At 39.3% G+C, this 144,179-nt stretch overlaps 8 protein-coding genes across 13 annotated transcripts in view; 4 read left to right on the top strand and 4 right to left on the bottom strand.

The window, feature by feature from the left end:
- The window catches only part of LOC117810871 (RNA-binding protein 5-B-like), an 8,995-nt gene extending 3,094 nt beyond the window's left edge, over positions 1-5,901 (bottom strand). The window contains exons 1-16 of one of the 3 annotated variants that reach the window (XR_004630866.1): positions 5,743-5,901; positions 5,462-5,503; positions 4,463-4,640; positions 4,202-4,360; positions 4,009-4,078; positions 3,519-3,592; positions 2,753-2,836; positions 2,437-2,497; positions 2,052-2,117; positions 1,794-1,954; positions 1,536-1,633; positions 1,349-1,436; positions 1,184-1,252; positions 714-780; positions 511-611; positions 264-420 (exon numbers count right to left, since the gene is read on the bottom strand). Coding sequence is in view for 1 of the 3 variants with exons in the window: in XM_034680871.1 (XP_034536762.1) it covers positions 264-420; positions 511-611; positions 714-780; positions 1,184-1,252; positions 1,349-1,436; positions 1,536-1,633; positions 1,794-1,954; positions 2,052-2,117; positions 2,437-2,497; positions 2,753-2,836; positions 3,519-3,592; positions 4,009-4,078; positions 4,202-4,360; positions 4,463-4,640; positions 5,462-5,478 (1,450 nt within the window). In the remaining 2 variants the exon portion in view is untranslated. The remainder of the gene's footprint in view (positions 1-263; positions 421-510; positions 612-713; positions 781-1,183; positions 1,253-1,348; positions 1,437-1,535; positions 1,634-1,793; positions 1,955-2,051; positions 2,118-2,436; positions 2,498-2,752; positions 2,837-3,518; positions 3,593-4,008; positions 4,079-4,201; positions 4,361-4,462; positions 4,641-5,461; positions 5,504-5,742) is intronic. The other 2 variants (XR_004630865.1, XM_034680871.1) reach the window with 2 other exon arrangements.
- A 946-nt stretch (positions 5,902-6,847) lies between these two features.
- brk1 (BRICK1 subunit of SCAR/WAVE actin nucleating complex) lies at positions 6,848-8,675 on the bottom strand. Its single transcript, XM_034680881.1, has 3 exons — positions 8,469-8,675; positions 7,441-7,523; positions 6,848-7,349 (listed from the first exon to the last, which is right to left on the bottom strand). Exons 1-3 carry the CDS (start codon positions 8,584-8,586, stop codon positions 7,323-7,325), a joined length of 228 nt encoding a protein of 75 aa, XP_034536772.1. The 5' UTR covers positions 8,587-8,675; the 3' UTR covers positions 6,848-7,322.
- Positions 8,676-9,926: 1,251 nt separating this feature from the next.
- LOC117814143 (glutathione peroxidase 2-like) lies at positions 9,927-11,893 on the bottom strand. The gene is made up of 2 exons (XM_034685285.1): positions 11,282-11,893; positions 9,927-10,602 (listed from the first exon to the last, which is right to left on the bottom strand). Exons 1-2 carry the CDS (start codon positions 11,504-11,506, stop codon positions 10,252-10,254), a joined length of 576 nt encoding a protein of 191 aa, XP_034541176.1. The 5' UTR covers positions 11,507-11,893; the 3' UTR covers positions 9,927-10,251.
- A 293-nt stretch (positions 11,894-12,186) lies between these two features.
- Positions 12,187-69,173, top strand: LOC117814137 (testis-expressed protein 264). Its single transcript, XM_034685275.1, has 4 exons — positions 12,187-12,632; positions 18,182-18,403; positions 54,058-54,223; positions 67,870-69,173. The coding sequence occupies exons 1-4, from the start codon at positions 12,381-12,383 to the stop codon at positions 68,154-68,156; spliced, it is 927 nt and encodes a 308-aa protein (XP_034541166.1). The 5' UTR covers positions 12,187-12,380; the 3' UTR covers positions 68,157-69,173.
- Positions 69,174-77,174: 8,001 nt separating this feature from the next.
- Positions 77,175-116,851, top strand: grm2b (glutamate receptor, metabotropic 2b). The gene is made up of 6 exons (XM_034683000.1): positions 77,175-77,284; positions 85,398-86,020; positions 105,985-106,822; positions 107,302-108,365; positions 112,114-112,306; positions 115,233-116,851. Exons 2-6 carry the CDS (start codon positions 85,511-85,513, stop codon positions 115,304-115,306), a joined length of 2,679 nt encoding a protein of 892 aa, XP_034538891.1. The 5' UTR covers positions 77,175-77,284; positions 85,398-85,510; the 3' UTR covers positions 115,307-116,851.
- Positions 116,852-117,494: 643 nt separating this feature from the next.
- On the bottom strand, positions 117,495-125,126 carry rrp9 (ribosomal RNA processing 9, U3 small nucleolar RNA binding protein). 2 transcript variants are annotated; one of them, XM_034683010.1, is made up of 15 exons: positions 124,891-125,126; positions 124,664-124,755; positions 124,150-124,262; positions 124,001-124,068; positions 122,634-122,675; positions 122,402-122,528; positions 122,143-122,267; positions 121,947-122,039; positions 121,724-121,824; positions 121,494-121,628; positions 120,192-120,254; positions 119,926-120,083; positions 119,237-119,316; positions 119,016-119,089; positions 117,495-117,727 (listed from the first exon to the last, which is right to left on the bottom strand). In XM_034683010.1, exons 1-15 carry the CDS (start codon positions 124,972-124,974, stop codon positions 117,625-117,627), a joined length of 1,458 nt encoding a protein of 485 aa, XP_034538901.1. In that variant the 5' UTR covers positions 124,975-125,126; the 3' UTR covers positions 117,495-117,624. The 2 variants fall into 2 exon arrangements, with proteins under 2 accessions (XP_034538901.1, XP_034538909.1); XM_034683018.1 differs by having other exon boundaries at positions 119,938-120,083; positions 124,891-125,118.
- A 179-nt stretch (positions 125,127-125,305) lies between these two features.
- On the top strand, positions 125,306-130,178 carry LOC117812335. 3 transcript variants are annotated; one of them, XM_034683045.1, is made up of 6 exons: positions 125,306-125,562; positions 125,836-126,005; positions 126,103-126,259; positions 128,747-128,922; positions 129,230-129,305; positions 129,385-130,178. In XM_034683045.1, exons 2-6 carry the CDS (start codon positions 125,853-125,855, stop codon positions 129,585-129,587), a joined length of 765 nt encoding a protein of 254 aa, XP_034538936.1. In that variant the 5' UTR covers positions 125,306-125,562; positions 125,836-125,852; the 3' UTR covers positions 129,588-130,178. The 3 variants fall into 3 exon arrangements, with proteins under 3 accessions (XP_034538936.1, XP_034538920.1, XP_034538926.1); XM_034683029.1 differs by having other exon boundaries at positions 125,315-125,562; positions 129,074-129,305; XM_034683035.1 differs by lacking the exon at positions 125,306-125,562 and adding an exon at positions 125,687-125,756 and having other exon boundaries at positions 129,074-129,305.
- Positions 130,179-134,125: 3,947 nt separating this feature from the next.
- si:ch211-213o11.11 (probable G-protein coupled receptor) lies at positions 134,126-135,704 on the top strand. The gene has a single exon (XM_034691872.1). The coding sequence runs from the start codon at positions 134,206-134,208 to the stop codon at positions 135,484-135,486; it is 1,281 nt and encodes a 426-aa protein (XP_034547763.1). The 5' UTR covers positions 134,126-134,205; the 3' UTR covers positions 135,487-135,704.
- Positions 135,705-144,179: the final 8,475 nt, after the last annotated feature.

The following is a 144,179-nucleotide window of genomic DNA, read 5'->3' as shown; positions in this document are numbered from 1 at the left end:
CTATCTCAGCAGCTATAAGCCTTTCTAACTAAGCTTCTGCAATAACAACAACTATGAGGTCAATGTATGTGGACCTCTTGGAACTAGCTTTTGCCTAAGCTCATACTAAAAGAAGAAGGATGGGAAAATCCCTCTTTAAGGCTGGACCAGATCCTTCAGGAAACACTGTAATGTCACAAACATAGCAATGACCTCAAGGATTCCCTCTTTGTGTACATCTCACTTCAACAGCACTGGCTTTGAGGGATCTTATGTGCTCATACCAGTGCTGGTGTCAGCTGTCTGTTGTGAGTCTGCCAGTGTGCCAGCAGTGGTAACCGTGGCAGCAGCTACAGTAGCAACGGGCATTGACACAGCTTCGATGCCTGACAGATGTCCTGTGTGGGGTTTCGCCTCCAACTGCTGGGCAAGTGGCAAACCCTGTGATTATATGCAACGGTTATTTATAGATCGATGTAGAATGTATTTGATGAGAGGCAGTAGGAGTGAAGCAAAAAAGATGATAGGTACCTGAACTGCAGGCTGCACAATTATATGTGGTTGGTAGACTTGTGCACTCTGTGAGATGACAACTCCAGCTGCAGTTGGAAGAATCTTTACACCTGGGGCAGCTGGATTTAGAAAAGAAAGGTCAGAGGAGGGATCCTTCTGTTTGAGCTTCCTAGCTCTAAAAGCTGGATTTGTTTATATGTAGACGTAAAAGCATGTTATACCTCCTAGAATCCCATTTCCCTGAGAGGTGCTGGCTGTAGCTCCTTGCTGGTAGTAATTCTGAAAGTCCTACAAAATAAAAGCAGGTCATTTAAATAACGTCTTTCTGGAATTCAGTGGTGTGCAACATCCTTATGTGAGCCAGATTTGTTCCAACAGAGTTAAAAACGTGTATTATTGGCTGGATAATTATAGTATTGCTATGATATATGTTAAAGGTCCAGCCTTATACCATATCTCTGTTCTGTAATCAGTAATATAAGTGTATGCTTGACATGACAGAATAAAATCTATATTTCAAATTTGCTGTGGGGAAAAAAGTCCACAGAAATGTGTAGGTGTTTTCTGCTGCCACTAGATGCCACTACAGAGCCATGTTTCATCTGAATCGACTTTTTATCAAACTGATTATAAGACACGAGAAATGATCTTCTCTTCGGCTAATTCACACAGCTGTACTCGCTCTACCAACCTGAGACATTGGAGTGTAGCCCTCTTGCAAGTAACTGTACTCCGACATTCCCTCTGAGCTCTGCTGGGGCTGTAAAAAAAAAACAGAAAAAGACAAAGCATTGGTTATGAGTCTGTTCAATCCACATTGAGGGAGGATGAATAACAAGATGTTGTAAGTAAATACCTGACTGGAGGACCACTGGGCAGCAGCGATGGCTGTGCTGGCAACAGAGAAGGCACTGACACGATTGCCGTCAGGTAGGATAAGGTCCCTTAAACAGGCAAGTGCAATACGTTTATTTAGAGTCTTAACTTGAAAGAAACAGGCTTCAGTGTCATAAAATCAAAGCATGTTACCATCCCATACTCACTTCCTTGCACTCTTAGCATAATCCACCCCAATTGTTTTTCCATCCAGTTTAAGAGGTGGCTGAAGGCCCTGTAAGATGGTTAACAGCTGGGAGGCCTCCTATGAGCACAAAGCAGATTGAAAGTTAAGAGATGAGCAGACTAATTTGTCGAGCAAATTGTTTTAGACTGAACAATATGATAAGAGAATCCAAATCTACAGATATTTGATTGGTTGTTATAGCAGTACATGTTGCAGTAGATCATGTAATTAGGTGTACCAGAGGAGAGGAGAGCTGCACGAAGGCAAAGCCTCTGTTCTGGCCTGTCTGCTTGTCCTTGATGAGGCGGATGTTGTTTGATGATAGATTAGCGTATGGTGCCAGAGCCGTCATGATGGCTTCCACAGTGGTCAAAGGGGCAATATTTCTCAGGATGATTGCTGTACGTGACACAAACACATCAATAAGTAAGCAGAACATTTAATTTGATGGGAATAATTTATAAATGGGGCATTGCTTCTGGGAAATAAATCTTACTGTCGCCATAGAAATCTGCGGTGGGTTGAGTTTCAGAAGCTCCAGGATTATTGCTGTTTTCACTTTCTGTTAAGAGAATGACAGAAAAGTAAGAGGTGCATTAACATGACCTTCTTAAAACTGGAAGTAAGGTATAATGTACTGAGTTAAAAATGTGTTTGCAGTAATTGGTAGCTTGGATCACAGCTGATTACGTAAGTTCTATCATGTGTAGTGTTTTCTCCTCAATATGTATCATCAGGTGGTCAGGAAAAAATACTGCTTTTTTCCCATCTGTGCACTTTTCCTACTTAGTCTGAAACAACACAACAAATATATATTGTGTTGCATCCCAGCAGCCCGGATGTCTGCACTCAGTGGCCTCTTGTTGGATTTAACTACTTACCAGCTTTGGCTGCTCCACACCTGAAGCACTTCAGCCTCCTCCGGAAATTGTACAGGCCACACTGCAAGTAACCGTTCACATCATTTTTATTACACACCTACTTAACCCCTGAACAGAGCTGCCTCAGAAAACAGGCAATCTATATTGGTACAGCATACCATACTTACCCGAGACACAACCTAACCTTTACTGCTTATCAAATTGTAGTGCGCCACATAATATGATGACAGGGCTACAACATTGTAACTTATAGGGTCTACATGTTTGTGTGAGGTGTTCTGTGAAAGCATGAGACCAAGACAGGTGATGCACTTACAGTGTTGCAGAGCCAGTCTTCATACTTGTTTCTGGGGTGACTGTAGTGCATGTCCACTGTTTTGCCTTGGATGGTCAGGCGTTTCTGCAAAAGGACAACAAAAATTAGTCAAATATTTCTGGTGGGCGTTTATCTCATCAATAGAGCAAGCAGTGTTGGAAGGGAGAAATGGGGGGAAAGGGACCCCCAACAGATAGTCTTTGTGTTAAAGACAAGACAGGCACATGATGTATATGTGAGCATGATGTATGGAGGGTTCTTTAGGTGTTTGGGACCCGAGTGCCCAGGCTGAGCTGGAGCAAAGTGTAGTGTGACCCTAACACACATTTTCAAAGCTTTAAACAAAACAAAACAAAACAAAAAAACAATTAAAAGGAAACCATAAAAGGAAGATAAAAAAAAAATCTAATGAGGGGTAGGCTAAAAGGGAAAGTCTGGACTTTCATTCAGCTCTAACATATCATGGGTAATGCCTATATCAGCAAGGTAAAGATGTGTTCATTTTCTTTAATTCTGGTTTCTTGTGGAGATAACCTCACAATGTCAGCCAATCTGCAGCTTTGGAGTTGCTACAATAACAATTAACTATGCAGCATACTTGCTGAATAAATCAAGAACTTAACTCATACATCTCAATGTTTTTTTTTAAAGATCTGTGAGGTTTTCCACACTACCTATTCATTTCACTTTGGTTGCCTTTAGGTTATTCATATATTTTTTTTCAGATCCCCAAGATTAAAACTAGACTTGGCGATTGTGAAGCAACCTGATTGGTCTCCATCCATCGGGTAGCATCTTGCAAGTGATAAAAGTCCACGAAGGCGAAACCACGGCTTATACCTAGAGACAGCATTCAAATATAGACGGGAGGCGTGTTAGTTAAGAGTCCATGGGCATATTATTCAAACTCTTCCACAAACTGCTTCTCGACCCAGGCCCTGTTTGGTACACAGTGGGCCACTCCTTAGAAGTTTTACCATAGCATAATATCCTGCTGAATTATTTAACCACACTTAAAGACACAGTGTGTCTGCCAATTGATTTTCCTTAAACTGTTATTACTGCTCATACTTACCTTTAAAAGATCCAAAATTGACTGAAATCATCAGCTTGAAATATTATTTTAAATCCCTTTCTAAATAACTTGATACATTCTCTCCTAGCTTCTATGGGAAAATGGGTCTGAATGGAAGCAGATTGGCCCTATGGTCAAAGACTGGGGGGAGGTTGGGATCCATCATGTATCAGGCTCTCACCTGTTTTCTTTTTCATCAGCCTGACATCCACTGGCTGAGGCCCCTCCAGTTGATCAATGGCAAAACAAATCTAAATAACAAAAAGCAGGTGGGGTTAAAATTCAAAACTAAATACTTTTTGGAAACATTTCTTTCACACAATGAGTAAAATCAAAATAGTATACATATTTGCATAACTGCAAAGAAAACTTACATCATCCTCAGTGACATGAGGAGACAGACCCCAGAGCATTATGGTCTTGCTTTTCTTCTCTTCCCCAGGCTCCCTTCTGTAGTCCTGTTCTGGGTAGTCGCCGTCTGAGTGATAACCATCTTCAGATCTATCACTGTTACGACGTTTTCTTTCTCTTTGCTTTCAAGAAAATAGATCAGACCCATCAGTTACAGGCAGATGTCATCAAACAGAGTGTTTTTATTCTCACTCTTAAAAGTTACTAAATATGGAAATACCTACCTCTGGACTGTCTCTTGATCCTCGTCGGTCCCCTTCAAAGCGATCACTACGTCTCTCTTCGCCCCAGCGGCGCATATTATGATCTCGGTCTTGGTCCCTCTCTCGTCTCTCACGCCATTCTGATTCATCACGGGGCTGCTCAGAACCATACCTGCCGCTGCGCTCTGTTCGACTAATCCTATTCAGGAAGGTAATGAAAGGCAGAATAAGATGTCAGCACAAATGCTCTGCAATTGCGTGATGTTGATGTGATTCAAATACTGTCTTGTCAAAATTTTCACTTCCATGATATCTTAGATAACATCATATAAAAAACATAAAAACATCCGCCTGGTTTGTAAATCAAAGATATAAGCTGAGTTAAATTGTTTGTAACCATATTTATTGCTTATTGCTGTGAATAAAACAAACAAATAAGATATTCTTTGCCATTTTAATAAATCATATCTAACCTGATGATACCAGACATCTTTATCAAAGTTTAAGGATTGGATTGAAAACTTTTCTCTTTCCTATAGGATACATTGGATACTTCAACTTCATTGCATTTTTCTAACTTGCAATCTTACTTTTGAATATATATTATTATTACTGTTTTAAAACATCCACTTTAGGTAGACCTGTCTTTATAATGTAAGCATGGGGGTTCTTTATTAACATTGTTTAAGATAGTGAGTAGGTTGGATAACACTTATCTTAAAATTGTTCAGCAGTGTCACAAAACTCACGAATTTGAGCTTGAGCTGAAATTTGTATGTGATATTTGAATGACAGCTCGGATACACTAGTGTTAAATGAAATAACACTAACATCCGAAATACACAAATTGACAGGTCCAGTTTACAGAATGTTGATCTTGCACTAAAAAAAAGTATCAGATGACAGGACTCAACTTTAAACCTGCCCATCTAAAGACTGACTGAGCAATTGAACAGATAGTTAAATAACACTGCCAGTAAAGTGAGCAGCTCCTACCATGAATGGCGCAACGTTACTCACCTTTTATCGGCTCCCATATCTACTCAGTGCGCATACACGAATCTACAAAGCAAAAATATAATGAATATGGAGAAATTATACATCTTTTTTAAATGTCGTATTCAAACAAAGAGCAGCAGCGTTACCCTTATTCACGTCTGTTGTACTAATTAGAATGAGCTGAGGAACCATAACATGGACTCAGTACAACGTAGGCTAATAGACATGACTTATGACTTACAAACTATGACCTATCAATGAACACTCGTTCATCTACTAAGTTTAAATATTTAGTAACTCACCGCTCTCGTTTGTTTACTGTATTGCCAGTAGAAGGCTTGCAAAAAGCTAGTGGAGAAATTGTAAGCCAAAAATATTCATCTCACGTCCAAGGACTTCTCACAAGACTACAACGACACCTTCTTCGTCCCAGAATGCTTTGCTGTAAAACGTGGTGCATTGTGGGAGGCGGTGAGTGTTTGTGCCCAGGATTTGCCTGGCAGGAAAACTACGCTTAATCGCGCTTTGTGTCTTGATGGTCCAGACCGGGCTTTCACAATATGTTTAGGTCGGCATAAGAAATAGGGTCAGTTTGGGCTGGATCTTCCCATTTACCAGTGCAAGAGAAGCATGAATACCTACCCACAATTTGATACCCGGAACAATTTAAAGGGCTGCCTGAAAGACTAGACTAGGGGCAAAATGCCTGCCACAACATGTACGCTGTTTCTGTGATTTAGCCATAATTGTAGTACATGGATGTACTTCATCCATCACTTATGTTTGATACATTTGACAATGCCTAACATACGACTGCAATGCATTGCAAGTTCCAAAGAGCAACATAATCCACATGATTGCGAAATTATGGCTAGAGCTTGACTAAATTGTTCTTCATCAGTTATGTTCCTTGCTTTGACCTAGTTTTGAAGTTATTATAGGCAATAACACCAAAATATGAGGGTATAGCAGTCATTTGGTGTTAAAGATTCTTATTCTCACATCAGTTATGGAATGAGGAGCAATTTTAAGTGTCACAAAAATTAAATAGTATTTGAAGTTGCTCTTAATACAGCTCTAAATGCAGTTACAAGTTTATTTTTCATTCCAGTATTCGGGATAGCTTACTATTTCCACTGCATCATAACTCCATTTTATATATAATATTCTGCTAATTGCCCACCTTCACCTTTTGGCCTGAAGTAACAGCTCCTGCACCTGTGTGTGCTTTTGTGTCTCCTTGTCCATTCCACTAAAAATGAATAATACCATATTCCCAATTATTTTGATTATTTGATATTTGGGAATATTTTGAAGCACCGACTAGTTTGTTTCTCTTGTTTATGTAACATGACTGGTCAATTAAGTTCAATGTCTAAGCAAGACAAGCTAAAGCATGAAACAAAGTCAGTGTTATTCATTTATTACAGTATTTAAATCCTGAAACATCACCCAACAGTTCACTGTACAAGCAGGTGCTTAACAAAGATGACTACACAATAACTTGTTCAACTTGGCACACGAGAATGTTCTCCTTTCATAAATCTGATGTGGCAATGACACTGTATACAACACAGATAGTCAATGGGTTGTGCTGATATCAGTTTCATTATTGATCTCTAGCATATGTTTTAAAACAAATATTTAAGGATTATTTTTCTTTTGTAACATTAATTATTCTTGAGTCACGACACCCAGGACTGACCAACATACTCCTTACAAATGCATAATGAGAGAAAACAACATAAACTCCGCAATGTAATATAAAAATGGTCCACATGGTCCCAAAAAAGGAAGGTGGAGTCCATCACACAATTTTCAAAAATTCAGGACAGGGGATGGGAAGGTTGCTCTGGGACACTTCTGATTTCCATGATGACGTTTAAGTCAAGGTTTCTCCTTTTGTCACCTGTAAAATGACATAAAAGTTAAAACAATCTGAAATGTTTGAATACCGAAAGAGTATTTGAAATGTTGGTATTAAAGTGTGATCTACTTACTCTGGCCTCAATGTATTCAATCCTCCTTTCCAAAGCTGTCAGCTTCTCATTGAGGGTAGCCAAGCGGGATCGACATGACATATCTGAGGGTTGTGAATTGTAATAGATTAGATTAGAATTTTATTTGTCCACAATGTGGAAAATTGCCTTCGGCTTCACACAGGCAAACAGACAATACAACATTTGTAGGCAAACACAGAGAGAGCACTTGGGGTTATTACTATACGGGGATGGCCAGCAGAATTCCTTAAAGGAGCCGTTATAAATTATCAAACATATTTATATGTGTGTGTGTGTGTGTGTGTGTGTGTGTGTGTGTGTGTGTGTGTGTACATACATACATACATACATACATACATACATACACATCCTACAGTTAAGGTCATAAAAATTAGGAAAGCCCCTGTAAAGGGGGATGCTACAGTTTTTTCTTTATTTTAAGAGCTTACTAAAATTAAAAAGTTAGGTTTGATTTTGCAATCTACGAATTTAATAATAATAGATATTGTGTTTGATATCATAAAAAGTGATGCGATATTTCAATAAATTTAGCATGTTGATGCTGTCAGTTACAAAAACATTCGTTCCACCATAATAACCATCATCGTTGTTGATTATTAGGAGAGAATCATTCAATTTCAGGGGGTATGCTGCTGGAGTTATACTATTAATGACAGCTGAGCAAAGCAGGTTTAGCATTAGCTGTGGTCTGACAGCTGTATGCTGCTTTAATACATAAATCCAGCTGTCGTTTAAAGTAATGTCTTGACACTTGAAGGGTGGCTAACAAGAGAAACCGCATATAAGGTAACTCGAAACCAAAATGGCATCGTTTTTAGGAAGAAAACACAAGCAAGCCCAAAGCCAACGATCCGGCTAAAAGCTAACTAGGAGTGGCCATTTAAATATCAACATCAATGCTAGCAGTACGGAGGAAGCTAGCTCGACTAGCTAGCTTGGTGTAGCCATCTATAGCATATCTTCACAGCAAGGGATTTTATCCGTGAAACTATTCGCCAATAACTTACCAAATGAGTTTAGAAAGTCGGCGATTTTTTTGATGCTGCTCGTAATCACTTCTATATACTCTCGATTCGCCCAGTCTTGGTGAATCTCTCTCTGCACTGGATCTTCCTGGCCAGCCATTTTGGATGAGTCGCAGTTTGGCGTAGCGTTCAATCAAGGATAGCCCCCCTGCGTGCATCCAGGAAGCGCACAGTACAGCTGTTCCTGTATTAGGCCATATATCTATAAATCATGATTAGCAACGGTTTAAATCATTAAGTTGGGCAAATAAACGGATATAATGTTGGTTAGTATCACATTACAACATGAAGTTGCACGACATACATTGGTTAGCGCGCGTTAGATAGCACGGGGATGTCTTGTATATGAACGCCTCTGCTCAAGGCTTGCATACGCTTAATACCGTTTACCATGGAGCTTTGAGGTTTATCACCAATTTTAAAACTTGACTGACTCATCACTGCGTGCTGGACTCAAGAGTAGGATGGTCTTCCCTGTCATCACGCAGGCAAAAACATTGGCATCTTTTAATCTATAAGTGCATATTGGTCTACTTCCCTATTACCTACATTGCACAAAATAACTCAGGATCTCATAATCTTCGATCTCAGGATCTCTTACTATGCGCTCTGAGGGTCAGGACTGAACTTGGAAAATAGGCCTTCAGGGTTGCTGCTCTCTCGACCTGGAATGCCTTACAAAAGGATCCGAAACTGTGTGGTCGGATAAATTTGAATGCTTTTAAGCGCTCCTTAAATGACTTGGGGGCTGATGCATCTGTCTGCAGATGTTTTCTTTAAATGTAGCTCATGCTGTTTTTTTTATTGTTTATTTGTAACTCTGGAACTGTGCTGCTGCCTATCTTGGCCAGGACTCCCTTGAAAAAGAGATGTTTAATCTCAATGAGCATTTCTTGGTTAAATAAAGGTTATAATAATAATAATAATAATAATAATAATAATAATAATAATAATAATAATAATTTGGTAATTTAGCTAGCTTATTAGAAGCCCTGTTGGTTTACTAAAACGTACTTCAACAGTTGAAACAATTAGTAACAGTAGATTATGTGAGCTGGTAGTAGACCTACAGACCCACATTCAGGCATTCAGGCAATCTAGCATATTACGTATAACTTTGAATCTACTGGACTTCGAAATTCAACACTCACCTCTTACATGCATACATTTCTCATAAATGCTCAACATGCGTCAGAATCTAAAAAAAATCTTACATATTTGAGGGTTACCAGACAACGGTTCCAATTATGATGACAAGGTGACAAAGCTGCTCTTACCTGCACTGAACTTTTAACATGTTAATACAAGGTTTCCATGTCAATTTGTATTTTGGCCTCATTTTTAATATTAAAAAAGCCTACATGTCACAGATGACTATACTATTTTGAAGACATTTTAAGCATGAGGTCGTTGCATTGTGTACAGAAATAACAGTAGCGGTCAAATGAGTGATTTTTTTATTTCTCATCTCTAAGTCCATCCTTATATTTGTGATAGGATAAAAGTCATACACAGTTGAGTCAGGCATTTACATCAGCATCAGAAACCCCTCTCCCACAACATGGTTTCAAGGAGTGTCTTCATTAAGCAAATATGCTGAACAACCAAGTGTAGAGCACTGAAGTTATCACAAATACTGGAGTATTGCTATCATCTTACAAGGTGGAAGCAAATGATAATACAAAAACAGATGTGGGCTGATTATCTTTTTAGCCAGGCTGGTCATAACTGGCATTCTCTACAGTCACCCGCATTTTGTAACACCTTATTTGACCCTCTTGAGTAGCTCTTTAATATCGGCCTCAATGTCAGATGTTAGGAAGTTTCTGCTGTAGCGTTTGAATGGGTCTCCATCAGGACTAATAAGGAACTTCTCAAAGTTCCAGGAGACATCATTTCTACAGACAGGACTCCAGATGATGGACTTTGGATCATTCATAAGAGCCATTGCATTGTCAGAGGGGAATGGGAGCTTGTCCTTCAGATAGACAAACAAGGGGTGGGCATCCGAACCATTCACTTCAACTTTATCAAGGAGCTGGAACTTTGGTTCAAAGCCATTTCCTGGGCGGATATACTTCAGAGACTTGAGGATTTCATCACTCTTGCAGTTCTCCTGTCATAAAAAGACAAACAGTAATGCATATGCCGTTAAATGATGAATCATTGACGAAAAAAAATGATTTAAAAAAACACTTGAGGCTTTCATTGAAACTTGCCAAATGAGACCACAGTATTTCTTAAAGTTCTGTTGTTGTTTTTGTAGCCTACTAGGCCTACTGTTCCACTTCCATGTCTCCAGTGTTTACACCTTTTGATTTTATTTCTTCAGAGAGAAAAATGTTACTTTTTACTCTTATTTTAATCTCTCAGCTGCAGTTAAAGGTTATTTTGCAGATTCACATTTTAGCATATCATCAAATTCTAAAATCTAAAAGCTCTGTTATACAACAGAGTTGCTATTTCATAATTTATCTATTAGTAGTAAGGTAATGCCCAAATGAAAAGGGGCATTGTTCAGCTTAGGACTTTAAGTTTAATAGGCTGTTGCAGTGATGGCTATTTTTACTTGCACATAAGTGTGAGCCTATTACAATATTTCCTACATCATGATCTTAATATTTTTACTTAATATATTTTAATATAGGCACAGATTGGAAATTTCTAGATGACAATCCTATATAACTTATGACAATAACATTGAGTACACTGCAAATATATGAATAACAACCTCCAGCTGGGAAAAACTACAGGATACAGTGCCAGACACAATTGTACAGTCACACATGACCTACCTGATGTCCAAACTGATTGCAGGGCACACCCAGGATAACGAGCCCTGTGCCGGAGTAACGACTGTGAAGCTCGTTCATCTGAGTGTAGTCCCTGGTTGTTGTTCCTCAAAGCGACGCCACATTTTCAATGAGAACAACTTTCCCCTTGAGTGCAGAGAAACTGAGCGTTTCTCCGGACAGCAGCTTAGCTGTCAGGTCGTAAAACCTTTTAATATTTTTTGCCATTTTCTTGAACTCCAAATGAACCTCTCGAACAAGTTTTCGTCTATAAAGTATGCTGTTTATCTCTACCAAGGCGGTCCAATGTCAACAAGTCCAGCCCTCTATTTGTGGGGCGGGACATAAATGTAAGACTCAAGGCTGAATTATTCGAATTATTTAAGAGTTGTTTTTTTCAATCTAGCACACACACAAATTCATAAATTCTTATATGTTAGATAAGTTGTCTCGAAATAATATGTTGCCTTTGTAGCTCAGAAGCCCATTTTCAAGGAAGTAGATTGCACAGCAAAGTTAAATATTAAACATTAACCAAATATGGTCAATAGTATAATCACCAGTGAGTATTGGTGGTATAATACTGCTTTATCTGACCACCCCATTCAAGAGTGGTTGGATTAATGAGGTTTTTTATTCTCCCATTCGAAGCTATATTTAAAACAAAAGAAAACGATGTTTATTAAAAGTGAATTAACGGACATTCACACGATGTGGGTGACGGAAGCACAAATGGGCAGTTAGCAAATATTTAAGAAGTTAAATCTATATATAGTTTTAACTCTTCACAACTACACTTGCTGGAAATATGAATAATGTAATGAGTTTGGCATGATCTTTTGTCTTTCAAGTGTTTACAAGTTCATTCGTGACTGAATTCCCCCCTCTTGGTCGGCATAAATGGTACATTCCAGGAAGTACCGTGCATGTGCAATCCTTAGTTCAGCAATCTTATCTGGTTTTAGTTCAAGTTAGGACAATTGCTATCCGAAAACAATCAAACACCCTCCCCTAAAATGTAAGACTGGGGCAGGAATACACTTTTGCGCAGTGTTTAAGAGAAGAGATTTAAAACACGAGTCTTTTCGACGTGTTAGTCAGCATGCCAGACTGTGTCAGTCTGTGCGTCATTAGCCTGTTGTTAAGTATAATAACGTTAGCTTGTTACATTTTGTACTCGGGACTATTGTCGGAAATCATCGTGTTGACAGGCTCTCCACCGATAAAGAGAATCACATTCGCCTACAAATTCAAACAGGGATTGTATAAAAACTGTGGACAACTTTTTAAGGAGTCCCATAGTATTGGACCCAAGCTGCCATGTATTGGAGTATTTTATGACGACCCTAAAAAGGTAAACTCTAATACATCCACTATCCATGACACAATAATTCGGGTAGAACTTAACATTATTATTTTTTAAACTGTGTTTCATCATCCTTTCACAAACTAGTTTAGTTTCAGGATCAAGCAGGTAGTACAACGTGGAGGACGTTTTTTAGTTGACCAGTAGATGGCGGTAGTGCCATTCTCTTAAAGCTAGTGAAGCGGTCACGAAGGGATGCTCTGTAGGTTACTGACACCAGTCAAAATTTGAATTAATTAATTAATTGATATTTTATTTATTTATTTATTTATTGTGTTGTATAACAAGAGCCACAGTATAACAGGTAAACTCAACTATATAAGTAACCACTGACTTTAGTGATGATAAATATGCAGGAGGAGCCAAAGGAAGCTTGTTGAGTGTTTTACTTGCTGAGATATTTGACTAAGATCTCAGTATCTATAAGCTGAGATATTTGGCTCCTACCAAAATGTTTTGTTTTTTCCCCTAAGCAGCATCAGAACCCATCTGGCTGGTGTGGTGGGTTTTGTTGGTTCAGATGTTTTAACACATTATGTAAGTACATTTGAGGTTGTCTATTTAAGCTATGTTATAAACTATGGCCCCCATTTAACAATGCTAGTGACAAAAAATCTACAAACTGATGCAATCCTTTGGGTATTTATAAAGTATTTACGTCTGTGAATGTTAAGGATCAAACTTAAAACACTTATGAGACTATGATTGAAGTTTTTTTACCACAGACCAGCATGGCAGAAACACACAATTACTTAGTTGGATCTTGTTGTGAGATGTCTTCCTACATTTCCAATCGTTCCCTGTGTGAACTCATCCATCCCTCAAATCTCAGTATCTATAAGCAGCAGGATATAATATCTGCTGGATATGTTTTGAAGATACCAAATCCTGCACACTGTCTGTGGTCCCACTTATCCTGCGGTGCTGGTTCCCACTTTTCAAAACAAAGAGTCCAGCTTGAGTTGTTTTTTCAACAGCTCTGTCCAAACAGAAAGAGAGGGAATGAAGCAAAAAAGTAGCACTTTGAAGTGTTAAGAGAGTGGAGTTTGATGCAGTGTGTGAATGTTCAGGTTACAGGGATGAGAAACTGAGGGCTGAGAGATATGATCTGTGGTTGTGTGGATCTGCTAAAACATTGGCCTATATTTAATATAAATAACATTTAGCTGTCTTTCATTCCCAGAGCAAACTACTGACCTCTAGCTACATGGCATATGTGAGATAAGATTACATGTAGTTTTAAAATAATGGAGTGGAAACATTTTTTTTTAGTATCCAATAAGCTGATATACAATCAAGCTGCAACATGTTAGCTATAATAGTAAAACACAATCCACTTTAAATTATCATGACAGTTACATCTACACCTTTCTAAATAGTTTCAGCAAAAATTGAAAATTTTAACATTTATGTTGTACAAAATAATTATTCATTGTAACACTGTAATTATAGGGTTGCATTTTTGGATGTTATACTATAATATAAACAAACTAGAAATTAAGTTAATATACAGTGTGTTTAGAGCGAACTAAAAAACTGGCTTTTATTATCAGTGTCATGTTTGAACACTATTATTTCCGCTGACACAGACACTAACACATACTTAAAAACTTTATTCTTGTAATGTTATGACTTTTGTTACACCCCAACCAAATGTGGCCTTATTTGGCTAACAGCCACTAATTTACCCATATGAAATACACAGGAAACACCTTGAAACACTTACAAGGATTATTAACAGACAAATAATGAAACAAAGATCAAATGAAGAAAAGTACTGACAATAGATGCTCAAAAGTAGTTGCATGAGAGGCAGCGGGCAGCAGTCTCTACTCCCAATGCCCTCATTTCTGAAGGCAGCACTTGGGCCTTTCACACCCAAGACCAGGTGCATCTTGTTGCCAATCAGTAGTTTTCACCAGGACAAAGAGGAGGAGAAAGGGCTAGTAGGAAATGTTCAGCTTCTCTTTATTTTTCTAAATGTACCATTTTTTTTCTCTCAGGACTTAATTCTTGTTAAATTATGACTTTTTTCTTGAAGTCTAGTTTTTTTCTGCTTATGTGCGGCCTTAATCCTCTGTGGTATTAATCATTAAATAAGCTTTGCATCTCTAGTTTTTCAGCTCTTGCATGTGCAATAATTATCTATCTGTGGCATACATTATGTATCGTATTCCAGGCCAGTTTTCAGCAGTATTGACTTAAGTGGCTCTGCTTAAACCGGCCAAAGCCCGATGCACAGTGACCTGATGGAATGTTACCAGAGTTCAGTGGTAGACACTTCCCAGCTCTGCTTCAAAACCCTTTTTGTTGTGCTCATCCTCTTTTTTTGTCCGAAGCCGGCAATTAAGCTAGCAGTGGGTCCTAGTTCCTCTGCGCACTCACAGCCAAGTCCTGATCTAAGTTAAAATAATTGGCGTAATGATCTCAGCTCATTAGCCTCCAAGCCTCGGGATGCCATTCAGTCCCTGTGTCAGGAGCCCCGGAGAGTGCTCTCACACAGGAGGACCGGTGTTTGGTGTCTAAACGCTGAGAGACTGTCCATTGATATCAGCAGTGAGAACCATTTTCAAAAAGTGCAGCTGACAGAAGAGGAGGAGTGTCAGCATGGCTATTCTCATCCTCTGTTCTCACTTTTCTCACTTTTACCTCCTTTAATCACTTCCTCTGGAGAAACAAAAGACCTCAACAAGGACTTAAGTTAGTACTGAGATGGTTGCCATGGTTACAGGGCTGGAGCTGCTCTTTCTGTTTCTTCTTAAAAAAAAAAAAACACACAGCCCCCACTCTCCAAACTCTTCTCTTCAGCAGCCTCTTCACAGTCACAAAGGCAGGGGGGGAGTTTCTGACCCAGTGTGCTCACTTCACCTCTACCCTGCTGCTCTCTCCTCCTCCTCCTCCTCCTCCTCCTCTCCCCCTCTGCGTGCAACTTTTATTCCATAAACAGCAGAGGGAGGTTACACGGGCGGTTCATGCAGTTATTCCGTCAAACTATAATACAACTAAGAAGCGATCGGGGGTGAGGGTTTGTGATCTTTGAGACGTTGGATTGTCTGAATGAAAAAGCTACATGACAAGTGGAATAGTGGTTATATGACACACGAGTTGTCCATGTTCAGGTCATTGTATGATGAAAAGCTGCAGGCATGGTCACAAATTAGTATAAATTCTGTGTTCGGCATTTCTGGAAAGTGATGAAATAGAGTAAAATCTCTTCAACACTTGCCCTCTGAGAAGGTCAGAGTTAAACATTAAACTGCAAGCCTGAATTCATCCAAGACTGAATTTTGTATGCTGGGGAAGTTAGTCTTCCTCCTTTTAAGCTAATATGCAACAAAAACATAGAAACGTGGCTCCCTTGGCTGAGTTTTGGAGCTTTTATTTTTTCGCTTCAGATAAGCTGTCAGTGTATTGGAGACACTTCAAAAGACAGCAAACTTGTTTCTTGATGAGTCCAGAGAGGGAAAACAAAGACTGTGTACGGACAGAAGCTTCTGCTTTTGGTTGCAGTTCTTTGTTGTGGACTCCCCGCATGGAGCCCTGTGATGATTAATAATTCTGCGCGGCTCAGACTTCCCGCTGTGAGCCCCCAAAATGTCCAAAGTGTCAAATATATCCTCATGTGTAAACTCTCTTAAATGTACTCATAGTGCTCACAATAAGTTCATGAAAGCAATTACTAGAATAAAACAATGTGTTTCTTGTTCTTATTGGCTGAAAAGTGAACTGTTCTTTGACTGCAATGATGCTCACTACTTTGAAGAGGTGAATTGAGGTTTATTGATCAAATGGAGATGGTTAATTTTTCTGTGAGGTTTTTTTAGATACAACTTTTAATCTCTAGTGAGCATCCAAGCTTAATAGTTCCAGGTGCACTGGACAAACAAGGTGTGGGGGTTTGACAATTTATCGCAACGCAAACTCATGGGAGAAAAGGAAAGCACCTAAAAAGTAAAAACTTGCATTGAAAGTGTTTTGACAGACCGCCTTCTTCCCATAAAGAAAATCAAAATGTCAGGAGAAAACAGCACACCTATCTCAGGCTTGGCAACTGGTCTCAAGTCGTCTCAATGCGGTTCTCATTTCCCTGAAACTTAACTCAAAGTGAAGAAGCTCTACCCAGAGGAACAGAGCAGGAAACTGACAGCAGATCACAAAAGTAGCAGGAACACAATATCTGCCCTTTTAATGGTGATTTTCCCTTTGTAGAAATATGACTCATTGAAAACCTTTTTCCTTATCTGCAAACCTTTTCATTATCTGCCAGCCTTTCCTCACTTAACTGATACATCTTCCAGTCTGAAATGCTACCGGTGAAAAATAGCCATCATATTTTTACGCTTCTTGTAGATGTCATGTTGTGAATGGTATTGAATTTAAATTGAAACACAGCCAGTACTTATATTGGAGAGGCTGATGCTGTAGCTGTGTGAATTTTAGCATTTGTGGCATGCTATGCTTCTATCAAACTCATAATATGACTATTGCAACTATAGCAAATTACAAATAAGCAGGAGTTTAATTGGAAAAAAAAGTTTTTATAAAGGTATACACATAGGTATATCTGTATAGTGCGATATTAAGCCTGTTATTTGTTCTTTTTTAGACTTTGTGTTGGAAAATTAAAATAATTTACCGTATTCCTTTGTCACATCAACATTGTCTCCAGATCTCTCACAATTTGCAGCTTCTCTATCTTTGAAATTTTGTGTGTGTTGTTGTGAGCAAAATAAGCAAACTCCACAGCAAACACCAACCCTTCTCTCCATGACTGGCCGTGTGTTGAGAAGCGAAGGAGAAAATCAGCATTCTCAGACATGCTGTCTGTGCTCCAAGCGTGGCATTGATAGGTTTATGAACAAATTGGACCATTCCGCCTTATTTATTGCATGAGCCTTCAGTGGTGCTCAGCTCAGCACAGTGGGGAGAATGTCTCGGATATCCCAGGAGTATTCATTTGGGAGGAGTGTCTCCCTTTTCTTCTTTTTTTAATGGGCACCGGGGCGCTCAGAATGGAGGAAGGAGTAATAATTGCTGCGTTGCCAAATGCTCCAATTAAACTCCAATGGAGGAGCATATTTTCTCTTTAAACTTGGCACCTGGTTGACATTTAAGTAGATAACACTTTTGGCTCACACCTCATTATTTTGGGAATCATCTTTCCCTTACATTAGATACGATTGTTTGTGACTCACCAGTCCTCAGAGACAGGTACTCTGAAGTAGATGTTGGAAGTTGGCATTTCTGAGTTTTTCCCCCTTTTTTCCGGCGCAGATAGATGATGAACAGCCATGAAATTGTGTCCATCACTTCCTGCACATAAACCCCAGAGCCAGATAACAATTCAGAGCAATAATCTGTGAGTGCTGTTGTTATATTAGAGGCTCTGTACAAACATGTGCATTGGAATAACTGTGACGAGCAGAAAGGGATGCATCCATGTATTTGTTTTTCTCTCTTTCAAAACTGTTTGTCTATTTTGTTTGTTGTGCCTTCTTTTTTTATCAATCTGTATTTATTTGTCTCTTTGATCCTAGGTGCCTGGGCCACAGTGCCGCTATGCTGTGGGCAGTATTCTGACTGAGGGAGAGAACAAGGCAGATGAGGAGCTTTTAGAAAGCTACGAGACCTCTGGCTTTAAAGTCTTCTCCTTCCCTGAAGTCACACACGTTGTTACTACCTCATTTCCTCACAAGACGTTTCTCTCTGTTCTTCTTGGAATACGAAGAGTTTACCCAAAGCTGGAGCACTACATCAAGGTATTGCCCTTTTGGTCCTTTTTGCACTAATTACAATTACTTGAATTGTATATGTCAGTATTTAAACATGAAAGAAAAAGGATCTTCAAAATGATACATTTATTATCTTTTTAATTGAAAGCAGGCAGCTGCTTCAATCAGGGAAATATGTGTAATAAAACTACATGAGATAATCACAACTGTGCTAAGGTTCAGTACAACAGCTCAACCATTAATGTGTTGCTGCTTTTATGCAACAGATGTACCAGCATCAAATCATTACACTGTAAGAAATAATAATAAATAATATTTAATTGCATATTTTTTATCAAAGACTTCAGTTCCATTCAGAAAAAATGTGATGTGTAATGAGGCTAAAGGTAGCAATAAAGTAAAACAGTATCACACAGAAGTGAGTGTTGCTGTACAGAATACTAGCACAACTGGAAGGGAACGAGACATTAAAATTAATCTGAATGTTTCCATTTCTAAAGCAGCAGGTGGAATAAGAGCCTGCACAGTGGCATGCATGATTCTGAGGTACTAGCCTGATTAACATAGACAAAGACTTCCTGCTGAAATGTTAATGAACAGTATCAAGAACACCGAAGGCAAAGTGATACATGAAGTAAAACGTACCACTGCTGTTGTACTCAACATCTGCTCATTGAATGGATCTTTAACAATCACATTACCTGGTCAGAACAAAGAACTGTTCAAACCATGGACGTGGTGTCAGTGACTTTCATTTGTTTCTTTAAAGATGTAATAAAGCGCAACCACAGTGGTTTGCAATATTGATAAAGCCGTCTCCACCTAACTGTTGATCAGTCCAGCCACAGACAAAGAGGTGGAGCTGAGGCAGGCCTTAAGCCTCCTGGCAAACAGGTACAATGAGCCTACCTGTCTGTCAACTCACCAAGCCCCTAGTTATATGTAAATGTATGCATATCTCTTAGTCAAAAGGCAAGTTATACCGACAGTACAGTCCATGAGCTCTTAAGAACAACACTATTTTTTTAATAATAATACCAGGCTATTTATGCATTTATTCCACTTGCAAAACTGGGTATCTTAATATGAAGCTTCATGGGGGGTTTTGCAGCCAGTTTCGGGTGGACACCATAGACTGTATAAATAATGGACGTATTATCCGTGACATCACCCATCTGTTCCTGAGCACTATTTTGAAGCCAATCAACGGCAGCAGCCATATTGGAAATGCAGAATTCAACCAGGCATAGTGCGACGTAAAGAGGCAGAGTTTGAGCCTCCTAGCCAACAGCTATGTGTTCCCGTCCGGGAGTCAAGTCAGTCATGTCCTTATTTGTGCAAAAACTCATAATCTTAATATCTTCTCAACCGTCGTGTTAGAAAAAAGTTCACCCCCCGTACAGTGTGTGCTGATAGAGAGATTAGCTTCGTAGAGCCAAGCCACTTTTTAAACCAGGCTGTAAACATGTTTATTAATGCTGCAAAGATTGTCTTTTTTGAATTGATGTGTATGTGGTTTCCGGTGTTTCAGCCTCAAGCCGTTTCTCAATGAATTGCAGTTTATAACACTTCCGCATGGGCTTCATACTTTGAGACCGGAGGTTGCCGCTTGGTGGACACTCAAGGAACAGCAGTTGTTTTGCACTTGTGTATTGGCTTAATTTTTCAACATTGTAGGTGGACACAGAACCAAGTGCTTTATAACTTTATTACACTGCTAATTTGACTATACTTTTTGGGTGATTGTATTGATTGAAAGCCCCAGTGGGGAGTTTATAGATGGTTATGAAACAACTTCAATTAAAACTGATTCCTTTTTATGAACCACCAAAGCAAACAAGGCCATCAGCAACAGGACTGACAATATCTATCATGTAAGTTTTAATGCCTGAAACTAGTGCAAGGGGCTAGGTGTCACACCAGAGGATTGACAGCATGAGGCACCACTTATGTACTTCTTTTAGTGGCATGGAAACAGTAATGGAAATTATTTGTGGCGTGAAGTTTGTGTGTATGTGTGTGTTTGTGTGATAGAATGAATCATTGCTAACTCTAAGGTGGGCTCATGCAGTAGGAAGGAAGCGATCGATATATAACCCCACGTCACGTTCACGTCTGAGTCATACTGTGTGTTTCCAAGCAGCACTAAGTTAAAATGGACTTAGTGAAAAGCTTGGCATGTCAAATCTTTTCTTTCTTACTTCCTTATGCCTTCTTCTCTGCATCCCCTTTGAGGGTAGGGAGGTGTGTGATTGGTGGTACAACAGGGTGAGATTTATGCTAAGAGAATGGAGACATGGCAAGACAAAGCAGAAAGAGACAGAATGATCAGAGCTGCTTTTAGCACTTTGTGATGAATGGTTTCATTGAGTGCCGCTTGAGGGATGCTGGGAAAGTGAGTCATTGCATCGAGCAGAGAGTTTTGTGGGTATGGTTTAATTATGCTGTGTGCTAAAAACAGGTGGCAGCACCACAGGTTGTCTCAATCACTCTGCCTCTGCTGGAGGAGCGTGTTTGTGTGTCCTTGCTGGCTGCCTCTACCATCTGCTTGGACGCTGTTTAAACCTGGCCCCGCTCCAGTGGCACTTAGCCTGTCTGAAAGGTCAGGTTGTACTGCCACCAAACTGGACACGAGTTCCCATAACTAGCAATATCTAATGTACAGTGTTGTCTCAATACTGGCTCTAGTTAGTCAAATTATACTGCTTCATAATATTAATAGTAAGCAGAGTTGTTCAACCCTCTCACAAAACCTAAAACATAAATAGATACAATATACTACAGACTAGGGTTGCAATATGCCAGGAATTTTCAAAGTTGGAAACTTTCCATGGGAATTAACTGGAATTTATGGGAATAAACGGGAATAAACCAGGAATTTACTAAATTGAAGGTTGGCTCTTGATAGGGAACTTAAATATAGTTGGGGAAAATTTTAGCATAATCCTGACTAAAACAACCAGATTTCATGCAAGTACAGTTGAATATCTATGCTATTCCTCAACCACATACACATAGCACACTGCTTACTGCAGGGCTATTGAGACCACGCCCCCTACACACACTTTTCATTCAACATTTGGAATGGGACTTTTTTGGAGGGAGAGGGGCACTATTCATTTAACATTTTGAATGGGACTTTGTTGGAGGGAGAGGGGCACTATTCATTTAACATTTCGAATGGGACTTTGTTGGGATTGCATTTTTGTTCATTTTTTAATGGGTTGGGTTGGGGATAAGTAATATTTAACTCAACATTCATAATTTGATTATGAATTGATTGTTCAATAAAATATTTAACACTTGATAAAGTTCTACTTACAAATAAATCTGTTTTAATTGTATTATGTTGCATGGATGTCTGCTGTGGTGGCGTGACCCGGCCGTGAGGCGATCGTCCAGCGGAGCAGTGACCAGAAATGAGGCTTCGAACTCAGTATCAAAGTTTACACACAAAGTTTATTCATGCAGCATGAGAGAGAAGTTACAGCATACTCAAGAGCATATGAAGTTCTCCGCCGAATGGCAGAGATGCTCAATACTTTATAGTTCTTCAAACATAAGGGAGGAGAAAGGGAGGGGGAAACATGTGTACGTGTTATCTTAATACAGTTGTTCATAAAGAAAAGACAAAGGGAGGGGGAGAAAAAGGGGGGGGTGACAGGTGTGGGTGAGTTGCAATCAAGGGTGAGCAAAGGGTCATGTCAGGTGAACATTGTACTCTGGAAACAACAGAGACATTACCCCGGTCTAGCGGTTTACAAAAAGCATACGTCTACAACTTACAACACTTGCGGTTATCAAAAAAAATCTTAAGCGTACATCGTTACCATTGAATGTTTATGTAATCACAAGGCGCTCATTTATCATAGTACAAACCGTTCATCATCATGTCACCAAAAAAATCCCCTCAGCTCTCATTCAACTGCAACCTGAGACCATGGTGGGCCTTTTGGCCTTTTGCAAGGCAGTGGGCTGAAGATGTGAAACCACATCCGGGCTAAACCTGCCTTGAACTGCAGAAGTGGGGGTTCTGTCCTCGATTTCACCTTTGTGCGGATATTTGCACAGATCTCTGACCTTACGCCTTACTATTACAGGCTACTTCAATAAATCAAGTATAATGAAAAACATATTGATACAATTGTTAAAAAGAAGAATACATGAGCAAGGAATACATGAACATAATAAGAAGCACAGGATTATCTGTAAGAAAAATGCATGATTATAATAGAGGGTATTAATCAAGATTCCACATTCCCCCCTTTTATTCTATCAGAATAACTATTTACGTTGGAGTGTCTTCGTCCAAGTCGTAAGTAAAAGTGGTCAGGGTCACAGGTCCAGTCTGTTCTGGAGTCCAAGCGCTGTCACATGCAATCAAACTCAGAATAAGGGTTAAGAATATGACTAAAGGGAAACAGAACCCTATACATGATACCACTCTCTTTGTCTGCTGCACGGTCATTACCATAGCACTTACACGTGGATACTCTTGCAACAATAGAGCTCGACCTTTCTCTGTTGTCCAATCAAACACATCTTCTGATGCCCACTCCAGCTCTTTATTACCGCCATAGTCTCTTTTCTTCCTTTCTTTAGGTTCCATCGCAGCTGTAGATTTAGAAGCGGCGATCCGCCCACGCTTCAGTTGTCTTCCTCAACGTCTAGAAGAATCTTTGTTGGAAAGTAACAGATCGCACATTATTCTGGTGGTCTGACTTTCTTGCAGTGAGAGGCGTGGATCCAAGTTGGCCTTCCTTGAACCTTCACCGCGGTGTGTGTGGTCAGCAGCACTTGATACGGCTTACTCCAGCGTGGCTGCAGTGCTGTCTTTCGTTGGTGCACTTTTATCGCGACCCAATCTCCCTTCCTAGGAGGATACTTTCCTCCTTTACCATCTTTCCCTAAATAGAGCTCTTTTAGCTCGGTATCGCATGCGCGCAGGACCTTTGGATCAAAGGTTCCTTCTTTTGGCCATTTTCCATCAGTTTGTTTGTTCCACAACTTAAACAATTTAGGCCAATCATGGTGTGGATAGGATCCGTTTAATCAGTGTGTCTCGTAAAAACTTTGTTCTAGCATGGGCTTCTTCAGGAGAATCTGGCTTTTCTCCCCGCAAAACACGTTCTCGTTTTTCCTTGGATCTCCTTATGGCTTTATTAATAAGAAACAACAAATAATTCTGGCCTGCACCTGAATATAATCCTTGATACACACCACAGTTATGAGCAATACACAGGGGTCTGCCACGGATCATCTGCCGGACTATCCCCAGCTCACCAACTCTCACAAGCATATTTACTTGGTTTGTCACACAATTTTACACACACAGATGATCAACATATAATTGCCATTTCGTCAAATGTTGCAACATAACACAACCATCAAAAGCAGCTTTCCACAAATGCCACACAACAGAACCTACAACTTTAATAAAAACACCTTTAAATATTTTTCTATAGCACTTCAGATGATCAACGTCTGTTTCATATTCATCAGCGTTAAGTTCCACAGCAAGCTCTCAAAACTCTTTTATTTTAACTATTTAAGGGTTACTTGATCTCGTCTGTAGTGCCATGTACAGGGTAGCGATCCTCTGTCACCAAACTCAGACCGAGAATCAACGATACTACAGAAAAGATGAACACTAATTGCTCATTCGCACTTATTATAGACCCCAATATGCCTTTCCCATCTAGGTTGCGAGCCACAGTCTACTCGGCATAAGTGTCAGTGTCATTTTCTGCTTCACACTTCGCCGAGGTGAAATGCCCTTCATCTATATTTTTACTTAACAATATCAGCCTCTTCCAGCTTTCCCACACTGCCCGCCGGGCTTTATCCTCACAGATGAGGGGCCTAGGGCCACTCCGTGTTCTTTTCCTTAATTTATTAGGGATCCCGTAACCTTCAGCACAGTCAAGAATACAACTCTGAGCACTCCACACTAAACTTGAGAATCTTTAGAAAAGGTGTTCTCTTACCTTAGTCTAGATGTACAGTGGAGCAGTTGCATCAAGTCTGTGGCTTCAGGTGTTTAGGATCCCATCCTCGTCGCCATTAAATTGTGGTGGCGTGACCCGGCCGTGAGGCGATCGTCCAGCGGAGCAGTGACCAGAAATGAGGCTTCGAACTCAGTATCAAAGTTTACACACAAAGTTTATTCATGCAGCATGAGAGAGAAGTTACAGCATACTCAAGAGCATATGAAGTTCTCCGCCGAATGGCAGAGATGCTCAATACTTTATAGTTCTTCAAACATAAGGGAGGAGAAAGGGAGGGGGAAACATGTGTACGTGTTATCTTAATACAGTTGTTCATAAAGAAAAGACAAAGGGAGGGGGAGAAAAAGGGGGGGGTGACAGGTGTGGGTGAGTTGCAATCAAGGGTGAGCAAAGGGTCATGTCAGGTGAACATTGTACTCTGGAAACAACAGAGACATTACCCCGGTCTAGCGGTTTACAAAAAGCATACGTCTACAACTTACAACACTTGCGGTTATCAAAAAAAATCTTAAGCGTACATCGTTACCATTGAATGTTTATGTAATCACAAGGCGCTCATTTATCATAGTACAAACCGTTCATCATCATGTCACCAAAAAAATCCCCTCAGCTCTCATTCAACTGCAACCTGAGACCATGGTGGGCCTTTTGGCCTTTTGCAAGGCAGTGGGCTGAAGATGTGAAACCACATCCGGGCTAAACCTGCCTTGAACTGCAGAAGTGGGGGTTCTGTCCTCGATTTCACCTTTGTGCGGATATTTGCACAGATCTCTGACCTTACGCCTTACTATTACAGGCTACTTCAATAAATCAAGTATAATGAAAAACATATTGATACAATTGTTAAAAAGAAGAATACATGAGCAAGGAATACATGAACATAATAAGAAGCACAGGATTATCTGTAAGAAAAATGCATGATTATAATAGAGGGTATTAATCAAGATTCCACACTGCTTATAACAAAACAAATATTTATGCTTAGATATGATACCTTTCCATTTAATTCCCATCAATTCCCACATTTTCCAATATGGAATATTTCCAAAATTCCCTACTTTAACTTCCCATGGAAATTTACCGGAAACTTTCCGGAAATTTACCGGAAATTTTCCTCCCCTTTGCTACCCTTCTACAGACACACAGATGTCTTTCCTTACTTTTGATACATTTGCTGAATTCAGTTTTTAATTAAGTAAATGATTGAGCTGTGCAAAAAGATCCATACTGCAAAGAATCACAATATTTATATTTTCCGATAGTACTTACATTTTCCAGCCTCTAACTTCAATACAATAAATTGTTTTATGTCCTTGGCTGGCCCCTATTTTCCTGTAATCCCAATCACCTCCATGCTTTGAGATGTTCGAACAGAAAGCTGGCTCCTTGAGTCTATAGCAAGCGGCAACCTCCGGTCTCAAAGTATGAAGCCCATGCGGAAGTGTTATAAATTGCAATACATCGAGAATCCACTTGAGGCTGGCTGCAGAAACACCGGAAACCACATAGACGTGAATGGGAAAAAGACGATCTTTGCAGCATTAATAAACATGTTTATAGCCTGGTTCGAAAAACTGCTCGGCCCTACGAAGCTAATCTCTCTATCGGTACACACTGTACGGGGGGGGGCATTTTTTTTCTAACGTGACGGTTGAGAAGATATTAAGATTACGAGTTTTGCACATGTAAGGACATGACTGACGTGACTCCCGGTTTGGGAACACGAAGCTATTGGCTAGAAGGCTCACACTACGTCACACTCTGCCTAGTTGAGTTCCGCATTTCCAATATGGCTGCCGCCGTCGATTTGCTTCAAAACAGCTCTCAGGAACAGACGGGTGACGTCACGGATACTACGTCCATATTTTATACAGTCTATGGTCTATAGATGCCACGAGCAAGCAAAAGAGAGCAGCAATGGTTGAGTAACATAGAAGGGAAGTACAGAGAGCTAGCGCCGCTAATGAAAACAAGCAATGAAAAGTTATATAAGATGTTGTTTTCAGATCTTATCACATCAGTTACTTGTTAAAGACCTAATGAACACACTCCCACAAATGTACAAGAAGGAGTTTAATTTTGTTTGCATGCAGCTGCTCTTCATACTGCTCACTGTGTGTGTCTCTGCTCTGCTCTCTGTTCAAATTCACAGATTGGCAAATACAGACATTTTGCCAAATCCATTTGGAGTCTCACTAAGATACACATTTAACATTTGCGTCTGTTGAAAGCTGACAAAGAGCACAAGAGAGACACTACCTGACCACTGTGTTTTAGCCCCCTTCTGTTTGCTGTCTGTGAGCTCTACACCCCTGAACAATGACTGATAAACACATAATTCCAAACAAAAAAGCATGATGAGAAAAGGGTCTGCACATATACAACCACACATTTTAACCAGATTATCAGTGAGATGGAATATTTTGAAATTGGTCTATACCTTTAGTGAAATCATCCTTGTTTTCCCTTTGATGGTATTTTAAATGAAATAACAAGATACCAATTTTGGGTGCCCAGGATTTATGTTTCTGTTGCCCAGGTATCAAAACAGGTTGTATTGTTAATAGTTTCATATTTAAGTTTACATTAGAGTTATAAAAATTGCTATAAAACAATATGAAAGTCCAATGATATACTCTGTGGGAACATGCTAGAAACCTATAGAAATCTACTTTTTCTCATTTGTTAAGAGGTGTTTGTGCGACCTTGTTTTTTTTAAAATTTGGACTCTGTTTTTATTAAGTCAGAAACTGCAGCCCTATTTATATTATAAGGTTTGAAAAAAGCATTAGAAACACAACTGCGAACATTGCGATAAAGTTCAGTAGCAGTATAAACAGCCTTCAAAATGACCACAAAGTTTAATCAACTCATCTCCATAACAGTTTCAACTACATTGAACTTTGCTGCCTTCATGAGAGATTAACAGCTGCAGGCTATAATTTTAGACTTCCTACTTCTAGCGGTACCAAATAAAGTCTGTGAACTTAGGTTATGTAGTATAAATTTGTCAATACAGGGGTAACCTATATTGGTTTTACCTAAAATGTCTCACGTGGGAGGCTCTCTGTCTTCATCCATCATTGGCCCTCCAGCTATTATTGATATGCAGCGACTGAGAAAAATCCCACACAGTCTCTGGTCTCCATATTGACCTGTTCTAGAAGAAGGCAAAGTATTTATTCAATTATATACAAGTGGTCTGTCTGACTCTGACAGTATGATACCTCTAATATGAGAATTTGTTTTTAATTTGATTGAGTGGACAGATTGATATTGACTGCAGGAGAATAAATTATTTGGGAGTTCTGGATCTGGGATGTCTGCCATTTGACAACACTTTCTGCCCAGAGGCATGAAACCCAGAGAGGGACTTAAATCCAGACCCTGTGGTTTTGTTTTGAGGCTGAGGATATTTCTTACATTTCAAATCTAGCTTTCATTAATTAAATCTCTATTGTTACTCGCAGGTTGTTCATTTGTTCAGTGCAGTTAGGGAATCACAGCTGTTGACTCTTTTTTCCAAAACCCTACATCTGCTATGTGGTATTTTTTTTTTAATTAAGAGGGCCATTTGGTGTTTGAAATGTGTGACCTTCAGCACTTCAACAGGGATGATTAAATACTCCCTGTAGACTAAACCATACTGTACTATTCTTGACTTTCTGGACCTGAAAATGTTCACATATTAATATTCAATAAGCTAGACTCTCTATTCATTTTTATTTCTCTAGCCTTCAATCTTCATGAAGCAACAGTCCATCAAGGACTTACATTTCTATTGAAAATGTAAGCAGCAACCCTGCTTAAATTTAGTCAAGAAACTAAATCTGTCAAATGGCAAATCTTTCAAAAGACAATTAATTGCTAAATTTCAATAGTTGATTGTGTTGCTCGCATTCTTAATTGCTTGTTGAAAATTACATTATTTTATATTTCAGAAGAGATTTTTTTGTGTATCTTAACAAGAAAGAAATGTATCTATGTATATGCATGTGTTCTTGTAGACTGTATGAAATATGGACGTAGGATCCATGACGTCAACCATCTGTTTTTGAAGCACTGTTTTGATGCCAGTCGGCAGCGGCAGCCATATTGCCGCTGTCGAGCGATTGTGACGTAAAGAGGCGGAGTTTGAGCCTCCTAGCCAACAACCACAGTGTTCCTGCAGTCAGCTGTGCCTCTCATTGAAAGACTCTTTATCTCAATACCTTCGAAATTGCCGCGTTAGAAGCGTTAGAAAAAAATTCACCCCCATACAGTGTGTGCCGATTGAGAAATGAGCTATCCAGACTACACTCGTCTTTTGTACCAGACTGTAAACATGTTTATTTCTGCTGTAAAGATCGTCCTTTTTCCATTCATGTGTATGTGACTTCCGGTACTTCTTTGAACTGAAAGCAGGAGAGACAGCAGACTGACATCAGTCTGATTTGCTGCAACTGTATGCTAAGCCCATAGGTGATAGCTAAAACTCAAGGTACTTTAATTATATTCTTTTTTCATTAGATACAGAGAACATTTAACTTCTGACTTGTCATCTGAACTATCTGGGAATCTTTATTGTGAAATATGCTGTTTTAAAGCGAGGTGGTGGTGTTATTCTCCATTATAGCAGCATCAGGAAGCAGGAAGATCACGTTTGGATGCTTAACTGGAAGCAGTCTGAGGTGCTGATGTGTCAGTTAATTGCTAGAGGTAAATTTAAAACATTATTAAAACAAGTTGGTTACTTGGAATGCTTATAGAAAGCCGGATAACATTTTTTTTGTGCTACTGTAAAATGTAAAGGACAAAATCAGCTAAGAGATAAGAGATGACACTTTGTCACAAGGTCTGCACAGGGGCTTTCATTTTTAGTTTTTGTGTTGAAAGAAGGCAAAGGATTGGTTCAAACAATTCTGCTGAAAGAGGTTGAAAGAGAACAAAATAATGATGTTATGCTATTTTTGAATATGTTTCTAAGACAAACAACTTTCAGATAATATAACAATTATGAGATACTTGACATATCCATCATCAAAGGTTAATAAGTAAAAAAAAAAGATACTCACACTAACATATGGCATATATTTAGCAAAAGCAGCGTAAAGGTTCAAAAACGGCTTTCTAAATGGGTTTCTTCTGGTGACTAAAGCCAGCTGCTGATGGCTGACGCTTTGAATATCCCAAGTGGTGAGACCTTTTCAAACCTGCTCATCAGCATTTAACATGCTCAGCTTGTCACGGCAGAATGATTTCTGTCCATCGGACGGTTTGAGTCGCTGCCCCATGGTCGGCCCTGATATTTGCCTAGTCAGACCATCGATCGGTCCTGCTGTTTTTTTTCTCTGCCTTGGCTCTTTAGCGCTAGGCTACATCACAAACGCTTTGGCACCTTGAGATTTGATTCAAGCACGGTGGCCGGGCCTTCAGACTGGAATGGGGACTGGGTTTGGAGGATAATATTGCTGACATTCACAGAGATCTGAAGGTTTGTGAAAGGCAGACGATGGAACATTTGTTCGCTTGAGGGCACTGAAGTTTCCTGCCAGCACAGGGGTTCTGGGATGAATATAAAGCGTGTTTCCCTTTGTTCCATAGAAAATGGCCTTTTTTAGCAACTGACACACATGGTAAAGTGCTCATAAAGTCCTCCTCAGCACAATGGACGAGATAGTTTCATTTTCGTGGCATAAGGTGCTGCCTCTCACAATTCCTGTTACTGTCGTCTACATGAGAGTGATGCAAAGCAGTGCACAGATGCTAGTCCGCAGGGCCTGTTAAACATGCAGACTTTTGGCTTACTGTGACGTACATTTAGAAAGGTCAGAAAAGGTTGTGATGAGATTTATATGCTGGACAAAGTCTCCCGTCTGTGAAATATGCTGGAAGATTTAGAAGGAAAGCCTGGTTTGATTGCGAGTGTAATTCTAGAGGTTTATAACTTTTGTAATATTCTTATTAAGAAGAAAAGAAGTGCTTTCTAATAAAACTTAGATTGTTCCTATTGGCAGGGTTAAGCTTTATATAGTGGAAAATCTGAAAGCCCCTTTAGGACACTTTTCTGCATAACTATCTGAGTTGTTCTCAAGTATTCAACAGAGCAGATTTCTTGTGACTGTTTCAGTTGTAGCTCATGATACTAATGAGGAGCAGGGATCCAGCCGTGTTGCTGGAATTATTTATTAGCAAACTGTCAAGGTTTATAAAGTTTTACATTTCCATCTACAAAACAGGGATCGTCGTTGAGCCTCTCCTGGGGAAAATTCTCTGAAAATGTCCGACCGGTATTTTTCTCTCATTTATTTTTTTGGCCAAAAAACATCTATCTGCCACTTAGTTTCACTGACCAAACATTCTTGTGAACACACTGAAGCCTTACTTCTCCATGTAATACAGATGTATGGTGATGTCCTTTTTAGTGCAAAAAAACAAAAAAGTTGAATGCACAGATTTTACGTCAAATGAACAATTATTTGATATTGAATATAAGCAGGGGCTGCACGGTGGTGCAGTGGGTAGTCCCCTTGCCTCACAGCGAGAAGGTTTCTGGTTCAAGTCCCTGGTTGGGCAGGTGCCTTTCTGTCTGGAGTTTGCATGTTCTCCCCATGCATGCGTGGGTGTGCTGAAACAGCCTGTGTTGACATTTTTCTCAGTAAGTGGTATGATTAACAGTCCAGGAAACCAGGAAACTCTATTTACACATGTACTGGAAAGGATCAACAAGTGACAAGCTGCTTTGTTCACATGGTCACCTTTACATAAGTAAAGTTCCTTACTACAGTAAATAAATAGACATAATATTGAAATTTAGGGATGAAACACATTTGAAGAATTATTGGCCAGTGATTGGAACATTACATTTTTTAAATTATTATTTAGCACACGATAATAGAATTGTACCCCATTAGAAATAACCTATAGAAGTCTCTTTTAATTAAGAAGTCTACACTTTCCAACTAAGTAGATGGCTCTGTTGAAAATAGATGCATTTGTGTAGCGTGTACGTGGGAGAAGCCTCTGGGATAGAGCTGAGATGCACCACAGTGCTCCCTGCGGAGACATGACTATTGACCAGAACAAAAGCAGATCAGAAACAGAGTGCGTGGCACTGATGGAATGTGATGCACATGCTTCCTCTGGAACCTACGGGGTACCCTCAGGTTCGCATAAACTACACATTTCAAAATACAAAAAATAAAAAAGTTATTGGTAACATCAGCCATCAGAAGCAGGTAATTATTGTTTATCAATGTTGGCTCAAACAAATCCATATTGTGCATTCATAATTGATAGATATTATATCACATCCCCATGATATCAGAAACTAAGAAGAGAGAAAGTGCTGCTGTTACTTGAATTGGTACACTACTTGGTAATGTACATGTGACTATGTTGCTCCTGAAGCCTCCCAAAAGTACCAAATAATTTGTTCTGTTTTCTTATTTTAACCCATCACTATATTTGTGTACAGTTTCTCTGCTCTCTAGCTGTTAGATATCCTAGTTATTGTTCTTAGCCTTTAGGTCATACTACACAACAACATGCATAAGTATGGGGGCATTATGTAAACCATGCACATGATGACTTTTAAAAAAGATAACAGTTAAGTATAGGGATGAATGCATGTAGTTGTGGTACATTTGCTCAAAGAAAGACCTCAGACATCTAAGTTTAAGTGAAAAAAGGGAGTCATTTCTGGTGTTATTTTTAAAACTTGGAATCATAATAATGTACAAAAACATTGGCCTTCTTTTGTCTAGTATGTTGCGTCACGACCCTGCCAGCTCTCTCTTCCCACTAGAGGCTCTTTGGAGTTTGCCTGTCAAACATGTTCAAACATGACTTTCATCCTGCAGCATCTGGGAATCTACTGTTGGTGTTAAATGTCACATCTACATATGATTGATCTGATTTAAACTTTATCTTCTGTTGATCTGTCGCTCTGAATCAAGATCAGACAGCGGGCTGTGATTACAAAGTGAGAAGAGGAGTTATTTTTAGATATGGAACAAATAGTTGTGTGACAGGGGGCGTCTTATCGATTACTGTGGATTTGAAAATGAAGTAAATATACGTATGTTGCACTAAATGCCAATGATACTAAGATATGGTTGTGTTTTTTAAAATTTGCTTGCTTTTTTGTCTTGAAGCGTGTAAAGCTGAAGCAGCTGTAATATGTTTTTAAAAATACTACCAAAGTGGTTTTGTGAATAACAACTGTTGTTCTTGTAGACTTATAATTTATGTTTCTCGGTATAACATCATACTTAACAATAATGGTACATCGGTGACTGTCTTACTAAGCAGTTGCTGCAATGATAACAACCAGAAGTTCTCAAGAATCCTGCTATGATTACAGAAATTTATGGAACATGGTTGAAACAATAATAAAAATATATTTCTTGCACAGAAAACAGCCTGGAAAAACCTAAAAAAATCCCTGAATTATGGAACACACTGCTGTATAATTGTGATTAGCTAATTTACCACCCTCTTGAAGCTCTATTAGGTCTGCATATTGCATTTACAAAACTATAACATGTGAACAGTTTGCATACCTGTGATGTAGTTCTCCTGTATCGTAGGAAAGAACACACAAACACACGCTTATGTGTGCAAACACACACAATATTCCAACAATTCGGCTTTGTCTTCCACTGAGATAGACATGCAAATTCAATGAATTTGCTCCAGTGTCCTCTGGAGGGATTTTCTGAAAAAGCAATCCAATAGGCAATTTTGAACCATTCAAGTATGAGTCCGACAACAGGGTGGGGGCACATATCCAAGTGCAGAGGTTTGGGACCCCAGTGAGCTAACTGAAGAAATTGGGTGAGATAAAAAAGAGGCTTAGGACTTAACTGCTTTATTCAGCTGAGTGACTTTCAAACAGCCCTTGTTCATTTGTCAGGGCTGAATAGGTTTGTGTAAAGATGGTTGTTGCTTGAGTGACACCTGGATTGTTCGTACTGGCAGCGACTACTGTCACTCATTATGCCCTCAGACCCTTTACCAGCTTCTTTCTCTGTGAGGCTTTAAAATGAAATGTAGACTCTAAAGCGCAGCTGAGATACTATCTTCCATCATCTCCTTCCCCATGTGAAGCAGTAGGACTCTTAGAAAATGTCTGAAAGGACTGTGGTCCTATTGAGGAAACACTGCTGTACTTCTACTGTATAGACATGGAAAATAACCATGTGACAGTTCAAGGCACAAAAGAGAAGAAATTCAACAGCATGAGGGGGTGGGCCGTTATTAAAGGTATGATGGAAAAGTAAAGAGAGAACAGTAAAGTGTTAAGGAAGGGGAGGGTTGTACTCTTTGGATGGAGTAGTGTCCTCCTTCATCCTGCAGATTACTGTCATTAGCACACAGTCTACAGGAAGCAGTCCAATGCCACAATCCCCTGCATTACACGCTGCATGTTGCCACTGATTAATGGTTTTGTAAGTGCCACTTGTTTCACACATTTAATGCAACATAAGCCATAGAAAAGAGCTTGCAGTCAGACAGCGAACAGGCATATGAATCCAAAGGTCACTGTTTCAGTTTTTTTTTTAAACTTTTACTATGTAGTAAACTGCATCAGCGTTGCACATCATACTCTGTTAGCAAGTCTTGGACAGTAGTGCTGTATAGGGGACAAAGAGTACAACGCTTTCTTTTGGTCTTTCTAAAGAGCTCGATGAAACATGATGAACTTGTTTAAGAAAAGAAAGTACTTTGGGACTGAAGTTGGAAATGGATAAACAAAGCAGACCATATTAGCCTTTTGCTGATCTTAGCTCTTGGCGACCAACTCTGAGCTTCGTTTGAGTGTACAATAAAAGACTAGACGTTGTTCTCCTGCAAATACTTCTCTCTTTTTATTTAACTGTCTCTCAAGACAACAGTTTTGGTCAGTGGGATGTTCAACTTTGGGCTACATTAGCTGCTACTAGCATAACGCAGCGTCATCTCTACATGGGAATTAAGAATGGGGGCAGACAGGCAGATTAATTGATTGAAATTGAGTGAGTAACTGTTCTATTGCATGCAGGTTTTTTTTTATCATTCTTTGACTGTCTATCAAGTCCAAACGAGGTTTAGTGGGATGCTCAATTTTAGTCTACCTTAGCTGCTACTAACATAACACAGCTAAACCTGTACAGTGTTAGTGAAAAATGAGGAAGTTTCAGGCAACGAAAAAATTGCATTTGAAATGTTTTTTTGAAACGTCATCTGTTTAAACAATTGTATTGTTTTGCTATCGAGTCCAAAACAATTTTAAGATAAGATAAACTTTATTGTCCCTGGGGGGAAATTTGTCGTGGACATAAGTGCAGTGCTGCTCACAAACAATACATTAATTCATCATACCAATATACAATAACATCAGGGTTCCCACGCGTCCTTGAAAACCTGGAAAACCTGGAAAACAGTTGACCAGTTTTCCAGTACTGGAAAACACCTGGAAAATGGGAGAAAAAGTAAAACATGCTGGAAAATCACATATAGTCCTGGAAAATCATTCCAACATGGCTGCGTTTGACCTGACCCTATTAACAAAACACATCCCCATTCATTGAAAGTTGAGTCCATGCTGTGCTGGAAAAAACAGCGACACTGCGCAACTTTTTTCACATCTTTTCTCCTTCACTTCATAATCATGCATTCACAGAAAACGGGGGTATATTGTCTAGTTTTATGGTACATTTGGCTCAATTACCGTACTCTAGCTCAGTTGTTCTCAAAGTGTGGTCCTGGGACCCCTGGGGGTCTGCGAACCATAGCGTGGGGGTCTGTGAAATAATTTGAATACATTTCTAGTAAATCATAAAATTGTGCTGTGTCATTACAAACAGCAGACACCATTGTTATGATACCATTTGGTGGCTCGAAGGGAGTCTTGCTGCTGTTAATTTTCTGAAAGCGTTTAATTACTTGAAAAGTATAAATGCTGTCATGTTGAGTCTACAAGGAATGAAATGACCCTCTGTTTTAAAGTATACAAGTGGGATTTACTTGATTCAAATTGAAGTGTTATCTGTTTATCACTATGGTACAGGTCTGAAGTATTACATTACGTACATTGATAAGTTTTACAATACAAATAGTTCCAAGGGCAACTAAGAGTGCAAATGGTAGTAAGCATGTACTTTAGTGATGGGAAGTTCGGCTCTTTTCAGAGAGCCGGCTCTTTTAACTCGGCTACAAAGAAGAGCCGGATCTTTTGACTCCCGAACGGCTCTTAATTTAGGATCTTTTGTAGCCGTATGTTTGACCTTCATTTTGCAAAAACTAATGGTTTGTGTTGAAAACCCTTTTACGTACGGTGTTTTTATGAGAAGCCTTATAATTGCCCAATTGTGTGCATTTATTCTGTAACAAAATCATTCTCACCCTGATCCTAGGGTTATGATTAGGGTTAGGGTTGTGATTAGGGTTAGGGTTGTGATTAGGGTTAGGGTTAGGGTTGTGATTAGGGTTGGGGTTAGGGTTGTGATTAGGGTTGTGATTAGGGTTAGGGTTAGGGTTGTGATTAGGGTTAGGTTTAGGGTTAGGGTTAGGGGTTAGGGTTAGGGTTAGGGGTTAGGGTTAGGGTTAGGGTTAGGGTTAGGGTTGTGATTAGGGTTGGGGTTAGGGTTGTGATTAGGGTTAGGGTTAGGGTTGTGATTAGGGTTAGGGTTAGGGGTTAGGGGTTAGGGTTAGGGTTAGGGTTAGGGTTAGAACCAGAACTAAACTTAAGCATACCGAACCAGAACCAAACTCATGTCAACAGAACCAGAATCAAACTCAACCAGAACCGAACCAGAACCGAACCGAACCAGAACCGAGCCGAACCAGAGCCGAACCAGAACCGAACCAGAACCGAACCAGAACTGAACCAGAACCGAACCGGAACCGAACCGGAGCGGGAACCAAAACCGAACCGTACCAGAACCGTACCAGAACCGGACCAGAACCGGACCAGAACCGGACCAGAACCGAACCAGAACCAAACCAGAACCAAACCAGAACCGAACCATACCAGAACCAAACCAGAACCAAACCAGAACAATACCATACCAGAACCGAACCAGAACCGAACCAGAACCGTCCCAGAACCGAACCAGAACCGAACCAGAACCGAACCAGAACCGAACCAGAAACAAACCAGAACAGAACCAAACCAGAACCGAACACAAGCAAACAGAACCAGAATCAAACTCAAGCAAACAGAACCAGAACCAAACTAGGGTTAGGGTTGTGATTAGGGTTAGGGTTAGGGTTGTGATTAGGGTTAGGGTTGTGATTAGGGTTAGGGTTGGGGTTAGGGTTGTGATTAGGGTTAGGGTTATGATTAGTATAAGGGTTGGGGTTAGGGTTAGGGTTGTGATTAGGGTTGTGATTAGGGTTAGGGTTGTGATTAGGGTTAGGGTTGTGATTAGGGTTGGGGTTGTGATTAGGGTTAGGGTTGTTATTAGGGTTAGGGTTGTGATTAGGGTTGGGGTTAGGGTTGTGATTAGGGTTGTGATTAGGGTAAGGGTTGTGATTAGGGTTAGGGTTAGGGTTGTGATTAGGGTTGTGATTAGAGTTAGGGTTAGGGTTGTGATTAGGGTTGGGGTTAGGGTTGTGATTAGGGTTGTGATTAGGGTAAGGGTTGTGATTAGGGTTAGGGTTAGGGTTGTGATTAGGGTTGTGATTAGAGTTAGGGTTAGGGTTGTGATTAGGGTTGGGGTTAGGGTTAGGTTTAGGGTTGTGATTAGGGTTAGGGTTGTGATTAGGGTTAGGGTTGTAATTAGGGTTAGGGTTGTGATTAGGGTTGGGTTAGGGTTGTGATCAGGGTTAGGGTTGTGATTAGGGTTAGGGTTAGTGTTGTGATTAGGGTTAGTGTTGTGATTAGGGTTAGGGTTGTGATTAGGGTTAGGGTTGTAATTAGGGTTAGGGTTGTGATTAGGGTTGGGTTAGTGTTGTGATTAGGGTTAGGGTTGTGATCAGGGTTAGGGTTAGGGTTGTGATTAGGGTTAGGGTTATGATTAGGGTTAGGGTTAGGGTTGTGATTAGGGTTAGGGTTGTGATTAGCGTTAGGGTTAGGGTTGTGATTAGGGTTGGGGTTGGGGTTAGGGTTGTGATTAGGGTTAGGGTTAGGGTTGTGATTAGGGTTAGGGTTATGATTAGGGTTAGGGTTAGGGTTGTGATTAGGGTTAGGGTTGTGATTAGGGTTATGATTAGGGTTAGGGTTAGGGTTGTGATTAGGGTTGGGGTTGGGGTTAGGGTTGTGATTAGGGTTAGGGTTAGGGTTGTGATTAGGGTTATGATTAGGGTTAGGGTTGTGATTAGGGTTAGGGTTGGGGTTAGGGTTAGGGTTGTGATTAGGGTTGTGATTAGGGTTAGGGTTGTGATTAGGGTTGGGTTAGGGTTGTGATCAGGGTTAGGGTTAGGGTTGTGATTAGGGTTAGTGTTGTGATTAGGGTTAGGGTTGTGATTAGGGTTAGGGTTAGGGTTGTAATTAGGGTTAGGCTTGTGATTAGGGTTAGGGTTATGATTAGGGTTAGGGTTGTGATTAGGGTTAGGGTTGTGATTAGGGTTGGGTTAGGGTTGTGATCAGGGTTAGGGTTAGGGTTGTGATTAGGGTTAGGGTTAGGGTTGTGATTAGGGTTAGGGTTGTGATTAGGGTTAAGGTTGTGATTAGGGTTAGGGTTGTGATTAGGGTTAGGGTTGTGATTAGGGTTAGGGTTGTGATTAGGGTTAGGGTTGTGATTAGGGTTAGGGTTGTGATTAGGGTTAGGGTTGTGATTAGGGTTAGGGTTGTGATTAGGGTTAGGGTTAGCGTTGTGATTAGGGTTGTGATTAGGGTTATGATTAGGGTTAGGGTTGTGATTAGGGTTAGGGTTGTGATTAGGGTTAGGGTTGTGATTAGGGTTTAGGGTTAGGGTTGTGATTAGGGTTAGGGTTGTGATTAGGGTTAGGGTTAGGGTTGTGATTAGGGTTGTGATTAGGGTTATGATTAGGGTTAGGGTTGTGATTAGGGTTAGGGTTGTGATTAGGGTTTAGGGTTAGGGTTGTGATTAGGGTTAGGGTTGTGATTAGGGTTAGGGTTATGATTAGGGTTAGGGTAAGGGTTAGGATTAGGGTTCGGATTAGGGTTAGGGTTAGGTTTAGAACCAGAACTAAACTTAAGCATACAGAACCAGAACCAAATTCATGTCAACAGAACCAGAATCAAACTCAACCAGAACCGAACCAGAACCGAACTGAACCAGAATCGAGCCGAACCAGAACCGAACCAGAACCGAACCAGAACCGTACCAGAACTGAACCAGAACCGAAACGGAACCGAACTGGAATCAAAACCGAACCGAACCAGAACCGTACCAGAACCGGACCAGAACCGAACCAGACTTGAACCAGAACCAAACCAGAACCAAACCAGAACCAAACCAGAACAAAACCAGAACCGAACCAGACCCGAACCAGAACTGAACCAGAACCGAACCAGAACCATACCAGAACCATACCAGAACCATACCAGAACCGAACCAGAACCATACCATACCAGAACCGAACCAGAACCGAACCGAACCAGAACCGAACCAGAACCGAACCAGAACCGAACCAGAACTGAACCAGAACAGAACCGAACCAGAAGCGAACCAGAACCTAACCAGAACCGAACTCAAGCAAACTGAACCAAAACCAGAACCAAACTCAAGCAAACAGAACCAGAACCAGAATCAAACTCAAGCAAACAGAACCAGAACCAAACTCAAGCAAACATTATTAACGTCCTCAGTTGGCATTGAGAAAAATCAGATGCCTCAGCTTGGATGGGCTGATCCGATTTCTCCTCTCAGTGAGTATTTGCCCTGTCTTTAGGACTCTCTCTGAAGGAACAGATGTAGCCACGATACATAGCCTCCCCTCCATCACCTATATCCTATATCCTCACATGTGATTGGCCGCATGGCCGCCATGCTGACCAATCAAAACAAAGTTCTGCTGTGAGCAGAGCTGGGGCTGAGCACTGTGAGAGCTAAGCAGCGAAAGGAACAAACTGGGAGCCGGCTCTCTTTGATGCGTGCCGGCTCTTCTGATTCACTATAAAGCATCAGCTCTCAGAGCCGCAGCTTTTGATCAAGACACATCACTAATGTGCTTAATCTTTGTTACAATTATGAGGGGGCCTTGGACAATTTTCTTACCTGTAAGGGGTCCCTGGCTCCAAGAAGTTTGAGATCCCCTGCTCTAGCTAGCAGGAGTGCAAACTCCCGATAGTGAAAACAAACTGAACAAAAAGAGTGACACATCTGCACAGAAACTCCACCATGTAGACATCGCTGATCATAATAGACATCGCCACGCAGGAAGACAGTTTACATTTTTCTAAATCTCTGAGAGATCTTCAACTACAGAGTGCGTCTTTACACCAGTGCGATTTTTTCAGAGTTTACGGTAACTCAAATAAAAAAAAGTGACATTTGCTTTGTTTTATATCGACCACTTAGCAGGATGAATATCATGATTAAGCAGGTATATTTTGAGTTTGAGTTGAGTTGAGAAACATTTGTGGCCATTTTTGTCATTCAGTTCTATTTAGGTCATTAATGCACTGATCCTCTGATCATTATTATTATTTAATTATTTCAGTAAGGCAGCTTCCTGATTCCTTTGCTGGTTCTTTTGATTTTTTCTTGGCTCATTTTATATTTTTTGAGAAAAGAGAAAGCTGAGATGTTGCCCATCATTGTTACTTGGTTGTACTAATAAAGTGAAGTGCTGTACATCTGTGGTTGCATTATTCTATTATCAATTTGCCATCATTTTTAAGTATGTAAGAGATCATTTAATTGATAGCCATAGACTACATGTCTTTCAATGTAGACTTCCACTGAGTGGAACATATTAGACTATTTCGGAACTAAATTAGGAACTAAATTTAGACGGTCATACCAGCTTGATCATCAATGAAAATGTCCTGGAAATGTCCTGGAAAATGATCTCTGGAAAAGAGTGGGAACCCTGTAACATGCACACTGTCAAGATAAGAAACCATGTCACTGTGGCATACCAATGACACAACAAATACCAATAATACAATAAATAACAATAAGATACCAATGTGGCAGTAAAAAGCAATATCATATTAACATTAGTGCAGAATAAGTGAACCCTCAAACTCATATAAGAGCATTATGTTAGTGCAGATTGTTGAGTAGAGTGATGGAAGTAGGGAGGAAGGAGAGCTTGAAGCGATTACTTTTATATCGCTTGCTATGAAACATCTTCCAGAGGGCAATAATTCATATTCTAAATAAAGATCATAAGAAGAGTCCCTCAAGATTTTTTGTGCCTGATTGACAACTGTATTTCCATAGATAGTTTGAAGGGACAGGTAATTTTTCTTACCAATCACTTTCATGGCACGTTTAAAAAAAAATTCAATCTAAGATTTACATTTAACAGATAGAGGGCCAAACCAGGCTGCCATCCCATATCTGATCAAACTTCCCATGGCAGCATTATAGAGGGTGTTTTAGTCAGTTGGGTGTTCTATTTATATTCCTGGAATGTTAATGCTTTGGCTATGGTTTAATTCCCTTCCTCTTCTGTTTTTTGTCAATGTTCAGAAACAATAAGTCATCCATGAGATAAGATTCTGAAGATAAAAGTTATGCTCATATGGTCATGCTTTATCTATTCTCTGAAGCCACTAAAAGAGTGCTGTTATTACCAGTCATGAGGTGAATATCACTGTTTAAGTCAGGTTTTGGAGGTAAGACATGTATTGGTTCTCATGTCTGAAAAGCTTTACTGAATAGTAAAGTAGTCACTGCTACAAGTGTTATGCAAGGGAAATCTGCTGCATATGTCTTTTACAAATTCATTGACCCATATGGATTGCAAGCTGACCCCAAACATGCCGCAACAAATATGTCCGGAGTCCCTGAATGACACCGGGCTGAAAACAGTTGATTCCATACCCTAACATTGCTATCAGCAGTTTCTTTCCACAGAGTTAATACTATTACATAAAGTCCTGTATACACAATATGTACAGTGGGTGAATCTAAACAAATACAGTCAGCACAGCCTGTGAGTTATTTTTCATCCACACTCACATGTAAATGAACACGTTTTAAATATAAACACTGCAAACATTTTGTGTCCTCTGCAGTGTGTGTTCCACGAATGCCTGGAGCTGTTTGACTTAGTAGTTGTATTTTGTATTTTAAATGAAAGTTGTGCATCTTTAAAACTACACAACATTTGAGACCTCACCGGTTCAGGAATCAAAGAAAAAAAGAGCTGAGTTCTGTTCAGCCTTGAGAGTTAACATAATGCAGTCATCTTAAAGGAATAACCCATAAGCATTTAATACCAGAAAGTTACTAAGGCTGCTGTTATCCAGTCAACTTTTCTCTGGCTGTTTGTGCTTGTCTTGTAGATCCCTAGAGGTCAAGATTTTCCACTTAAGTGAAGAACTTGCACATCCTCCAAGGGTTATACAAATAAGATGAGCTTTTTCAAGAAAGAAAACTCACAGAGACTTTCCAAATACTTCAGTTATATAACACACAGTCAAAATCTGCATTATGAAAACCTGTTTGTTTTTTTCTTGGACTTCATTTAGTTTTCTGTTCCTGAAAGAAGGGAACACACTGCACTCCCTCCTGCTCCATGGAAATACTGTATCAGATGGTACAGTAGGTGGGCAGTGCCAACTTCAAACTCTGAGAAAGCAGATGATTTTGTCTCAACTACAGCAGTAAATTAAAGCAGTAATTTAACTTTATTTTAGGTGCTCAAATGTATTCTTATCTGTGTAATTGGTGCTGATTACATTTTTAAATTTGAAGCTTATGAAATGAGATAAGATCAACCATTGAAGGAAGAAATGTAGTTGCAGCATCTCAAAGTAGAGGACAAGGGGAATGAAGTGGTAGATAAAAATTTAGTATTAAAAACTAAGTCAACAGTAATTATAGTAACTATAATAATAATAGCAATAATAACTGTATACATATATATGGAAATTGTTTGTATCATTTTCATATATATCTGTATACAATTTTCATATATATAAAGGTTATTGCTATTGTACAATTATTATTGCTATTGTATACAGTTTATATTATATAACTTATAACTATATTATACATATATATAAATATACATACATATATATATATATATATATATATATATATATTGCAATAATAATTTTATATAACTATGTACAAATTTACTTGTGGAAAGATAAACTTATTTTTCACCGAAAAGTTACACAAGGTTCTCAGCAACACACAGATTGGGGCATGTTGACATAAGTGAATAACCTGCCAAGTATAATTTGCACATAAGTGTTATACATGAATTGGTGCTGTGTTAAGTTAGTGTTTTGAACAGCTTTTAATCAACCATCTGAATATTTTGCCTTTCTCAGTGTGAAAAAGCTTGAGTGGTGGGTTAGACTTGATAAATGACTGAATACATTCCTTGTGTGCAGATTATCTGAGTCCAGGACAATGGTTGAGGGTTCTTAAATGCCACTTAGTTCCATCAGCTGTCCTCTTCTCTTCTTACAGTCTGTTCACTGACTCTTCTCTTCAGGAGACAAGAGGCAGAGGCTGTCGTTTGCGTCCATCTCAGTGCCCAGACTGATCATTTGTCCGCTGTAGCCAGCTGAAAAAAAGAAGCTTTTTTTTCTTTTCTTTCTTTCTGTGGATGGCAATCTACAACCCTTTCTCCACTAATTTATCACAGCCTTTGTTTCATGTGGGTTGACACTTAGTCTCTGAGGCACTGGAGGGTTGTTAAGTGTCATTCTTAACTTTGCTTCTTTCAGACTCTTTTTTTGGAACATGTTTTTAGTTTGAGACCTTCTAGAATCGTTTTTATAAATGCTTATCCTCACATGCAGGAACTCTACAGATTAGTGGTCGACCGATCGGTTTTGATGCAGATAATTGGAGGTACATGGCAGATATATAACATACACAATGTGATGTTTTTGTAGGTTTTTTTGCATTTGATAACATACAACAATTTAAAAAAAATAACATTCATTATTCCACGCACATTAAAATATATTATACGTAGTTATTTTTTTGCCAGTAATATATTTTTAGGAAGATTTTAGTAGTTATAGTTTTTCTCATGGGTCAAAAATCTCTTGTGATGTCTCTGGATTTCAGACTTTGTTACTCTAATTGTTACTTTCCTTCCCTTTTTAGTTCTTGATGTGAAACTTTCCTCCTCACTCTGATTCACAGGTCTCCATTAATCCCTGTTTTATTAGGTGTGAAACAATTAGTCCACATTGCTGACAAAAATAGATGACAAAATGAGTTGCCAATAAATGTATTTGTCACAATCAGTCGATTACACCATGAAGCATGATGTGTGCACAGCAGACATTACATTGTTCTCTGGAGCCATGTTGCTGAGGAGTGAGCCACCTCACATCTATACTAGAGTCTAAAGTCCAAGAGCATTTCACCTTCAACGCTGCAAAGGAAAAGGCTGGATTCAAAATTTGTAAAGCAGACCTTGCTTATCACGAGGGCATGTTGGAAATGCACAAGAAGGCACGTTGGATGACTCTCTTTTTAACATTAACTCTGACATTTAACTCAGCATTCCAAAGTTAAAGCCATGGTGGGTGAATCTTTTCTCATTTATATTACTAGTCCCTCACTAACTGTGGTAACCCATCCCTCTAGGCAACTTCAGGCTTTTCTAACCTAATAGAACAAAATGTAATAAATAAACACATATAAATAAACACATAATTAGTTGTTATCACAATCTTCCACACAATCAGTCTCCAACTTGCAATAGCATCACTCAACACTGCTGATAGGATCTGTTTATGTGCAAAGCAGATACACAATCCCATGTTGTTCATAGCTTGTCTCATATTTCTAGAATTGACTCTCAAACTGAGATGCACTTCAGTCAACAGCATAGTCCACAGATCAGGTATTTTTTTGATGGCAGTTGAAATTGAGTCCTTGGTGTGTATCATCTGTGGAAGTTTGTTGGCTTGTAGCACCACACTGTGCAATGTACCATGCAGTGTAACTCATTTCCTAGTTAACACAACAACGTGCAAATGTCTGCAGGGGCAGAACCAGAGGGTTGCCAGGGGTGGAAATCTGATTGGCCTCTCCAGTGGCCTTATGGAAATCCTAAACTATAATTAGCTATTTGTCTTGTCCGAAGCAGAACTTATATTGAAATGAAGTATTTGAGTTGTGTTTCAACAGGCTGCTAGTAGCTGCTTTTTGAGTCCTTAAAGAATTAAGTTCAGCAGATGTACTGTAGATGTTGCTACTCAATAGAGATACATTAAAGTTATTATATTTATTACAAATTATAACATTTGAAATACAATATTTTATATTTGAAGTTAAAGCAGATGTAATTAGATTGATGTGATTAGATATGATTGATTACACTCCTAGGTTTGGGGTAAGCCCCTAATGTTTACCATGCCTGGCCCCCCACAGAAAAGTCAAGAGTCAGTGCACCAGTTTGGCCGCCCTATTAAATAAAATTCTGGCTCTGCCACTGAACGTTAGATTTTGACATGTCTGAAGTGAGCCTCATTTCAGTTCAAATCCATAAACTTTATAAAATATGGACGTAGTATCCACACCCATCTGTTTCTGAAGCGCTGTTTTTAGGCCAACTGTCGGTGGGAGCCATATTGCTGCTGTCGAGCGATTGTGACGTAAAGAGGGGGACTTTGTCAATAACCGATATCCAACATTAGAATCAGATTTGTGCTTCCTTAACAATAACAATCATACACATTTAAATAAAACCATCCATCTTACATTAACACTAGTTATGTTTAAAGCCAAGACAAATATAGTTTGATGTTTTGAGTTTAAAGGAGTAATATTAAACTGAAAGCTGGCAGCTTAACAAGAGCCATTGAGTATAAGTGCAATTTGTTATCCTATTGGTCAATTAAATGTTTCAGTAATTGATCATCTTTGTTGTTGAAGATTACTGTTAGTTGCAGGTTTAACTGGATGTTACATATGCTTTGCTCAAGGTCTGACAGGTGCTGCCTTTTTTTTCTGATTGATGATGATGCTGTAGAAACCTTGCACATCTCATTGTTTAAGATTTTAGGAGAACACCCACAGCTGTGTCTCAGGGTTCAAAGCAAATAACACCACAGATAGAAGGAGCCATACTCAAAGACACGGTGTAGATGTGATTCATCTAGAACCCCCCCGAGAAATGCTTGTCTTATTTATGTGTGTGTGTGTGTGTGTGTGTGTGTGTGTGTGTGTGTGTGTGTGTGTGTGTGTGTGTGTGTGTGTGTGTGTGTGTGTGTGTGTGTGTGTGTGTGTGTGCGTGCGTGCGTGCGTGCGTGCGTGCGTGCGTGCGTGCGTGCGTGCGTGTGTTTCAAGTTAATGGCTCCTACAGAGACACTCCTGGTATCTTGTTCTGTGTTCTTTATTTGCATCAGGCTTGACTTGGGTTATTCTCCTTCTACTGTTCCAGCACTTGCTCCACGTTGAAATATCTCCTCTGGTGCCCAAACGTATTCACTGTATTTGCTAAGCCATCCCTGTGTGGCTCTTTCCGAGCTGGTAGAATATATCTTCTTTGAAGCAGAGAGCTCTTTGGTGCAGTATTCTTCATGAGCACTCCCAGCTCTACAATGGAGGGAAATTTACTCTGCTTTTGTTTATCATTGAACCGCTGCTTTTTGAGGTGAAATTGCAGTAAAATAATTGCACGCTTAGTAGTATTCCTTCATAACAAGACTTGGTTATACGAGGGGTGAGGTTCCAAGTGCCACAGAATAAACTGTGAAAAAAGAAAAGAAAAAATACATATTTATGTCCAATGTTTCATGTATAGGGACACGCAGCATGTAAACATTTGCCACCACTGCAGCCTTCATTGCTGAGCTAACTTGCACTGCCTATTCAGCATCAAAACACTTGTCTTCATAGGGACTGTTGTAGGAAACAGTATTTAAGATTTTTTATGTCTGCCTGAAACAGAGTCATATTGTTTGTATTTCCTGCAGCAAATCATATGATGTCAAAGGAATCCAAAGACTTTAGTGGGTTGTTCAATATGAGATGCTGACACCAGGTTTGCACGTGTGTTGTAAATAAGACTGTGTTGCTTTGTTGGTGTATGGGGAGAGAGTCTTGGAAGACCTGCAGCCACTGCAGTGATGTACAGTGTCTTAATGAGCCTCTGGCATTACTGTGTTGTTTTTGCACAGTGTCTATTTTTACACAACATGTACGTTTACACGCACAATTATTATTTGTGTTGAGCTGCTGTCACTATATTTTAGACATTATTTTATACCAGGGTTTTTCCTAGTACCCCTCTTACCATGTGAACACACCAGCATATTTGCTGAACCAAGCAATTTTTATAATCAACATATTTAAGAAATGTTAATATTTGTATAATTAGAGAGGAAAGGATCTCACACAAAAATAATCTTTAGGGTTCCAATAGGGTCCTTGCACTACGTTTTGATGCTCTGCCCCTAATAAAAGCCTGTTTCATACAAAAGTACAATAGTCTCAGTAAATATTTATTGCAATAAGGTTTTACTTGAGAGAGAAAGAGAAAGAGAGTGCTTGAACTGAATATGAAAATAAGTGCAGATGTGCATTACATTTTAATTTTCAGGCACAATTATTTTAAGGGATGTCCTGCCTGTTGCATAAACTTGTTGCTGTTCTTCCCTGGAAGCAGTTTAGGCAGCGTCTTTTCCACTGATAACAAAACAGGACTGCCTAAATGTTTTGGTGTCACTTTTAGGGAGTGGCATCCATTTTATAATATAGTCTATGGTATGAACATATAATGTATGTATCATACACTGTATAAAATATGGACGTACGATCCCTGACATCACCCATCTGTTCTGAAGAGCTGTTTGAGGCCAATCGTCGGTGGCAGCCATATTGCTGCTGTCGAGTGATTGTGAGAGAGGCAGAGTTTGTGCCTCCTAGCCAACAGCTACAGCGTTCCTGCAGTCAGCTGTGCCTCTCATACGAAGACTTGTAATCTCAATATCTTTGAAATTGCAGCATTAGAAAAAAAATTCACCCCCCCTCACAGTGTGTGCCGGTCTAGAAATGAGCTATCCAGACTACACTCGTCTTTTGTACCAGGCTGTAAACATGTTTATTTCTGCTGTAAAGATCGTCTTTTTCCCATTCATGTGTATGTGAGTTCCGGTACTTCCAGAGCCAGCCTAAAGCGGATCCTAGATGAACTGCAGTTTTTAGCACTTCCGCATTGGATTCATATTTTTAGACCGGAGGTTGCCGCTTGGTATGTATGCACATAAATAAAAGGGGATCCCTCCAAAAACTTTGTGCCTGAAAGTTTAACTTGGTACCCTTATAGCTGAAAACACAAACAATGTCAACATGAATTATTTAGTTTATAAAAATCACAATAATGGGAGATTTATGCAGTGACCTTGTACCCCTGTATTTTTTGGCTGGCATGGTAAATAGAATTGTTCTTGAACAGTGCTTTTCTACTCATGCAGACCACTTAAAGTGTTTGAACACTACTCGTCACATTCATACGCCAATGGCAGAGCATGTCATTGTAGGGGACCATTACCAACTAATTCCATTCATACACATTCACACACTTCTGACTATGGGGTTCAGGGTCTTGCCAAAGGATACTTCAGCATCCCACTGTGAAGCTGGGATAGAATCGACATCTTTCCAGCTGAGAGACAGTCGACTCCACCACTGAGCCACAGCCTCCAGTGCCTACTGTGTAGTATTATTGTTTATCTGGCAATATCTAATGATGAATTTTTCGGCCATGTATATTTCTTAAGTTAAAAAAGGAAGTCAAGAGTGCTCTAAAGTTCAACGTGTGATGAAGTTGCCCTTCATCAAAGAGAGGAAAAAAGACCCAAGGCATTCCTCTGGAGAGAGTAACAAGCCTTTCTTCAGTTTGCTTCTTCTTCATGGGGGAAACGATAAAAGCATGGACTTCTACTTCTATTTATCTTTCTGTTTCTTTAAAGCTATCATCCCGTGTATTCTGAATCCAGTATTGCACCAGTTAGTGCTGAATTTGTTACTGAGATTATAATGAAGATCACAGTGAGCACTGAACTGGTGTTATTTCAGTACCAATCGTTCAAATCACTGCAGCTTTTACACAATAAAGTAAATCTTCTGAAGTTTATTTTGTGTAATAAATTAGACAAAGTAACACGATTTGCCCTGGAGAACAGGGGAGTCATTGTAGGTTATTTTCCCCATTTTAAGATGTCCACCCCCTGCTGTAAACCTTTAAAAAATGATCCTGTTAATAGAATTCTAAATTAACATGCACTAACATAGAGCCTTCCTGTCTTTCCAGGAATTGGAAACAAATAAAGCCTACGTGTGTAGCTGTCATGTCCCTGAACCAGAAATCTGGATGAGGGGTTTTAAAAATACCCTGTACATTTTCATTTATTTATCCAAGCTCACATGTGATGTATTTGCACGGGGGTCCCATGCAGATGTTGTCCCCGAGGCTAGGAAGCTAGAAGCACAGCCTCCTCTTCATGTAGACCATCCTTTATCACTTCCCTCGAGACTTCCTGCTGAGTGGTTACAAATATATTTAGCATGAGAAAGTGCAGGAGAGGTGATAAAAGCCCCATCTGTGCACACCTGTAAGCGTGTTAAAAAGATGTTTGGGGTAATTTCCATTGCTAATTACAGTGTTTTTTTAACCTTTAGTTCCTTCACAATGTTTTAGCTACAACAGAGCACCATGATAACAAGGCAAATTTAAAAGTTACCCAAATAATTGTGCTTTTTATAACCCATTAACTGAGCTACTGTGGTGCCTTTGAATTGTTCCAAATGAAACAGCATCGGGCTTTGGCACAAGCTGATGTGTATCTGAACAAACAAAGATGGGTTACTGCTGTTCTCTTCAATAGTCAGACTCAATTTTAGAAAACAGAAATGGTGATTTATTCATAATCCACACTGCTGTCCCAGGTATTGTTTGCAATGTTAGATTCTGTGATAACAAGCACGCAGCAACAACAACAACAAAAACATTTTTTTAAAAAGAGGTAGTTACATCCAGTTCTGACTGGGTTTATTTTTAATTTCTACTCAGGTCATGTTCTGTTGGCCATTGTAATTTCCCATGCCTGTTCCCTTCATAATGCCATACTATAATAATGTTTTCATACCAGTGAGACAAAACAAAAGATATCTCACTGTCCAAAAATATTGCCATTTCTTTGCCACGGAGGATGTAAAAAAAAACACCAACAAATAACTGACCATGCTTTGACCCTGCCATGCTCTCCAGGGCTCCTGAAGACCTCATGCTGCTGAGTGGAGTATGACAAAAACTGAACAAAAATCAATAAGCACACCATACACAACCCTCTACCCAATTACATGAGCCTACCGTGCTCAGTTTGTCTCAGTGATTCCACTGTTGGTCTAATTACCTGCTGTCCCCTGCCCCAACCCTTCTGTCTGTAAGACACAGGGAAAATGATCTCACTGGTTTTACTGGCGGAGCGAGGTAGAGGTACGGACTCCATGTGTCGATGTGTAGGGGCGCAAATAGAAAATCTGTCCTCTGGTTTAAATATAAAGAGTAATGTGACATCAGTTTACATTATTGTGGCTTTGTAGCAGATATGTGATATGTTTTGTTACAGTCATGGAATGCCTCTTGTCCAATCAGAGAACTTGGTGTGAATGAAGAGTTTTACCCATAGACTGTATAAAATATGGACATAGTATCCATGATGTCACCCATCTGTTCCTGAGCTCTGTTTTGAAGGAAATCGACGGCGGCTTCCATATTGGAAATGTGGAACTCAACCAGGCAGAGTGTGACGTAAAGGGGCAGAGATTGAGCCTCTTAACCAACAGCTATGTGTTCCCGACCGGGAGTCTAGTCAGTCATGTCCTTATTTGGGCAAAAACTCATAATCTTAATATCTTCTGAACCGTTGCGTTACAAAAAAATTCAACCCCCGTACAGTGTGTGCTGATAGAGAAATTAATTTTTTGAACCAGGCTATAAACATGTTTATTAATGCTGCAAAAATCGTCTTTTTTGAATTGGTGTCTATGTGGTCTCCGGTGTTTCTGCAGTCAGCCTCAAGTGGATTTTTGATGAATTGCAGTTTATAACACTTCCACATGGGCTTCATAGTTTGAGACTGGAGGTTGCCGCATGGTTTTACCCCAACATTACACATGCCGATTTATTTGTGTGTATTTTTTTGATTGGCTAGTTATTTGTGATGAAAATGTTGATGATGTCAAATGAAAACTAAGCAGATTAACAACCATTTTTTATTATTATTGGACATCCCAAAGTTGCTTCTTTATAGTAAATCTTTGTGATGTAGTAGCTGTGATTGTTGAAGCTCTAGGTGTTACTGATGAAACACAAAAATGCAAATTGTCCAGAAAGGCACTTGAATTGTTGCGATGGCAATCCATTTTAAGGCCCCTTGAGTGCCTCTGGTTCAGATGGACTCTACTTCGAACCCAATATGCAGCCTTGCCACTTTGCACATTCACTTAGCATGCAAATCAAATACTTAAAACACATCCATAACAGAGGTTTCAGGCATTAAAAGGCTGCTGCCTCCAGTTATTTTCTGTGTTCGAAAAAAGTTCTTGGTGAAGTCTTGATTCAAAGTTGAAGCTAAATCATCTCGTTATTAACTTTCCTGGAGAACTTCCAACTCATGCAGCATGAAAAGCAGCAAGTTATGTTAAAAGCCTGTGAACCCCATCACTGAATATTAATCCAGTCAGAGTTAATTAGCATTTAGCATTCCTCTGTTCTTCACTCACTTGTCTGGCCGTCACTGTTGGTCTGAAAAAGTCAGAAGTACTCGCCCCTCAACTTTTCTGCCTAAAAGCAATCTCAGGTTTTCATTTATCAAAAGACCATTTCAAACTTTAATGTGGTAATGCAGCTTCTGCCTTCTGTTTTTAGAAGGAGTTCTTTTGAGGTGGAATTAATTTTAAGTAGATGTTCATTAGGAAGGCAAAGAATGAAATGGAAGGCTCGTGTAAAAACCTTGAAATTGTCAGATTCAAAGGCAGCTGCACTTATTATTTATTCAGCCTTTAGCAGACACCTGATAGGTTTAGATTTGTGTCAAGAAATATGTCAAGAAATATAAAGTGTCAAGAAATATAAAATAAAGGATTTTTTATAAAAGTCAGCTGCACTTTGTCAAAAGGAAAGCATAAATTATTAGAATTTTAATAATCTTACACTTTAATATTTCATTAACCAAGGAGCATCACAGATTTTTATCATCGTGCTGTCACCGTCAAAGTAGCATAAAATATGTGCTTGTGAGCTGTATTTTCTGTCCTACTTTCAGGTTTGTTTACTTTTTCAGAAACCCATAATTTTTTAACCTGATGCATCTTCTCCTAGTTTGAAGGACCCCTTGGCTTCCGTTATTGCTCTTCACCCTCACTTACTGTAACTGCTGAGGTCTGTGTGGCTTTTTCCAAGACCTGATGTACCTTAATTTCCACCGTGAACACTGTGTCTTCATAATGGTTCCATTCCTCACAGTGTAAATAAGAATGATCCAGTGACATTAGACCAGAGCAAGGACCCTGTAAACACTGTGAAACAAATCTAGAACTGTTGTTATGAATGCCAGTATAAAAATGAGCCCTCATGAATCTTCAGGTGTTAACTTGGCTAGTTTTTTACTGGACTCTGAGGTGTGAGCAGATGATCACTTCCACCATTCTTTGATAAACTCTTGCACTCACCTCTTGCAAAAAGTCCAGTGTTTGTAAAACATGATGTGAAATGAGGACAGACGCTGCTCAGAGAAACATGTCTCCTCTCTCTGTCTCTTTGTCGTGTATTTATATTCATTTAAGATCAGAGTTTCTATCATTGTCTTTCAGGGCTAAAATGCAGTGCTCTTAAAATCCACCCTCTGCACAAAAAGCTTTTGTGGTTGCATCTTATGAGAGCCATCAGACTTTTGAGTCTGCTCTTATTTGGCACGTCTCATCCTAAGTTCTGTATTTAGAGCTTCTCCTTCCAGCCGACCTAATCCGTTTTTTTTGCCTCTGTGTTGTACTTGGTAAAATTTAAAATTTGCAAGTGAAATATTAACACTGCACTCCTCTGTGTTGCTTGTGTGCAGGCAGTGTCATTGAGCTGTACTGCCTTTTCACGTTTGATCTTTTATTTAGCATCTGCGCCGCAAGACAAAAAAAACAACCTTACGTTTGTATATCTGCATACATGCATCAATATGCAACACGAGCCCAGCCAATGAGAAGGCACAGATGTTTCCAAAGGAAAAGTACACCAATAATTGATGTTGCTGAAATCACTGAAACTGACAATGCTGTTCCTGCAGACGGCAAAGAGAGGAGAGTTGCTGCTGTCATAATTGGGTTGAGAGACAGATGGTGAGAGAGTTTGAAAGAAGTCAGCTGTCTCCTGTAAAATCCATCCTATGCATGTCAGTTCTGTCTACAAGTGCAAGTTAACAGATGTGTGACGTTCTTGGTGTTCCACTAAACAGTCACTTGCTTGTCACCACTGCCACTTTAGTTGAAAGTGGAATGTCAAGGAATCTGTTCTCATAGGATGTGTCAAAAGATAATACAATTTGAAGAGTCTTCTGCTCTTGGATGGATGTCAGGAATTGTGTACAAAATGATTTATGTTCCAGTAAGTGATGAAAAACTTAGTTGGGAGATTGAAGAAGAATGGTGTGAATACAGGGGCCTCTACTTCCATAATAACCTATGTTAATTATTAGTTTTATGCATTCATGTCGCATCCTCTCTCTAAATTAAAGCAGTGGATTCATTGTAAACCACGACTGTTATAATCTGTGTGATGACTTTCTTTGACTCCTTTGCATTTCCACCATATAACAATGGAACTAATTGTATTTTGGTCTAATGTAAAATAATATATCAGGTAATTTCCAACATTTTAATTTGATTATTAACTTGCATCAAACCATAATGAATCCCGTACAGTAAAATGGCAGTAAAACTGCAGTAAAATGAAAACCCAGCAATACAACTTTGGGTAATTAAAACAAACGATCTCTGAATAATTGATCACAATGAGATACCGCGCTGCAGCTGCAGTGTGTTTGTAGTATTGCTCGACATTTAGCATGTGTCAGAAGGGTGAGAGCAACAGACATTAGCTGTGCATGAGTGGAATAACAAAACACGATGCATGAAAGGTTAATGAGCCCGCAGCAGTTGAGTGGCCTCTGTCATGCGAGACTTCCCACTTTGACTGAGGGAAGAACCAGAGGAGGAACAGCAGCTATGAGTGTCATAAAGATAGACTGTTGGGGTCAGAGATGTGTGGCATGTTGGCTGCGAAGACGAGAGGAAGTCTTGTTAGTTTAAGGGTGAAGCAGCAAAGTTTCCACAAATCACTTTTGCCCACCGCTGACTAGATGCAGACTTGTGAGATTATCGACATGTCTATGCTTGTATCTATACTGTTGTGTTTCCTCTTTCCATTACATGCTCATACATGTATATACTTATACACACACAGCAAACTTCTCATTAATAATGAGTGTTAACTGCTATGTGTGAACATTTACACTGATGGCTTTCGAACAGAAAAATTAAAATCAAGAAACAAACATAACTTTTTTTTTCAACTTTCCCACTCTTGCAGAAGAGGAGGCTGTGTGCACACCCATTCCTGGAGATCTACAGAGAGGGCCTCATCCACTTTATGGTCCCCTTGGCTCGGCAGGGAGATTTCTACGTGCCTGAGGTTTGCAGAGTAGAACGGAGACCATCTGAACAGGAGGAACTGAACAGTGACTCAGATGTCTCGGGTATGTGGTATTCGTTGTACTTGGCTGGTGGACCCAACTGGATTCAAATCCCATGGGACCATGCCTTGCTGTTAGTTTTGCTGGAGAAAGGATGTAATTTGATATCCCGATATAAATATCTGCTTTTATGACTATAGAAAGATGTCTCTGCCATGTGTATGTGTGTCCTTTGCAAAGACCTGTTCATCCAGTTGAGTTCAAACTTGATGTGTTCAAGAGAACTCAGGAGAATGTTGTGTCCATCATACAGCTAGTATCAGTAAATGATTACTATTATGTTCTCAATTTCTACAGGAAATGAAAAATATCAGAAGATAATGCTGATTTTCTCAATATATATCAAGTAAAACCACTACTTCAGTGTAGCTGAAAAACAAAGAACCTCTGCGTATATCTGTCAGATATCCAGTTGTTTTGTACCCTTTTGTAGCCAAGCCAATGTTACTGTTGTCTCCTTTGAACTCAGGCCTTCCTTGTTTATCCAAAACATTTCCAACAAGTTAGTTCCGGGGCCGGTATTCAGCCATTGACTTATCTGGAACCAGTTCTTTTGGTTTCGACAACCTAAGAACTGGCCCTAAACCAGAAAGAAAACGGTTCCAGAGTAGCGCCAGCTCCTGGGCTAGAAGAAACAACCACTTACAGCAGCGGGTGGAGGCAGGGTTATCGTGATGTGGCTCCCTTGTGGCCCTTGCTTGTGGAAAAGCAAGCTGGTTCTTCTGAGGTTCTTAGTTGAACCAACTCTAAACTAGCACTGGCACCAGTCCAGAACTAGCACCAGGGGTAACTGTAGAGACTTGCAAGTTTGCATTAGTTTGACATTGCTGTCTGGCGAAAACAGACAAGTGACACGCAACATGCGCCAAAGGACACACGCATTGCGTAGTATGCCATGGATAGTGTAGTTTTAGGTGCCTTTTTTGGATCAACAAGAGAATATGTAAAATGGAGAAGACAGGAATGGATACTGGCAGCTAGTAAGAAGTCCTGGTATGCCAAGGGGTTAAATTTAGAAGTGGAGATATGGCATACTGGAAAGTACCGGCCTACTTAAAGCACTGGCTTAATCCATAAAACTACTCTTATTCTGCTGTTTGAGCTGTAAGTGTCAGAAACCAAATTATTATTATTATTTGATTGTTTGGGCTTCTTTAGAAGGTAGGGGGTTTGATCCCAGGTCCACATGCCATAGTGACCACAAGACACTTAATCTGCCCCCTGTGGCTGTGCCATCAGTGTTTGAATGGGATTATGTATTATTATGTATGAATGCGGTGTGAATGTGATATGTCATGTAAAAGTGCTTTGAGTGGTCAAGCAACAAGAGAAAGCACTGTATAAACACAGTCCATTTACCATTACCATTTTGTACTTTTCAACCATTTTTAGTGTTTCCAAATTCCAAAAATTCCTTCCCTTCTTCCTAGATGTTTTGAGCAAATGTCATCAAAATATATCACTGAAATGTTTTTATCTCCAGATTTCTTTGTGAAATTGGAACTAGTTTGGTGGACATGCGTTGATGTTATGTCTGAATGATGGTGATGAATATGGTACCATTGGATGAATATGGTACCATTGGATACCAATGTATATTTGGGACTAATGGATAGGGCTGTAGTGCACCATCTAACTAAGAGAAGGGTACCACTGTCTGTTTAGGATGGATGTGCTTTGAAATCTGTTCTCACTAGTTCAGAAGTTATTATATATAGCATGTGATTCACATGCATCTTTACTTTTTCATACAATCAATAACTTCTGCTTCATACTGGAGTGAAACCTGAGTCTTTGAAAAGGACACTGTGGTCTTCTTCGATCCTTGAGTAGTTCTTGCAAAGCTGTGAGCTGTGTTAAGGGTCATTATTACACCACAGTATGAATACTTCTACAGAAGTAAACAAACCAGAGCGTAGAGCATGTCTCTCACAAATAGAGTGGTACTTCACGGTCAGGGTGAAGTAGATGTGGGTCAGGTAGCCAGCTCAAGAGTTTGCAAAACATCCATCTCAGTGTACCAACCACCATGTTACACGATCGGTTTTGATACATCACAGTATCCCCTTTCTCCTGTTTGTCCCCATACAGACACCTCTGTGTCCCTGTATTATTCTCCAACCTGTAAAAATGGTACTTTTTCCATTCTTTGCAGTGCGTTGCAGGTATTTCTTCACCTGTGTAGGATTCAAACTTGTTTCCCCTCCTGAAAAGTGGTTTAGAAACTCATACTTGTTCTCTGAGACCACAACAAGGCAGCCTTCAGTTGACGGTGCTTTTATTAATATGAGTCTTCAGTTCTTTATTTAGCAGATTCAGTTTCTGTGAAGAAGCTGCTTTTCTCTTTTTGGTTAGCTTGACGTATTGATCTCCTGATGGTTCATGTGGTCACTTTTGGTTTGTCTGATCATGTTTCTGGTACAAGTGACCAAGTTTGTGCAAAGCATTTTACACTTCTATGCACTTTTCCCTGTCAAACTGTAGTGTAGGTATAAATCATTGCCAAAAAGCAACTTTGATAGGACTAACAGTTTGATTTCTAATACCCTTACTAAGTCCTGATGCTAGATTTCTGTATATCTAAGTTAATGTGAAGATAGGGATTTTCTAATTTTCAAACAGACTTGTGTACTGGTCTGTGTTTGTGTCTGACTTTCCTTCGCTTATCTCAACTTCCTTCTGGTCAGCTTCACACTTTGTGGGTGTGAGGTCCCAGGGGAGTGTAATATAGAGTGTGAGGCTGATCAGATGAAGGAGATTGACGCAAGCAGCCATACTTCTTCACAGCACTCCAAGCAGCACTTCTTAGGAGGTCAGCACAACTGGAACAGCCATGCCCAAACAAGGACTGCAGGGGTTGTTATTATAATTTGATATTGATAGCAGTCCCAGTCTGTCCTGTGGTCTGGGCTTATGACTTACTTACATAATGGCTGTTTTCGAAACCGCCTACTATGCTAGCAGTACATACTGATTTGGCCAAAATTCAGTATGTAGTAAGTAGTATGTGACCGAGAGCAAAATCTGCAGTACGCCAAAACTAGCCGGATGTCTACTGATTCGGGAACTCAGTTTTTAGGTGATGAAAAAATTATTAAATTCCATGTAAACCACTTCTTCACTTTTTAAATCATAAGTGGATGCTAATGAAGCAGTTTCGCTATTATCTTGGCCGTTGTTTACTTCCGCTTTTCGAAACCGGAAATTTAGTGACGTCTGGCCCAGGGTACTGCAACACAGATCGAACAGAACAGTCATACTACAGACATGATTCAAATGTGGTATGTAGTAGGCAGTACCTATTGCCCACCACATTAGTAGGTAGTATGTAGCAGGTCGTTTCGAAAACAGCCACTGTCTTGGGATACTTACGATTCTTTTCTGAAACTTTGGAATTTGGTTTGATACCTGCCCCTGCTGGATTATTTGTGGGGTTTTGAGGGACCAAAACAACTTTTGCACACAAGATATTATATTTTGAGCAAGAAAAGCATTTTTTAAATTTTGGTTATCTGACATACTTGGCCTCCTTTCAGCTTTGTGCTTGATCTTGACCATATTCACAGTGAATTTCCAGGCTCTTTAGCTGCTAAATGCTATGCTATGCTTACTGACTAGCAATTAACTTTGTCTTTCTGCTGTGCTGAGCAGGTTGTCTGCAGGGTTTTTGAGGCATTTTGTTAACAAGTGCATTGGTAAAAAGAATGTAAGCAGTGCAAGAAGCAGGCTGTTAAACCCAAACGATGAGTAGAAAGACACTAAAAAGGAAGGAGCTTACAGTATAACACAAAAGTCCTAAGATATAATGCAAAAGGCACATTTTTAAAACAAAAACTAGCGATGGTATCAACAAATCGTATAGAAAAACAGTGTCTTCCAAGAAATTGATTTTGCGATGTTTAGGTTTTCTCTGTCTATTTAGGCACGTTAAGCCTCTTGTGTTTTGGTTCTGGCATACAGCCGTGGTTGTTGCCTCTTGGGCAGGACCCAGGAGATTTGGATCTTGTTTCCGCTGCTGTTCTGTTTATGAGCAGCCCAGCAGAAGTAAACTGTGATTGACACCTTCTCAGGTGTTAATGAAAAGCCCTGACACAACCGCCTCTGGTGGATGTGTGCTGTCACTCACCAAGGGACTGTCCACAGCTTTATGGCACCTTATGCAAAACTCGATTTCAGTGAAAAAACAAGCTTGAGCACTTTAGCGCAATATTTCACTTGATACTAATTTATCCTCATGAGACACAAAACCTGTGAAGGACTTTTTTTGAGTGTCAAATCTGAATGGAGTGAGTCTGATCATGATTCGAATGGAATGTGAAAATAAGCCTATTAAGCGACAACAGATACATAACACCTAACTGCAACTGCCACTGCCGTAGGGACTATTACTATTCATTCCATTCAGTTTAATATAAGCAATAAATATAAATAAATGCAAATTAGTTTAAATATAGACAAAACATAGGAGTCATAAATCAAAAGTAATACAAAAAAACTAAAACAGTCAGCCTCATGCTACAAATGCTACAAGTTCAGTTTAGACAATGACCTGTCACAGGAATAGTTCAAAAGTTCCTCATATGACTCACCTTCAAAATCCTAACAATTCCTTAAACATCACATTATGTGTGGTTATAAGTAATGTGTGGTAACAGCATTTGCTGGCATGTACAAAATAAAATAACAGCCTCTCTAACAAGTGGTTAACTTTGTGAAACTGTTGCCTTCAGTTTAGTTTGGGCCCCAAAGCATCCTGATTAAAAAATATATTGTGGTTTAGGGGGGAAAAAATATTTGAAGTTAACTTGATTGATATGAGTAACACTAGGTTATATGTGGATAACATTTTGGTATAAATCAGTTTTGACTTTTGGTCTCAGAGGTCTCAAACTCTGGGCTGTGCTTGCTTGACCCATCCAATCAGGGATGTCGGTTTCAGGAGGTCATGTTCAATTTACATGTCCTGTTGAGCTGTTTTACTTTTTGTGGGTGTAGAAAAAGTAAAACAGCTTCAAGTTTCCAGTGAAGAACATGTAACTCTCTGTTCTACAGTTTTTTTTACTCAGGAACCATTCTTGTGGACATTCATCTTTGACTTTAGACATCTACATATAAAAGAAGTCTATTTTTTAAGAAGGCTGTCGCAGTAACGGGTATTGCTGATAACTGTCTTTAAAAAAAAAAGAAATGTAATTTATCATTCTAAATATAAGCATATGGTAATACTGTGTAACTAATTAGTTCATAGTTGTGAGCGGTAGTGGTTCTTTGCGCTGTTGCCGCCCGCTGTAAAACAGAGGATAGACAAAGAAGAATCCGCAGGAGCGAAAGAAGAAGAAGTCTCCATTGTCAGCCAGCCAGCTAGCTTTGACTGTGGTGTATGGCTTTTACTGCAGCGCATTGTGTTGCAGGAGATGACAGATGAAAGCGAGGGACTCTACACATATTCCCCAAAAGTTTTCTCACTATAGTTCGGAAGTTTTGGGGATTTTGTAGAAAAGAAGGGATGTTTTTGGACATACCAGCCCGCAGGAAATGTGGAACAACAGTGACTACAAAATGGAGAAAATGAAAAATAGACAGAAAAACTAATGCCATGATCAGCTAAACCAAAGATATCAGAGGGATTTGATGTCTGTAGTGATTTTGATTAAGTTGGCAAATTGTCATATTTGTGGATAGTTTGCTACCAGTTTATCTGGTTGCCTTTTCACTATTTATTATTTGTTTACATGTTCTTTAGTGGACTTTATTTATTTATTTATTTATTTATTTTTACAATTATGGTTACAGACTCTCTCTTCAACCTCCATATGCTCATGTTCAGAGCAATTTGCCAAAGAAGAGATGAATTATTAAGGTTAGGATTCATCCAACTGACAATGTTAGACTTTTCCCCCCCAAGTGTTCAATAAATATTGCGGTAATATTGTTGTGGTAAAAAAAAAATTGGCCATGATAATCATTTATGGCATCATGACAGCTCTAGTTTAATTCAGAAAAAAAACAACTCTCAGCCATTACACATATGGTCAAATGTCTCTTCTTCCTTTAACCACAAGCTCAAACTCAACAATCCTTACTCTTTGCTTGAAAAAATTGAGCAGAATTCAATGGAGCTGACAAATCCAGTGTGACTTGACTGCAGTGCAGAGTGGGAATGACATTTAGGTTCATGACTGTGAATGACAATGTGACAGGTAGCCATGCTCCTGTCACAGTGGGATCAGCTCAGCCAGTTCAGTGGAGCATTCAGGACACTGGTGTCTTCAGTGCTCCATGGACCCCAAATATCCCTTCCTGCCCCTTTCTACGAGCCCCCTCATACAGACCCTGTTTTAGTGACCAAATCAACCCCCAGCATCCTCACTGTCAGACAGCGATCTAAAATCCCCCTGTCATCGTGTAACATGGTCCACTCTGAGGAGCTACACAAGGAGCCTTGTCACCAGAGCTATTTTAAATTCTTAAGGGGCAAGTCCACATCAAACCTCATGTCCTGTCAGAATAGGTCTTGATTCAAATCTGAAGTCCTAGTTGTGCCACAGATTGCCCTGAATGCAAATCAACTGCAAGCCTTTTTTGGTGTCTATAATAAGAAGGGACAAAATATGTCTCTCAATATTGTTTTAAGTTTTCTCTGCAGAAATAGACACATTTGAAATACATGTTTCTCTTTTTAAAAGTCAGTTAGAATATTATTACCATCTCACATATGTTCTGTACTGTACAAAGCCAAGTCAAGAGCAATTAGGTACAACGATTGCTGCACGCAGAAACAGCCACGCCAGTGAAAATAAATTAAAGAAATCTGGCTACCAGCATTAAAGGCTATTTTAGTTAAATATGTACAGAAACAGAATCTGTAGAAACTACTTAAGACTCAAGTAAGTGAAATTAAGTGTTTTCTCTAATGTGTGGTCAACAGCCAACCAAACTAATCAATTAACACACACACTGAAAAAAAATGTTTTGTTGAATCTACTAAATTGTATTATGTCAAGTTGTTGCATGAAATAAATTTCTCTAAATCCAGATATATTTATTAAGTTTTTATTATATTATATTATATTTATTTATCAACATTTTTTTCAGTGCAGTGAGTGTGTTTGAAATAATTAGCCAGAATTTTTTGAACACATTACAATCATACTCCCAAGCTGCTCGAAGACTGGATTACCACCAGGATCAATAGAAAAGAGCCATACATCTATCTGTCCATCCATCTGTTACATGATTGTATAATTCATTTTGCTCTGCTAAGCTAATTGCTCCAGGCTCTTAGAGTCATCCTAAGGGCCTCTGTCGATCAACAACCTCAAATTATCTGCACTTCTCACCTGCAATTACTGCTGCAAGGTTACAAAAGCTATGCTATGGACGAAGTTTGGCAAGTGGACTGGTGGCTGGAGAGGTGCTTGTTCCCTTGCCTTGGCACTGCCTTGGTGCCCTTGAGCAAGGCACCGAATCCACAACTGCTCTGGGTGCGCTGGTTTACGGCAGTATCCTCACTTTGACATCTCTCCCTAAGCATGTTCACTGCATGTGTGTGCATTTATATGTATATACCAAAAAAACTGTATGTGTAGCATGTCCAAAATAGCATGAGTGAAAAAATTGAATTTCCCCCCTGGCGATCAATAAAGTACCTTTCTTCTTCTTAAAGACAATTGCCACAAATTGTGTCAGAGCAACAGCAGCAACTCTAGACCTGGGAAAAGCACTTTGTGCAAAAGCTGCTTTTATGGTTCAGGCCCTAAATCCTAAACAGAAGTGGTATTAATCCTCTCATCTAATTATTTTAAATAAAAACAAATAAACATGGTTCCCACTACTATTCTAAATATTAATTTAAAGATTTTTTGAAGACAGTGTTTATCACAGTTTTTGTCAGGTCCTTTGAATGCAAATGCGTGAACTTGAAATATTTACACTTTGAAGCTTTAAAAGACATGGCTGTCTTTTTTTCTAATGTTTCAGGATTTTGCCATTTCAAAGTTTGAGGTGTACTTGTTCCTTTTATCAAGTTTCACCAAGTCAAGTCTCCTAAAAGTTATGCAACACAAGTTATTTGTAACACAAGTCTAACTAATCTCCATAGTCAAAAGCAGTGATTTTTAGGGATTACCTAAAAACTTTGGCCCAACATGGTTCCCACTCCACGACATTGAAGCTTACATAATACAATTATGTTTCTGAATAATCAGTGTGACAGTTCTAAGCACATAAATCTTAACATGCTCAAATTGTTCCGCATTTCTTTTATTATTTCCATCCCAGTAAAGGATCAACTGTCACTCACATGCATGCAGAGACAGCGCCTGAAGCCACCACTAAACCCTTCCAATCAAATACCGAGAAAAAAATGAAGATATCACGCCTAATGTGTATCTTCAAATCCAAATGGGATTTTTCCTCCCCGCTGACTGATTAAATTTCGCGACTTGCTTCAGGCATTCCACCAGCAGAGAAAAACTAACATGAGAGCAAACTGGTGGCTGCTTGAGAGCTCAGTGTTCAATTTTTTTATGTTTGATTTACTCTTGGCTCCGTGCTTCATAATGCACACGAGGAGGCTGTAAATTAATCTGCAAGTGCTTTTGGCTGGATTCAAATTTGGTTAGTTGTTATGTGAATATTGAATAAATATTCATAAACATTATAATTATGAGTTATTTCCTTGTGAGCATTGTGTTTAGGGCTCAATGTGCTTTACTTTTCTCATGTATAAAGCTTCTTTTTCACTTTTCATAGAAAGCAATCTGATTGTCATTATGATTAACATTCATCATTCAATCATATGGGCTGTTTCTATGTAGTTATTTTAAAACGTCTTGTTCAAACTCCATCCTCTCACATTCTCTGTCAACATGAAGGGATTTATCTCTCTTTCTTGTGCACTCATCTATCATATTATTGTATTTGGATGTTTTACACATTAAGTATTTTCAGGGTAATTAATGTTCTGTACTGTCTTTTGTGTTTAATGTTGGAAGCACAGTTTAGAGGTATGACATTTACCATGTGTTGGATTATATATTATATGTTAAATTAGGAGGAAATTTTGTTTTTTAGATCAAGAGCCTGACTCCTCCCATACATTTTTTGTCGTTTATACTGCTCATGGCTTCACATCTGTCCATAATTCCTATTTCTGTTAGCCAGTGTTGATCAGAACTGTCTAAATTTACTGTACAAGCTCAGTTACCTCTGATAAAATGACCCATATCTTAATGTCTTCACCACCTGAAACACGAGGTATAGCTTCCTTCTGGTCTCTCTCCATTGTTTCATATAAAGGTTAGTTTTAGCCTTCTGACTCATCAATACCTAGTCTGCAGTCAATGACAGGCGTCCTTACTGTATGAAGATATTGATTTGAGAACATGAAAACACTCACAGCCAGATAAAGACAAAAAGGTCAGCAGAGCGGCACACACAGGTATGATATTGATCCTATTTACCTGCAAGAAATAGACTCAAAAATCACTGAAGACAGTGGAGTGGCTGTGTTGCTTCCATGAACCGTCCAATTAAAGAGCAGAGACCTTTAGCTTACAGGAGTTTCTAATTAACAACATTTCAGTGGCTATTTTGAGTTTCAACCTCAAGTCGCAGCTCAGGGTGTTGCTTCTCATTCCCTGGTTCATTAACAAATTAGAATGTGCCACAGAAAAGAATTACTAAAGTACTAAGTACTAAATATGCAAGATGCTGTGCCTCCCCTGCAAACTGTATATTCTTTGCTTGATATAAATTAAAGCCCCTGTGATGAGATTTTTTTTTTTTGCATGTTATGAAATGCATTTAAATTAATACTGATGCCTCTATATGACCTACTAAAACAAACGAAACCACTGGGATTAAGACTGATTCTTCACATATTGTTATTTTTAATGCCTGCAACCGCCGCCGCAGGGTAGGTGTCAGATGAAGTGAAATACGGCTTGTTGCAGAATCAGCCTATTTTTATCATTTTCCATAGCAAAGATTCTCAGTATGTGATACATTGGACTGTGAGAAAAAAGCAAGATAAGACTTTGTGTTTAAATATTTTAAAGCTGGAGTAGGACATGTTATTTTGATACATTTTTATCAATCACTAGCAAAAAGCAATGTATACATCAATAGGGAGTAATACACAAAGTGATTTAACACTGAGATGAGAAATCTCAGTTGTCTGTGTCAGCAGCGAGACTGCACTAAGTTTGTCCAATTATTCATTCGCCATCGAGCGCAATTATTGGCTGACCTGCCGGATGACCTGTGACCTGCCAAAAGACACACCTACTGTTTACAGGAGTGCGCGTGACCTGACTGAGATCGTCACCTCGCAGGCTATTCACTAACACAGAACACCTGATAAACATGTCAGAGAGAGAGAAACCGACGTTTTTAAACCAACTTCTGCCCTCAAGTTCTGCCGCTACACAGAGCAAGAAGAGGATGACTGTGATGGAAAAGGAGACGACTTAAAAACGCTGGATGAAGATACAAACACGAGTCAATATTCGGGATGCATTTCTGAGACGGCTGAAGGATTTGAAGGGTCTCTAAAGCGATGCCATGGTTACTGATTTTCTACTGGACAGGTAATCATGTCATTTCATTTGTCTTTGGGTTCATGGTTTTGTTCATCTATGACACAGCTAGCGATAACTTCGGCTAATGCTAGCGGCCGGCTAACAGCTTGTAGCTATGTTTATAGAGACCTGTATACAGTCTGTTAGCTGCTAGCTCTTCTGTTGCTCTTTATCAGCATGAATGGGGTGTTGTACAAAGTCTACATGCCGTCTTGTCTATGTTTTCATAGCTACGAGAAGGAAACATTGACGTCCGCATCGTTTAAACACGGGACGCAGAGGCTTGCGTACCATATATATGTACCATATGTGCACAATACACACTGTAGTAGGTACTAAGCACACACTAGTGATAGTGGCGTCGACTCCTTGCATGGCTAGAAGAAATAACTGTTTACATATGGGGCTGAAGGAAGGGTTATTATGATTGAAATCAAATGTACAGTGCTGTAAGATAATGAGAACCCTTGACCAAACTTCTGATTGTTTCTTCTATGTCAGGTTTTGCAAAATATTTAACAAGAAGTCGAATAAGTGGAGCCTGTACACAATGAAGGTGGATAAGGACTACAAGTACATCACAGACCTCCAGAGCACAATCCTGTACAGAAGGCTGACAGCAACTGGGGGGATGCCAAAGAAGAGAACCAGGAGGCGGGATGATCCACGCCAACATGTTTACCTTCAACAGCCATTGTTTTTATTTCTGTAATAAATACATTTTCTAATAAAAGTAAATGTAAAACAACTTTTTGATATTGCAATTATTTGTTTATAATGTTGTATGTTACTTGATACAGATTTAATTATTTTGCAATTTGAAGAGAGAAGGCCAGTTTAAATTTAAAGATTTATTTAACAAATGTATACACAGCACACTCAAGTATTTTTTTACATGAAGATAAATATAAAATATATACAAAGGAACTAAAGGGTCACCATAAAAGTATTGTATGTAATCATGTCATAGTTTCATTCACTCTCAACTGAAACCTTTATACTGTCCATGTGGAAGGGTCACGGATTTTCCAGATACAGCAACAAGGTATTACTCCTCTATGACCTGCACCAAGTGCTCCATGCTGCCCGACAACAACCTGTCTGTGCAGAATGGCGGAACTTTTTGATGCTGTCCCCAGGATCTGGAGCTTGTCCCCGGTCGTTGCTCTCCCTCTCGCTCGTCTGGCTCTGCCTTGCACTCGACCCCGGCATTGTCCTCTCCGACCTGAGGTGCTTGGCTCAGGATCGTAATCAGCAGTCATCATGAGAGCTCTAACAAGCACAAAAAACAGTCAATATGTTGTAGTTCCAACACGAAAATGAAGACTGTCAACAATGGTGAACGCTAATAAATATATAGGCACTGTAGCCGTCTAGTAACTCAACATCATGAAATGCTAAATCAAAATAAACATAGCTAGCCAGGAGTTATTAGCCCGGCAGCATCACCTTACTCTAGCTGTATTCAGATGATAAAAACAAACACACGTAAAGCTAACATGCAGGCTATGCTGTGCATTCTAACTAATTACATTATTTTTTAATGTGGTAATATAAGCGGTTTACTTACATGGGAGTCAGACATGTTTTCCTTCGATGAAAATAAAGTCAATCGCTCGCCTCTCCACAGCTAGCTCTAGTGACATCATCATCCAGCTGTAGTCTGCCACAGCGCGTTCATGTGTTTGGAGGCGTGTCCCTCCCCCCTCCCTACAGGCTGCTCTGAAGGAGGGGGAGGGCTCTGTTCGGCTGTGTGCTTTCAAAATCAAGCTAACTGCTGCGGCTTTCTCAGGATCTCCTACTCCAGCTTTAATGTATGGGGGGCTAATGGCCTAGCGGTTTAAGCGCTATGCAGAAGCTATAGTCCTCGTTGTAGCGGTCATAGGCCTCAAACATTTGCAGCATGTCTTCCCCCGCTCTCTGCTACCCACATTTCATGTCTCTCTTTAGCTGTCCTATCAAATAAAGGCAAAAATGACCAAAAATATTTTAACAAATTAAATAAGACAGAAAAATATTATATATAAAAATATATATTATTTCATACATAAAAATTATATATAAAGTAAGCAAAAATATATGAGCTCCCGATTTGTCCAAAGGGGGTGCCAAAATCAACTTAATTGGAAAGTTCAGCTAAGGGGCTTTAATGAGTGTAAAACAATTACACACAGAATCAGAGGGCAACATTACAGAGGGTTCAAAATTAAGCAAGCTGTCTATTTTTACAGATCTGTTGTGAAGCGTTCTCAGCCTAGATTGTCAAACAAGCAAGGTACATTATTGAGTCTCATAGAGAAGCAGATGGTCAATATAAAACATGTCTACAACTAATGGATTCTCATCCAGTGAATCATACAGATTTTTCTGACATTTCCTTTGCCCCTGAGATTGTCTGGCAAATATTTGTCTGCTGATGGATGGTTAAAATTGTGACAGACATGAATTTGAATTTATTATAGGACAGCCCCTTGAGATCTAGCATCTCATTTTCAAAGGGGCCCAAATTGTGAAAACTTTACTTACTCCCCCTTTTTTAAAATCACATTTAAAGTTATTCAATACTAAATATAATCATACCTGCAAAATTACATGCATCCTCAGTATAAAGAGCTTGTAAGCCACTACTGACACGCTAACATGCTTTATTTAACATGAATATTGAACACATACGCTATAAACCGGAGCATGCTAACAGCGTCTTTTATTAACATGTTAGCACAGCTGTAGACTCTAATCTTGTTTTATTGCCTTCAATTATGTTAACAATCTCTCTACAGCATATTAATATGATGCTAGCTTTGTTTAGTTGTAGATACATTTTTCCTAAATGTAAATGTTCTCTAAATAATGGATGAATTCAGTGTAAACAGAAGCACGATTGATGGGGGAGATAATATTTATTCTGGACTGAAGTCACAGTGTGGTTCTAAAACCTTCATGCAGATTTTGTTTGAATCCCAGCTCTGTATTTTTGGACAGCATATCTTTTCTCATGTGGTGTTTGTTTATAGAAGTCCTCTCACCATCTGTCCACTCCCTCCTTTTGTTCTCTCACTGCTCTAGGTGCCGACTCTAACAGTGAATACAGCTCAGGGAGTGGGGTTCTCCTCTCAGACAGCAGAGAGACGTCCCTTGCGGGGTCTTCAGTCCGCTCTGTGCCTCTCCAGGATCAAGAGGAGAGGCACTGCAGAGAGAGAAGCTCGGGGGGAATCTCCCTGAAAGAACTGGACTGGGAACAGACTGGTGGACGGCGGGCTGAGAGAGAAGAGCAGGCTCATGGAGAGTCTGACCAGAAGAGCCTGGAGGCTCCCACGCAGCAGTGGTGGGGTGTTGTTGAAGAAGAGGAGTAAGAGTTCAGTTGAGATGTATCAGATGAAGATGATAAAATGATTGATGTTAAAGAAAGTTAGACATGCAGTTTTTAAAGCATGTTTCAATATGTGGTCTTGACAGAATGGGGGAATATTAAAGGGTGAGGAAGCTGATACTAAATAAGACAATTTTTTTTATTGGCAACAAAAACAATGCAAAGATCAAAACCCACAATGTGTTATCAGTCAATACTTTATTGACCTACAGACTTCTTGAAAAGCCATTTCAGATGATCCCCTAAAACAGCAGGGCACTGTAGTTTTTAGAAACCATTACAATAAGCAGGAGCACGTGGTGTATTTGATGAGGTCTGCTTTTTGCTGCGGATTAATCCACAATTTAAAGCTTTCGCTGCAGCCCAATGTTAAGTACAGGTCTATATTCATCATGATGACAACATGATTCCTGTCATCGTGCAATTGTTAGCCTCAGAAGTGATTTTGAATTTGAAAATACAGGAGATAGAAGAGATATATGAGGGATCTCTGAAGCTAAGGATTAAGCAATCTGAGGTTTAATTACAATATCGATATTTGATATTTGACTGTGTATTCAATCCAATTTAAATTTTGGTCTTTTTATTAGATTTGTTGATAATAAGAAAAAGGAGAACATTTACTAAACTTGACTCTTTGATGGCACAATTTGTACGTCTTTTTTATTCTGTTGACAGAAAGGGTCCACTTGAAATTTACAGAACTGATTCAGGTAGCCTGAGTTACTTGAAATATTTTCATAGAAGTTATGTTTATCCAAATGTTACATGATGACTGAAACAAGTATTTGTTAGTCAAAGCATTTTACTTGAATATCTAGATGTTACTGTCCTCTATTAAGGTCTTCCGTTGTTTGAAGTATTATTGAGTTGTACTGTCTAATATTTGCTGTATAAAGCTCAAAGCCACTTGGATTTCTGACAAGAGTTTTTCTTTGAGCCAAAGAAAGCCATATATAAAATCTATGTGTTACAAACCATTAAACAATATGCAACACAAGTCAGTAGGCTTTTGGGGTTCTGCTCCATTCATCATTTGTCTCCTCAGGTCTTCCACATCTTGTGTCCTCATTTCATAGCTCCTCCCGTTGAGGAATTGAAGAAGATATGCAAGATAGAGCCACAAGGACAGAGGAGGCATATTTGCCAAATGAAAAATCCTTCCTTTCACAGCGTCAGACAAGAGCGCAGTCAGGTACTAATGATGAGCTGCACAGCTGTCTCATATGCACAACCAACAGTACAAACGTCCAAGGAACCTCAAATTAAAAGTATATATATATTTCAAAGCTTTGAGTTTATTTCACATGTAGATGGATATCCACAATTAGTAATGTAAACGTCTCATAAAGAAACATTTGTTCATTGAGCCATTTGAATAGTTAAAAATGGCTGATCATTAGTGGTATCACTACAATTGTTTATTTGATCATTTAATTTAATTTTAAAATATTATAATGTATAATGTATAAACAGATCAGTGTTACTCATATGATTCCTGTGGCTCTTTATTTTACTTGATGGGATCAGCACAACAAAACACTGCAGAGCTGTGGTGTACCCATGTTATGGTTAGATAAAGTAAACCCCCCCCCCCCCCCCCCCTCCAATACAAAATACTGCTGCTTTATATGATGCCACCACATTTTGATCAAGTATCCTGTATATAGTTGTAGCTGTATATCATGCATCAACATATTGCGCTGTCACAGTTCAGTCAAACAACTCACATTTACTTAAGATAAAGTTTATTGCAGCATACAGTATTGTGTTTGGCGTATGGGCTCCGAACCTCATTACTCAGCATAGATCATTTAAATGCAGACATTTAGGAGCAATGAGATAGGACTAACCCCCCTCGGAGCCTGCAGGTTGATGCTGGGGAGGAGGTGGGTACGAAGTTTTCACACAGCACTGAGCAGGACAGCAGGAGCACTTGCAAAGCAGAGGCAGAGATGGGGAGACTTGCAGCTTAAATAAACCGCCAATGAGAGGATGTTGAGATCAGCTGATAGGGAGGGTGATGACGTGTCAGTATGAATGAGCGCAGCTCGAGTTGTCTGCCTGAACTAGCTTGCAGGCGTCGCTCCATTGTGGAAACTGTTATGCGTCCTCAGATCAGCTCTGTGATAATAACATGTTGACAAAATGTGAATAAATAATGATCTGACACATTTAACAAATTGAAAAATCCTTAATGATGGTGAAAAGTAAACAGTATCCGTGACGTCACCCATCTGTTCCTGAGCGCTGTTATGAAGCAAATCGACAGCGGCAGCCATATTGGAAATGCGGAACTCAACCAGTCAAAGTGTGACGTAAAGAGGCAAAGTTTGAGCCTCCTAGCCAATAGCCGTGTGTTCCCGTCCGGGAGTCACGTCAGTCATGTCCTTATTTGGGCAAAAACTCATAATCTTCATATCTTCTGAACTATCGTGTTTGAAAAAAATTCACCCCTGTACAGTGTGTGCCAATAGTGAAGTTAGCTACGTAGACCCAAGCCGTTTTTTGAACCAGGCTGTAAACATGTTTATTAATGCTGCAAAGATCGTCTTTTTAAAATTGGTGTCTATGTGGTTTCCGTTGTTTCTGCAGCCAGCCTTAAGTGGATTCTCAATGAATTGCAGTTTATAACACTTCCGCATGGGCTTCATAGTTTGAGACCGGAGGTTGCGGCTTGGTTAAAAGTGACGCCATAAACCAGTTATAGGGCCAGCAGGGGGCAACTGCAATGATTGACCATGTCTGATTCCAGAAGGCATTTATTGTGTTCACTGTCATTTTTGTCTCAATTACAATATATTAAGTCATCTGAAATATTGCAATTGAGGCAAAAAGGATCACAGATTCAACATGATCATTTAGTTGTAACTTAAGGATGCTGCTTTATGGCTGCTTGACACATAGCAACTCATACCCGCCCTGTCCAAATATGGTGACTCATGGTCCCAAATAAAATTTGGTGACTTACAAAAAGGCCAAACCCTTGGTTACAAAACTTGAAGTGAAATTTCAGTGGCTTGTATTTTTCCTTTGGTACTAACTGACATAAGGCACTGAAAGTGTTGTCATCTTTTTTTTTTTTCTTTCATTTGACTGAATGTGTCTAGCTTTTTATAAGTGTTAAAGTGTGTATTTTTAAAGCTCTTACATTTTCAGAGCTCTTTGGTTCACGTGCATGTTTAAATGTTAAAATGTTCTACATTTTCAAAGAGAAAGGTGTGAATGAGGGCATAATTACCTTCTACCTACACTCCAAATGACCACCTCTGAGATTGGAAACATGATTATAGTGAGTGTGAAGCCTGCTGCCATTATCACCAATGGGCGAGATCACAAGACAAGTGGGCTGACCATTAATATTCATTTGACTATTAGTGAAAGCAAAGCTCAGCGTCTCTGCTCTGTATTTACAGTCACTCCACATCTGGCCTGAAGCATCCTCTAATTACCCTCACATTTTCACTCACAGATCATTTATTTTCTGTTTAGCCATCAGATTCTTTCTCAACTTTTCCCCCATCTGCTGTCTCTTTGCACAAGCTGAATTTCATTTTTTTCCCCTTTTGTCATCTTTTTTCATTCCCTCCGAAATGAATATGGCAGCTGCAGCCTGAAAAAACACCTGATGACCCACAGCCTGTAATGTATGTCCAGTCATATCCATATCCTTTATCTGCCAACAAACAAGAGATCACACTGAGCTCCACAAAGCGAGCTGTGCTCACTTGGAGAGCGCGGGCGGCACAAAGAGGTGTGTGTAAATCAAGCGAGAGAAAAGCTGTATACAGCCAGTTTCTGGTAAACAGCCTCTGCATATTCCTAGCTGAAATGTGAGCGATGAAGATCCTCCAGATTACCATTTTCAATTTGACACGAATGAGTAACACCTGTGGGAAAAATGCCTCTGCCTGTCCTTCACTTTACTATTTTGTATCCATAATTCAGTCATGGCAATATGTTTTTATTTCGATTTAACTTTTGCATTACATTTTTTGGATAAACTGAAAAGTTTTGAGACTGAGTCATTCTGCAAAAGGCTACAAAATGTAACCATGAGACCGTCTACATGTTGTGTCCTTTATCTAAACCAGAGCTGTTGTGAAAGTAATCCCAGTCTTCAGTAATGTTTAAATTCAGCCCAGGTTGAAAATAATATGGATATAACATTACAGCCATTATAAAAAATATGATTATTATCAGTTAATATAAAATACAAAATCACCAACATCTATCAGATACATAATTCAGCTTCTGCGCACCACATCTAACTGAGGCTCAAGGGTGCTCATCCAATCAGTGATCTGTATCAACTAGAAGGCTATGTAACACCGTTTTCACATATGAAGTCACAGCAATGTCCGGAAAATCAGGTCTCAACTCGCCCTTTCCCACATGTTACACACAGCAGGAGGTTGGATGTGTAATATATCCCAGAAAAAAAAAAAGAATTTCATTCATTGTTTAGTTTAGATCAGGGTTCACACCTAGCTACAGTTATCCTCGTGTGGAATAACGATTATTTTTTATCACGACAACAATATTTTTGAATATCTGCTTTATTAATGAAAAACTTACTCCAAAGTTTTGTACCGATACAACCCGACATATTTTTCAAGCGTAAATAAAACTATGGCAAGGTGTAGTTTGTGCTGTGAAAATATACAATACTGCAGCAACACAAGTAACCTTTTCAGACACTAAAAAACAATGCATCCTGAGGCTTACCTGGAAGCGGGAAATAATATATTATATTGTAATGAATATCTATGTTAATTATTTTTTATTTGTGTTTTTCTAAATGTATTTCATTGTTTAAAAAAAGGCCACTAAAGGATTTGCATATTAAAGGTGTTAAATGAGCAGTATTTGTCATGGGAGTTGTCTTTCAAGTGTTTACATTTAAAAAAAAAAAAATCATTAAAATAATCGGTATGGGTATCGGGTATCGGGTATCTGGTATCGGGTATCGAATAGATATGCCAAAAAAGTAATCGGTATTGTATTGAATCATAAAAGTGTGGTATCAGCCAGCACTGTATCACTTCTGGGTGATCTCTTAACATTTTCAGGACTGTAGTACATGTGTAAAAGAAAGCTCATCAATGTAAAACATTAAAAAGTTCTTCGTCGAAAAGTGGTTTGGACAATATTACTCAGTTAATCTTACTTCTTGATCTAAACCTCAGGGAAAACAATTGTAATTTTTTGTTCTGAATTGCATTTCTTTAAACTATCTGTCAGTATTGTCCCTGATGAAAGGGTGATTGCATCCATAGATTTAGGGCTGCCTAGGTGTTCATTACATGGAGATGTCTTGACAATTTCCTTTTTAACTACTTTATATTTTTAAAAGTGAAAAACAAACAGTCTGTAACCACATCCCTCATTTATTCATTCACTCCTCAGTTGAAGGTGCCTCTGAGACTCAAGAAGTACAATGCTGAGCTTTTACCTGACAAATGCAACAGTGGGTGTTTCCATTTTTAATCTAAGAGCCGATTATCTGAAAGATGGGGTCAAACTCCCTCAGGATGAAGTTAAAGGAGATGGATGAGCTGTAAGAGTGAGAATGAAGGTCTGAGATGTTTACTGTTTGTATAATTATAAGACCTCTCTGAGACCAGTGGGTGTTTTCTTCTCTTTTATGTACCACGTGAAATACTTGCTGACTCCATGTAATGCAACTGTAGGCCGTGTTTATTTACTGTGCATGCATAATGGACATTGGGAATTTGTTTAGACTTTAATGTGGTATCAATACGGTCAAACAGTGATGACGTCTGAGGCTCAGTGAAGGCTGGTCATGCCTTTTATGCTGAAGGGAATGTAGTGTTAGATCAATGGATATTTAAAGCTCACTTGACGAGTTTGTATCTGTTTATTAGAAATACTGATATTGATCCTGAAGTTGCGATGTGAGCTACAAGATCAAACCAGATCATCAGAAATAAGACTGATTACTTGTAAATATTTGCTAATGTGTGCAGTCACCAGACCGGTGTCAGACGAGGAGATTAGAGGACTTCGTTTTCATTTTCCACAGCAAAGATTCACAAATAGTGATACGTTTGACAGTTTAAAGACAGCAGAAGGAGACTTTTCATAACAAATCTATACGTATTTGAGACAAGATTGGCAGAAGAAGTATGCACAATGCTTTTATGTTTTGACCAGCGAAAAAGGCACTACATTCACTTCCATTTTAAAGATGTAGGTTTTGTGAATTACTCATACACTGTATAAAATATGGACGTAGTATCCGTGACGTCACCCATCTGTTTCTGAAGAGCAGTTTTGAGGCCAATCGTTGATGGCAGCCATATTGATGCTGTTGAGTGATTGTGACGTAAAGAGGCAGAGTTTTAGCCTCCTAGCCAACAGCTACAATGTTCCCGCAGTCAGCTGTGCCTCTCATTAGAAGACTCATAATGTCAATATCTTTGAAATTGCCACGTTAGAAATAAATTCACCCCCCCTACAGTGTGTGCCGATCGCGAAATGAGCTATCCAGACTACACTCGTCTTTTGTACTAGGCTGTAAACATGTTTATTTCTGCTGTAAACATCATCTTTTTTGAATCGGTGTGTATGTGGTTTCCGGTACTTCCTGAGCCAGCTTCAAGCGGATCCTCGATGAACTGCAGTTCTTAGCACTGCCACATTGGACTCATATCGCTTGGAATTACTACACAACACGCAAGTCATGCAGACAGAAAAAAATCTTCCCACAATTCGATTTTAGCTGACTCATTACTGGTTAATTCTTCTCAAACCAAACCGGAATTTTCTGATAGCTGGTTGGATATTTTACTGGAAATCTTAAAATGTTAAAGTGGTGAGTCAGCTCAGGTGAAACCCCACTAATTAGAAGAAATGTAACTTGTTGGCTTACTCTCTGAGGTTATTTGACCTCTTGTGGCAAGGCCACATGTTTCCATATTTGTAAATATTTATGAAAAGATCATGCTTCAGAGGAAAAAGTAGAAAGTGGATTTCACTCTGATTGTTTTGTTATCATTACCATTGAATGATCAGAAAAACCACATAGAGAGCAGCTGTCAGACAGATGCTCACTGACCACTGGTGAGAAACCCTTTTTATTCTGTGCCCTATAATTTCACTTGACATTAATTGGCAGGTTTACATCTAAACTCTGGATTCCACCCACATGCCCTCCACCATTGTAATGTAAACTACAATTCTATTCCAAGAGAAAATTGGTCCCTTTGTGTTAGCTGAGGGAATTATGCAACAAGCAGGACCTGTTCGTCATTTTAATTGCCACAGTGCTCAGAAAAAGTTCTCCTTTTTTCCTCATCCTCTTACTGCAAAGTAGCTATTGTTGGCACGGAAATGAAACATTAGAAAACGGTGAGATGTGTTGTGTGTGTGTGTGGGTGAGAAGAGATGAGGAGATGCGGAGAGGTGATGGGATGCTGGTGCTTAAACTTGTAAAAGTGACAGAAATAGGTGAGCCGTGATTTCGTATACTGAGCGAACTTTTGCTCTCTGGATTTAATTGTGCATGTTTTACAGCGCAGTCTGGGTACTGGGTTGGACACAAACAACAAACTGGTGCAGCAGACCTTTTCTGCTCTCCTCACTAATTATGCAACAGGAATGTTGCTGATGTAATATTGTTGTGGATGAGAAAAAAATGCACTGTTTGTTGCATGAAACTGTCTTTCTGCAGAGTGATCTGTGGCAGAACTGCAAGCTTTGCAGATAACCTTAACCTTTGCACGGCTGGATGCACTTTTTAAATAGTTAATAGGTAGAAGTCAATACAGTAAGGGGTTACTTTGCATGTGCATTGTAGGTAAATGTCAAAAAAAAGTTAAAGTATGTATGAATAGGAGGTTATTTGTTTAAAAAATAAAACTTGATTCAACCTTGGGCTCAAGTATGCCTCCAATGTCCCACCATATGACTGAAGGGCTTTTAAATTATATGAACTCTTCTGCTTTTGTCACTTGTGTGTCTCTGTGTGTTTGCATGTTTGTGTCTGTGGGAAACTGTCATCCTATCAGTGAAAAAACAAACGGTGCCTCTTTACTTTGTGAAGTGCTGAGCCTCTCATCTGGAGTGTGATTCAGTTTTAATGAGATGGAGGTGAATGAGTGGCTGGCCAGCCTTCATGAGAGAAACAAAAAAAAAAAAGTTGTTCATTTCTCTTTTCTCATCTTTCTAATTATAGCAGGAACGCTGCAGCGCCTTGCAGAGTCTTTCAGAAAGATTTTTACTTTCTTTTTTAGGAGAGGTGGATTTTTGAAAGTTAGATTGACACCACTCAGCTCAGCTCAACAGGGAATGCAGAGAATGGCATGAGTCACACAGATATATACGAAACACACTTAATTTGAGTTAAATACACGTTTTTTTTTATGTTTCACCCCCCACTTAACTGAATTTCCCCTCTTTTGGGCGAGATAGGTTGAATTATTTCCCAGTCCCTCCTGTATCCGTGCTACTCACTCGCAAACACGCTTTGTAAAGCTCAGTCAGGTTTGTTAGAGGCGCGAACGCAGCGCTCATTAGAGCTGTGGAGCTGCTCAGAGAGGCTGTACGCGCGCATTCGACGCTTCTCCGGCAGCATTTATCAACAGATCTGCTTTACAAGTTGATTTCATAAACTTTTCGACGAGACCTTGCTATAAATTGGACATATAACATAGGGAAATAGGTGTAATTGTTGTTACATTGAGATACATTGCCCTCTCAGTGCGGCAGGTAGTGTCACACGGGAGGAGAATCCTTATCAAAGATCATCGCTGTTGCTGCTTGTGGACATATGAGCACTACTGGGCGGTAAGTTATATTATCACTTCGGTCTGCGGGCTCTTGCTACCCACTGTTTGTGACTGTAAGCACGAGTTGGACAGCACAGGAGGGAGTTTGGCACACTTGCCAATGTGATCGAGACTTCAGAACCAAGGACAGAGGCAACCCGCTGCCTGGCAAACCGCTGCCTGGCAAACATGCTCAAAGTGAACCACATCTGGACAACGCTCGTCACGTGAAGATCTGCACTGTGTGGTCGTCGCGAGGGCTTGGGGGAAAAAAGACCTGCAGATACATCAGAGAAGACACGTCTTGGGCTTCAAAAGGGTAAGAAATCCTCACTTAAAACTTTGATTTTTAACATAGAGGTGGACTTTTCTTATGTAATCTGCCTTGTCTCTGCATGTCTAGTGTATTCTTGTTTGATAAGCTTGATTTCAGTTGAGGATGTATCCTACAACCTCAATTTGAATGTCACTTGATATATCATTATGAACAGTTGATTGTAGAGCAATTTTTTTTTGTTAATTAGAATCAAATCTCACATGGCATAACATTTCCAGCAAAAGGCAACAGCACCTAAACTTGCCAAACTATGCACATTAGGATAAAGTAATACATTTGGGAAGCTGTTTCTCCCATTTCACACAAAATAATCTGCTGCAGTCACAATTACCCAAACTTGAAATTACCCAATCTAATATCAGACTCAAACCAATCAGCTTTTTGTTTTCAGTCACAACCTAAAACAACAGCACCCTGCTATGAAAGTAATTGAACTGCTTTCAGCTTGCAAGATCCATCAGAGTATTCGCGTTGTTAGAAATATTGCAAATGATTGACATATGATGCATGCATTAATTTGTTGTCAGAGGATCAGCAGGATGTGATGTAGCAGAGGGATTTCTCTCAAATGAAAGTAGACGACAGTGATAAATTGGTCGAACCTCCACCATGTCTCGGTGGATGATATTAACATGTTGTTATTAAATACTCCCCATCATTTCATTATCCGCTAGTTTTGTATCTGCACTTTGTGTCTCTCATACACAGACATGAACTGCACTTCTACAACCATGTGATAATTCAAAAAGCCCTCTATGGTTTCGGAGTTAAATGGCCCAATGACTAGAGTCCCCTGTGCTATTTTGTGATAAAATGCTGCACTTGATCTATGTTCAAATTCACACTCAGCTGGCTGCTGTCCACCACAGAGGCTTCCTAATTCCTTCATCTAACACGTCCAGGTGGAGGGATAAACTGTGTCCCGACTGGAGATGATAGGATGATGGAGATCATTAGTGGAATGATGGCGGGTGCATTTTTTCTTAATTTACACTTTATTAGTTGCAAATATAGAACTTCCTTTTTTGGAGAACCAGTCCCAACCCTTTAAAAAATCATCAGAGGTCATAATGGGGTTTCTTTTCATAAAAGACATTTTTAATTAGAAAGGCACCAGTTGGGTGCAATTGTATGTATTGTTTTGTTGAAAAAGACAACTTGTTCACATTGTTTATCTTAATATTTGAACACAATTGGTTATGTTGCTTTAATGATTATTTTTAGCTTTCTTCTATCTTTTTTTAACCCTGTAACCCTTTAAAGACAGGCGCTATAATATTAATATCACATACTCTTCTCACTGAATAGTCATATTGAGCTCTGATTCATGAATAAATAGATTAATAATTATCTGCCATAAATTATCCTACTATCATGTTAGTCATGTAGACAATAGAAAGCAATGTTGTAGATAAATCTCATGGGAAAAGTGCTGTGTTTAGATTGTTATTATTCAGCCTAATGAGTCATGCGTGGTGGACTAGAACATAAAATTTCATGTCATGTATTCAACAAAAAAGGATAACCAAACAAGCAGGGTAGCAAAGTCTAATGCCTGTGGTGTTGGGATGATTATTTACACATCATTGTTTTAAAATCCTCTCATATAGATTTTCCTGTGTATTTACTGAGGATTTTGTCTTCAATATCAAACAGGTACTTCTTGTCTCATCTCTGCAGACATGAATAGCACAGTTCCTCATACATCCATACATGCATACATATATAATACTACAGCTGATTGTGCTAGTCAGCATCATTGCTGTAAGCGACCGTGCAGTGAGTCATCCATTACACATCAGCTATAAGGAAAGACGTTCTCAAAGCCTCTTTATGCTAATGCTGATGAAATACTGTCCTGGGCGGTAGCAGTTGTGCATAAGCAGCTGGTTCAAAGCAAAGTAAAGCATACTGCTTTTTCTATTTGAACTCGCCTTTCAGAGGGAATATTGTGCTCAGACATCTGGGGGGCCAGGAGCTGAGTGTGAGCGTGACAGTCATTTCTACATCAAGATACTTTTAATGATGTGATCCGAGGATGATAAGAGCTGCTTTACAACTAATCAGAGGCTGCGATTTAACACTCAAGCAAGCTGATAACACTGCTTCCAGTTTGAAATTTTACTCTGAAATATGCTTTTGTTTTTGTTTCAGCTGTATTTTATGTCCATCTCAAACAGCTCAGCCTGTATTTGCTCTTCTGGACCCCCAGCCTCTCTCTGACCTATAGGCTTGCTTAATTGGCTGTTCCTTATTGGACCATTAATCCACTCTGTGACCTCGTCTTTGCAACCAGAAAGCCCCTATCTGCTTCCTCAGACTGCACGGAGGAGCAATTAGACTTTTTATGTTCAATTCTCACTGTTACTTCCTCACCTTGATTCTAATCAAAGGACAAATGTGGGGGAGCTTTTCCAACACATGTACCTGATATTCAAAAAAAGAAGTGGAATTAAAGTTTCATTTCATTTCTAGGATAGCTCCGATTTTTCAGATTTCTAAAATTCCACCTTTTTTTTCCCCGTTCCTTGCCTTGAAACTATTCCCTTGTACCTGATTAAATAACATAATGTTACGTTACGTTGAATGCTGCCAGTCATTTTAATTACGCCCCTAACACCACTGCCCACTCACCTATCTCCCCAATTAAGAGGGGGCACAAGCAGAAAAGTGTCTTTCTCGAATTCTGATATGATATAAAACACTTATAAAGTTCCTGCCAGGGTGCCCTTCCAATTGAGGAAAACTTAAGCGCTGGTACTTGCAGGTACATCACAAAAAAACAAAAAAAAAGAAACAAACAACAACCAAAAAAAAAAGTGTTTTTTTGGCTCATACCTCTGATATAAGCCAGAGAAGCCTCTGTCTATTTTATCGTTTACAGTGAAACGGAGACTCAGCTTAACTTGAGAATATATTGCACCAAGAAATGACAGCGTATATTTTGCAGGCAGTTCTGACTTCTCTTTTAACCTATACAACATAACTTCTCAAGTTTCTAATTTAACTGTAAACAATGCAGAGCAATGGGACAGGAAGCATTGGTTGTGAATTGTTTATGGAGAGCGGTAAGTCATTGTTCCCAGAGGCATATATCATTGTAAGGTGACAGCTGATGGGTTCTGGGATTTCCGCACTAGAAAATCTCCTATCCATTGCATGCATCTGATACTCTTTTTTTTCTGCCCCTCACCCTCAGAAAGCCTGGGTCTACTACTACTTGGTCAACCCAGCTTTAGAAACATGCAACTGTCTGTCATCTGTCATCTGTGATGAACTGAGTTGTTATCTGTAATCGAAAAGCTGCTTCCTGTTGTTTTTCTTCAAATTCTCTGCAGCTAATTTCATAGCCTTTTAAACACACTGAAAACTTTTTTAATCCGTATTTGTGCAAGCTAAGCACACAATGTAGAACAGACTGTGCAAGCACGCAGCCAAGACCTCAGTCAGAGTAAAACTGACAGAATGACAAAAAATAGTCATCCTTTTCTCTGTGCTTTCTTTTTTATTAGAAAGAAATACAAATAGCAAAAACATTTGTCATTTAAAAATGTGTCAAAAAGAAGTTAAGAAAAGAGTTTTGACCTTTTTTTTTTTTTTAGCAGTTTTTGGAGGAATAAAATGATCTGATGGTTCATGGTCCTTGTTTCTACTGTACAGAATACAGCTGCTTATAGACAGATCTTACTTTACGTTTTTATAAATGCAGCATAAGGTTTCCCACCCACAACTTAATGTAATATTTATCTTGCTAGATAGGCAGCATCCATTAAAGTTTTCTTTTCAGGTTCTAGTATCTTCCACTGCTTCTGGGTTGTCACAGAATATTCTTTAGATGTCTCTCAAAAAGCATGCTTTCACGCGTACGCACGCATGCACACACACAGGATGAACTTCTCTGTGTGTCGCTGTTTCAGCTGGTGTTTTTGTAACCTCTGTTCTGCCACTGTGAGCACAGGAAACAGGGAACACTCACTCTGAATAAAAGGTCTGTGAAGAAATCGGAAGATATTGCCTCTGTATTTGGGTTTGTGACACATTTTAATTAAGTGCTATAATATCAGTAACATCACTGTGTGGCAAATGGGAGAAGTCACTAATAAGCTACCTGCTGCTTGTTAATGGAGAGTGGAGCGGCTGCATATCCAATAGTCCAAACTACAGCTGAGCTCCTTGTGTGTACCAGCGTGACTCCTCTGAACCTAGATTTTAAAAATCCAGACACACAGAACATTTGTACATCCCTCTGACTCCAGAATAATGTTATCTGCCGATGTGTTCTATGAAAAAGAATCATGGATAAAAGTCGGGTATCATGAGTCATTAAAAGTCCATCCCTCTGCATGAAAATGGCGTAAATCAATCTGTTTGCTGCACCTGTGTATTAGTGTGTATTTGATGAATGTGAGGAATAAGTGTGTTTGAAAGAAACAGGATTGGTTCCCCCTCTCTGTGAGCTCTGTGATTGAACCCGCCCTCCTCTCTAATCAGACATCATAACAACTCCTGGTGAGCCCGAAACCTGTAACCTCCACACGCTAGGAATCCATATTAGCATATATGTCTCACTGCCCACTTCACTGCAGTCCAACTCCTATTTTTTTTTCCTCCAGCCATGTTTCCATGGCAACCCCAGCCATTCAGGAGACCCACCATTTATGTGGTACCTCAGCTGTAAGCTTGGAAATTAAGCTTCACTTGAGATGTGCCTTAAATATCTGTAAATGTTTGATGTGGTCATTCTGCAGCGACAACCCTGAGTTTGTCTTTGAGATGAAACTGCTGTGATTATATTTAACAGTGGAACCCCAGAGAGCCTGCACAAAGTAATCTCTACTTATGCTGTGCTTCAAAAAGTAACTCAGCAGCTGTGTAGCCCCATTTCAGCCTCCTGACAGATTAGACAGAGGCTTGGACTGTCCAATAAAAGTAATATTTTCTATAACACATCTATAGATTCTATTAAAGCGAGAGAGAAAGAAGAGCAGTTTGAGCAAAAATCGATGAGAGACCTGTAAAGAACAACTTGGCAGAGAAAGTTTAGATAAAAGCTGACTTAGATGTGAAAGAACCTCACTGAGGCAAAAATAAGTATTGGGCATTGTTGTTATTGTTTCATATTTTAGAGTTACTCTGGGAAAAGAAAACGGAGTGGGAAGTAGTACTGGAAATGAGTGGGTGTCAATCATACAAATTTAAAGACAAATGGTTGTGAAATTACTCAGCTCTGATTAATTCATCTTTAGTTTGATTACTGGTCCTGCACATAGATGATTTTAATTAGATAGATAGATAGATAGATAGATAGATAGATAGATAGATAGATAGATAGATAGATAGATAGATAGATAGATAGATAGATAGATAGATAGATAGATAGATAGAGTGGGTACGGAAAGTATTCAGACCCCTTCACTTTTTTGACATTTTGTTGTGTTTCAGCCTTATTCCAAAATGGATTAAATTCATTTTTTCCCTCATCAATCTACACACAATACCCCATAATGACAAATGTGATAAAATGTGAAAAAATGTTTTCTAGAATATTTGCAAATTAATAAAAAAAAAAAAAACACTCAAATATTGCATGTGTATAAGTATTCAGACCCGTTACTCAATGCTTTGTTGAAGCACCTTTGGAAGGGGTTAGAGCCTCCAGTCTTCTCAGGTATGATGCTACAAGCTTAGCACACCTGGATTTGGAGAGTGTCTCCCATTCTTCTTTGCACATCCTCTCAAGCTGGATGAGGTTGGATGGGGAGCATCAATGCACAGCCATTTTCAGTTCTTTCCAGAGACGTTCAATCAGATTCAAGTCCGGGCTCTGGCAGGGCCACTCAAGGACATTCAGAGACTTGTCCTGAAGCCACGCCTTTGTTATCTTGGCTGTGTGCTTAGGATCGTTGTCCTGTTGGAATTGGAACCTTCGCTGCAGTCTGAGGTTCATAGCCCTCTGGAGCAGGTTTTCATCATGGACCTCTCTGTACTTTGCTGTGTTCATCTTTCCCTTGATCCTGACTAGTCTCCCAGTTCCTCATGCTGAAAAACATCCCTACAGCATGACGCTGCCACCACCATGCTTCACTGTAGGGATGGTATTGGTCAGATGATGAGCGATGCCTGGTGTCCTCCAGACATTCAGGCCAAAGAGTTCAATGTTGTTTCTCATGGTCTGAGAGTCCTTTAGGTGCCTATTGGCAAACTTTCATGTGCTTTGTGCAGGAGTGGCTTCCGTCTGGCCACTCTACCATAAAGGTCTGATCTGTGGAGTGCTCCAGAGATGGTTGTCCTTCTGGAAGGTTCTCCCATATCCACAGAGGAATGCTGGAGCTCTGTCAGAGTGACCGTTGGGTTCTTGGTCACCTGCCTGACCAAGGCCATTCTCCCCTATCGTTCATTTTGGCCAGGCGGCCCGCTCTAGGGAGAGTCCTGGTGATTTCAACTTCTTTCATTTATGTATGATGAACACCACTGTGCTCTTTGGGACCTTCAATGCAGCAGAATTTTTTCTGTACCCTTTCCCAGATCTGTGCCTCAATACAATCCTGTCTCGGAGGTCTACAGACAATTCCTTTGACTTTATGGCTTGGTTTGTGCTCTGACATGTACTGTCAACTGTAGGATCTGATATAGACAGGCGTGTGCCTTTCCAAATCATGTCCAATCAATTTAATTAACCACAGGTGGACTTCAATCAAGTTGTAGAACCATTTCAAGGATGGTCAGAGGAAACAGGATGCACCTGAGCTCTATTTTGAGTTTCAAAGAAGAGGGTCTGAATACTTATGCACATGTGATCTTTGAGTGTTTTATTTTTAATTAATTTGCAAAAAACTTCACTAAACGTTTTTTACTTTGTCATTATGGGGTATTGTGTGTAGATTGATGAGGGAAAAATGAATTTAATCCATTTTGGAATAAGGCTGTAACATAACATAAATGTAGAAAAAGTGAAGGGGTATGAATACTTTCCTTACCCACTGTATGTACTTTGTTGCACAGCTACAGATACTGGTACAAAGACATTGATACATAACTACATAATACGTACTGTAGATTTAAGATAACATATATAGATAGAAAATTATATTGGCACTTTGTTAACAAACAATGTTGTAAGTAGGTATCAAAATATGCTGTTATGAAAAGATACAAAGATACATGGACAGATAAATACGCTTACACCAACGCAAATAAAAAGATACTTAGATCCAGGGGTATATTGTTACAAAGATACATCAGCCCTTTTTAGACTGCTAGTTCAAGGTGTAATATATACACCTCTGTAATGCCTTGCCTCTAATATAAACGTCATGGAGGTGTGATGGTTGTAGGACTGGCATCAGAGGTAGTAACAGAGGCATTATGGGGGCGAGACAGGATCACTTTGAACCGACAGAGCAGGCAGGTTGGAACAGGACTGTAGGTGTGTGTGTGTGTGTGTGTGTGTGTGTGTGTGTGTGTGTGTGTGTGCGTGTGCGTGCGTGTGTGTGTGTGCGTGTCTGTGTGTGTGTGTGTGTGTGTGCATCTCCTGCTGTGCATTTACCTCTCATGCTTCCATTACAGCGTATCGCATTATGAAATAACACACTGGGACACTAATATTATGCCATTGCAGGTTGCATATAAAAGTACAAAGGCTTGATGACAGCAGAGCTGCGTTATGGTGCTGTTGCAGACTTCCAATATAAAAAGAGGTTACTCATACTTTGATGCATTGATGAAACTATACATTGATTATATAATACATTTAAATACAAATATGCATTGACACAAGGAAGATACAATGAAAATGTAGTACATTGATGCTAAGAATAAAAGATCAGACACACTTGGTAACAAAGATACATTAATATACAGTAATCTGACGCATTCATACTTATGTAGATATTGAGCTACACTAGGTACATATATAAAGATACATGTAAATACTCATCTATATATATACAAAAATACATGGATGCATAAATATTTCTGATCATTTAAAAAATTAATACATTGATCCTCAAAAAAGCAGGCCAGTAGGTGGAATGATATCAAAACGGGCCTTATACACTATTAACTGTGTCATTACTTCTTCCTTTTATTCACTCAGGAAATATCAAACATGCTGCACCCACCCAGTGAAGACTTGAAAGTGATCTGCCTGCAGACCCTGTGAACCTCTGCTCCTCTCTACTTCAACCAGCCTCCCTCCCTGGTCCTGCCATGCTGAGTGTAGTGCTCTGCCCACGGTCATTGGCCGTCTCTGCCCATTACTGGCCTCTCCACATGCTCCTGCTGGAGCTCCTCATACTAGGAGTTCTGCCCAGCATCTCAAGATTACCACCTGCAGCCAAACGTGAGATCATCCTGGATGGGGACTTGGTGATTGGAGGCCTTTTCCCTGTGCACCACAAAGGAGAGGGCACAGAGGACTGTGGTAAGATCAATGAGGAGAGAGGGATCCAGAGACTGGAAGCCATGTTGCTGGCACTTGATGAAATTAATTCCAGCGATCAAATCCTCCCTGGACTCCAGCTGGGGGCCCACATCCTGGACACCTGCTCCAAGGACACATACGCTCTGGAGCAGTCTCTAGATTTTGTCAGGGCTTCGCTGACCAAGGTGCAGGATCCAGGCTTCATTTGCCCAGATGGCTCTAGACCCATCCAGAATGAGGTTCCACTGGCCATCTCTGGAGTCATAGGAGGATCTTACAGTGATGTTTCCATTCAGGTAAACAAGCAGACCCTTTTTTTTCTAACTATTTTTTTTTTGTTTTAATTCCATTTGTATTCAACTGCAATGGAGCCTGACAAGGGCAGGCACACTATAATGGCCCAGGGGATTTTCTTTAGGTGAAACCAGCTGCAAATTCTGAAATTATGCAAATTTTAAAACATATACAAAAGTCCAAAACAAGAAACAAAAACAAAAGCATACTGCAAAAAAGCAGAAACCAGTGTATCTACAGTAAATGCACAATTCAAAGTCAAAAACAGACAAACTCAGAAAACAACTGCAAACAGAAAAATGTTGCATATACTGGCATCACATCTGAAGACACCCAGGCCTATAGAGGGCGTGAATCAGAGCTAGGTTAAATGAGGCATATTATTGGGGGGGATAGAAAGGATAATTGTGCTGCTGTAGGGAGGAGGTTTTTAGAAAAGGTTGATGACTGCATTGTCAGCCACCAAAATTTACAATTAACCAAGACACATGCAGAAGAGAAAAAAAACTAATTTCTATCATGATTCCCAAAGTTTACAGATTTATCGTTGATTAAAATAGATAGAAATGCTGATTTTGTATCTCTTTTTTTAGAAAGCAGCACAGTTTACGGTAGAAAAGGTGTGCTTATGACTGGGAGATTTCTTAGCCCAGTATCTCCTGGGATTAAATTGGACCACTTAACTTAATTTATTGATTGATTGTTTAACCTGTATCTGTTCTTTCCCCAACATTAACCAATTATGTTAATCGCAGTCAATCGGAATCATGATTTGACTCGTTTAACTCTAGGATTTTCTTTGTTTCGTTTTTTTGTTGTTGATTAAAAAAACCCTCAGTCTTTCAATTGAAAACCCCATATCCCCTCTACACTAACAAATACAGATAATTACCAAAAATACCTTGCATCTCCACTGTGACTGAGCCGAGGGACTGAGCCGTCAGCAGATTAGATTTTTCTTTGGTTGGAATAAGAAACCATCTGGGATGAATCTGTGTGAACACTCACAGAGACATCCATCACGCTGTCAGAGACTTCATTTCTGCCTAGCAAGGAAAACGGACCCTTAAAACACAGATGAAAGGTTGCCATAGGCGATGCATATGAGCAATTAATTAATTCACATTTCCCTCTCATGCCATAATCACCATCATGCACTGGCTGTTAGTGAGACACTTTGTAGGATTTATTAGTCTTACTTTTCATTTAGTTTTCAGTTCATAAGACATTCATCTTCGACACACACACACACAGACTCACAGGTGAAGCCCCAGATGTTCTTTGTAATAGAGCCTTTATGCAAATAAAGATCATTTTGATTGGCAGTGTAGTCTATTGCTACATTTAATTCTTTGGTCACGGGGTATTAGCTGCTTTCAGATGATGAGTTCACTTCTATAAACTAACATGTATTTTGTGCTTGAACCTGAAGATTGTGACTTGAAAAATGTAGGGGTGATTCAGATTTTTTAGTTCTTGCAAAACAACATTATTAATATGCTAAGTGCAAAATGTTATGTAACTTGCATTCTTGGAACTGTCATACATCTTATTTTTCCCATAAAAAAATGGCATGACTTTGTGATAATTTTAATTTCTGCTAAATATGTGGTGATTTTTCCCCATTAACAATGTCAATTTAAAAAACTATATCTGCTTTCCATGCTCAGGTTGAAAAAATATTATTTTAATTAGCTTGTTTTGCCACTGGCCACAATCCCAAGCTCATTATATCCAGCAAGCTTATGGACACTTCAGACTGATTTGTTGTTTCTGCTGCAACTTTATCACTTAAAAATGCATCAAAACACAAAAGATAACCAATTTAATCTTTTATTAGATTAAATAACACTCCCACATCCCACATCTATCAAAATCTTCTAATTTACATGAATTTTTATGAGCAACACAAAGATCCCAAGCTGTTTTTCTCTGCCAAATTTTTTATGAGGAACACAACCCTTAAAGGTCAAACACCTGCTTCAAGCAACAGTCATACATACAATATGACTAACGCTGGGAATTTTTACACATGGCATAAACTAAGCATACCTGGATATCCTATATCACACCTGAAACTGCTAATGCCTTTGTGACTTCTTATGAATATGCAGATCCAGTCTCATCAGTGTTGATGTTGCTGCATGACATTGGCATTGTGAGCCATCAGTATAGTTGATATGTGCAGTTGATAAATGAATATGATTTTCAAGGTGTCAGATGTTGGTTGAGAGAGTTTGTCATCAAGGTTGATTGTGAATATGTAATGATTCGGATTATTGTAGTGTTTACTGAAGAGGGTGGCGGTAAAGACCGTGTGTTTGAGGCAATCATTAACACAAAACAGAGCAAATGTAAGTGTATCAAAGCAAAACTAAGTAATCTCCAAAGACCACTTCATCTAAATAACTCTAAGTATGACATAGTTTGCATTACAAATTAAGTAAAAAAAAAAACAAGGAGAATAAATACACTTCTTACAATGCCAAACTTCCTGACAGTGACAATAAGTCAAAGTTATAGTGACCTTGTTTTACACTATCTGTGAATTAAAAGTTCATCACAGCTAGTTAACTGAATAAATAATCATTCATAATTTTAAATCTTATTTAAGATGTCAGAACAATTTGCCATGCTACAATAGTTAATTCACTCAGTGTCAATAGGGTTGCCAACTGTCCAGTATTAGCCGGGACATCCCTTATATTGGGCTAAATTGGTTTGTTTCATAAGGGACCTCAAATGTCCGGTATATTGACTATTAACTCTTGTAAATACAACAGTGGCAGATCATGTGCCAATCACACCGCCTGTCATCAAATCCCAGGCCCCCTTATGTGCAAAAGCGCCAAGTCCTGCAAAAAAAAAAAAGGCAAAACAAAGTTAAGGTAATGTGTAGTGTTGTCCGGTCGGTTTGGCAAAGGCAAACATGGATTAACCTTCAAAAAAGGAAAAGACTGTGCAGTTACAACAAACAATGAGAAGCAAAGAAGACATGGGTTAAGACTTGACGAAAGCCTTCTGCACTTTATTCCGCTGGGAATTTTCAGTTGGACACCGAGGTGAAATTGACCTAACTCAGCATGCTTCTACAGAAATGTACAAGAAGGCCATTCTAGCGAAAGGTGCTAGCAATATCTGTGTGTTCTTCGTTACATCTACTGCAAAAAATGATAAAATCGCAGCCAGTGAGGCCTCATATGTGTACCATACGGTAAAACACGGACTCAGCTACAACAGCATGGACTGCTTTGACAAGCTCAATGGTGCCTTATTTCATGACTCAAATGTTGTGAAGAAGATTCAACAAGGAAGAACAAAAGCAGAGATGATTAGATGGAATGTTTTAGGACCAAAGCCTGTGCGGGATATTTTAGATGATCTGTCCCCAACCGAAGGTGAGCCAGTGTATTTCTCCTTGGCCACAGATGCTTCAAACAAGGGAAACAGAAAAATGTTTCCAGTGTGTGTTCAATATTTCTGTGTCTGGGGGAGTGCAGTGCAAGTTACTTGACTTTTATGAAGTGATGAAACTGCGAATGGCATATATCAAGCTCTGATGAACTGTCTGGAAAAGCATTGAGCTTGATATTAGAAACATCACAGCCTATGCAGCAGATAATGCCAATGTCAACTTCGGCAAACATCACTCCGTTTAGCAGTTACTGGGCAGCGCCAACAATCGCGTTCTGAAAGCTAATTGCCCAGCGCTCACAGGGCATAACACCTGCAAGCACGCCTGTGATCAGCTGTCAGTGGATATTGAGTTTATTGTTCTGAAGATCTACAGTCACTTCTGAGTATCCGCTTCCCGAAGAGATTGAATGGCGGGAAATTCTGCATCATGTTAGCACACGATGGCTCTCACTTCATCCAGCTGTTGATCGTCTCCTCCAGAGCTGGCCAGCTCTGACGTCGTACTTCAGGCCACTTGGGGAGACCTGTCCTGTTGCACTGAGGATTTTTGAGGATGAAGAAAAAAAGACGTGGGGTGTGTTTTTGACCAACTTGTAAAAAAAACTGGAGGAAACAAAGCTCTGCATCACACATGTATACAAGGATGCCAGAAAGTTCAAAATGAAGATGCTTCAGTGGAAACAAGACAGCTTTTTTGGATACCAGACCAAGCAGCTGATGGACAAACAACTGCCAACACAGAAGTCCAAGCAGCAAGAGGACTTTGTAAAGTTCTATGACTCTGTAATTGCACACCTTGCCAAGTGGTTTGACTTCTCACAAGAAAATGTAATGGTGAAACTGAAACCAATTAGCCTTTATGAGAGCTCTCTTTCACTGACCTGGAGCACGTGGTGGATGCCCTCAAACTGACAGAGACAGTCAATATGGACCTACTCTATGAAGAGTTCTGTGCAAGCCAGGAGGAAATACAGAAAGCCAGGCAGGATACCACAAAATCTACAGATGAGAAGTGGGCTGCAGTTTTCCAGAAAGTTGGAAAAGCAAATCTGATCAGCATGTTCAGGATCATCTCATTTGTCTTATGTGTGCCTTTGTGGAGACGATTTTCTCCGTGATGGCCATTAAATGGTCAGATTCAAGAAACAGATGCAGCATAGAGCTGACCATAAATTAACTTCAAATATCTGTAAACTTAGACTTGTCATGTAAGGATTTCTCTCTGGCTGTGCAAAAGGACAACAGAATGCTTGAGTCAATCAAGAGCAGCAAAAAGTATACATGGAAAAAGTAAAGTTGGTGAGTCATACTCATCTTTTGCATTTAATTTTTCTTTCGCCTGTTTTTTGATGTAAAAAAACCCTATTTAGTTCTCAAAAGAAGTAGAAGAGAGCTGGACACCTATCTTTTGTCTGGCTGTTGACATAATGCTATATTCATGACAATGTTAGCATAGCTTGGGTTGAAACCATAGACTGTATAAATAATGGACATAGCATCCGTGACGTCACCCATCTGTTCCTGAGCGCTGTTTTGAAGCCAATTGTCGGCGGCAGCCATATTGGAAATGCGGAACTCAACCAGTCATAGTGTTACGTAAAGAGGCAGAGTTTGAGCCTCCTAGCCGACAGCTATGTGTTCTCGACCGGGAGTCAAGTCAGTCATGTCCTTATTTGGGCAAAAACTGTATTCTTAAAATCTTCTTAATCGTCGCATTAGAAAATAATTCACCACCCGTACAGTGTGTGATGATAGAGAAATTAGCTACGTAGACCCAAGCCGTTTTTTGAACCAGGCTGTAAACATGTTTATTAATGCTGCAAAGATCGTCTTTTTTGAATGGGTGTCTATGTGGTTTCCGGTGTTTCTGCAGCCAGCCTCAAGCGGATTCTCGATGAATTGCAGTTTTTAACATTTCTGCATGGGCTTAATACTTTGAGACCGGAGGTTGCCGCTTGGTTGAAACTAGCAAAACAGCTTGCACAGTTGTTTCCAAAAGTGTTGTCTGTCACTGATCATACATTTTATTTCCATGTAATAATCCATACAAAAACTGTGTAGGAAAAAAACAAGCAGATGTTGTATTTTGGGATGGTTTGTAATGGACTGGCTGTGAGCAGAGCTTACAAGCTGAGCTAACAATGTCCTGGCCTTAGCTAGCATGCACAGGAGTGGCATATTACTGTCAGTTCTCACAATCAAACAAAAAACAAACCAAACAAGTAAGTCAATATAACTTGATTTCAAACTACTCTTTGCACAAAGTTTTAATATTTAGCGAGTCTCTACTTACAGGAAACATATGTGTGGAGGCCTTATTAACAAGGTTTTTCATGGTTTTTAAACTGGAATGAATGATGTAACTGTAACACCCAATGCCTTCAAGAGTACATTTGGAATACCCTTATGCAGATGGCTCCAGGTCTCTTGTCCATCATTTAATGTTAATTTGAGCTGCAACAACCTCAGAATACAGCCAAACTTCAGAGAATTCCACAGGAGTCTGAAGGTACAAATGTGTCGTGTCTGCATGTAAAAGCTAAATTCTGAGTAAGTTAACAAACAAACAGTCTGGACTGAGGATGTCCACTTTCCTTGGTTGGGATCATTTTCAAGCCCCTATTACAATCAGGTTGTCTTCACTCAGAAAGAAGAGGAGGTTATGGATTTTCTGCTCCTGTATTGTTAGTGAGGCTTTGACAGCAGCAGGTTTTAGGCAGCGTCCAAAGGACTGCTTGTGTAAACCAAACTTGCTGCTTTGGAGTGTTTTGTATGAATTTGAATACATACCTCTGCTGTCACTGCACTCAACAGTCTCTTTGTTGGCGCCTTCAGTCAGAGCCTGGCTGCTTTAATGAATCAAGCCCTGAGAGCACCGACGAGTCCATGGTGGGATTTTTTTGAGAGGTCACTGATTTACACAGCCCCTATTTATCCCTGAGAAGCACTTTGTGGTGATGAAGAGGGTTATAAAACAGAGGAGGACAAGTGCCAGGGACGATCCCGGGAAACTCTGTTTTTCCCAACTGTGGGGTGCATCTCCATTGGCTGGCAGCGACGCGTCCACCTGTTTTCTGGAGAGGAGGCTGCCGCTGACTGTGACATTGGCCAAGGAAGAGACGTGGGAAAGACAGTGGGAGACAAGCCAGTTTCTTCTCAGCCTCAAAAGGATTCTTTCACAATTAGCCAAGCAACATTTTTGAGGCTTTAATCATCTTTTTTTCATCCTGGTTATCCTTTTTATGTCTCCTTACTGTTGAAATTATTGCCATCTGGGTTGTTAGCTTTATAGAACTGATCATAAAGATGACTCAGTCAAAGCAGCCTCCACATTTTCACACTTGAATTTAAGCTAGCATTACCCATGTGGATACATAAAGAAAGAACAATGGAACCAGCCCAAACTATTCCGACACTTTTCCTTCAAAAGTAAAATGTAAAAGAATATTTTTCACAGTTGCCCAATAAGAAGCTGAAATTATCTTAGAGGCATATTTGCAACTTTTGTCTTCAATGTGGACTTAATGCAAATAACATAACAAATCTACATTTAGACTGTTTTACATTGGTAAAGAATTTACATATCCACTCAAAAACCCTTGCATGAAAGTTTTTACAGCCTTTTTCCTGTGGATGAAACACCTCATATGGCATCAGTTTTCAGTGCAGATGATACCTATTGTGATCCGGTATCCTTGACTAGAACAGAAGTGAAAAAGTCCACAAATTATTTACTCAAGTATAGTATTTGCATGGATACTTATGTAAAGACTGGTTAAAGAAGATTAGCAGATTGTAAGTTAAGAGAAAAGTAAAGATAGACCATAGACTGTATAAATAATGGACATAGCATCCGTGACGTCACCCATCTGTTCCTCAGCGCTGTTTTGAAGCCAATTGTCGGCGGCAGCCATATTGGAAATGCGGAACTCAACCAGTCATAGTGTGACGTAAAGAGGCAGAGTTTGAGCCTCCTAGACAACAGCAGTGTTCCCCTCTGGGAGTCAAGTCAGTCATGTCCTTATTTAGGCAAAAACTTGTAATCTTCATATTTTCTGAACTGTCACGTTAGAAAAAACTTGACCCCCGTACAGTGTGTGCCGATAAAGAAATTAGCGACGTAGAGCCAAGCTGTTTTTTGAACCAGGCTGTAAACATGTTAATTAATGCTGCAAAGATCGTATTTTTTGAATGGCGGTCTATGTGGTTTTCAGTGTTTCTGCAGCCAGCCTCAAGCGGATTCTCGATGAATTGCAGTTTTTAACACTTCCGCATAGGCTTCATAGTTTGAGACCGGAGGTTGCCGCTTGGTGTAGACTCAAATGTAATTTAAAGTAATGAACTCAGTGTATGAAAAATAAACCTCTGAAGATCATTTCTCCTATAATGGTGTATCATGGCCAGTGTAGGAAAAATTGGGAAAGTCACAACTATGTAAGTGAATGAAGAAAATCTATAAAAATTGCAAATTTGTGAGAATTTAGCAATTTTGTAAGATTATGAAGTCCAAATTTGTTAGAAAAAAGGTTTAAATGTTGTGAGGTAAAAAAAAACGCAAAAAGCTGTTTTTGAAAAAAGTCACAGAGTTGTGAGAAAAAACTCACACATTTGTGAGATTATAATGTATTAAATTTGTAAGAAAAAAGTTGTATATATTTTATTATAAAGTGAAAAATTGTGAGATTATAAAATTGCAAATTTGCAACAAAAGTCAGTGGTTGATTGAATTTAGAGGCTATAATGTTACCTTTAGCCAGATGCTTACCAACAATGACGTTATCAACATTCAAAGTAACTTAAGCATTTGACTTACTTTTCTGGGTGCATCCTGGACAGATGTCTGTATAAGTTAGAGTTTGTCCCTGTCTACTCCTGATCATCTTTTAACTTTTTGAACATCTTGCACTGCTCTTGCATGTGTCTCTTGGAAAAACTAAGGAAAAACTAAGATATTTGAATCCCTCCTTCAGTTATCCTGGCAGCTGAAAAAAAATGTTTTTTTTATAAGTTATTTTTTCCATCTTCTGTATTTGAGAGCTGTCCAAGCTTGAGTCCAAGTCTGACTCTGAGTCATCAGGACTTGAGTCAAAGTCAAGTCAGGAAATATAAATCCAAATCTGAAAATGAATACTCAAGTCCAAGTCCTGGCCTTTTGTAAGCATATTTTTCCCTCCGAATTATGATGAAATTGTTGTCAAAGTTGTGAAAGTTTAAAGTGGCTGCAATGATGCAAAATAAAATATTAGTAATTCCTCACATGAAATAAAGCTTAAAGAATGGGCCTTTCTCAAATGTTAGGAGGAAAATCTATCAGTGTTTAAATGTAGCTTGTAAAAATTCAAAGTTAGCAGACAAAGAATTAAGTACAGAACCTGAAATCTCTGTACAGTATCAAAGTATTTTTACTTCATAACTCCCCACTTCTGAAATGAAACATCATAAAATGAATAGAACACCCACATAAGCCTTTGAGACCAATACACAGCTATCATATCACTGCTGCAGCAGCTCCTGGGATGTTCCCCAAAAAATTGGGGTTATGAGAATTCATATCTGTCCTGTATACTGTATATTGAAGTTTAATATTGTTGGTTTTCTGTGCTTTATTAAATCTGTTGTTGTGTCGTGCAGAGCAACTGGAGACGGCTCTATCTTTATTGTGTTTCTGTCATCATAGAATGCTTCAAGTGGGAAAAAAAACAGCTTTGGTGTTCACTTCAAAAAGAGTCTTGTTTATCTTGTGATATTGTAGCTGAACCCATCCCCCGCCCTTACTTAGCTCAACCCATACACTCCCCCTTGTCTTCTCTCCAACAGACTGTAATTTCTGAGTCTGAAGTTTTAGCACATTGTTAGGAAACAGCTTCGCTCCTTAATAAGCACATCAGAATGTCATTCAGAGTGAAGGGAAACATGTAATGACTGGAAGGTTGGTTAGAGTCAGGACCCACGCAGTCAATAATATCGCTCTCCTATTGATTCCCAGATACACTTCCCTTCATCTTATCTGTCTTTGAGCTGTTTTTTTTCTCACACGATATCACAGGAATAAATTACCATGCTGTGCTCTGAACCTGTTCATGTTGGGTTGTTTCACATAAGCCCTGCACCCATATCAGTGACTGAAAAAATACTGGACTTTATTTCACATGTAAAGGGACTTCTCCATTACTTGATGAAGACTGCTTTTTAGAGATGCATCCTTGTACTTGAGGAGTAGTTCAAAAAGTCTCTCTTGTGGTGAGTATTATTTTGTTGATGGGAGGAAATAATAGAATTTTAATGTAAGTTTCTGCAGCAAAAGGTGCATTTCGACCAAGAGTTCTGGGGTCTTTCAGCCCCCAGAACTACTTTACCCTGAACTAAAAGATTCTGTGCCCCCCATTTTGGTCTGCGTTTCGACCGCAGGGCCGAAGCCCTGGGTAGATTGTGCAAATCAGGCCAGTGAGGTATGGAGAACGGAACGGACGAATGCCATTCATCACAAATGACACCACAGAAGAAGAAGTACTGGCAGGTATCGCAACAGTTAGCCTGTTAGCATGTAGAGACTCAGCTGGCACTGTTTAAGATGGTGCTATATTTCATCACAGATGGATTCACTGAATCAACACGTGAGAGGAGATAAGCGCGAGTAGCAAAGACGTTTCAAAATGGCTTTAAAATCTTTTTTAACTCAAAAAGCCGTGGCAGAGATTGCCGGTGTTTTGGTTTAAACAGTGACGCTGTTAACTGCCGACTTTCAGCCGGATACATCCCTTATAAACGTCTTTAGACGATCATTAAATACTTATCTGATGAGGATATTGAATCATAAAACTCCCTCTGTGTGTCAACAACTGTGTAAACTCCACAAACACTGACACGTTCAGCTGAAGGTTTCCAGTTTACAAGGTCACTTTTAAAACCGTAACACCGGGAGAGACACATTCACGGTGGGCTGAGAGAAGACTACTGTTACAAAGCTGCTAAATCAAGTGAATCATAGCGTCTTCTTTTGAAAAGTACGCACACACACACAAAAGATAGAACAAATGAAAACTAATGAAAGAAAGAGAAATCAAGTGAATCACAGATGTGTGTGATGTTATTATGGACGACAGGCGGAATAAAAATACTGTGGTTAAGCTACCAATCAGACACGTTCAGCATTGCAGGCCCTGCTCCCCAAAAGCCCCGGGGCTTTTTGAAAAGTACTACCCCCCAAGCAAGGGCTTTTTAGAGGGACGATTATCTACCCCTGAACTAAATTTAGACCCTAGTTCCACCGGTCAAAACGCACGTAGTTCAGGGGTAAAGTCCCTAGTTCCGGGGTAAAGTTCCTCCGGTCGTAAAACACCTTAATATGAAGTCTCAGTTCTTGCCAGCCTACTAGAATCACATGGATATATACAGTAGTTCAGGCCTTCGTTGTGTGTATCTGTGTTTTTGTAACCAGGCTCCTAAAATATTTAGTTATCTGGGAAGAGGTATATTTCATCAATACCCCGACCTTCCAACCTTCACTAAACAATATCTCAGGTCAGTTCATATCAACATATTTACTTCAGACTGCTGACCATATGTTTGAATCAATGTTTGATCACATCCCCGTTCTGCCAACATCATGTCCAGTGAATTGTTCTAACACTTTCCTAAAACTGAGAAAAACCCTGTCTATTCTTCCGGTTTCTGTGAACACAACATCAGGTGAATACCTTGAAGATATTGGTCCACTTGGACACAAGAATGACTAAATAATGTTTTGGTTGTCAAGGGTCAAAGGTCAAAGCAACAGCCTCCATCCCTTCCATTCTTGTGAACATGACTCATGTTTGCTTGAAGATAATTTCCTCAATTTTATTCGAAGCATCCACTCCAACTCAAGGACGAACAGGTTCGAACTGGCTACCAATAAAAAAGGTTTGAAGGTTCTTGAATGACTAGAATCTTTTTGCAAAACCAGATAGCTTAGTGGAAAATAACACTTTCACCTTAAATACTCGCCATTTTTGCAAAGATGCTTCATACTTTAACAAAATGCTGCCACTCTCTGTCAAGATTAATTTTGAGCTATGATTAGATGCTCCAAGGCTAATGTGTAATTATTTCATTTTAGCAGTTGATGCAAAGTTATTTATTTTTAAACTTAACTTCCTAGAGTCTTGGAACAGCAGTTGGGTTGCCAGGCAACCAAAGTGTTGCACCATATGTATGGAGCTGAAGATAAACTGTACTTTCACAAGTAATACATAAATCAAGCAATCCTCTTCCAGGCACAAACAAGCGGCAACCTCCAGTCTAAAAATATTAGTCCAATGCAGAAGTGCTAAAAACTGCAGTTCATCGAAGATCCGCTTGATGCTGACTCCGGAAGTACCGGAAGTCACATACACATGAATAGGAAAAAGCCGATCTTTCCAGCAGAAATAATCATGTTGACAGCCTGGTATAAAAGACGAGTGTAGTCTGGATAGCTAATTTTTGATCGGCACACACTGTAGGGGGCTGAATTTTTTCTATTGCAGCAATTTCGAAGATATTGAGATTACGAGTCTTCCAATGAGAGGCACAGCTGACCTGATTGACAGGCGGTAACACTAGCTGTTGGCAAGGAGGCTCAAAGCCTGCCTCTTTATGTCACAATCGCTCGACAGCAGTAATATAGCTGCTGTCGACGATTGGCCTCAAAACAGCGCTTCAGAAACAGATGGGTGACATCACGGCTACTACGTCTATATTTTATTCAGTCTATGGGCTCAAATCATTTAAATCAAACTTTGTCAAATTTGTCTTCTCATATTCCCTGTTTAAATGTTGGTGGTGTAGGACTGCATTCTGGGGTCCCAGGATACGACAAAGCTGCTTCAAATCTGAAATATCCTCCTCAGCTGAAGAACAGATGGGTGGCTGATCTAACAGCTATATGATAAAGCAGCACAGGCAATTACAGGCAAAGACAGTTTTTGCAGTGTGTTCATTTTGCTGAAGTGAGTATAAACAAGGAAATTGAAAATTAACTTTGAGCTGAAAACAAAAGCAAACAAGAAAATGCATCAGAGGTGTGCCCATTGAAAATATGATGATTTTTAATTTGAACAATCCACCCTGGACGGAAAGAGGCAGAGCAATCAAGCTGAAGAAGAACGTCTTACTTGGTGCTTTGGTTTGCCTCAAATTGGCTTAGAGAAAACAAAGTCGATCCGTGTGGATGGGCACAGAAAAGAGATCTGTGCAGTGGTAGCTTTAAAGTGCATGTTTGTGATGTTCCAGGGCTAATTAAGTCACCCCTTGACTGGTCTTTCAGCCATCTTTCTATAGTTGACTACAACAAAATGATGGCATGATGCTTTTTCCTCAGTGAGTGTGTTATCTGCAATTTTGTTATTTCTCCTCTTGCTGCATTTTGAGGTGAAATCCCATCTCCAGAAATAATTTCTCATCATCATAAACTGAACTAGATTTACCAGAAATTGGACAAAGCCCAAGCTTGGCACAGACAATTTGGGCTACCCTGTTATCAGTGCATCTGTGCTTCTTTTTGGAACAAGATAGCTTTTTGGAAATACTGAGAGGTAGCATGTTGATTTTTAAGAGTATAATAAGATGCCCCAGGCTTTAACTCCTGTGAGCTGCGTACGCTAATTTTTTCTACAAAATATATTATATTTATTATATATATAATCATTTCTATAAAATATGTTGCTTTTCAGCTATAGTTTGTTACTTCTTTGCATGTCATTATGAGTACACAGACTTGATGCACTGGAGATGATCCTGGATAAATACCTAAAGATATTCAACATACAGTATCATTCGAAGAAAAACACCAACTACTGGTGGCTTTTGAGCTTTGACCAACGTTATACTCTCTGCTAGAATCACATTTTTCTTGTTAGTCTTGTGACTTGAGGATTTTGTACTTTTTGTTGTGTAATTCAGCTTTTTTTTGTTTCTCCAAAACACTATTTCCATATAAAATGTAGGGTTGGGGACAGGTAGATTTCAAATTATGTAACCTAATAGGTGCATAGATAAGTGTACTTGTTTATACCTGCTTATGCTTGATACCTGATACCTGATACCTGATACCTGATACCTGATACCTGATACCCTACACCTGATACCTCACTCTGGGCTGTATCGGAGACATGCTGGTATTTGCATTTAAAAAAGAAAAAGAATTCCTGAAAACCACCTCTATGATTCAGCCTTCACATTTATTTTTTCATCCAGGGTTTGGATATAAATATCAAATGTCACATTCACTACTACAACTGAAATACACCATACTTATCTTAGCTGCAGTGTGCATTAAATCCATTATGCATCACATGGACCTTCACTAAGTGGCAGTGCTGGTGATCTGTACATCCTGAAGTCTCACTCTGCATGCCATCTACTGTATCTACTGTAGGGCTCAGCATGACAGGGACCTCAGGGACACAAAGATGGACTTTTCATGTTGAAAAAAAAATTATGACAGACACATGAGTAAGAGGCTGTCCGGGTTCCAGCTGTCTCATATCGTCCCTCAAAGCATCTGTGCTTCTAAAGGAACGCTGGGCTGGAATCCCAATACTGCCCCTCATGATGCATCTAAAACAACACACTGCATCAAGAATTAATTCAGTGGGGATGTTTTGCATAGATGTAGACACAAATATAAATGTCTTCAACCGTATACCTTTACAGTACTGGCTCATCTCTTCCTTTTGTTCTTGAGAAACCAGTGATTACTGCATTCAATCTTCCTCAACATGTTTTATCTCATAACAGCTGAGTATTGCAGTAAATGTTCACATGAGTGTACTACAACATAGCGTGAGGTGTCCAAGGACCTAACTATAAACACTGAAAATGGTAGTCTTTAAGCACACATGTTGTTCATGGGCTGTTTATCATGTAATGCTTTTATTTTGAATATGTTTCACAAAGGGAACATATGCAGGAAGTAAAACTGGGATTCAAAGTGAGCAAGAAAGCATACAAATAGATCCTTGTGTTTTCTTATTTATTTTTTATAATCTATTGAAGACATGTTGGAAGATATCAAAAATACTTTGTGTGGAATGAAAATGAGGCTGATCGTTTTCCTCACAAACAATTTCAGTTCTATTGTGGAAACTTTTAAAAAAGCATCTCCCCCTTTGATGAGAGTATATTTAAGTCAAGATGTTCACTTTAAAGGTTTGACTGCTCTACACAAGATGTGTCCAAACCTGTCTTAGAGTAACATTTAAAATGAGCAGAGAGAAACTTTACCTCTTTATGAAAATAGATTTTATGATATCAAACTCTTGACATTCAGTATTTCAGGCAGGTTTCAACCAAGCGGCAACCTCTGGTCTCAAACTATGAAGCCCATGCAGAAGTGTTATAAACTGCAATTCATTGAGAATCCGCTTGAGGTTGGCTGCAGAAACACCGGAAACCATATAGACATGAATGGGAAAAAGACGATCTTTACAGCATCAATAAACATGTTTACAGCCTGGTTCAAAAAACAGCTTGGCTGTTCGTAGCTAATTTCTCTTTTGGCACACACTGTACGGGGGGGAATTTTTTCTCTAACGCAACGGTTCAGAAGATATGAAGATTATGAGTTTTTGCCCAAATAAGGACATGACTGACTTGACTCATGGACGGGAACACATAGCTGTTGGCTAAGAGGCTCAAACTCCGCCCCTTTACGTCACAATGTGCCTAGCTGAGTTCCGCATTTCCAATATGGCTGCCGTCGACGATTGGCTTCAAAACAGTGTTCAGGAACAGATAGGTGACGTCACGGATACTATGTTCATATTTTATACAGTCTATGGTTTCAACATCTAGAGACAATAATGAGTAAAATACATTTTTGGTGTAGGTGGTGTTTTACTACTGCTGTTGGATTATCTCTCTAAAATAATGGTTCAATAATAATACTACATTAAACCTGGTTAATTATATACTTGGGATATAATGTTCTTAACCTTGTATAATCCTATAGGGACATTATTTACAAGCTGTATCATTTTAGCTTTGCTTTTAACTTCAGCATAGACTTAATCTGGGGTCACTAAAATAATGTTAATTCGCTAAACTCTGTCTTTACATACGGCCACTGATGGTTTGTGGTTTAGCCAAGAAGGAAATCTCCTCTAGGACTGCAGGGGTTAAAAAGAAATGCTGTGTTGAAGCCTGCATGATTAACTTTTACTTGATAAAAGAAGCTGCAGAAAACAATCCCAGTTTCACCAATGAACCAAAATGACACAACCAAAACAAGAGCATAATTGTGTAATGCAGTGCTGTAATCGCCATGATATATAGCCAGTATTGGTAATGATTTCATTTATCTCCATGTAAATAGTGCAATGATTTGCATTTTTTCTAAACTTTGTGCATATTTGTCTTCACACAATGAGTCAGGAGGTTTATTAATCTGAAAATAGTCATTCTAAAAAGTAACTCAAGTTTGAAAATAAATGCAAGAGAGGACTTTAATAACCATTCAGACTGCATTCAGGGAGGCTGTGGTATGAAAAGGCTTCTGCCAGGTGTTTAAGGTGTGGTTTTTTAAAAATGTTTTTAGATTTAGGTCAGAGCTTTATCGCAATTGGGGACCACTTTTGAATTTTAAGCCAGTAGACCAAGAAGAGGTCAAATTACCACATTTGAACCCAAAAAGCTAAAGCGGTTTGCATGTAGGTTAAAGTCTACTATTGTAGGTCTGTATGCGTTGAGATTCAGGTTCAGTCTGCGACAGTAGTGGTTTTTAACAAGGAAATGAAATGCAAAGCTTGGAGCTGATGGATTTTTGTGCAAATAAAGCTTATTTATAGTTTGAGTAAGAGCCAGCTCTGCTGTTGTGTTGTTATCTGACTGGTCGATGGAGAGAGTGAAGGGAAACACCGCATGAGGACAAACAGACGGTTACTGTCACACACTCCAGTGGCGTCCTGAAAGGTGGGCTGTCAAGCTTCTCCCAGTATCTACTGATGAAGGCCAACTGTCTGTCTGAAAACACTGCAAGAAGAAACCACCTTATTACCATGCAAGTGTGACTGACTGACTGTGTGGCAGCTCATATGTTAGCCTGCTGCATACAAAAAAGTGTTTATACTAGGCAACATACATGAATCAGTACACTCAGGGATCTAATGAAGCTCTCCCATAGGTTTACAACAAAAATTATAGTAATGTGAGAAGACCTTCGATCTATTTTGTACCGTAGAGAGGAATACTGCTGACTGGAGTACACTTGTCTGAATACATCACATGTACTCCTTTCATCCCCTGAAGAGCTTATTAGTACTCCCATGTTTCTGCTCTCTCCTGTGTTTGGGGTGTTTTATTCAAAGAAGGTTAAGCAGACAGTTGTGCGTGGATCAGGTACTGTCAGTAGTCTGTGGCAAACCAGAATGTGTTTGCATTGCAAATAATAATAATAATAATTCATAGAATTTATGTAGCGCTTTTCTTAGTACTCAAAGTCACTTTACATAAGATGAAAACTAAAGAAAGAAATTAAAACACATAAATAAAAACAAACAAAACAGGGACAGAGGTGGGGCGGGGGGAGAGGTCATGTGTGGTATGCTTTTTGGAACAGGTAGGTCTTGAGGTGGTTTTTTAAAAAGAGAGGAGAGAGTCAGAGTTACGGATGTGTGGAGGGAGAGAGTTCCAGAGAGTGGGGGCAGCGATGGTAAAGGCTCTGTCCCCCAAGGTGCGGTGCTTGGACTTGGTGATAGGGTGATAGGGGACAAATGCATTGCCAAGTAGTCTCATCTGTTTGTCTCAGTCCATTAAATTATGTCTACCAATGCTTCACATAGTTTAGTTGAGGCTGCATAGCAATGGAAAGATGATTAGTAAATCAATACAACTCTTAAATGGAAGTAAAAAGTAAAAAAGGAACAAATTAGCCCAAAACCAGGCTAGCAACTTTTATTCACATACCATAGGCCAGTGTTTTTCAACCTTTTTTGAGCCAAGGCACAATTCATACATAAAAAAAAATCCTGAGACACACCACCAACGAAAAGGTTTTCAAAATGACACATTTAGTCTCTCAATATATTAATCTATTTATCTGAGAGAGGGACTTGGGCTACTTCTTTACCTGTGTCAGGGCGAAGCATCTTATTTACAATAGCTTTTGCAGGTATTAATGTCTGCCACAATTTGTGGCTTTTTTCGATTTGGCTATGAGTTCAGCTACTAAGTAGCTAGCTTTGAGAGCTCTTGCAGTCACTGCTGTCATTTTTCTCATAAAGTTGCCTTTTAGACCACCCATATTATGCTCTTCATCCTGGTTACAATTTTGTCCAGGGCCCAGTTTGGAGTTTTCATTTTTCCTTTTTGAATATTTATCCATCGCTGTTGTACGCCTACTTCTTGTCACACACACCTCTCGCGTGTATCATTAATTCTATTGTCTTAAATGAACAAGGTCATAAGTGTACTTTATTGCCAACCAATGGGCGATTGTGCAGGTCAGTATATGGACAAGTATTTAATTACTCCACCAATCACTTCACTGCAGGGACAGACACACTACATGGCAAATTATTTGCAGTATATGAATAATATTTTTTTGGACTAATTAAGTGAAATTTGATAATGTCCCACGGCACACCTGACGATCTGTCACGGCACACTAGTGTGCCACGGCACAGTGGTTGAAAACCACTGCCATAGGCGACTGCATTGAGCACAATAGTAGGTCTAATAACACTGATAACAAGCTAATGTTAGCATGGTTGCAAATTATCTTAGTTGAGAAATTATGATAACAAACAAATGCATCTATATACCAAATCGAATGAGAATTTAACCAACAGTTTGATCGTCCACAGTGATGGATCAAACTGACATAGTGGCATTGTCACCCTGAAGCAATGCTGCTTACATGACTAAAAATAGATTCTTGAGTAAAATGTTCATGGCATGCAGGCAAGGAAAACCTGGGGCTGTTTTGCAAATACAGACAGGATTCAACACCTGGAATTAGAAATACAACAGAGAGGATGGATAGCTCTTGGATTGGAATGAGTGAGCATAAATAGAAATTGTTTTTCTGAGTCTTTTGATAGCACTTGCTGTGAGTATGGACGTTCCAATTATATCCATAGGGATGCCATTGTTTGGGAAGCCTGCGGGCATACAATGATGCCCATGGGAGGAGGCTGGCGAGTCATACTGAAGCTCATGGGAATTCACTAATCACCACTGAGTCTCATAAGGTATCCTGCAGAATGACATGTTTTTGCCAGCTCTCTGTCATACTTAGCTCTGTTATGGCATGTGGGGAAATCATTTATTTGGTTTTATGACTTTGACACAATAATGTCAGCAGGCTTGTGTCCAACATGGATGCCTCGCTGAGTTTTCAAACAGTATGGTCCACGTTACACACAGAACCAAAAACTATCATCTCCACAAGGAAATCAATGTGTTCGTCTTGGTCAGGTGGGTGCCATAACACATCGGCATCATGTGTCTGGTGACTTTGAAAGACTTGGCAGCATAGCTTTAACTTTTTGTAAAAGAGAACAGAAAAGCACAATAATGAAATTCTCACCTCTGTTGCTGTTGCTAGCTGGCCCTATCTTTGAAAGGATTTGTGACAATAGCTGCAGGTGATGTAGATCCCTGACAGAGTGAACAGTTTGAAATAGAGGAAGATTGAATTGTTGCTGTTTTTAATGCCAGTCTTTCTGCTCCACAGAGCTGAAGCACTCTGAACAGCAGCTCTGCCCTTTAAAGCCCCTGGAACCCAAATCAACCAAAGCCTTCTAGCTCAGGGGCGCTGCCAGGTGTTTAAGGCCCCATGAAAAAACAGGAAATTGGGCCCCATCAACTCACCTCTTAAAATGTTCTAATAGTTATAAGGGTCCCCTATCAGCTGTCAGTCATGGACCCTTATAGACCCAAACCAATAACTGGAGAAGTCACACAGCAGCTATTTGGCTGGATGTTGAGTGTTGTCAATGGCTCTCCTTTTTTTTTTTTGCTGCTGGAGTTTAGTCTGACCTAATCTGTTTCAGCAGCTGGTGTTAAGCATTAGGGTAAGTCTAGCCCTACACAGCATTAATTACAGCACCATCATAAGCATTGCAGAGCTTTAATAACTAATTGGGGCATCTCAGCTGTTGTGTACACCAACCACAAACTGTGATATTGTAACAAAGATGTTGTAACTCAATATCCAGTGACAAGTTGAATACATACATTTTTGACTGCAGTATTCCTCCCTCCTCTGATTCTGACTCAGGCCTGTTGTTTGAAGCTGCTATATGCTGATCGTCACATACACCATTATTGTGGGAGTGAGTTGTCAGTCAAAATAAGATTGGCTATGGAAATGCAATGAGCTATTTTGAACTAGGTTTTCTTATAGCCATGAATGTTTTTATTACTCAGGTCTTCATAGATGCCAAAGGAGAATCTCACCTCGAAGTCAACCTAAGTTTTTCAGGGCTATAATTGTTCCCTGGCCTACAGATCATGTGAATATCTGCTGTTTAAAAACAATAAGAATCAAAATGTAAAGTTTTAATATTTTTCTTTGACTTTTTTTCAGGTGGCCAACCTTCTGCGATTGTTCCAGATCCCTCAGATCAGCTATGCCTCCACCAGCTCAAAGCTCAGTGACAAGAGTCGCTATGACTACTTTGCCCGCACTGTGCCTCCTGACTTCTACCAGGCCAAAGCTATGGCAGAGATCCTGCGATTCTTCAACTGGACCTATGTGTCAACTGTAGCATCAGAGGGCGACTACGGTGAGACTGGCATTGATGCCTTCCAGCAGGAGGCCCGTACTCGCCAAATCTGCATTGCCACTTCAGCCAAGGTAAGCCGCTCCATGAACCGCCAGGGTTATGACAACGTGATCCGCTCTCTGCAGCAGAAGTCCAACGCCAGAGTGGTCATCTTGTTCACCGGAAGTGAAGACGCCCGTGAGCTGCTGGTGGCCGCTACTCGTATGAACGTCACCTTCACCTGGGTGGCCAGTGACGGCTGGGGAGCACAGGAGAGTGTGGTGAGAGGGAGCGAGGCTGCAGCTGACCGGGCTTTCACCATCGAGCTAGCTTCCTACCCAATCAGAGAGTTTGAAGACTACTTCACCAAACTGAACCCATACACCAACATGAGGAACCCCTGGTTCAAAGAGTTCTGGGAGCACCGGTTTGGTTGTAGCCTGCAGGAACCAGGCTGCAGTGAGCACAGCCTACGAGATGGAACTTTTGAGCAGGAGTCGAAGATCATGTTTGTGGTGAATGCCGTCTATGCCATGGCCTATGCTTTACACAACATGAGGCAAGCTGTGTGCTCCAACACATCAAAGGTGTGTGAAGCCATGAAACCAGGTAATGGCAGAAGATTCTACAAGGAGTTCATCTTGAAGACCAAGTTTGAAGGTAAACACAAAAGAAAGCCAACACTGAAGAAGTATTTTACGCTAAAGAGAATTACTTTTTCATGTACCTTTTCTGCGAAATTAATATTTAAATTGAATAAGGGTTTGCAAATCAAGTATCAAGCTGGATTAAGAGTTCAAATGATTTCCTTTGCAGCACTGAACAGGGCTTTGAGAATATTAAATTAGCAAAAATTATTTATTGATTTGCTTCAAAGGATTAATGGAAGCAGAGTCTATTTAGAACATTCTATTCTAAATATACTGGATATTGGTTAAATGTATAAATACTTGTATAAGGCTGAGCGTAAATGACAGGATTCCAGTGTGAGGAGTACAAACAGCCATTTAGTAAATCCATATTAGGACAGTCATTTTTAACGTTGTTTTTTAAGGCATAGACAAGTAGTACTTGTATGCTTCTATGAGTTCTATGAGTGTTACTTTAGTAAACAATTTTGTACCCATGTTTTCTATCAGCTCCATTCAGACCTTTGGACACGGAAAACATTGTCCGCTTCGACTCTTTTGGTGACAGCATCAGCCGGTACAACATCTTTCATTACCACCAAGAAGACGGGAAGTTCATCTACAGGAAAGTCGGCTACTGGGAGCAGACCCTGACCCTGAACACCTCTCTGGTACCCTGGCGAGGTCATGTACCCCCCACCTCCCAGTGCAGTGACCCCTGCAGGAAGAATGAGATCAAGAGTATGCAGCCTGGAGATGTTTGCTGCTGGATCTGTATCCCTTGTCAGCCCTACCAGTACCTGCAGGATGAGTTCACCTGCGCTGACTGCAACTTTGGTCAGTGGCCTTTGGCAAACTTGACAGGATGTTACGATCTGCCTGAAGAATACATCCGCTGGGAGGATGCTTGGGCCATTGGACCTGTCACCATCTCCTGCCTTGGTATCCTCTGCACTCTGTCAGTCATTGGCCTGTTCTTCAAGAACAATGAGACACCTGTTGTCAAAGCAAGTGGACGTGAACTTTCCTACATCCTCTTGTTGGGAGTGCTAATGTGCTACCTCATGACCTTCATCTACATTGCCAAACCCTCCACTGCTGTTTGCACTCTACGACGACTAGGCTTGGGCACCTCATTTGCAGTGTGCTACTCGGCTCTCCTAACCAAGACCAACCGAATAGCTCGTATCTTCAGTGGAGTGAAGGATGGAGCCCAGCGGCCACGTTTCATCAGCCCAGCTTCCCAGGTAGCAATCTGCGGCGCTCTGATCTCTTGCCAGCTGCTGGTTGCTATTATCTGGCTGCTGGTAGAGGTGCCAGGTGTTCGGAAGGAGGTGAGCCCGGAGAGGAGGGATGTGGTCACCCTGAAGTGCAACAGCAAGGACTCCAGCATGCTCATGTCTCTCACCTACAACTGCATCCTAATTGTCCTCTGCACTGTCTACGCCTTCAAGACGAGAAAGTGCCCAGAAAATTTCAACGAGGCCAAGTTCATCGGGTTCACTATGTACACCACCTGCATCATCTGGCTCGCTTTCCAGCCAATCTTCTATGTCACTGCTAGCGACTACAGGGTAACTACCAAGAAAATCTTATTATATTAAGTCAACTTTATATCGATAACTAATGTTCTTAGAACCTTTTCAGGCCAACTGTTGTGGAGTAATGTAAACAGAGTCTATAAATGACTTTCCCTAGTGTATTCTGCATTCTTGAAGAAGAAGAAGAAGAAGAAGAAGAAGAAGGTGTCACTTTAAGATTCTATTTGATCACTGGTAACCAAACCCACAAAAGAGTGAGCTTTCTTTTCATGTGGGTTGAAGGATCTTTCAAGGCGAGAACAAAGACAACAGACAGATCAGTTTGGAATATACAGATGCAAATAATTAATGACAGCCAAACTGATTCATCAAATCACAGCAACTCTAAATGCTTAATGACATGTTTGAGGTGAATAAGATGAGCTCTTTAGATTTATTAGAGGTTTCATTGTAAAATACTAATGTGGAATAATCTATATAGGTCCTTCATAATGATGTGCAACTGGTATTAAAGCCTGTGGTAAAAATGATTGGACTTAACCCCCCTGATAGTCAGATGAAATATGACATCTCCTCTACAGAGTTGTCACAAGGGGATAGGAAGTTTAGCAGCCTTTAGCCTTTACACTTATTTAGCATTTACCCTGCATCACACAAGATGATGAATAAATGGATTGGATCTGCATAGATTATCACGCAGGCCAAAAATTAGAATATAAAACCTTAATTTTCCCTTGTGTAAATAGCTGCAAGGATAAATGTAGTATTTCTCAGTGTAGTTTAAGACAGCTTAGACAAACAAGAGGCATAAAGCTGACAGATTATGTAAGTTATGAGTACCTTTCCTTTATGAAGAATAGAGTAATGCCACCTTGTTTGGTCGGGCTGTTCAACAAGGTCTTTGTTGTGGGGGGAGGTCCAGGATTACACAAGCTTTGTATCATCATGAAGTACCTCAGGCTTTTCATGTCTGTAGTGATCACTCTTTCTGGCACCCAAAGGATGGATCTGAAAACCTTCAACTTTCCTGATCCTCGGAGGAAAAAAAGTAGCTGAACATTGTTGAATATAAGGCTTCATGCTGGAGTGGCAGCACTTGCACTAATTGAAAGAATGAGAGGTCTGGCGCTGCAACAGAGACCTTGATGCTTTGGTTCCGTGTGACACCAATAATAATGGCTGTGGGTTCAGTCGCCACATTTCAAATTAGAAGTTGGACAGCAGAGAAATATTCTAATGAGAGGCTGGCCTTGTTGCCCAGTGAATAATGATGAACTCAAGACTCCACAGTTGGATACATAAATTCTGATCTTTCAAACAGTGTTAGGTGTAATTTGTTTCAGATCTCTTTTTCAGTATGTTTGACTTTATTCTTATTTGATAAAGTCGACGCTATCACTTGGGAATCTGCCTGCTTTTGCACCTTAAACTGATTATTTTATAAGCATGTTTGTTCTTTGTATTGAGACAAAATTTTAAAAACACAAGAAATTATGTAAAGCTGACTATGCAAATTAAAACCCAAAAAGGGTGAGCAGGACCCTGATGAAAAGCTGGGCTCACATCTGTACCCAGTAACTGTCTTTATTCCTAACTCAAAACCAGCGTGTGATGGAAAATAGTACTTTGCCACAATGTTTACCAATTTAGAATGCTAACAGAAGGGTTTTTGCCACAGTGTTAACAGGCAGAAGAGAAAAGTGGCACACTTCTTTCTGTGGCTTGATTTGGTATGACTTGTGTAATCAGGTTAACTTGTCCCTGGCTTCACGTATACTGTAGAGCAGGGGTTCCCAAACTTTTCAGCCCGCGACCCTTAAAATATAGGTGGCAAAGACTCGCAACCCCCACTGTCCCTCAAAAAGATTTAATGTGGCTTCATTTAGCTGGTCTGCAGAAAATTAGCCTACCTATATGAGCATGTGGCTGTATTTCCTGTGCTGTTATGAACTACTAACCTACTGCTACTGATGCTTTTGATAATTCACTGTTCACTAACCCTAAACTTAGAAGTCATCTGGCAACATAGAAAGGCAGAAAACTCATTACAATTTCTATTTTCAAGGTTTTATTTCAAGTTTAGCTAGTGTTTCTGTAGATATTTTTTACTATAATGGGTAAAATGTACTATTTTTAGATAACTTAAAAGAAAAAAACATTCTGGAAGACTTCTCCCGACCCCCAATTTGTGTCTCGCGACCCCCCAGGGGGTCCTGACCCACACTTTGAGAACCCCTGCTGTAGAGAATAAATAACCATTATTATGGGGTTTTAAACTAATGATAATCAAGAGTTTAACATAAATAGGTTATTAGTAAGAAAACTGGGCAATGAATAGGCTTAATTGTCTAAAAGATATTAATAATATATTATTGCAAAGTTAAAAAGTATGAACTGGTTTCCTTGTGGTCCATTTTGAAAAGGGAATCCAGCATTGTTTACAAAGTATGGCAGGATAACACATTGTTGCTTCATAAAGAACAGATTGGCTGCTAGAGAGACATCTTTATAACTGAAAGAGATCAGTAGCTGCAGACAAAAGACAAGTGAAGCAATATTACCCGCTTTCATTACAGTGATTTCACCACGCATTTCTTTAGGCTAGAGCCAGAATGTGTGAGGACCTCTCATATTTCTGAAGCCTTGTTGTTGTGCAGTATGTTTAGAAAGGGAGGGATTTCACTTCATGCTGTGGTTCTGCAAATAGAAGTTTTTGGACTGCAGGGGTGACCAGTGGGGTGGGAAGAGGTGGTACTCAGGAAGATGACCCCAGCAGTCAGCTCACATTAGCAGCTGAAATATGACTAACAGAGCCCAGGCTTTGCTGGAGAGCCAGCTGTGCTTCTTCCACTTTCTTCTTCTTACACTTCTTCTTCTCACCCTCCTCCTCGTGCACATACAGATACAGCATTAGAATTGCTAACATGCATAATTGAAAACTTCACACACACATAAATTATTCAAAGTGGAAATTGAAATACGGGAATAGTCTAATAAAGCCCCAGGGCTTTAGGTGATTTTTTTGTTTTTGTTTGTGAGGGACTGCAGGATGCAATTTAAGAGCAATTTACAGAAAGTTGATTTGTTTTAAAGTGGCTGAATACAATTACAACACTAAATCTGATATTTTTTCATATCAGTTCATTGTTTTTAATGATTTAACATTTAATAAATGCATGACCAATGTTCTTCATGTTAAAGCAAGAAACCTATCAATTTTGCAGTTCAGAGAGATCCAATCAGCAAGGAGAGATCAACTTCATGACACTGATTATTCATTATCTATAATACAGGAAAATAGAGCATCATAATTGAGTGTATCGGAGACTGCAGGGGAAAAAAAAGGGCACGAAGAGTATCTTTGACCCCATGTCCAACCAAGGGAGGTGAGAGAGGGAGGAGAAAAGGTGTTGTGTGGGTTGAAAGACAATGATATGATAAAAAGAAAGAGATTTTTGAAGGGATTTTTTGAAAATGGCTGGATAAAGGATTTGGAAAAATCTAATATGAAGGCAAAAGTGAATTCCTCTTAAAGATTTGGGTCCAATTCCGGTATTGAATTAATAAAAATATGAGTGAACTTTTTGGATCAAAGGATGCACTAAAGTAACAGGTGTAAGTGTGTGTGTATGTGTAGTCCACATCCAGTGTGTGTTTGAGGAGCACAGTGGCTAGGTGGTCTTTGAACAAACTTCATTAGGCCTTTTGAAGACAAAAGGAAATATATCAATGCAGGCAGCCCTCTTGTTCATCAGCCACCCACTCTCTCTGTCCCTCACAGGTGCAGACCACCACCATGTGCATCTCAGTCAGTCTGAGTGGCTCTGTGGTTCTCGGCTGCCTCTTCGCCCCCAAGATTCACATCATTCTGTTCCAGCCCCAGAAAAATGTGGCCTCGCTCAGAGTCACAGCCAATCGCTTCAGTGCCACAGTGTCTGCTTCTGCTTCTGCCCCCAGCTCCAGCTACTCCAAAGGTACAAAGATCCAGTGCATCCCACTTCTGTTTGGTGTTACTCATTCTTAAGGCTGTGAATAAATTGGTATGCTGGAAACTCTGTTCCAAATCTTAATTTACATTACAGAGAGTACACTTTTTGCACCCTACGCTGCTTGAGTGCATTTATGATAAAAGTGCAATCGAAAAAACGACCTGAGGTATTTGGAATACTTGCAGTATTTTGAACTTTGTAAAAGACCTGACAGTGTTTCCACATGCTGAATTTGTTGAAGAAGTTTTTACATATAATTATATGGATCATGGCTATAAAGTAGAAACCTGGAAATGAAAAAATAATGAATATGATTTCACTTCTTTTCCTCTGGTTTTACAACAGAGAGGCTAGGCAATTAAAATCCAGTCATTAAGTCTATTTTAATGGTGACAAGTCTTATCTTAAGCTTCTTAATGAACTGACAACTAATTCATGGAACAAGCTTCAAAAATAACACAAAAACATATAAACTTTACATTGTGCAAGTCAGTTTAATTCTTCTTGTTAGAGAGACAGAAAGCCCCCCCAAAAGAAAACATTTAATCCAAACAAGTGAGCATTTAGAGGATTAACAATCTTTTTATTGCAATCACATCGCAGGGATTAAAGACTTTCTAGCCATCAGAAATGAATGTGTGATAGTAGACTCGAGGTAGAGGTGGAGAGTCACTGCAAGTTTATCCAACTGGATAATTTTTACTGATGCATTAATGTGTGAAAATAGTTTTACTTTTTCATCTTTTTGAGTTAATTGTTACCGTCTCATGCACTGGTTTGTATGGAAATGCATTACAAGTAATCACATTCTATGAGCTGGGGTATTTTTGTAAGAATATAGTCCTTACCGGCAAAGTAAATGTGGAATACAACAAAAGGTATAAAACAATATGAAACAGAATAGTTCAAAATAGGAACAAGTACCTTGTATAAGGGATAATGTTTTGTGAGCAGGTGGTTAAGCGAATTAGTTTGCATAATACTCATTAACTTTACAACATCCTGCCCATTACCTGGCTTTCGAGTAAAGACATTAACAAGTTGACTTTAATATTTGATGTCAGTGGCGGACAAAGTATACAGCTTCATTACTTAAGTCAAAGTATAGATACTCCAGGTCAAATATTACTCCAATACAAGTGAAAGTTGCTCTGTCAAATTATAAATTGAGTTAAAGTACTGAAGTATTGCTTTAAAAAATACTTAAGTATTCAAAGTACTTCTTAAAAAAATCTTAAAACTTTGTATTTTCAAAATACATAAGTGCAGTGAAGAATAAATAGGAGGACATTCTGTTACATGATATTTATTTAGAAATCATTACTTGAAATCTCTAAAAACTATACCATGGAATAAAAACAGCAACTTAGTTACTCCAAGCACAGACAACTTAGTTTGAAATGTTCATCTGGAATGAAACAAATGTTACGTAACTCAACACTCTTTCTCAGGTTGGACAGTGAATGTTTGTATGTTTGAGCAGAGTGGGAAACAGGGAGAACAATTCAAACGATACGTATCATTCTTCATTTCAAAAACCTCTACCACGGGCTGAAGATATGGCCATGGGTGCTCCGGTGGAGAATTATAGCCATCATTATCACCTCTAAATTAACTGCCTGATCTGAGTGAAATTTGCTCTGTGTTTGCTCCATGTTCAACCTAGGGATCAGATTTCAGAAAAGATAAGGGAATTCATGAGCTGACTTCAAAGCTAAAGTAGTGAGTTAGCCTAGTGAGACTAGAGCACTGATAGAAATGTAATGGAGTAAAAGTAATAAGTTTCCCCAAAAAATAATATTCAAATAAAGTACAGATACTCAAAAAATTTACTTAAGTACAGTACTCAAGTAAATTTACTTTGTTACTGTCCACCACTGATTGATGTTAAGATTATTTTCAGTCCCCCATATAACACAGTCTTTAACACTGCCAAGGTTCTTATCAGCCTCCTTGCTGTACAAGTTTACACTAAACTGAGCAGTTCAATCCACGGTCAAGTTAAAACGTTTGCCTGCTTGTTTGTTAAAGTTCATATTCAACATTTCCTTTGATGGTAACATTCGACAAGGGCTTCTGCAGATATATTTGTTTTGACATTTCTGTCCTCATTAAGCTTTCCTTCTTCTCAGAGCTCTGCAGTTGACACACCTCTAAAAATAAACGAGGCAAATGTCACAACTTTAACACTGTTGCTATTTTCACTACCACTAATGGTTACTTTGTAGCAATCGAAAGCTTAGAGATGTCAGTTCTGCTCTTGCCTGGATTGCAGGATAAGATCTCGCTCAACTTTTCCCCATCAGTTATGGATCAGTAGCTCTTCAGGCTGCTCTAATATTTTTGCATAAGTGTCATTATTTCCCAGCTCTCAAGACAAGCCTGAGATGGAAAGAAATGTTATTGCCGCAATGTATATCAGTTCAGAATGCCAAAATAAACTAAAATGTTTGCCACAGTGTCAACAAGCAGTGGTGAAATGTGTCGGACTCCTTTCCATGGATTGATTTGGTATTATGTGTGTCAACAAGCTATCTATCTATCTATCTATCTATCTATCTATCTACCTATCTACCTATCTACCTATCTATCTATCTATCTATCTATCTATCTATCTATCTCCGGCTTACTTTGTGCTGTGATTTTGTCCAATAAGAATCAAGAATTTAACACAAATGGGAAATTAAACACAATAAAAATGTCTTAGTTACTAGTTGTCACTTATCTCCCTGCAAGAAGAGCTCCTAAAGATAAATAGCGATATATTTTTGAAACAGCAAAAGAAAAGAGCACAGATCTGTACCATCCGTGTCCATAAACCTTTAGGTTTTATTATCTCTGCTTTACAGTTGAATTTTCCAACAGTGGAAAATTTCCTGTCTGGCTAACTTTGCTGTGTTTACTCTCCAAGGATCAGCCTCCAACTACGTGCCAGCAGTTTGTAACGGCCGCGAGGTGGTGGACTCGACAACATCCTCTTTGTGAACAAGGTTTTCTCTGGAAGCACAAGAGACCATTCCCACCATCAGTCATCCCTCCATGAAACAGGCCTGTGTGTGCTGGAGTCCCCATGCCATCCAACATGCTGCAGAGAGATAACTCTGTCAGTGTAGACTGACTGACAGCAGCCAGGCTAACTCTAACTGTGAAAGCTAAATGATGTTCCCACAGCGAGCAGTATGTATCAATTGTAAAGCCTTTTTTTGTATAGACTTAATATGCTGTGATCTCCTTGGTTTACAGATAGATGTGATTAAATGCACCGTGCCTTGTCCTAAAGAGTCTTGTTGTCAAATGGGTGCTTGTGAAGCAATAGTGTTAAACAAACAAACAGCTGTTCTTATCTCGTCCTTCCAGTGCTGTGATTATATCCAAATGTTGTAGACAATGACATAAAAAAATGCTGTGAAATAAATTTAGCCCTTATGTTAAATAAAAAATGTGACTAATTATAGTGAATGTGATGAAAAGTAGACAACTAGACAATATAAGGGACATGTGTTTAATGGTATAACAACGTGTGCTTTTCTGTAATTATGTAAATAAAATGTTTTTTAATATTAAAAGATTAAAGACCCATGTGTTTGGGTTCACACCCGCTGTTCACTCTATTCCAACCAAGGGCAGCTTTTTAGGCTAAAACCATTAGCATTTCTGCACAAAATTTGCCTTTTTATAGGCATGTCCAATTTTTTTTGTTGAATTAAAGGGTTAGTTTGAAATTTATTTATTTTGAAATGGAATTGCATGAGACACTTGCCAATAGTTAGTGTATTAGCGACCAAGGGTCCTGGTCAGTCTTGGTTAAAAATGTTGATACAGCTGGCCCTGTCTATAGTGATTGATGGCCTAGCTTCAATTCTGGTTGTCTGGACGCTTTCTTAACAAAGGGCTGAGCTGACTGCCATCCCCTGTGGTTAATACACTATGACATGTACCTCATACAACCCCATTCAAATATGCTGAACTCTGCCTTGAACTATTATGGATTGCTTACTCTAATGTTTTGGAGGAAACACAGTGAGATGATTATCTCAAATGTTGCAGCATGGATTTTACTTCTGTTCAGATACCTGGATTTATATTTGGTGCTCATATCTCATACAACCTAACCTTGTCCCTCTTTATAAATTGATTTTGTGTAATTGTACATGTACGGTGCCTGTAAGGTGTTCACCCGAGTCTCACTTTTTGATGGAAGTTGATGAAAACTTAGAGTTCCGCACTTTTGAGAGATTTGAGGACATAATTAAATGGGACACTCAATATATTAAACAGTAATGGTGATATGGTGGAAATTTTATTTTTCCCACTTAAATAGTAAGCAGAGATAAAAGAACACAATTATGATAGTCAAATAGACAGATCTGGTAGAGCCACAGAGGACACCTCCTGTAAAACTAAGGTAAGTGCCAAGAGACTTATACCTTATACCTCTGAGAAATCATTGACATCAGATAAAAGCAACTGTTCTCTGGAGCTGTGCTGACCAATTACTCTGTTATATGTGATTAAAGGACACCAAAACACTAAGGCTGCTGTACATTTCATGTATTGATGTGTTAATATTTTAGTCCACTTGCTATTCCCTGCAGATGACTTCAGTCCCTTTGACTGCTCGTCACACTGAACACCAATGATAATGTTCCTTTGTTAGAGATGTTGCTAAGATCCCGCACGTGCTTTCAGAATACAGATAAATAATCCTTGGGGTTGAAACAACCTCTGATAATTTAAAAAAAATAACTTACAAGGGCTCTGCTGTGGATTCCTTTGCTTTGCAGTCAGCTTCAAGTGGACACTTGAGGAACTTCGTTTTGCACATTTCAGGAGTATTACTAATGAATCCTCTTTTAAATGTAACTAAAAGATAACAGAAGCATGACGCTACTGCAAATTATCATCTTACTTCCAGAGAGGAACTTTCAGAATAATTCTCAAAAGACAATGAGCTACATAATTAGAAGCAAAACGTTTGGATCTTCTGATCTAGGGTCTTTGTCAGCTCAGACACCATGTACCAACTCCTTCAGCAGCCCAATTATGTGCAAATCCACACAAAGTCCAACATGCACATGCTGTAGATTCCACTCCTGAAGTTTTAAAGCTATTTCAAAAACTGAATCTGAAATAAAAAATATATAAAAAACACAGACTAGACTTTCTTGTGAAATCATTTATGAACAAATTGCTTTAATATTTGTTCCATTTGAAAATATCTGCAGATTCTTTTCATATAAAGGAAGATAAACAAAAAAAAGATACACTTTAAATTATAAAAATAAAAGACATTAAGCAGTCCACTATTCATCCACCTTGGCTTCCTCTGGAATAGGTGGTTTCCTTTTCAGTGGAATAACATAGATCCCATTTTTGGCATCTTTTATTCTCCACCATCGGCCCAACCTGGAGAAAAACAAACATGAGATCAGAGGTACAGATAAAAACAGTCTGCATCATGTCGATAGAACTCAAAACAAAACCAGAGAGAAGAGATGAAAGCTTGTTCATAATCATGCTCCTTTTCTGTCATCAGATAGTTGCACTATTACACTGATCCATCAAAAAAAAGCAGCTCTAACGTTCATATCTGACCACAGTCTGTGGTTAACAGCGTCATCAGCACATCATTTATCCATTAAAACCAGCCATGTTGTATTCAGAAGGGATCATAAAACTGAGAACTCTGCTTGGCTATAAGAAGTGGTATTGAACTGTGAAGCTCCTGAGCCTCCATGGTCTGCTCTGATGAAGCTGGTTGCTGCAGAAGTTCCTGAAAATGGCTGGAGGCGTGATAAACTTCAGGTTATGATCAAACTGTCAGATGTGATTGTTATCAGAGAGCTTTTATCAACCTCAGGGATTAGAGGAAACCTCATATCATATAAAACCTGATTTCAACCACAGCTGGAAACCCATTTCTGATCAAACTATGAAAGGTGTGTCCCAACGTGGTTACAAAGTCAGGTACGAAAATGTCCAAAGGGTAACTGACTGGGTTACCCACATCATGAAATAACCATAGTTCATGTAGCATATTGTTTATCTACCAATGGGGTAAAAAAAGATACGTTTTGCACCAAAACAGAAAAACAACAGCAAGCACCCATGAAGAAGAGAAGATAGTTTTTCCTCATCCAGTCTGTAGCTGAGGCTGGTCTTCTTTGGTTCTCTCTATTAGAGAGCAAAATCTGTCTCTAAAGAATTTACTTCATTTTTTTTTTACAATTCCGTTTATTATTCTAACTCCAGTGACAGAAACATTTGATATGACCATATATATTTAAAAAATAGACTCCTGTTGTACTTTTAAGTCGGATTCTTCCAGTTTTCTGGCCTGTATTTTGTAAAGGACATGGGCCATTTTAAATAAAGCATCCAGAACATGAGCTACATATTCCCTCTATGCCACTTGGAATAAATCCATTAAGGCACTTTTCTTATTCTAACTAATACAAACATAATTCTCTTCAAATGTATTTCACAAAATAAAAAAAAAACATCCTCAGGCTTTAACAATTTACAACTACAATCTGAAGTACCTCTCACTTCTTGTGACAGAACTCAGAAGAAGTGATAACACTGCCATCTAGTGGACAATTATCCACTGACCATGTACCTGCATTGACATCTGGTACTTTATAGGGTTGCCTCCAGGCAGCTTCTATGGAAACGTGATCATTAGTTCAGTTACCTGTGCTCCTGTCCGACTCCTGCCACCAAGAACTGCCCGCTGCTGGAAAACTTGAGACTGTTGATGAAGCCAGGCTGGGAGAGGAGGAGGAGAAAGAGAGAAGAAATGAGACTGATTTATTGTAGAGGTAAAAAAAAAGGTGTGTAATTAGCTGGAAAACGTGTTGTATGTTAATGTGACCTTTTAAAAGAGAAAGAGAGATAGGGAGTTAAAGTTATCACCAGTGGTACGCTGAATAGAGGCTCCAGCCTCCGGTACTTCTCTCCACACTTCCACAGCTGCACCACAGAGTTGTGTGAACCTGAGCAGAGGGAACAAACTTTGTATAAATGAACTGTTGTAACAAAACTACGAAAACTTGGGAGTGTAGCTAAAAATAACTGCAGTGACAGCTCTGGATACGAGTGTGTGGGACACTTAATCAGGAGTTTATCAATAAAACTTGGTTTCATTTAGTTAAAGCTAGGATGGTAGTCACAGAAAACTAGCATGAATTTGAATGTAGCATTTCATTTCATTTCCCATTTGACCGTGACTGATTCAAAACCGGTCCTCAGCACATCGTTTGGGTTTTGCACTATATCAACTGATGTCTCGCTCAGCGGTAAGAAAATACCAAAACATTACCATCATAAAAGTTAAAAACAGAAACAAACATGAAATGGACGTGCAGAAGGCGGGCAGAATGGGATTTGATTGGATTCATAAATTGGACCCTACAGGCACATTATGTATTGATTGCCATCAGGACATAAAGATCATTTTAACTAGTATAACAAAAAGCGTAACTAAATCTGACTACCAACCCCAGCTTTAACCATGAAAATCTTCAACCAAGTCTGTCCTGTCGATCATATGTAGTGTGTGTGCGTGTGTGTGTTATTTGAAAGCTGGTAAGGAGGACTCTCACAGCCGGAAGCACCTGAGGCGACGGTATCTGAGTTCTGAAGCGCTGCCACCGAAGCGACCCAGTGAGGCTGCTCCAATCCCACGTCACCATGGTTACCATGAGCCTGTTTCACTGTGCTGAGAGGCTTCTTCTTGTTGACGCTCCAGAGAGACACGGAGCTGAAGCGGTTCAGATTGTTTAGGAGAGGGGGAAAGAAGTTTTCATGAAGAGAATCTGTGAGTTAGGGCTAAACTGGGATGTGACTTAAGGGGATGTGAATGTCTTACCCATCATCAGCTCCTGTTATCATGTGCTCTTCATTTATTAGCTGAATGCAATCTATGGAACCCCTGTAGTGAGACACAGCAGTGATTAAGCCATACATGAGGGTTAGTTATTAGTCTGGTATCCTGTCAGTCTCATTACTGCACAGGTTTAGGCTCGCCTGAAATTTGCCATGTTTGAATTCACTACTGTAGCTGTCCGATGTTTACATGTTCCTAATACAGTCTTCAAAAGCTTACTAAACACTGAGCTTTCATGATGTTCAAATATACACCTCAGATTTGATTTAGTTTGGCTCTTCACATTGTTTTTGTCTTGTTGTGGCCAACGTCAGAAGAACCTGCCACAGCCCTGAGAACATCTGCATGTGTGAAAAGTGAAAAAAACAAAGACTTCACACTTCCAGCTGTCACAGTGCTGCAAACACGGAGGCCACTGAAGTCAGAGCTAACTGTTTTATTTTTAATTTGATGTGCTGTGGAAGTGAGCAAATTTTGTTGGCAGAGCATAACAAGGAAAAGGAGAAAGAGAGCCAAACTTTTAATGATGGCCTTTTGTGCAGCAGAAGCCGATACTTCTGTACAGAAGTGTGTGTGTGTGTGTGTGTGTGTGTGTGTGTGTGTGTGTGTGTGTGTGTGTGTGTGTGTGTGTGTGTGTGTGTGTGTGTGTGTGTGTGTGTGTGTGTGTGTGTGTGTGTGTGTGTGTGTGTGTGTGTGTGTGTGTGTGTGTGGTCAGAGCTAAAAGTGGATGGTTTATGATGTGAGAGGCTTCAAGAGCCGGATCATTTCTACAATTTCTGATTTCACGGACACTTAAACAATATCTGTCAGTTCCTCTCCAAGAAATTCTTGAGGCACTTGGTTCAGACGATCGACCTCCATGAGGCTGTGCAGGGAGATTACAACCTGTCAACCAGAGTGTCATGTTGACAATGGCAAAAAAGTTACATGAATTGTGGTGACGGTGAAGACAAACGGTTAGCAAAATCTCTGAGCATCAACCTTGGTGTGTTAGACTTATAAAAGTGTTGTTTCATATGACTTTTGAAGTCTTATGAAACAAATAAAACAAAAAGAAAACACTTTCATAACATCATATTTACTGAGTATTAAATCAATTATCTTAATTTCAATTTAATTGTAATAATCTTTAAAAACTAGCACTCTCATACTTGATCATTTTAACTGTGATTTTATCTGTTAGTTGGCCCTGTTGTATTTCATGTGGATTTGACAACACATCTGGACCAAATGGTGCATACAGCATCACAGAAATAACAGATGAGATTCAGATAAGACACTCACTCATGGCCATGAAACACCAGCTGAGATTCCTCAGCTATCTTCCACACCCTCACTGAGCGGTCCCTCCCTCCTGCTGTCACACAGCGCTCACGGCTCAGGCTGTCCAGTCCTGTAATTGCGTCCTGATGCCCAAATCTTCAGAGAGTAACAATCACAATTTAGATCAAACAATTAAAGACAAACTCAAGTGTGTGACAGTTAGATTAATTATTTTCTGATCAGTCACCTACAGAGTTTCCACATAGGCATTCTCATCCACATTCCACACTTTAATGGAGCGATCATGGGAGGCACTGTAGAGATCATGAGTTCCTTTCCTAAATGAAAGACCCTGAGGAAGAAATGGGATGAGATATGATCAATAGGAGGACCTCAAAAATATAGATTAACACTACACAACTGTGACATCACAGGTTTTCTAATGCAAGTGAGAGAAAAAGAGGAAGTACGAACCGACACTGGGCCTTTGTGTCCTGTGAATTTATAAAGATGTTTACATGTTTCTGCCTCCCAGATCATGATCAGTTTGTTCATGTCTCCAGTGGCCTAAACAAGCGTTGCGAAAGGGAGACAGGCATCAATAACCATTTCTTTACACCTGTTTCCTAAAACTGTCAGATGCATGCTACGCTGAAATAAAACTGCTAACCAAGTATTTTCCATCCGATGATATAGCCATACACAGGATGTGTGCTGTATGTCCAACATGCCGGTCTTCTGTGCCTTTCCTTCCACCGTGTATTGTATGGAGTTTCTTCCCACTCTCAACATCCCCTGGAGATTGATAAAAAAAATACTCAACTTAGACTGATAAATCAGACCATAAGCCTCAGCAACAAGACTGGTTAGTGTTCATTTTAAGACAAGTTTTTTAAGTACTAGATCGGAAGCTTTTCTTGCATACTAACATTTGATGATAGAGCAGTCTTTAGCAGCAGAAAAGATGTACTTGTCATCAGAGGAGATGACCAGACAGGTGATTGGGAGTTTGTGTCCTCTTAACAGTCTGATCTCTGAAGCATCAGGGGGCATGAGCTGAAAGAATGGAAATTCAACCAATGTCAGTCTGATTTTTAGCTTTTTGTCTTAAACACTGGACAAGGAGATGAGATTAAAAATATAAAAAAAAACACTGCTTACTTCTTTAGCAATAAGTCGCTGAAGCAGTCCTTTTTGTTCAAGCTGAAAATCACAGACACAGCAAGATCAATATCATAGGCCAGAGTGGCGTTTGACCTTACACATTAATGCTTTATTCTATTCTTACAAACAAGGATAACTGTGTGGTTACTTCCCCAAATTTCAGAAATTCTGACCTATCAAAATTTGAATTTTAAAATCTACACTCTCACACAATATATACCAGCAATCTGTTGAATTGCCCACATTGAACACTCTATAAACCATGGGACCTGCCAAAGTATGAAAGAAGTGTAGTGCTGCTATTGATTAAGAGATGTTCTTTATAATCTGCATTACATTTTCAAAGCAGAGCTCAGCACTACGTTTGAAAGTTACTGTTTTTTGTTTAATAAGACTTATGGCACAAAATAATTGCAATAGTTTCAAAAACCAATGGTTATAGATAGAGTTGCAAAGTGGTGGAACATTTCTGGTAAATTTCGGGAAAGTTTCGGGTAAATTTCCATGGGAAGTTAAGCTGGGGAATTTTGGGAATGTTCCAAATTGTCATCTTTCCATGGGAATTAATGGGAATGTATAGGAATTAACTGAGAATTGAGGGTAATTTAATGGAAAGGTATAATATAGAAGCATAAATATTTGTTTTGTTATAAGCAGACATCCATCCAAAATAATACAATTAAAACAGATTTCAATTCTTTCATTGAAGAACAAAAACATGAATGTTGAGTTAAATTTTACTCATCCCCCCAACCCAACCCATTCACAAATTAACAAAAATGCAATCCCAACAAAGTCCCATTCAAAATGTTAAATGAAAAGAGCCTCTTTCCCCCCATCAAAGTCCCATTTAACATGAAAATAAAAAATCATCTTCCCTCAAGCTTCTCAAGCCTAGCCTCTGCATTTTTGCTAAACCCTTTCAGGCAATGGGCTCTTCCCAAGTACCATATTAAGAGCCAACCTTCAATTTAGTAAAGTCCTGGTTTATTCCTGTTTATTCCCATGAAAAGTTTGCAACTTTGAAAATTGCCAGAATTTTGCAACCCTAGTTATATCACAGTCAACAGGAAGAGCATTAGAGAGTGCTATCCTCCAAAACTTCAAGTATCAGTGAGAGCAGTTTTATTTAATGCAGTAGGAGTGTGAAGTCTCAAGAATGCCACCAACAGAGATGCTATTCACAGTCAAGCTTTAAGATAAACGTATAAAGCACCATTTTGCATTAAAGGGGGCATGGGACAGGATCAATGCTCAGATAACTATTTTTTTAACAGAGGATTCATTTTGTTTAATAATACGATTGTTTTAGCGCTGGTGTGCAGAAGAAAGGTGACTGATAGAGGCACAGAAAACACCCTTACCACTTCTTCTTGAAGTCTTCCAGCAATTAGATCAGTCTCAAAGGAGTCATCCTCTGCTTTCTTCTCCTCTGATGATCAGATCATAATATAAGCAAATACGGTCAAGCTATTCAATGTAAGATCTTTACAGTCAATGTAACAAGGCTTACCTTCTTCCTTTAGCTGATCGAGGTAAAGTTTGGCTAATCTAAGCTTCTTCTCCTGTGGCGTTTCATCAAACTCGTGTTCTTCTTTGGATTGCCTTTTCCTGAGAGCTGCAGGACTGCGTGTGTAAAAAATATAAAACCATTAAAACGATTGTCTCTTATTCTCCTCTATCCCAATCGGTTAAGGCATGATGGCTGTCTAACAAGGGTCAGGTTCTGCTCGGGGTTTCTGCCTGTTAAGAAGAAGTTTTTCCTCGTCACTGTAACTAGCTAAATATTGTGATGTGCAATACTCATGATGGATTAAGGTGGGGTAAGACTGAGTCTTACCCTGTCTTGAAGTTGGGTCTCTGTTCATAATTTGACATAGAGTGGTCTAGACCTGCTATGTTTGTAAGAGCGTCTGGAGATAACGTTTGTTGTGATGTGGCGCTATACAAATAAAGATTGATTGCTTGATAAAGGTTATGTGTATAAATGCTGTTTATTAGCTGCAAATGAGCATATATAAACCAACCTCTCTGGCTCAGAGTCACTGGATATCTCGTCATTATATTTCGATGGTTTCTTCGCTGGAACTTTGCTGTTTTTACCCAAATCCACATCGCCCTGTCATAAGACAAAAGAAAGAGAGAGTTTGTATTGACATATATTAACAGCATTAACAGCTTTAAATCGAATAAGTCACATGGGTAAAAATGTTACAGTACCTCAGTTCAGTTGCTAACAGGCTAGCTTACGTACCTTGCGTTTTGGCCCCGCTGTATTTTTCCCCTTTTTCATTATTTTAGGGTTTCCTTTTTTCTTTATAAAGAAAGACGAAGACATGGTGAAACTTCAAAAGCGGCGTTTCGGCTCAATCAACAACAGTTTATGGAGTTAACACCACAACTTTACTTCACAGCAAGTCAACATTGGACCCACATGGGTAAACTGCAACCAAACGAGGCATTTGAAGACACGTTTTGCGGCGCCGACGCTGATTGGCTGATATTTACACGTGCTCCTCTTTGTCCCGCCTTTCCCCACAACGCTGAATCCTCATTGGTTGAACAGCGAAATTGTGTGAGCAGGAAACTGTACTGGGGCAAAATACTTCCCTCGGGGAATAAGTTTTCGCAGATTTGTTCCGGACATTATTGTAAAAAATATATATTTCAAAACATAGGTATCTTGCACATATGACTTCTGCATATACTAAATGAGAAATACAGGAGCAGTATTTCACAAATACTGAACCGGAAACGTTATGCACGGATGTTAAAAAATGAGCCATAATTGTGTCAGGATCTATTTACTGTACTACTGCAGTAGTACTATTACTTCCTGTACTACGCAGTATTTTCATTTACTGCGCTGTCTGTGTCCACAGTGACTGTTGTTGCTGTATATTCTGAAATCGCGCTGAACAGCCAGGTAAGCCTCCCGTGACTCGCGTGACATCAAAAATTGACATGATTTTGATAATGTGTTTAGGGATAGGTTTAACAGTCAGGGGTCCAACTGAGGCTAGTAGGAGGGGTTGGAGGGGGAGGGGGATGCAACCTGAACAAACTTTCCAGTTATTGCCTTGCAGTGTTGGATTTAAGGTCAACTAAGGGACTAAAAAAGTTTGTGTTAAAGTTTTATTACACCTTGTGCAGAAAAAGCAATGCATTATGTGTCAGCTCAAATCTTGACTCTCGCCAGATTCATATAAAACCCCCATGCCACCTAAAAGAGACGCAGGAGCGCAAACACAACCACCAGTCAAGATGATAAGGATCGGCCCCGACGCGCAGGGGTTTGGCTGTGACACAGTGGAGGATAAGTACAGGATGGCTGAGGAATCCAGCTACTCACCTTTTCCCAATAACGAGGTTGGAGAATATTACGTTTATAATTAAGCATTCAAAAATTGCTTTTCTCACAGCTACACATAACAATTTGTTCAACATTTGTTTTCTTCTTCTGCAGCAAGACAACATTGATTTTGATGAAGAAAATGTTTCAAGTCCAGGCATCAGGACAGACACCATCAGCCTCCTTATGAAAGTAGAGCAACTGCAGGCACAACTTAAGTACGAGCGCAGATGTAGGATTTTGGCAGAGAGAGAGCTGAGGGAGCTGAAAGGTGGGTGGAAAAAGTTGTTGAGTTCTTATTTTTAATATGCAACAAAAAATATAGCTGCTGAGACCACACATATTTACTTTTGTTTGTGACTAATTTTTATCACAAGAGCAGGGCTGCAGATTTCAGTGAGGTCGTGTATTTGTCATTTTTGTAAAGATGGAAGGGTTAATGTAGAAAAAATATATAGTTTACAAAGTAAGGTTGAAGGAATTTATTAATAAGGCACATTTCGACAACAAGGCAATTCTGTATGCTTCTACGAAGACATCTTAAAATCAAAACAAGGCGCAGACAAAACAATAAAGGGGACTGCTAATGAAATCATTTAAGCAAACAGCAAAAAAATACAGATTCTGCAAAAACAGAAGGGAAATGTATAACTGCTTTAAAATATAAGCATAAAGGCTACAGTGCAATGTTGTTTAGTAAGAATATGTATTCAAAGTATTTGTAAAAACTCCTCTGGGTAGTTTTAAACTGGTTGTGAAACAGATTCAAATCAATTCTGGTACCTCTTGATGACCTACAGAAACACACAAGATCATCAGAGATAATATTGACATTTTTATTATGATGTAAGTTGAATGTCTGGAAGTGCTGTGAGGGGTTAGGTGTCAACAGCAAGCCAAAGACACAGCTCATCTTTACAATTTCCAAAGTAAATTTTGCCGAATGAATGACTCATTCGACTCTTAAAAGGAAAATAAATGAGTTTTTTTTCAGGAGTGTACAGAGCAAGATCAGTAAAGTGATTGATGAACATCTTTGCCCACAGGGGGCGCCAAAAACCACACAGACTAAAAGTTCCTCTTAGCAGCTTTAAAGCTATTTAATAAAAATCAGCTGTACACAGGAAAGTCTTCAGCCTCACAACATAGCCTCGAGGTTATGCTGTACTGTTCCTCTCACTTTATTTTTTTAACAGTTTTCAAAACAGTTCTTGAATAAGAATGGTTTTATATGTTAAAAAATAAAGGAAAACAGCTGCTCATTCAAAAACAAAGTATTTCCAGTATACTGGGGGTATTTGCAGGTTTTACCCATAGACTGTATAAAATATGGACGTAGTATGCGTGACGTCACCCATCTGCTCCTGAGCGCTGTTTTGAAGCCAATCGACAGCGGCAGCCATATTGGAAATTCTGAACTCAACCAGGCAGAGGCTGTTTCCGAAATCGCCTACTGTACTAGCAGTACGTACTGATATGTCCAAAATTCAGTATGTAGTAAGTAGTATGTGAACAAGAGCAAAATCTGCAGTATGCCAAAACTCCCCGGATGTCTACTGATTCGGGAAAATATCTCAGTGTGCATCGGACCAGTCTTCCTCGCGTACTGTTTCCCATAATGCATAGCACTCGTTCTGCTTTTTCTTTTTCCTCATTTTTTGACGGGAGGAAATCCGTTTTTGGGTGCTGTGAAAGTTATCAAATTACATATAAACCACTTCCTAACTTTTTAAATCATAAATGGATGCTAAATAAGCTTTTTATTTATCGGCTTCGCCGTTGTTTACTTCCGCTTTCCGAAACCGGAAATCCAGCGAAGTCTGGCTCAGCATGCTGCATGACAGATCGGACAGAACAGTCATACTACATACTAAATTCAAATGCAGTATGTAGTAGGCAATACCTACTGCCTACTACATTAGTAAGTAGTATGTAGCAGGCCGTTTCGGAAACAGCCATAGTGTGACGTAAAGGGGCGGAGTTTGAGCCTCATAGCCAACAGCTATGTGTTCCCGACCGGGAGTCAATTCTGTCATGTCAATATTTGGGCAAAAACTCGTAATCTTAATATCTCTTGAACCGTCGCGTTAGAAATAAATTCATACTGTGAATTGAATTTATTCTGAATTTATTCGTGAATTTATTCTCGATGAATTGCAGATTATAACACTTCCGCATGGGCTTCATCGTTTGAGACCGGAGGTTGCCGCTTGGTTTTACCCTGAGGTTCTTTAAGTCAGTGGACATTAAGTCAACTGTAGAGGCTAAAAATAACATTATTTACAGGTGTGCTTGCAATGTTACATTTTTTAAGAATTAAATGAAATTGATCCTGAAATACTTTTCTTGTGCATTTCATGAACATTTTCTTTAAACATTCCTTTATATCTTACATTAAGAACCAAAACCCTTTTTAAGATACTTTTTGTGGAGTTAATGTGAAAATAAAAAATATGTCAAATAAACTGTTTTCAAATGGAATAAAGGGAATTATTGCAATTGCGTACCTTTTTTAAACAAGGGTATGAAATGATCTGGGAACACATAACTAACTTTTAGAATTTAATAAAAGATTGGCAAAAAAATGCTATTGTTTTCTGAATTCAAGTTTGGTTAAACACATGTTTAAAAGTTGTAAGTGGTTTTACTAAGATCCTTAAAATGCCCTCAAACAATGCTGTAAACACCCCATATAATAACTATAATAATAAAATGTACTCTACTCCTGCATTTCTAAAGTGATCTTCCCCTTCTCCAGAGATGAACGCTCTCATGATGCAGATGAGGCACACAGCACATGAACTACGAGTCACACTGGATCACGTTCTCCAAGGAGGCGAGGCAGCAGTCGCACCACAGGGCTCTCAGGATGAAACTCTCTCTTTCCTGGCTGAACCTGAGGCAGAGATGAGAGCGGTTCATGACATCCCTGAGGTCAGCGCTCATAAACTTAATGTCGCACTTACATATTTTTTCCTGTTATTGCAAATAAAAAACAGTTTGTATATAATTTCCCAGAGGTGGCAATGTCATATCTTGTTTAATGTGTGTTTTCCTCAATATGTGTCTTTTTGTTTGCCCTCAGGATGATCATGTCAACTTTGTGTATCTTGCTGAGAATATTCAAGTGCCGAAAAATCTTTATGAGCGCATTGCAGAGATTGGAGACTATAAGAAGTACACGTCAGCACTACTGATGATCCTTTTTGACAGAGAGACATTGGCCACTCATTCTCTGCAGGGCCGCAGGAGTACTTTCACTGGAGAAGACTGCCACAAGCCTCAGCTGCCACCCGAGATCCTGAGGAGTGTAATTGGTAAGTCTTGTAGATTTGTTGCAGAACTTCTTTGCAGACACTCGTGTGTGACTTTGATTTATCATGTTTCTTCCTTCAGATCATGTGGCGGTCAAGTTTGCGGTCGATGGCAGCCAAATCAAAACTGCAATACGCACAAAGTTGAACAATGAGGACAAACTATTAAAGAAGAGACTGGGTTTGGGCAAAGCTGAACACAAAGCTGTTATTGAACAAAGCCTTTGCCCAGATGCTTCACTCCTGCCTGAAAATGGAGCCATGAGAAGTGATTCACAGTTATAGCCTTTTTGAGTCTGCCTTAATGTACCGGTCACAATATAATGTTGGATAGTGACAGGTTGCCTTTTTTTAAATGCACAAATCATTGATAAAGTATTAAAATCTAGTGTTTGAAGCTGGTACCTTTTTTTTCAAACTTTTTATAAATCTTCCTTTTTTGTTTTAACAGTTATTTTGTCTTTTGTGTGTGTTCTAAAAAATTAACTTGGTAACAAAGACTTCAAACTGCACTATATAATGTCACATGTGTAACCATGAGTAATATAAAAAGCAAGTGTCTTATGTCATTTGAGGTAGTAGGTGCTTAGTCTGTTAATTATTTACACTGGGTTGAATTTTCAAGCAGCTAAACTTTATGTAAAACATGTTAAAAGTAGAGTATTTAGAATGGTTTCAAATAATAGGGGCGTAGTTGGTAACTTGTTGACGGCAAACTGTGCATTACACCATGATACTGTGTTTCTAGAGTAGTATTTTTGCAGTTGCAAATTATGATGTAAGTGATATTCAATCTTCCTGCTTCCATAACCTTTTTGTCAACTCTCTGTTTGTTGTGTTTGTGTAAGAGTCAATAAAGTTTTATGTTATGTTATACTCTCATGGGAATGGAGTTTTCTTTTCACAAGCAGCCAACAGATGTCAGCGCTGAGCCCTGTCTCTGCTCCTGTAAGCAATGAGCATCCTCCACATCTGCTGTGTAGAGTTAGAAATTGTTAAGGTCAGTGTTATTACAAGTAAAGAGATCAAAGTAAATCAGTGTAAATAAGTGAACGCTGTGTGCCAACTGCAAGAATACGCTGAAGACGTATATAAATACTTAAGCATCTGTTCTTCCTCTGAGAAGCACAATAAAGGAGTGTGTGTAAAGACTGAAACATATCAGACAGCGTGACAGTCCGTGCCACATTCTGATGGATGAAAGAGTGTATGTGTGTTTGTATGTGAGGGGGGGTATGCTGTATGTCAGTGGGTGGCAGTTTGATATACTCGTCATCCCTTGAAAGATAGGATTTGACCAAACTAGTTGTTGGCTCCTCCTTTTCTCCTTTCACCCAGCCAGCTGTGGTGTCTCAGTGAACGCACACTCGCACACACACTCAACACCTCTCTTTATCTGTCAGTGTCAGCTCTCCCTGGGGATCTTCTCCCAGATTTTGCCAGTTCCTGATAGATCTCTTTGAACGTGAACCACAGTTCTAATATATTTGGGAACTCCACCTGAACATAGAGTTTGACGCTTTTTAAGGAACCATTACCATGCTTAGGAGGAACTCAACTTTTTCAAAACTTTTTAGAAGACCTGCAGCCAAAAGTTGCTCGGTAAGTAAGTAGTTTCAGAGAAGCTAGCTTTGATAATCAGTGGAGCTTAAATACATGCGGAAAGTAGTGCATTGATAATTGAAGAAAATCTGTAGCCTTTTTTCTCAGTATGGTGCCATAGCTCTGAATTCCACAAAGGTTTATCCAGTAGTGTATACTTTATCCCCATCAATGCTCTATTTTATTTCATTAAAATAATCAAGGGATTAGAAATACCAGCAAAACACTTACAGCAACACACTATGATAAATGTGTCAGAGAATACAGGAATGTCTTTAAAGGGGTATACAATCTTTACAAATCACACTTTGATTTATGAAGTCCTTTCATTTTGCTGTCTCTTGAACTTATGACAACTTTAGACATGATAATCCTTGTTAAAATTTTGTATTTAATGTTGAATTCAGGGTTTTGAAACACCACAGAATACTTTCAAGCAAACAGTGGTGCTAGAAACCAGTGATATCTAAAGAATATTGAAGATTTCAGTCAGTTTTAGCCAGATGATAAGTCCCATAAGAACATCTCAACTAATCACAGATGAATGGAAATTGATTATTTTGCAGCCACCTCTTATCCATCCATCCATCCATCCATTATCTGGACCGCTTATCCTGTTAGGGGTCACGGGAGGCTGGAGCTTATCCCAGCTGGCTTCGGGCAGAAGGCAGGGTACACCTTGGACAGGTTGCCAACCTATCACAGATAGACACTTATCTTATGCTCTAAAATTATTTTTGTGTTTCATATCAATCAATGTAATTGTTTCTGATTGTGTCCTTTAACACCATTCACTGGTCATTTCCAGTGTCTTAATGTGATTCAACTTTAATTTAATCTATTCAAAGTAGTAGTTATTTTTTTCATAGTTATTTTTGTTCCAACATTACCCATTGAAACTAATACATTTTCATAGATATGCAACAATTATTATTAGTTTTTCATTGAAATGATAACCATTACAGATTATATTGCAGATTGCATTTAAATTGGGTATTAACATAATTAAGAATGCCAGCACAATGGGTGGGATTATGGGGTTTCCCTGCACAGGGTAAATACTCTGTACAGCAGCTTTGTGAGGGATTAAAAAAGCTGTATAATTCTATAATCCTTATTATAATGCAGAAATATTACATGTAATGGTGATTTCTTCCTATTAAAAACTGGCAACAAAGAAGAACCAGAGTAGAGGAAACATCCACTGTGTGTTTCTTTGCTTAACTAATGGTCAGAAAAGTTTTTAAGAGGGACAAATAAACATGAACGTGGCTGAAAATGATCATCTGCCTCAGAGGTAAAAACGTGGACTCAGCATATGCTGAGCTGCAACTGGAACATGAGGAAAATGAGGACACACTTATATAATGTGCATTAAAAATGTACATGTACTACGAGTCCTTCCTGGGGATAAATCTCAGTGCAAACGTGGCATGCCAATAGCTCTCTACCAGAGAAGATTACAGCAGGGGCAGAGCATCAGCAGATTTCTGGCAACCAGAGAGCACATGTATTTAGGACACAGCATCCTCCACAGTCATACATTTCAAATCTGGTTATGATAAATGGAAGATATGAGTATATGTGGAGGCAACATGGATGATCAGAAGTGTGACATAAATACTTGCTGAATACTTTCTGTTTGATTTATACAAAAGAGTCTCACTCTGATCAAGGGTCATGGTAAGAAGTTACCTCTTTGATGGTGTCCAGCAGGGTGACACTGAACACATATTAATCAATGTAGCCAGTTCCCTGCAGCTGGGCTGTAACAAGCACACTCATTATCTTTCATTTCAAAAGGATGGGGACGGATGGAGGAGAGACCTCCATAAATTATTTCTATTGATCCTGTCTCTCTTTCAATAAATACAGAATAACCCTTCTTACATAATCCCACACATGTGAGCTAATAATGATTAAATTACAGTTAGGTTAGTTATTTCAATTATATGTATGGTACATAATAATTTATGTTCTCTTGGAGGTTATGGAGCTTCTGAAGAGTCTTTTTTAAAATATTTACTATTAGTTATTGATACAATTTTAATATGTATATCATCCAATCAGTCAGGGGATCCAAAACAATTATACACTCAAAGGTTAAATGTGTTGTCAACAGTTGTATCATATTTTTTCTTTCTCTGAAGGATCCTGGTCAACTTTTATAATGTCATTTTGATGTCATCGAGGTTATTTTAGCTTTTCCTCTATATCAGACACAGCATTCCACTGCATGAAGAGGAATGCTGTGTCTGATTTTATCAGTTTCATATGTATTGTCATTAATGGCTGCCTTGCTCTGTACCCGTGGGACTTTGCTGCTTCTCTTCCTCCCATGTATGTACATGGGAGGTTTACTCTCCCCTCCTCAGGCTTCCACATATGCACATGGAAGGGCAGGGAGCTCTCATAAAAGAGCCCTACTGCCAAATAGTGCAGTCCTGATGGAACTACCTTAAAACTTACTCTTTCACACTCAAGGAAAAGCAAACTTTTTGCCACAATTATTGTCCGGGCACACATCCCCAAACCCAACACACCTCTGAGTCCTACCAGTTGAGAACCAAGAGTATAGACTACATGTATTTGTATTAAAGGTATATTCTAATAATGCATTACTTGTGAATGACCAGCTAGGAACAAGAGCGTAAAATAAGCAAAGCTACAAATTCTTGTTCAAGCATCTTAGTTTCGAGGCTTAAAACCAGAGGTGAACGAGTCTTCGTGGCGGCTGCCCCTCGGCTCTGGAACAACCTGCCCCAACATATCTGCTCTGCAGGATCAATTGAGGTTTTTAAATCCTCTCTTAAGACTCACCTTTTCTCCCTGGCTTTTAATCAAGGTTGAGTGGACATCTGGCATAATCTTAATTAAATTTGAATTCATTTTATTCTATCTTATTTTATTATATATTTGCACTGTGTTTACGTATTTTAGAATTGTATTTTAGTATTGCACTGTATGTTATGTTTGTCATTTCTGCTGCTTTTGATCTGTACAGCACTTTGGTCAACCCCGGTTGTTTTAAACGTGCTCTATAAATACAAAAACAAAGTTTGAGTTGAGCTGAGTTAGTTTCATGAACTATTTTGGAGCTATGTTAAATAACATCATCCATATTCAATAAAACAGATATCCAAATAACTAACAAGACTTATTTTAACTTTTTTCTTTTTCAATTTTCTTCAACACAGGTGTGAAGTGGATTTCAGTGATGACTGAAGGGTTCTTGTCTCGTCACTGAACAATGGAGGAGTATGGACTACAGATGTTTATTTTGGAATCTTTACAATGAATAATGGAGGAAATCAGGTCAGCACTGGTTCCTGAGCACAATGACAGCAGAACTATTTGGACCCTGCTGCCCTCAGCTCCCAGCAGGCAGTTGGGCACCTTTCCCAACCCACAGACACGCTTCAAGGACCTGACAGGGATATTTTGCATGGTGATGCTGAACATTCTAGCACTTCTAGCCAACACAGCTGTCCTGGTTGTTGTCATCAAAGCTCCACATCTCAGGAAGTTTGCCTTTGTGTGTCACCTGTGTGCAGTGGACCTCCTGTGTGCCATCCTGCTCATGCCTCTTGGGATCATGTCCAGTTCTCCATACTTTGCTGGTGTTATGTTCACTGTCCTGGAGTGTCAGATCTACGTCTTTCTCAATGTGATCCTCATCGCTGCCTCCATCTTTACCATCACAGCAATCAGCGTAGAGCGGTACTACTACATTGTCCACCCCATGCGTTATGAGGTCAAGATGACTCTGAAGCTGACTGCAGCTGTGATAGTGATGGTGTGGGTGGCCTCTGCCGTGCTGGGGTTGTCCACTGTGTTTGGTTGGCCTTCATATAGGAGTCTTGGCTCCATCAGTGCTTCACACTGCTCGCTGCATTGGAGCCACAGCGACCACAGACGAGTCTTTTCTGTGCTCTTTAGTATCACCTGTTTCTGCCTGCCTGCTGTTGTGATCTTTGCAGTTTACTGTAATGTGTACAAGGTGGCCCGTGTAGCCGCCCGTCAGCATGGACCTCTCCCCTTGTGGACAACTAATCAACTAAAGCATCGCTCTGACTCCATAAACAGCCAGACTACTATCATCACAACTCGTAATGCACCACGTAGGATTATGCGAGAGCAGCCTTTTGGTGGGGGCAAAGCTGCTCTCACTCTGGTGGTCATAGTTGGACAGTTTCTGATCTGCTGGCTGCCTTACTTTGCATTCCACCTCCACCTGACACTAAACACAACGCTCAAAATTCCCGAGGGTCTAGAGGAAGCAGTTACTTGGTTGGCGTACTCATCCTTCGCTATCAACCCGTTCTTTTATGGGCTTCTAAACAGGCAGATCAGAGAGGAGCTGTGGAAGCTGAGGCGCTGTTACTCGGCCCGTCCTATGGAGCTGCCAGTTACCAGCCATGACGGCTCATGCCATGAGAACTTCCTGCAGTTCCTCCACAGAACCAGCTGCACCATAGAGACACAGGCAAGCATTGTCACACCCAGTCCAAGAAACACTTTGGATCAAACCGGGCAGACTGGTTTCAGAATACCAGGACAGATCCCAGAGGAGTTCACTTAGATATACCTCACTGTTGTGCAGCAGGACTATTTAAGCTACAAGTTACATGTGATCCACTGGAGTTAAGTTTGACTGTCTTCAATATGTACTGTATCTATGGCTCAAAGCCAAAATATAGCATCAATTATTTATCAATTAGATTTTGTTTCTATATCCCCTTTCACAAATGCACTGCGCTCCTGGAAATTTCCCTTGTCAAACTCCCTATTTGTTTTAATATGAGGTATTAATAATGTTACATTTGTATGAGCATTTCTTTGTTGTATTGTTGTATTAGTTTTGCATGATTTATTAATTTATTATACTCAAGAGACACGTCACTTTTGTTTAAAAAAAGATTGTTTTTTATGTCTTTAAATGTGCAAATAAACTCTGGTTACTGTAAACGTTTCTCATAATAAGTAAGAGTTTAATCCCTCAGTACATTACCAGAGTAAAACCTGTACTTATTTTCAGAAAAAACGGTTATATAAACATATTAAGTCCTGGAAATAAGGCAATACAATAATTATGACCATTTGACCATAGAGTGTTTTCATCAATAATTCTGTATTTCATGACAGCAGGGAATAATTTACGTTTTTTTTTTCACTTGTCTATTTATAATCATTAATCTACTACACTGAAGGGGCAATGAGGTGAAAAACACCACGAGACTAACAGCAGCCTCTGCGTACATTAAAAGTCCATCACATGTCCTGTCAAAGTAGTCTTGAGCTGAAGGGGAAAAACGGACGAGGACCCATGTGCAGAAAAATAAAGGTTTTAATTTTAGAGAGAAAAGGTACAAACAAAGGAACTAAATTCAAAGTGAAGACAATGATGACTAACAATGATCCAGCACAGGACAGGGGAAACAGAGGAACTAAATACATAGAGTAATTAACACAGGTGTGGAACACATGACACAGGTGAAACTAATGAGTGCAATTAAAAAAGGAGGGAAACACACAAGGGCAGGAAGGGAAACATAACACAGGGGAAAATGACTACAAAATAAACCATGAAACAAAACAGACTAGACCAAGAAATACAAGAAAATACACAAAAAGAATACAACACGAGACATGGATCACTTAACACAAGGAAGACTATAGGATAACTTATAACACAGAATAATTATGGGGAGGAACCAAGGCATTAATCACAGACATGACATGAGCTCAGTCTGGTTATTGTTTTGAATAAGTGCCAGCAGAACACTTTCAAATTTCAGAGGGGATCACAAAATAATATGTAAAAGGATGATCTGCAGCAGTAACACAGTATCTATGTGTGCACCTGTTCTGCTGACATTACGTTCAGACAAGCTTTGGCTGCCTCTTTCCTGACCTCTGTGTTGTCCGTATGTCCGTTTCTGAAAAGCCTGTGACTAAGACTGAGTCCAGCTACCACATGATTATATAAGGAGAAAATTCCATTTCATAACAGTGTTAGATTTGAACATCCTCTTTATCTACTGGCAGATCAACAACATAGAACTTATATTTAGTACATTCATCTACAAGCGTGACCTACATTTCAAATACAGTCCACAAACTCATGGACAGGTTGTTCTTGTCAAAACGTGTAAGTCACCAATATCTGTCACATGGAGACAAATGAGGATGGAAGCATGAATGTAAGGCAGGAAACTCGTAAACAGATTCAATGTATAAAATTAACTCCTGGTTTTGCGGTCAGTTTACAATGTTGCTGCTTGTCACTGACAGATAGTTGGGAGAGAAAAAAAACAGAAGAACACACACACAGGCAAAGAAACTGCAACCCAAAAACATGACATAAAGCAATGTATGGACATCCTGGTGTGTAACAAGTATGACAGCACTGTGCTAGTTTATGGACGCTGGTTGTATAAACCTCCACACTGGAGCTGATGCAGCTTTGAAACAGAGTATTGTTAGATTTAAAGGAAACACAGCCAAGAACAAGCAGTGATCTACAAATATAAAGTATGCAAATATGATATGACCATAAACTGTATAAAATATGGACGTAGTATCCGTGACGTCACCCATCTGTTCCTGAACGCTGTTTTGAAGCCAATCGACGGCGGCAGCCATATTTGATATGCAGAACACAACCAGGCATAGTGTGACATAAAGAGGCGGAGTGTGAGCCTCCTAGACGACAGCTACGTGCTCCAATCTGGTAGTCAAGTCAGTCATGTCCTTTTATGAATTGGTGTCTATGTGGTTTCCGGTGTTTCTGCAGCCAGCCTCAAGTGGATTCTCGATGAATTGCAGTTTATAACACTTCCGCATGGGCTTCATAGTTTGAGACCAGAGGTTGCCGCTTGGATATGACTCTAGGTTGGATGTTTGATGTAAAGAAACCAGATTGAACCATTTAAAATAATCTACCCACTCTCCTCTCTCAATTCCACACAAAACATGTTCAATTAATGACTTCTCATCAATTGCAAAAAACATTTCATTGGGATGTACCCAAAATTCAATTGTTAAATCATTTTCAAATGATCACAAATGCTTTGATTTAAAAATTTGTTTGGCCTGTCAAACTCCTGATGTGCAGACTCGGGTGCATCCCTTCACATAGTGGACAGCTTCCATTTGATTGAAAGGGGCAACAATAAAAAACAAATGGTCTTAGATTTTAATGATTTACTTTGTTTATAAATGCTTAAGCTTCAATGAGATGGTTTGGATTTATATATTTTTCCACCATTAAGTGAATGATAAGTGATTTACAAATATTTTTTATGTACTAAACATTCAACAAGAATCACATATACTCAAATACATCAGTCAAGATTTTCAGTCTCTTCTCATGAAGTTAAGGCTATGCAAATTAATTTGAAGTATTTTGAATATCAGATTCATTATGCAATACAATACTATGAAAAGGGAGACAATCAGGTTGATAACAGTATAGTTCAAAGAACTGGCTGCCTGTTTTTTTCAGCCAGCTTCTAAAGTTTGTGATTCAGTTGAATGAATATTCAGGCATGAGCAGTCTGCTTAAGTTGCTAATTAAAGTGAAGGACCTCCCTCCTCAGTGGCAGCTTCTATTGAATCAAGACAAATACACGGACAGTACAAAGCTTATGCATTTAGATCAAACACAAGCACGCTCTCCACTGAAAATGAGAATTCATGGTTAGGTAAGGGAGGTTTTGTGTTCACCATAAATCTAATATAAAATCGGCCTATGAGCTGCAGCTTCTGCTGTCTGTTTACTTTTAACTTAATGTGGTGGTCTGTTGTCACACAGAGAACCACTCTAAAATCAAAGGGAGAGGGATTGATTGATGGTGCTGTCTATTTTACTAAAACTGTTACTGCATCAGTTCTTTCTTCACACAGTGACAACATGGGTTTTCTTAGATCCACATGTACTGTGGCAGCTGCTGAACACACAGGTCCCGAAAACCGTTACAAAGATCAAAGCCAGCATATGCACAGGCAAATATGTTGAACAAAAGTTTCTGTCAAGAATGGTTAGACATATTTGAAAATGCTCTTTCTGTGATCATCTATTAAAAAAGCTTCACCCGGTTAGGGTTAGGGTTTAGATCAAGCGGCAACCTCCGGTCTCAAACTATGAAGCCCATGCGGAAGTGTTATAAACTGCAATTCATCGAGAATCTGCTTGAGGCTGGCTGCAAAAATACTGGAAACCACATAGACACCAATTCATAAAAGACGATCTTCGCAGCATTAATTAACATGTTTACAGCCTGGTTCAAAAAACAGCTTGGCTCTACATAGCTAATTTCTCTATCGGCACACAAAGTACGGGGGGTGAATTTTTTCTTATGCAACGGTTCAGAAGATATTAAGATTCACACTAAGTCTGGTTGAGTTCCGCATTTCTAATATGGCTGCTGCCATCGATTGACTTCAAAACAGCGTTCAGGAACAGATGAGCGACGTCATGGATACTACGTTCATATTTTATACATATATGTCTATGGTTTAGATCAGGGTCTGGAGGGCTGTTTCAAAGAGTCTTTATGCTAAGCTAACCAACTGTTTGCTGTAGCTTCAACATTTGTGGACAGATATGAACACAACAGCCCTGTTATCTGTCAGTAATAAGAAAAACAAGTGGATCTCAAGAAACAACTTTAATTGACTCCTTATAACTAAAAAATGAAGCAAATAAAGTTTTTGGATGCATGGGCTCCTCTACCATACAGTTCCCTGTCCTTAACTACTCCTTTATTTTGGCTATTGTGAAGAGTTTTTAAAATTCACTGTTAAACATTACTCGATGAATATGTTGTTTCACTGCATACAGGGTTGTAGAGAGGAATATCATCCTCACTATTAAATTGCTGATGATTTTCTCAGTGTTCTGTTATTATATAATGTTTGCTCGACTGCTCCAAGGTCACTACTAAATTTCTCTCTGTGCCTCTGCAGCACATACTTTGATAACTGTTGGTCCTTATAGCCTCACATACAGCAGACGTCAGGCAGCTATATGATAATTATTCATGAAATGTTTATTTTAGGTTTTTAGCAAAATCCTATGATAAGGATGTTTTATGCAGTGCTAGTTAAATAAAAACATTTTAGTTTTTTTTTTCTGGTGTGGTTTAAGATTGGAAGCTCTGATCTGGTGATTATACTGTCAACCAGACATGACAAATAATCAGTCAGACCTATTGTACTGAGAACAGCTGGACTGACAGGTGCTGAGCAAAAGCACTGTCTGCATTCCTCGTGTCCCGGATAAGCTGCTGACAGGAACAGAGGGCATGAACTCTGGTTGGAGGTAAAGATACAGATATTTCCCTCACTTACTGATATGACGATGACTTACATAGTAAACGTGTGTGTGGTCAGCACTCAGCAATCAAGACACAATTGTCACCTCTGTGGCATGCATTGCAACACTTGTTATACTATATTTGGCAGTATGTCTTATCTTTGTATAATGCCCTAGAATAACACATGACCTACATTTTTATATACAAAATCTTTGTTTATTCCAAAAGAAATAAATAACTTGGGCTTTTTATTGAGTCTTCAACATTTCAGAATTTTATAATACAAAAGTGTTTGTTACAACCATCGATTCTACTGTGACTTATCATGGGGTGCTTGAAAAAATTACGACAACCACGGGGAACGCATAACTTGCAATTTAAATCTTTCTCTTTTCTCTACTTTTTCCTCCCTCTCTTCCCTTCTATTTTTACCTCACACACTAAAGAACACACACCCTCTCACACTCTCCACTGACCTCACCTGTGCTTCTATGCTCACAAACAAACCCCATCTGGCGAGGTGTGCAGGCCATTAGCATACCGTCGTCACCGGCACTGACACAGGAAACTCTCTGTCATCAACACACTATGTTCTCTCTCAAGCAGCAAGAAACTGTCATTACCATGGAGACTGTGAGGTAATCATATAATACCTCACTTAGGATAAACACTGATGTACAGTTTATGATGTACTTTTAGTTTATGAAGTACAGTACTAGTACCTGATTTTCCTCATTTAGTTGAGTAATCACCTGGTGATGTTTACCTTAAACTCTTGGATACAAATCTTTAAATCTGAAGCACATGGATTTGGCGTGTAGGATTTTATATTTTTGAACAACAGTAATTCAGATTCAGATTCAGATTAAGACAACTTTATTGATCCCAAGAAGGGCAATTAATTTATAGCTTACCATACAACATTTAACATCTACAACACATCCATCATATATACATGCTACAAGTCACAAGTCAAGCATAGGGTCTGTACATGGGACCAGAGGGTCTTTGAAGGACAGCAATAAGTTAATGTAATAAATAAATAACAGTAAGATAAGACAACGATTAAAAGACAATATAGACAATATAATCTCTTGTCATATCAACGTTATTTAAAATGACAAAAATTACTGCCATCTGAGTTTAAAAGCCTGATAGCAGATAGGTTAAAAGGCTTTCGTTAAAAGAACAATAAAAGTTACTTAAAATCCTTTTACTGACATTAAGAGCTCAGCTTTCTCAGCAGGTAAATCCTTTGCTGGCATCTTTTGACAATAGACGCTATGTTGACATCGAAATTCATTTTGGAATCAAACACAGTGAGATAGAAAGGAGAAGGACAAGATGTTTCTTTAGGCTTTACCTTGTATATTTAAATAATTTTAGTAGATAATCAGACCTCTAGCTACTGTACTGCATCATTATCAGGTGAAGATGATGATGATGGTCATGTGAGATGGCCTTGTGATGAAGGTCTGGTAAGTAGCTGTGAAAAGACTGATTAGGTCTCACTCTCTGGGTTCATAGCTGACCTATTAATAGAAGTGAGGACGGCTGGTTAATGAGTCCAAAGGTTGACAAAGGTGAAAGTGTTTTTCATAAAAGCATGTTGTGAAACATATTTTTACTCCAGGCAGAGAGCAGAGACCTGCGCACCTTATACGCTCTTTATCTCTCACAAACGATTTTATGCTAACACACAATAAAACCCCCTGTTGTTTCTGTGAGTGACGCTGTGTACAGTGTCCTGTAAGAGCAAACCAAGGCAGTGATGCATTGTCATGGCTGACTGATTAACTGGTTTGCATAAGGGACAGTATAAAAATGGGTCATATATGAGGAGAGTGTTTTATATGAAATATTCTAAAAGCAGGACACTCTAAACTTTAAGAAAGAGTTGGATGAGTCGCTTTCTGTGATTACATTTTTTTTTTCTTATTAGCATGACTGGTTCGCAAGTCAGACAGACAACCTTACCACCACCTTACTTACTGCTGCTGATTAACACCTTCAATGTTGGTTATTATATTTTAATATTTCTTCTTCTTCTGTTATTTTTTTGTAATTAGTATTTGTCACAATAGGATCATTTTTACCCTCATAAGTTTGTTGTTATAAGAATGAAGCTTAAAGAAAGTAGGGCTAACATTTATCCCATTACCAGGATACAACTCCAAACATGTCAGTGTTGTCAGTGTTGTTTTATACCTCTTGAATGTGTCAAGAGGTTCAACACACTCACTTTCTGCACTACTACATTGTATTTACAGCGTAGTTTGTGCAAACATCCTTTATATATGCTTCCACTAGGTAATAGCACGAGCAAACACTCAATAAATCCCCCTGTTATGCAGATGACACTCACTTAAATTTATCAATGAAGCCAGAGGAAATCAATCAGCTGACTCAACTAGAAGCATGCACTGCAAAAGCTCAAATTCTTACCGAGTGAAATTGTCTCATTTTTAGTTAAAATGTCTTATCCCACTTGATTTAAGATAAATTTACTTAACAAATAACATTTGAGCAAGATAGAGGGACTTGTTTTAAGACAATGCATCTTAAATATCTTGTTAAGTCAAACATTTTTTAAATGACATTTTTGAGTTGTTATTTAGAAGAAACAAGGTTTATTTTACATTTCATACATCTTTCAAGCTGAGATCTTATTTGTAGAAGACGGATAATCTTGATTTAAGACAAACCCTTTTATTTGATAAATGCATTTTATTGGAGAATCTATCAGAGAACAGCTCCATTGATAAAAGAAAGATAAGTTGTTGTTTTTAAGGGTGGGTTACAGTTTTCAGGCACTGTTTCTTCTAAATCAGATCAAAATATACATCCTCAAACTACATGCACACAATGATACACCTACTTTTGAGCATAGCTGGCTTAACCTAAAAAACAACATGACTGTATAATAGTATATCCAGCTAGCTATGAGAAGACATTATATCTAAAAATGCTCAAATTAAACTTTGTAACCTTATTTCAAGTACAAGATGGTATAAAACCTAGATAAGTGCTGCTCTTTGAGTTTAAAAAGATACTATTTTTTAGCATTCCTGGCTTATTCTGAGACACTAAGCTTTTCAGTTTCCATTTTTTCCAGTGTGTCTTAAAGACCAGGATGACCAGAAATATTCTGCTGCTTAACTCAGACAGAACTACAGTTTTTGTTCTTGGCCTGACACCTCAGAGATACATTTGCTAATGAAATAACTGCCTTAGATGGTATCAGCCTGGCATCCAGCACCACTGTTTAGGAATCCTTAGGATTTATCCTTCAACTCCCAAATAAAAAAACATTTCAAGCACAGCCTTTTTTCACCTTCACAACATTGCAAAAATCAGACTCATCCTGTCTCAGAACGATGCAGGAAAAAGTTGTGTCCTGAGAGTCGCTGAAGACTCTTCAGCTGGTCCAAAACACTGCAGCTGAGTACTGATTGTCTGTTTCCACCCACCCCTCTCTTTCTTAATCACCCTTTATCCTTCTTTCCAATCACAACACAATGGCAGCGGGATTGCTTTTCAACATGAGTCTGGTTCTTTTTGAAGTTTCTGTCTGTTCTTCTTTGCCACTGTAACTTGCTAATACTGCTCTGTGCTAAGTGCTCTGCTCATAGTGGATTAAGATAGGATTAGATTGAATCTTTGAATAAGATCTGTGTCTTTTGTAAATCAAAATAACAAAGCGTAAGGTCTAGACCAGCTCTCTAAAGCATCTTGAGATAATATGTGTTGTAAATTGGTGCTGCATAAATAAAGATTGATTGATTTCAGAAAATCCTTTCCTGCGGTTTTAGTGAATGAAATATAATATCAAAGTATTCTTGAGACATAATATTTACTGCAAGTTAAACTAATCATAAAGAGATAAATAGTACATAGACTGGGATCTATGTGCCCATAACCTTGGCTGTCTGTGCAAGCAGCTCATTATGGTCTG

This window comes from Notolabrus celidotus, chromosome 1 (assembly GCF_009762535.1).
Source record: "Notolabrus celidotus isolate fNotCel1 chromosome 1, fNotCel1.pri, whole genome shotgun sequence".
NCBI lineage: Eukaryota > Metazoa > Chordata > Actinopteri > Labriformes > Labridae > Notolabrus > Notolabrus celidotus.
Note: the sequence above shows the minus strand (reverse complement) of the source record. Positions and strands in the feature narration are given on the sequence as shown.

Bases quoted from the DNA above. Each gene is read 5' to 3' on its own strand.
- brk1 (XM_034680881.1), bottom strand. From the start codon at position 8,586: ATGGCTGGCCAGGAAGATCCAGTGCAGAGAGAGATTCACCAAGACTGG. The intron at 7,524-8,468 runs GTAAGTTATTGG...CACAACCCTCAG, and splicing joins CGACTTTCTAAACTCATTTG to ATATGTCATGTCGATCCCGC. The intron at 7,350-7,440 runs GTAAGTAGATCA...GTCATTTTACAG, and splicing joins TTGAATACATTGAGGCCAGA to GTGACAAAAGGAGAAACCTT.
- grm2b (XM_034683000.1), top strand. From the start codon at position 85,511: ATGCTGAGTGTAGTGCTCTGCCCACGGTCATTGGCCGTCTCTGCCCAT. The intron at 106,823-107,301 runs GTAAACACAAAA...GTTTTCTATCAG, and splicing joins CTTGAAGACCAAGTTTGAAG to CTCCATTCAGACCTTTGGAC. The intron at 112,307-115,232 runs GTACAAAGATCC...TTACTCTCCAAG, and splicing joins CAGCTCCAGCTACTCCAAAG to GATCAGCCTCCAACTACGTG.
- rrp9 (XM_034683010.1), bottom strand. From the start codon at position 124,974: ATGTCTTCGTCTTTCTTTATAAAGAAAAAAGGAAACCCTAAAATAATG. The intron at 124,069-124,149 runs GTAAGCCTTGTT...TCTGATCATCAG, and splicing joins CGATCAGCTAAAGGAAGAAG to AGGAGAAGAAAGCAGAGGAT. The intron at 122,040-122,142 runs GTTAGCAGTTTT...ACGCTTGTTTAG, and splicing joins CATCGGATGGAAAATACTTG to GCCACTGGAGACATGAACAA.
- LOC117812335 (XM_034683029.1), top strand. From the start codon at position 125,853: ATGCCACCTAAAAGAGACGCAGGAGCGCAAACACAACCACCAGTCAAG. The intron at 126,006-126,102 runs GTTGGAGAATAT...CTTCTTCTGCAG, and splicing joins CACCTTTTCCCAATAACGAG to CAAGACAACATTGATTTTGA. The intron at 126,260-128,746 runs GTGGGTGGAAAA...CCCCTTCTCCAG, and splicing joins AGAGCTGAGGGAGCTGAAAG to AGATGAACGCTCTCATGATG.
- si:ch211-213o11.11 (XM_034691872.1), top strand. From the start codon at position 134,206: ATGGAGGAAATCAGGTCAGCACTGGTTCCTGAGCACAATGACAGCAGA.
- LOC117814137 (XM_034685275.1), top strand. From the start codon at position 12,381: ATGCCAGACTGTGTCAGTCTGTGCGTCATTAGCCTGTTGTTAAGTATA. The intron at 12,633-18,181 runs GTAAACTCTAAT...CTTTGATCCTAG, and splicing joins TTTATGACGACCCTAAAAAG to GTGCCTGGGCCACAGTGCCG. The intron at 18,404-54,057 runs GTATTGCCCTTT...CCACTCTTGCAG, and splicing joins AGCTGGAGCACTACATCAAG to AAGAGGAGGCTGTGTGCACA.